This window comes from Peromyscus eremicus, chromosome 13 (assembly GCF_949786415.1).
Source record: "Peromyscus eremicus chromosome 13, PerEre_H2_v1, whole genome shotgun sequence".
NCBI lineage: Eukaryota > Metazoa > Chordata > Mammalia > Rodentia > Cricetidae > Peromyscus > Peromyscus eremicus.
This window is the reverse complement of record NC_081429.1, coordinates 37,134,980-37,243,886: the sequence shown is the minus strand read 5'-3', so window position 1 is coordinate 37,243,886 and position 108,907 is coordinate 37,134,980. Positions and strand designations below refer to the sequence as shown.

Below are 108,907 nucleotides of genomic sequence, written 5' to 3'. Positions count from 1 at the left end.
AAAGAGCCTTCATTTCACAGGGGCTTTCAAAAATCCCTGGGCCAGATGTCCCCTCCTGACACCCCTAGGGCTCCCTGCCCTCTCTGCAGTTGAGTGCAGAATGCTCGTGGATATCATGGGCTGGTTCAGGAACAAGGGGCAGAGCGGTTACCAGACTTCGAGGTCCCGGAGGCCAGATCCTGGGCTAAGTGCCCAGGTCTGTGTACCCACCCCGACCTATCATTTTTCTCCAAAAAGCCCTTCAGAGGAATTGGAGTAGCCATCTAATCGTTCAGGCCCATACTAGTCCTACTCCTGACTTGGGGTTTGGGGAGGATTTTAGTAGGTTCCAGGGAGATATCTCTACCCACGGTTCCCTGTCCTGTGATCTGATCCAACAAGGTCTACTTCCACTCTTCCAGGCTCCGTTTCCTGTCTGAAAGATGGGAGTATGGTACCTGCCTCAGACTTGAGCGGAGGACTTGAGATAATCCATGGGAGGCACTGGGCTCAGTCGGAGCTTGCTCACAGGCTCAGACAAGAAAAGCTGCGGCATTGAAAACTGTTGTTAAAGATGTGGCAATGAGCTCCAGGGAAGAGCCTTGACTCTGACCTTACAGACAGGAGCAGAGTGGGGCCTGGGGACCTCTTGGGAACGTCTGTCCTGTGTTCCATCTCCTTGTTCTCTTCTGTCTTCCTTCTCCCTGGCCCTGGGGCCCTAGATGCCGCCTACATGGCAAGCAACATTAAGATTTTGTGTCCCAGTGACACAGCCCCCACCCATGCCCTTGAATCTGGGTGACCTGCTTGGCAAAATACCCTGCTTGTCCAGGTCTGTGGGGGCAGTGGGGCAAGAGGAGGGAGGGAGGGTGGAGAGGACTTCAGTTGGGCAACTCACTGCCATTAGGCTTGCTGGTCTGCCAGCCCTGGCCTCGCCTGGGATCCATTCTGGCCAGGCCCTGTGCCACGCACATGCCCAGCCCCTCCCCGGCCTTTCCCAATCTCCAGCCAGCCTTTCTTGAATGCCAGTTGCTGTGCTGTGCCAGTGTAGGAGCTCCTGGGGGTGGAGGGGAAACACGGGAGTCACAGGAAGCCACCCAAGGGGCAGGTGGGAACCTGTTAGCCCCAGGCAGGTACTATCCAAGTAAGATACCATGGAAACCATAGGCACTACGTTTGTGCGTGAGGGCCCGGCTGGGGGGCTGAGATGGCTGTGGGTTCCAGATGGAGCAGAGGGGAGAAGGTCTCTGATGCCATCGTCAATGGCGACATCTCCTAGCAAGAGTGAACACGGTTAGGACTTTAGGAAGTAGAGACGTCTAGGTGCACAAGGAAAGAGGGGATTTCAGGCCCAGAATGCTACCCCGAGCAGAGGCAGGGAGCCCAGAGCTTTTTCTTGTTGTGTTGTTTGAGACAGGGTCTCATGCAGCCTAAGCTTGGTCTCAGGCTTTTGATCCTCCTGACTCCACTGGGATTATAGCCATGTACAACCACACCTGGTTTATAAGCCAGAGCTGAAGCCAGGGCTTCATGCATGCCAGCCAAGCATGCTACCAACTGGGCGACATTCACAGACCTGTTTTGTTTTTCATTCTTTGTTGTTTGTTTATTTGTTTGTTACCCTTTTTGACCTTCTTGTGGGGGAGGGCACACGTATGCTCAGGGGACAGCTTGCAGGAGTCAGTTCTCTCCTTCCACTGTGTGGGTCCTAGGGATGGAACCCAGGTCATGAAATTTGGCAGTAAGCACCTTAACCACCGAATCATCTCAGTGTGGCCCCCATGCCACACACACACAGGCCACAGCCCTCTGGTGGCGGTCAGAGGACAACTGTCTGGAGTCAGTTTTCTCCTTCCACTTTGTCTTAATTAGGGCTTTTAATTGCTGCAGCGAATCGCCACAATCAAAACAACTTGGGGAGGAAACCGTTTATTCAGCTTACACGTCCACAGCACTGTTCATCATCTAAGGAAGTCAGAGCAGGAACTCAAAACAGGGCAGGAACCTGGAGGCTGGAGCTGATGCACAGGCCATGAGGGAGCGCTGCTTACTGGCTTGTTGATCATGGCTGGCACAGCCTGCTTTCCTACAGAACCCAGGGAGTGACACCACCCACAGTGGGCTGGGCCCTCCCAAATCAATCACTAATTGCCCTTCAGATTTGCCTACAGTCAGATCTCATGGAGGCATTTTCAGATGACTTAGTTGTGTCGACGTAAGACTAGCCAGCACACGCTTGTGGAGGCACAGTCTTGTTTCTGCGGTTGTCCTGCGTTCTCTAGGCTAGCTGACCTTTGAGCTAGGGGAGATGTCCCCTGTCTCCACCTTCCATCTTGCTGTAGAAGTGCTGGAATTACAGATGCATGCTACCACATCTAGCTTTTGGTGGAGGTTGTGGGGACTGAACTGCAGTTGTTAGGTGGACTCCTGCCCCCTGTTGGTTTGTTTGTTTGTTTGTTGTTCGTTTTTTTCTCGAGACAGGGTTTCTCTGTGTAGTTTTGGTGCCTGTCCTGGATCTCACTCTGTAGACCAGGCTGGCCTCAAACTCATAGAGATCTGCCTGCCTCTGCCTCCCGAGTGCTGGGATTAAAGGCATGCGCCACCACCGCCCGGCCCCTGTTGTTTTTTTGAGCCAAGGTTTCAGGTAGCCCAGGGTGGCATCAAACTTCCTATGTAACTGAAGACAACTTTTGAGTTCCTGATCCTCCTGCCTCAGCCATTTAATGTATTGGGTTTACAGGAGTGAGCCACCATGCCCAGCAAGAGGACAGTTTTGAAGTTGCTTTCTTTTCTTTTTCTTTTTTCTTTTTTTCTGTTACTGAGACAGGGTCTCTCTATGTAGCCCTGGCTATCCTGGGTCTTGCTATGTAGACCAGGCTGGCTTCTAATTCACAAAGATTCATCTGCCTCTCTGTCTCCCACATGCTGGGATTAAAGGTGTGTACAACCACACAGGCCTGGCTCTGCCCCCCCAGTGCTGGCATTAAAGGCATGCGCCACTGCTGCACGCAGCCCTGAAATTTTAATGAGTTACTGTAAGCATCTTCGAAACCACTAGCTAACATAGCAGTCCGTGCCGCACTCCCCAACTTAAGAAATAGAACATTGTAGATAGGGTGGAAGGACTACAGTCCCCCCACCTCCCTGAGGCTGAGCAGTACTGCTGGCTAGGATGATGACTGTCTTCAACAGCTCTGTCCTTCACCACATGTCTGCATCCTGAGTGGGAACTCGGAGGGCTTCTGCATGCATTGGCATTTCAATCAATGTCAGGTTGTTTCCTTGGCAACGTGTCTTTTACCTTAATGGTACGTGTTCGGACCCTGTGCATGTTAAATCCTGGTTTTGATCATTTGTTTTCCTGGCTGTGTAGTTTCCCACAGTCTGGGTATGACCTGGTTTATTTTTATATTTTGCTCTTGATATGTAGGGGGTTTCCACCCGTTCGCTCTGGGGAGCGCAGGGTTTTCTCCGGACTCAATGGGAAGGGAGGAGGCAGAGTCTGGTGGAGGGTCAAACCAGGGAGTGAGAATCCTTTGTGAGCTCTGGGAGCCAGGCAGGCTCCGAGCAGGAGCAAGACTCAGTCAGAAGTGGTGCGTTCGGAACCTGAGCTTTTGCCTTGGCTGTAGTTTGGACTAGAAGTCAAAGTCTAGGTGAAGGAGGCTCTTGTAGGACCTAGAGATGACCTGTCCCCTGTATGAGCCATCCAGAGTGGCAGAAGCCAGAACTGGGAAAAATCCTCATTTGAGAGAGAGGGCTAAAGAGAAGGGGGTCCACAGACCGTGCGATTGTGACATGGTCAAGGCTAACGGTACCCTTGGAGGAGTTGAGCTTCGCATCAGAGCCATGTAAAGACACTGTGGCGGGGGAGGAGGGTAGGGTGGGAGTCGGGGGTTGCACCAGGCACAGCTAGGATCTCAGCCCGCCCCCAGCTTCTCCCAACCTGATTGACTTGACACCCCAGACTCCCTTCCCCTTGGGCCACCCTGCAGGGCGCCCTTCAGACTGTTGCCTCCTCCTTAGCCACACCGTCTTTGCCACCATCTTCTTCCCTCTCGCTCTCTCGCTCTCTCCGTGGTCTCTCCCTGCCCACTCAGCGGCTCCCGCTCTAGCACTTTGACTCTGCCAAGACCTTGAAGCCTCCTGGCAAAACTCCTAGAACATGCCGCAGTCCCGCCTGCCCAGCCCTTGGTTCTGTACCACCCAAAACAGTTCAGTACAGGCTCCATCTCTCAGTGTCCTGCAGGCTAAGAGAGGAGGCTTTGGTTCTTCTGCGTACGCTCGGGCCCATTTCCTTGTAGTGGCTCTGAGCCGGCTCCAGTTAGCTGGTAGTTAATGATTCATCTGTCTTCCGGTTAATGTGCGTGAGTTCCGATATTTTTTGCTACAACATAATTATCACCAAGGCAAGGAGCCTTTGGCTTTGTTCTGTGCTGTTCCCACTGTGTCCAGCAAGCACAGTGATATTTTCCAAATAAAATAAGCCCAAGAGATTGGCCTCTGCACTCATAAAGTTTGCTTGCCTTCTTCCTCTTCTTCTTCTTCTTCTTCTTCTTCTTCTTCTTCTTCTTCTTCTTCTTCTTCTACTTCTTCTTCTTCTCCTCCTCCTCCTCTTCCTCCTCCTCCTCCTCCTCCTCCTCCTCCTCCTCCTCCTCCTCCTCCTCCTCTTTTTGCTTTGTAGCCCTAGCTGACCTGGATCTTGTTTCATAGACCAGGCTGGCCTTGAACTCACAGACATCCTGCTGCCTCTGTGTCTCAATCCCGTCCCCTCTGTTGGGATCAAAGGCGTGTGTCACCACCGCCCAGCCAGGTTCTGCCTTTTGTCTGTGTCACAGAATCACAGCACACATGTTAGCATTGGACAGGGAAGACAAGGACATCTCTCAGCCGCTCCTAGCAGCTGGGTTGGCATCTGGCAGCATCTGGAAAGGAAGTGGCAGTTTTGGAACCCCTTCCACCATCCGGCTCTGACCGGTGGTTTCCATGTGTTCTCTTGGTGCCACTTAACCTTCATATGGTTCTGCCAGGGCACCACCGTCCTAAGGATGAAGAACCTTATCTGTCGGGCCACGCGACAGCAGGAGTCGGAACTGCGGCCCTTTCCGTGAGTGACAAGGGCAGAAACGTCAGAACAGGGCTTGGGCAGGACTAATACTCCATAGAGGAGAGGGTGGCTGTATTTCTTTATGTCGTTTAACTTTTCAGTTTGAAATCATTTTAGATGTGTCAAAACAACCCACACAAAAAGTCCTGTACACCTAGCCCAGCCCCCCTGGATGTTACTGTTTCGTGATCACAGTAAAGCTCTCAGAAGCAACGAATTCAGATCGACAAGAGACTGTCAACACTATCAGACCTTATTTAAATGTCGTCAGCTGTCTCCCGACGGCTCCTTTTCCGGTCCTGACTCTGAGCAAGGGTCCCCCACTGTCCAGACTCTCCCAGACCTCTCTGATGTGCAGCACTGGCCAGGTGTTTTACAGCGGGTCCCTCAATCTGGGTTTGTCTGAGGTTTTTCTCATGAATAAATTATGGTTGTACATTTTGGACATGACGGCCACAGAAGGGAAGTTGTGCCTTCCTCCATGGTCAAAAATATATTGTTACTGCTGAGATAGGCATCTGTTTTCTTTTCTGTGGGTGCTGGGGCTGGAACCCCAGTGCATATGGGTGCTAGGCAAGTGCCCGCCTGCTGATGGAGCCCTCCGGCCTGACATTATCTTTCGTCATCAGTTTCAAGTGGAGTCAACCAGGTTTCTCCAGTGACTAATTAGGATCTTGTAAGGCAGATAGTTTGAGACTATGCAAATCTCTCCGACTGTGCTTGGTGACTTGCCCGGTGTCCAGGTGTTCGTTAGGCTGCAAGTTAGAAGCTGCAAGTGTTTGTGTGGTGAATGAAGCCACGGTGAGAGAGAGGGAGAGACATCAGGGGACGCTTCTTGGAGAAGGTCCAGCGGAGGGAAGAAGGTCCCAGGTGAGAGACCTGCCCAAGAGAAGGTGTGGAGCTAGGATTGCTCGGACCCAGTGCATCCTCACACCCAGTGCATTCCCACATCCAGTGCATCCTCACACCCAGTGCCTCCTCACACCCAGTGCCTCCTCACTATTGCTCAGGCATCCCCGCACCCCCACTGCCCTCCTTGCTGCCTGCCACCTTGAACTCAGAACTTGACACTAGGCAGCTGCACAGGTCCATCTGAGTTCAGCCCCTTATCGAGTCTAAGAAAGGAAAAGTGTTTGCTGAGTGACCTTCAAGATGACACACCCTCTGCCGTCACCCCTACAGGACAAAAGAGGCCTGGAGGGCGGGCTATTTCACTTCTTGCCAGCAGCCACATGCTGCCAGAGGAGGCAAGGACTGCAAGAAACTAACCTTGCTCTCTGCATGGTCCAGGTGTTGCCCGTCTGGCACCTACCTCTCCCACCTGCCTCCAGCCGCTGTAGTCCACCCTCTCCAGGAGGACTGCAGATGGTCAGAGGGACACTTGGGGACTTCCTGCACCAGATCTGCAGTCTTAATACGTCTTGAAGCTTATGTGTGTATTCTTCCGTTTATGTTTCAAATGAGTGTCTTCCCCTTTTCGCATTTGCGTTTTCAGGTAGTAATTTTTATGTTTGTTGATTTTTTGTTTTGTTTTGTTTTCGAGACAGGCTTTCCTCTATGTAGCTTTGGAACCTGTCCTGGAGCTCACTCTGTAGACTAGGCTAGCCTTGAGCTCACAGAGGTCTGTCTGCCTCTGCCTCCCCTCCTGAATGCTGGGGTTAAAGGATGCGCCACCACCACCCAGCTATGCTTGTTAATTTTTTTAAAATTATTTATTTATTATGTATATAGCATGTATGACCGCAGTCCAGAAGAGGGCACCAGATCTCATTACAGATGGTTGTGAGCCACCATGTGGGTGCTGGGAATTGAACTCAGGACTTCTGGAAGAGCAGTCAGTGCTCTTAACCTCTGAGCCATCTCTCCAGCCCTAACTTTTTTTTAAAGGAAAGTAAAATAAATGTATGTGTCCAACTATATGAGTTTGGGGGGTGTTATTTCTGAACCACAGGATTCTTTTAGAATCTCTGAATCTAAGTTTCTCTCCCTCTCTCCTTTCTTCTCCAAATTCATAGCATATTTACCACCAAATAATAAAATGTACACAAGCAAAGGAGTCACTGAGGAGGAACGGGGGAGTGGGGGGTGGGGGAGTGGGGGGGGGAGGTAGGACAGTCCATCCCCAGCATATGAAGAAAGATACACCGTATTTTCACCGCCAAGAGCCACTTTCAATGACCCTGGGTCATTCCCCAGTAGAAGTATCTAAATATGTAATCATCCTTCTCAACAAGAAAAGGTCTATGTGTCATTCAGCTATTTAGCAATCTATAATCCTTATTCCTGCAATCTATTCACGGACATCTAGGTTGTGCTCAGTGCTCCTCTCACACCCCCTAACTGGGTGTCGCTCTTGCACCAGCTCTTTGCTATTACAGCAGAGTACACAAAGAATTAGCAATGGGTGGATGGGAGCTCGGCGTCGAGGCTGCTTCCCCTGACCTCCTCCTTGGCCTGTCCCTTATGAACACATCCCCTGGGAGGCCTGTTTTCCTGGTCTCCTATAGCTATGACATTTTTGATTAGTCTCTGTGTGTGCACTTGCTAGAGTCCTGGGGTAGAGATCAGAGGATAACTTACAGAAGTCACGTCCTCCCTTCCACTCTTGGGGTCCTGAGAATCAAGCTCAGTAACCGGGGTTGGCCTCCAGCCCCCTTCCTGGCTAAGGCATCTTGTGGGCCAGGTCTACTCTGTCTGCCATTCATCCTTCCTCTGCTTTCAGCTGGTCACCTTCCCTACTTTATTTCCCACTGCATCCCTCCCACTAGAAGGCCCGCCTCAGGGAGTGTCGACCATCTTGTGCAGTGTACAGGACACTTGGCTGGGAGCCGGGGATCGGTAAAACGTGGTCAAAAACGTGCAAGTCTAGAGGACTAAAACTGAGTTGCAAATGAAACCGAAAATAGGGGATATAAAAATGGGCGCACAACACAGACTGCAGGACCTCCCTTGGCGTGCCAGAATTGCCAGGGCAGCTGAGAGGTGCAGAGCGGAAGTCCTGGTTCAGTGGCAGCTGAACCTTTACTGCCAAACCGTCCAGGACCTACTTGGTTTGTGCAAACCGTTTGCAGATAAAGCAGCGAGTATTTCTCTAAGGGGCTAGAGAGTCTGTCCTTCTTCAAACACACCTCCAGATTTAGGGTCAGCCCTCCATGCCGTCTCAACTTGTCAAGCTTAGGATGCCATCTGTATTCTGACTGGCTTGACAGACACTCCAAGCATTGGCTGCTCCCTCACCTTGTGTCCGTCCCAGCCTGTTTCCTGCACACCAAGGGCCCAAGCCAGCTCCTTCCCATCCTGAAGGGCTAGATGCATAATTTGTGCTTCCCAGTGTCATGCAAACTCCAGGTGCAAGGTGGGGTGGTACAGACCTGTGACCCTAGCCCTTGGGAGATGATAAAGGCAGGCGGGTCATGAGTTCAGGGTCATTACTGGCAACCTAGCAAGTTTGAGGATAGCCTGGGCTACCCAAGAACCTGTCTCAAACAAACAATAGTACCTAAATAAATAGATAATTAACTAGTTAAAACAAAGCCCCTTGTTCAAACAAAGGAGAAAATTTATTATTCATGGTACAAAAGTAATGAGCCTGGCTTGACTGTGTACTTACAATCCCAGCACTAAAGAAAGGCAAGAGGATCTTAAGTTTGAGGCCACCTTGAGCTATATGGCCGCATGATTCTGGGGAGAGGGGGAGAAACAGAGAGAGACAGAGACAGAGACAGAGAGAGAGAGAGACACAGAGAGAGAAATAAAATATGAAGCGTTTCCATTCTTCCATCACTCTTTTGCCTTGCAGTGTTTTCAGTTTTCTGTTTAACGTCATTCTGAATAAAGCCAACGTGGTGACGCCGTGACTATGATCCCAGCACTTGGGGAGCAGATGTGGGAGGACCACTGCCAGTTAGTTCAAGACATGGTGATGGTCTACAGATGGAGTTCAGTTCAGGCTACATAGTTAGGCCCTAGCTCGCTCAATCAATCAATCAATGAAAAGAGAAAGAAAGAAAAGGAAATTTTAAATAATGAGCAAGAATTTTCCATTCATTTTTATATTGTGCAATACCGGTCTTGTTTGTTTGGGGTACTGAGAATTGAACACAATACTTGTACATGCTAGGTAAGTACTCTACCACTAAATTACATCTCCAGCCCTTTTAATTTGAGACAGAGATCCACCTTCAGGATATGTTTATTGTATGACAAGACCTGTCTCATAAAACTTTTATATATATATATATATATATATATATATATATATATATATATATTCAAATTATTAAAAATTCAAAATAGTGTGACATCAGAGCATTGAGCCCAAGGGGCCCTTCTGAACTGGGCCCTAGATGGCCTCACAGGTCACACATTTTGTTTGGAGAACTCTGGTGTAGATGTAACCAACCGTCTTATTAAATAAGAAACACAGAGCCGATTCAGAGAAGCAAGCCAAGAGGTCAGAGCTAAGAGCCTTACACTTCCTGCTTCAGCCAAGAGAGCTCTCCGAAAAGGGGCCTACTTCCTGTCTGTTCGTCTTTATATAGACTGTCTGTTCTGCCTTCTTATTGGTTGTAAACCCAAACACATGACTGCTTCGTCACTGCCTGCATGTACTGCCCTCCAGGTCCTCTATGGTATTGAGATTAAAGGCGTGTGTCTCCAATGCTGGCTGTATCCTTGAACACACAGAGATCTACCTAGCTCTGTCTACCAAGTGCTGGGATTAAAGGCGTGCGCCACCGCCGCCGTGCTCTTCCTATGGCTCTAATAGCTCTGACCCCCAGGCAACTTTATTTATTAACATACAATTAAAATCACATTTCAGTACAAGTAAAATACCACCACACTCTGGCATCCTGGTCCGGTTCCCTGAGCTGCCCATAGCTGGGATGTTAGTGGGGAAAGGATGGATGGTCAAGCCCTTCCGGCCTCACCCCTGCTTACTCCTCTACCAGCTAAGACGCCATAGAACTCCACTTCCTCGAGCAAACCCTGCTGTCTGCCGCCCTGGGCCTCAGTCTGTTGCTTCCTCTACCCCAGTGGCTCTCAGAGTTGGTCTCTGGACCACCACCAGCAGCAGCAGCAGCAGCAGCAGCAGCAGCTGAAGTGGTTAAAATGGAATTTCCAGGGTTGGGGACGTAGCCCAGTCAGTTTGCTTCCTGAGCATGAAGCCACGAGTTCCATCCCCAGCACCATAGGAACCAAGTATGGTGAGCCACACCTATAATCCCAGCACTTGAGAGGTAGAGGCAGAGCCAGGAGGATCAGCATGCACGGTCCTCCTTGACTACAGAGTGAGTTTGAGCCTCGTCTAGGTTACATGAGACTAAAAAAGAAGAAAACAAACAAATAAAATGGTGACGGCAAAGTGCTTGACTAAGGGTGGCTGAGGGAGTGGGATGCCAGAGATGTGGGGCATACAGCCGTGGAAGAGGATTAATCTGACCCTACGCCATCTGCCCTGCAGGTACAGCCTGTACACCCGGACCTGGCTTGGGTACCTCTTCTACCGACAGCAGCTTCGGAGGGCTCGGAATCGCTACCCCAAAGGCCATTCCAAAACTCAGCCCCGCCTCTTCAATGGTAAGCTCTGGCTGCCCCTGGCCAGCACCCCACCCTGCTCCCCACACCCACCTCCCTGGCTACTGCCCTCCTCCTCCTCCTCCTCCTCCTCCTCCTCCCCCTCCTCCTCCTCCTCCTCCTCCCCCTCCTCCTCCTCCTCCTCCTTCTCCTTACCCCCTCGGTGGGCTCCCCACCCCGCCCCAGCTTCTCTGTCTGCCTTTCCCAGGAGTGAAGGTGCTCCCTATCCCTGTCCTCTCCGACAACTACAGCTACCTCATCATCGACACCCAAGCCGGGCTGGCTGTGGCTGTGGACCCCTCAGACCCGAGGGCTGTGCAGGTGAGGGGAGGGAGCAGGGGTAACGGGAGTCACTGTGGGGACTGCCAGCTTCTCTTGATGGATGGGGGCTGACCCTGGTTCCTCTGACTATGGGATATGCTCCTGCATGTGGGTGGGTGTCCTCACACAAGAACCGACCCCATAGAACATGGGGAGGAGTGAATGTCTTAGGCAGAGCCAGAGGGTGGGTGTTCTGGCCGAGGACTGTGAATCCTGGCATTTTCCAGTCTGCCCCTTACCTTCTGTGTTCTCCTGGTGGGTACTCTTTTTCCGTTTTTAGTCATCTGTTTATTGTCTGGGTTGGGGGGGGGTATTGTCTTCTTTTCTTTCTTTTTTCTTTTCTTTTCTTCTCTTCACCTCCCTGCCCCCCAAGACAAGGTCTCACTAAGTTAGCTTTAGCTGGTCTGGAACGTGACATGCTGACCAGGCTGGCGATCTGCCCCACCTCCTCCCCAGTGCTGGGATTAAAGGCATGCACCACTATGACTGGTATAACATTTTTTTTTTAATTTTTTTTATGAGCTGAGGCCGGAACTCAGATCCTTGCGCTTGCTAGGCAAGCGCTCTACCACTGAGCTAAATCCTCAACCCACATTTTTTCAATTATATGGTGTGTGTGTGTGTGTGTGTGTGTGTGTGTGTGTGTGTGTGTGTGTGTTGTGGTACTGGAATAGAACCCAGGGCCTAGAGTTACTTCTCAATGTGAATGTATCGTGTCAACTCCTGATGGCCCCTCTCTCCTCCCTGCCCCACGGCATGCTGGGCCTCTGCTCTTCCGGGGCCCCTTTGCCAGCCTCTCACTCCCTGGCCCATCTCCTGCCTTTCCTTCACCTCTCCAGCCCCAACTAGACTTTCAGTGTGTCTCTCTCTGTATCCCCACCCCCACCCTGAGTACCTCTTCTCTCCCTCAGGCTACCATTGAAAAGGAAAGAGTTAACTTGGTTGCCATTCTCTGCACCCACAAACACTGGTAAGGGGCTGGGAGTTGTGGGGCTGTGGCTGCAGGCAGCTTTACCTTCATAGGTTGGGCTTGCAGACCTGGGCTCAGAGGGGACCACCTGGGGGTTATCAGGATGGGCAGGACCCATCTCCTCATGAAGTCCCTTAGGCACCACCAGAGGTAGAGAGAAAGGGACTGGGTCCTTTATCATGGCACTCAGAAACTTAGAGCCTCAGAGGAGGGCTGGAATTGCTGTATTCTATTCATGGGTATGCAGTAGGTACCCACAGAGTGAACGTCTAGTTAGTTGGCAGGTGGCACAGGATGCAGAGGATGGAACGTTGGGTGGGTGTGGTCAGATCCACTTGGGGGAATTTGAGCGTGATAACTGGAGCTGAGCGAGAGAGTCCAGAAGGATCAGTTGGAATTGGTCATGGAAGCATATCGAGTTGAGGGGTGATTTAAAGCAGGAAATGGCTTGAACAAAAGCCAGGGGGTACTTCAGGGAAGGGGGAAGGCCAAGTACAGTTGTCCTCTGGAGTGCCCTGTGCTCATCTCTGCCATCCCGCAGGGACCACAGTGGAGGGAACCGTGACCTCAGCCGGCGGCACAGGGACTGTCGGGTGTACGGGAGCCCTCAGGATGGCATCCCCTACCTCACCCAGTAAGTCCCCGACCCAAACATGGTGGGCATCTCCTCCCTCCTTCCTTCAGTCTTCCAGGGTGTCAGCAGCTGGATCTTTGGTGACACCCTACCTAGCTCTTAGACAGCCAAGTGGAATCCATGTAAAAAGACTGTTTGCCCTAAGATGACCCAGCCATGGCCAGAGGAGGAAGGCTCCTGAGACCCTGGGCACCTGTGTCTTCACCCGGCTGTAGAAGCCACTCCCCCCCCCCATAGCCACCTCAAGTCTGGGGTGGTAGCCATGGCCGGCGTGGCACAAGCTTGAATTCCCTCTTCTCTGTTGTTTCGTGCCCCAGCCCCCTGTGTCATCAAGATGTGGTGAGTGTGGGACGGCTTCAGATCCGGGCCCTGGCCACCCCTGGCCACACTCAAGGCCATCTGGTCTACCTGCTGGATGGGGAGCCCTACAAAGGTCCTTCCTGCCTCTTCTCAGGGGACCTGCTCTTCCTCTCTGGCTGTGGTGAGTTTCTACAAAAGAGACGGGGGAGGAGGGAGAGACAAAGGCCAGAGCAGTCACTGTCCCACGTCACGTTTGGAAATGTTGATTTCCAACACCCCAATGGTCTTTAGCGGTCACCCACGCTTGTGTTACCCGATGGTTTATGTTCTCAAGATTCTCACAGGGGACGGACCTGAGAGGAGGACCCTTTAAGTAAAGACCCCATAGAGTACTGATTTCCACTGGGTGAGACCTGTTTCCCCAAGATAGTGACCAGGAAGAAGAAGCCATGGAAAGTTGAGGATATTTAAATGAGAAGGTAGCACTCTAGGTGGGTGAGGACCCCAAGTCCTAGACCGCAGAGTCCCAGAGGGTAGCCAAGTCTAAGACTCTCTTGGTGGGAGGATCGTCTCTACCCGCCAAGCCTGGACCATAGGAAGCCAGTCAGAAGACTCAGCAGCCTTGCCTTCCACATTCCACCATGTGTGTAGGGCCTCACACCAGCTCTCCCATAAGGAGGGAGCGGATGCCTGGGGATAGCCAGGCAGGGCTCAGTTGAAGGACGGGTGGCTGACCCAAGCTGCCCAGTCTGGGTCCTGCCCCACCCCCTCTGTGTACCTGACACCATACTGTGTCACCCTTGCACACCTGACCCCATACAGGACGGACCTTTGAAGGCACAGCAGAGACCATGCTGAGCTCACTGGACACTGTGTTAGACCTGGGGGATGATACACTGCTGTGGCCTGGTGAGATGCCCCCCTCTCTCTCCTCTCAGCTCCATGCTTTGCCTGGTAACAGGGCCCTCCCAGTCCCTCCTGTTCCCGGAGACTGGCAAGCTCAGTTCGTGGCCCAGAGGTAACACAGACAGTCCTCTGGGGGTGGGAGCGGACACTGACCTCCCTTCTGGAGTGTAATTCTGGCTACATGATACCCATGCCTTTCATGCCACTGTCCCCTCCCCAGGTCAGCCCTTGGCCTCTTGGGAGCCCCGAGGACTCAGAGTCCTGGAAAGCTGTCTACTTGTTCTGATAATTATGATTGAAGCCCAAACAGAAAGTAGCCTTTGCTCATCTGAGAAAACAGTAAATCTGGTCCGCGTGTACCCACTGGCCTGTATTTGATACAAGAAATCACAGATACCTTATTTAATCCACAGAACACATGCTCACTTGTGTAATGGATACTGTATGCAGCTGTCACTTACCAGGCTCTGTTCTATACACTGGGAAAACCAGTGACACCTGGGCTTCACACACACACACACACACACACACACACACACACACACACGCATCAACTCTCCCCAAATCCCCCTCCCCCTCCCTACCCATCCAACTTTTTTTTTTTTTTCTTTTAATTTTTGCCTGGCACGTTATTCTCTTCTCCACTTGGCAAAGTAGAGAACTGTGGCTTAGGGAGGTGCCGGGTCATAAGTGAAGTCATGCCAGGCAAGGTAAGAGGCTTAACTGTGGCCTCCCAGAGCCCAAACCGCCCGCCCAAACTGCCTCTGCCCCCTGACCCCGCAGCAGTGCCCGTGGTTGGAAAAGCAGCTTTGGTGTTGGGATTTCCCAAGAGCCCTGCCCTCCGCTCTGACGGCTGGGTAGCTGCGGGCCTGGGCCGTGGAGTAGGAAGGACTTAGGACCTCACCACCAGTCTCTCTCTGCCTTGCTTCCTGGCCCCGCTGGCCATGGCTAGGACATGAATACGCAGAAGAGAACCTGGGCTTTGCAGGCGTGGTGGAGCCCGAGAATCTGGCCCGTGAGAGGAAGATGCAGTGGGTGCAGAGACAGCGGATGGAACGCAAGAGCACCGTGAGGCCTGGGGAGTGGGACGGGATGGGGTGCGATGGGGTGCTGCGGGACTTGGCCGCTCATCTAGCCGCCCAGCCTGGGCCCGCAAGCACTTTCTAGAGCTCTGACCTCTTACCCTAGGAGGGTAGGGGGCTAGGACAGACATCCTTGTATTGGGTCCCTTTTCCAGATTCTACCCACCCACCCCCCGTGCCTCTTGCCCTGCAGTGCCCATCCACCCTGGGAGAGGAGCGCGCCTACAACCCATTCCTGAGAACCCATTGCCTGGCACTACAGGAAGCTCTGGGGCCGGGGCCGGGCCCCACCAGTGACGACAACTACTCCCGGGCCCAGCTCCTGGAGGAGCTGCGCCGGCTGAAGGACATGCACAAGAGCAAGTGATACCCCCAGCCCACCCCGGTCCAGGCTGTCCCCGCAGAGGGGAAGCCACCCACCACCCACACCTCGCCATCCTTCGCCATCACGAATACCACCGCCGCCGCCGCCGCCGCCACCGGTGCCCTAGGCGGCACCATTCTTCCAGACTGTTCAGGGAGGGCAGAGCCCAGGCAGTGGGACCTAGAGGAGGAAGCAGCAGAAGGCTTGGAGACCCCACACGACACAGCTGGGTATTTAGGGTAAGAGGAAAGTAGCAACCTGGGACATCTCTAGACTTTGCTGCCTCAGAGGGTCTGCCTCCCTCCCCCACTTGTGGACCAATAGCCAGATCATGAAGGCTGCTGCTGTTGGCTTCCCCTTCCAGAGGCCGCACCCCCACTGGAGCCCTAGAACCCAGGAGAGCAGAGCACTGACCCGGCTAGTCTGGCCTCCACCTTTCCCCATCCAGGGTGTCGGAGAAGCTCACCCTGAAAACAGTGTTGTAAGGTGTGGTGCCTGGGAAAGTGGTCGCCAACAGGGGCGGCCAGACTCTGGGTGGCCAAGACTCTAAGCTCCACCTTACCCACCCTGCTGAGACATTGCCAGGCAAAGCCATTCCTAAGAACACCCAAGGGCTGGCTTCCAGAGCCAGGCTTCCAGCCCACCCCTGACTCGGTGAACCCCCCCGAAGGCTAGAGAGAAAGGTCCCTGATTGCCAAGGAATCTTCTGCCTCAGGCCAAGGAGACACAAGTCGCTGGAATACAGAGCCACACACCATGCACATCTGTCCCGGGTCTGCCACTGGCCTCTGCTCCTGCCCCGGCTCACAAGGGCCTGCCTTCCCAGGGGAGAGTGAGCTGGGGTCTGACCCGAGAGATGCTGCGTTCTCCTTTGGGCCCTTGTTCTTAGGAATTCCTGTCTGCCCTTCTGACCTCCTTAGCATCTCTTGCTTTATCCTCAACTCTTTTCTTCCTGAAGTCATTACAGGCTGATCTTTCAGTCCTGGTACGCCTCTAGCTCCTGGCAGTTTGCCAAAAAAAAACCCACCTTCCATCCCCACGTGATTTCCCACTGGATCCCGGGCCCCAGGCTGGCAGTGTACAGAAAGCAGAGGTCTGGGGAGCAAGGAGCTCCAGTGAGTGGCAGCTTCCGGGACCCCAGGCCTGGGTCTACCCCACTGCTCACCCCTCCTCCCGCTCTGCTTGTCCTCCGGGCCACCCCCTTGAGGACACCGCTGTGGTTGTCTAGCAGGCACACGTGGGTTAGCCAGGAGCCACATCTCTGTGTCAGAGCCGTCTGTCTGTCCGTCCGTCCCTTGGGCTGTGCGGTGCCCTCCGATGATCCTCTGAGATGCCCCCACCCTCAGTTTCTCTTCTCATCTGGCCTCGGCTGCCCTCTCTAGCCCCAGCCTTCGGAACCCACTCTAGCAATACCACCAGACTAGTTAGCCTTCCCCGCCCCCAGGACACACACAGTCCCACGCCTTCGTGCCTTCGCTCACGCTGCTGTTTCTTCAATTGGAATGCCTTCCCGCTCCTCCTCCTCCCGCCTCCTCTGCCTGGCAGCCGCCTCTATGAGCCTCTCACCGGCCCCTCCACCAGGAAGGCATCCCTCACCCCTGTCTTCCAGGCTACCTCTGCTGCACCCTGTAAATGCTTCTCTCGTGGCATCCATCACACTGTATTTTACTTGTTTACATGTTCGCCTCCCCTTCTAGACTGTGAATCCTTAAGGGCATGGACTGTATCTTCTGCATCTCCGTATTCTGCGCCTAGCACGGTGCACTGGCACACAGTAGGCGCTCAATAAATGTTGAATGAATGATTTAACTCAATGACTTATCTGTGCTGCTGCATGCCTAACAGCAAACAGAGAGCTTGTTCCAGGTCTCAGAACTGAGGGTTACTAACACGGGAAGAACTTTGGGCAGCCTGTCCATGTACTAGGCCCAGGGTTCAATCCCCAGCAGCACCAGAACAGCCCAGAAACAATGCCCTCCACATATTCCTCCCACAGCCCATGTGTTTTGGTTCAGAGTCTGCCACGTGGGTACCCCAGTCTTTCCCTCAGCTTGAGACACACAGCTCACCACTAGCCACAGTCCAGCAATGAAGAGTGCTTCGGGAGCACAGCCTTGGCTACAGCTTGTCTCTTTTTCTTTATTTTGGTTTTTCAAGATAGGGTCTGTGTAGCTCTGGCTGTCCTGGAACTGGCTCTGTAGACCAGGCTGACCTCAAACTCAGAGATCCACCTGCCTCTGCCTCCTGAGTGCTGGGATTAAAGGCGTGCGCACCACCACCACACCCAGCAGGCTTTTTCCTCCCTCTGGCTTGTCTTAATGCATCTGTAAAAAAAGAAAGAGCTACAGGGGATGTGGTGTCGCACGCCTTTAATCCCAGCACTCGGGAGGCAGAGGCAGGCGGATGTCTCTGTGAGTTCTAGACCAGCGTGGTCTACAAAGAGAGTTCCAGGACATCCAGGGGTGTCAAACAGAGAAACCTTGTTTCAAACAACAAAACAAACAAACAACAACAACAACAAAAGCTGGAGTCCTGTTCACGTCTTGTTTTATCTCATTGAATTTATCTTTTTGTGGATACTTGTTTTTAGTAAGCGAGGCTGGTTTTTAGTTCATGAAGGTAATTAAAGGTATTTCTTTTTTAAAAAACATTTTAAAATGATTTGTTTGGGGGGGGTGTTGTTTTTTTTTGTTTTGTTTTTTGGTTTGGGGGGGTTTTTTTGTTTGTTTTTTGGTTTTTTTGGTTTTTCATGACAGGGTTTCTCTGTGTAACTTTGGAGCCTGTCCTGGAATCTACTCTGTAGATCAGACTGGCCTCAAACTCACAGAGATCCGCCTGCCTCTGCCTCCCCAGTGCTGGGACTAAAGGCATGCACCACCACCGCCCGGCGATCTGTTTATTTTTAATCTATGTGCGTTGGTGTTTTGGCTGCATGTATGTCTGTGTGACAGCATCAGATCCCCTGGAACTGTAGTTACAGACAGCTTTCAGCTGCCATGTGGGTGCTGGGAATTGAACTCTGGTCTTCTGGAAGAGCAGCCAGTGCTCTTAACCACTGAGCCACCTCTCCAGCCCAAGCAAGCACTATTTTGTTGTTTTTTCGAGACAGGGTTTCTCAAGATATTTCTTACATGAGGGTTGGGGACTTAGCTCAGTGGTAGAGCGCTTGCTTAGCAAGCGCAAGGCCCTGGGTTCGATTCTCAGCTCAAAAAAAAAAAAAAAAAAAAAGGAAAACATGAGGTAAAGTGACCCCTAGCTGTGGTAATACACCTATAGGTGGCCTTGAACAGTTGAAGAGCAGCACACATTGGCACAGTACCATACCAGGCCAGGCAAGAATGGTTTTCCCCCCCTGGCAGAGGTTAGCCTCCGTCTTAGGCATGGGATGGGCCACAGTCCTCACCTTCCTCATGCAGACTAGCTCCGCGATGAGTTTGACTCACTGCTGTCCTAAGTGGATGAGCCCCAGGTCCTCGACCATGAGCCCCAGGTCCCCAGTCACTCCGGGCATTCTCAGTGGAAGGAGCTTCCATTGATAGTTCTTGGGCTGGGGAAGCATTTCCACGGGCCTTGGGGATCCTCCTACCTGACTATCCACTTTGAATGATAGGTGAGCATGAACATCTGCAGCTGGTGCTTCCCGGACAATCGTACCATAGGTTTTCTGTTCATCGGACAGTGAGTGACATCAGCCTTAGAGCCCTGGGGATCAGTCCCCACTCTGTTCTGCTTGGCAATGTCTTGGGCAAGTAATTTCCCTGTCTTATTTTCTATAAGAGACTGACTATAAGAGGGACGGCATCTCCATGGCTTGGGAAGGCAACCTGAAACTGAGATACTCCAAGTCACATCATGAGGACTTTAGGCACGGGCAGAGCCAGGGATTCAGAGTATCTTCATTAGGGGGCAGATGCAGGAGGATTACAGGTTTGAGGCCAGACTGGACTATATCCTGAGACCCTGTCTCATAACAGCAGTACCAGGGTGGTGGCGCACACCAATAATCCCAGCACTTAGAAGACAGAGGCAGGGGAGTCAGGAGTCCAAAGCCAGCCTGGGCCACATGGTGAACTGGAGGCTCACTTGGGCTACATGGAGGTGTCTCTGGCCTACTCTGTCTCAACCAGCAACAAGAAGCAAACAAAAAGACTCTTTTTTTTAACCGGAAACAAATATAAATAAATAAGAGTATCTTCGTTCATCTCCACTTTCCTCTGTATTCCTTTCTGCCCTTATCGGTCTTTCTCCTTGCAGGACACAGATGGTCTCTAGAAGTTTCAGTCTCACAGGCTACCAGTTCATCAAGCCTAGCAAACTCTCCTTTAGCTCCAGGAATGGCGTTCTATTGGTCCATCTTGGGTCACATGACCAAGGATGGGCTCTATCACTCCCATCATTATCACATTGAACTGGGAGGGGGAGGGGGAGGAGTCCCAAACAGCAGTGACTGACAGGACTAGAAGCAATGCCCAACCACCTAAGCATAAGCTCCTCAACAGCCTCCAGCGGGAGAGGCACTTGCAGGCACTTTGAAAGGGGGCTGCCTCAGATTTCTGGGGCTCTTCGGAGGGAAATAGAGGTGAACACATGGACTGACCCCAAAGGTGTTTGAATAACACACAGTTTCAAATGTAACCAGCGAATGGTTTGTTTTTGTTCATTTCTTTTCCCACATTGCAGAAATGAATGTGGAAGCCATGTGCATGTCAGTGTGTGTGCATATGCGTGTGTGTGTGTGTGTGTGTGTGTGTGTGTGTGTGTGTGTGCATATGTGAGTGTGTGAGTGTGTGGGGGGAAACCATCTTAATTTCTGAAGCCATGCTCACAGAGCAAAACCACTGAAATCCGGTGGAAGACCCGGCATGGCTGAGCACATCTTTAATTCCAGCACTGGAAAGGAAGAGGCAGGTGGATGCCTATGGCCAGCCTGGATTACATAATGAATTCCAGGCCAGCCAGATCCATACAAGGGAACCTGTTTTTAAAAAAAAAAAAAAGGAAGGAAAAACAAATTGGATGAGAACCTGATCCTGAAGGTCCATACATGCCAAGTGCAGGTCAAATGAGAGAGGGGATTTGAAGTTGGGTTGATCTGGATGCAAAGATAAGTTCTGCCTCTGATTGACTGCATGCAACCCAAGACAGGTGACTGTCACTGGGTTTTACAGACTGGTTAGAACTCCAAGAGATGCACAGTGTCATTCAGCCAAGGAACAATATCTCCTTCGACCAATATTGTAACAAGCACAGGGCCAGTCCATTGGGCACTACAGCAAAGTGTTCAAAACAAGAGCTATGGCCAGGTGTGGTGGCACAGGCCTGTAATCCCAGCACTTGGGAGGCAGAGGCAGGGGGATTGCTGTGATTTTGAGTCCAGACTTGTCTACATAACAAGTTCCAAGCCAGCCAGGGCTTTATAGTGAGGCCGTGTCTCAAACAAACAAACAAACAAACAAACAAACAAAGAGCAAGGACTCTGGAGCCCCTGGCAGGTTGGAGTCCATGTTCCTTTTGATGGGCAGATGGCCTTCCTAAACCTGGGTGCATCATCTGTGATGAGGGTGATACCAAGACAAGAAGTTTGCTCTGAGCACTGAAATTCCACACGATCCACAACTACATGAGGCATTCTGGTCCAACCTAAGACACACGACATCCTAACTTTAAAAAGAAATTGGAGTATATTGGTGAGACCAAAAAGGAGGATTTTTTGTCTAACTTTACATAAATTCATATTATCAAAGCAATATGGCTTGTTTTTTTTTAATTTTAAATTAAATATTTAATGGGATTAATCCATGGAGTTTATTTAATGATCAAAGCAATATATTTGGGGGTAACTCACAATCACAGGAGATTTATCATAGGGTCCAGGAAAGCTGAGCTATGTAACATGCTGAACAGCTTGGTCCAAGATCTCAGTATCCAAAACCACAAGGTAGCCAAGAGAGGGCCTACATGCATCCCAGGTTTTAAGGGTCTCTGATGGCCACACCCCAGGGGCAGGTTCCTCAAGGTCATAGGCAGGTGTAACAGGTACAACTGCCTCATTAGGACAGTGCTTCAGGGCATGGCTCAAACTGCTACTCACTACAAATATTTTTTAAAGAGGTAGTCTCAGCTCAGAAGGACAAACATAGTATGTACTCACTCATAAGTGGGTACTAGATATAAAGTAAAGAACAATCAGACTGCAACCCATAGATCCAGAGAGGCTACCTAGCAGGGGGGACCCTAGGACGACTGTGGCTTATAATAAGTTTTGATTTTACCCAATCACTGGGCAAGCTTTAGTGAAACATTTCACTATTAGGATAAGAATTTATACTGTATCCAGCTGATGAAAGAAAAAGCTGGCTGTACTTTCAGGAGAGGAGGCTAAAATCTTTTTAGATTGTGGATTAGCCTATAGAAAAATGTCTGCCATAAATCAAACAGTGAAGGGGAAGATGAATAAGAATCTCACTTACACAACTTAAGTAAAACGTAGATGAAGATAGGTCTCTTCTGTATCCCAGAATCTAATCAATATACACACACACATATATATACATATATATATTTCAGCTATCATTTGGCTTAAAAGGGTTTATTGGGAAATGTTATCATTTATACTATTTTCTACAGAGAAAATATTTTACTGTTTAAAATAACCCTGGACTTTTAAATTATAAGCTGTTTTTATGTTCAGGCTATCTGAGTATTATTTCTCCTGCAGTTGTACATAAAATGTTTTTACATTTTTTAAAAAAAGGACAAATACTACAAATACTTACATGAAATATATAGAATATACAAATTCATAGAGACAGAAAGATTAGACATTATCTCAAGACAGAGAAGAAAGGAATATAGAGCAATGATTTCCTAAGTACAGAATCTCTGTTTTTTTTTTTAAAGATTTATATATTTATTTATTATGTATACAGTGTTCTGCCTACATGCCAAAAGAGGGCACCAGATCGAATTATAGATGGTTGTGAGCCACCACGTGGTTGCTGGGAATTGAACTCAGGACCTCTGAAAGAGCAGTCAGTGCACTTAACCTCTGAGCCATCTCTCCAGCCCCAGAATCTCTGTTTTGTGTGACAGAAAAAACCCACAACACTGACTGCTCTTCCAGAGGACCTGGGTTCAATTCCCAGAATCCACAGGGCAGCTCACAGCTGTCTGTAACCTAAGTTTAAGGGGACCCGACATCCATGGCAAAACACCAAAGCAGATAAAAAAAAGAGAGAGAGGTCATCTCAAACTATAGTTCTGGCTGAGCCTGGAAGTCCCTCTGTTGACTAGGCTGGCCTCGAACTCACAGAGATCTACCTGCCTCTGCCTCCTGAATTCTGGGTCTAAAGATGTGTACCACCATGACTAGCTAAAAATGTAATTTTAAACATGGCTAGCAAGATGGATCTTTTAATAAAGGATCTTTTAATATGGCCCCAAGCCTGACTGCCCAGAACTCACGTGATACAAGGAAAGAGCTGGCTTTCAGAGCCCTGTGCCTGTGGTGTGGCGCCTTGCACAGCCTTGGTGCAGTGGGAAGGGGCTTGGATCTGCCTAGGCTCAGTGTGCCAGGCTCTGCTGACTCCCCATGGGAAACCTTGATTTGGGGGATGTGGGATGGCTTGGGAGGGAGGTCTGGGGGCGTGGGAGGAGGGAGGAGGTGGGATCTGTGGGTGATATGTAGAATGAGTAGAAAATTTCTTAATAAAGAAAAATGAAAAAAAAAAGAAATAGACCATAAAAAATAATAATAATAAAAAACCTGGCTCCCAGAAGTTATCTTCTGATCGCCAGATACATGCAATGTCATGCACCCCCATACACAAATAAATACAAGAAATGTAATAAAATTTTCTCTCTCTTTCTTCTTTTTTTTGTTTGTTTGTTTGGTTTTTTATTTTTATTTTTTTTTTTGTTTCCTTTTCAAGACAAGGTCTCTCTGTGTAGCCCTGGCTATCCTAGAACTCACTCTGTAGACCAGACTCAGAGATCTGCTTGCCTTTGCCTCCCAAGTGCTGGGATTAAAGGCGTATGCTGTTTGAATCTTAAATGGTCTTATAATAAAAACCCAAAGCTGGATAACAGGGTGAAAGCTGAAAGATCAGAGAAGCAGAACAGCCAGCCACTAGTTCTTACCTCTACAAAATCCTCAGTCTAAAGAGAGTGAGTTTCTGTTTCCTCACACCTTATATATCCTTCTCTGCCTGGCCATATTACTTCCTGGGATTAAAGGCATGTGTGCTTCCCAAGCAAAGGCATGAGATCTCAAGTGCTGGGATTAAAGGTGTGTGCCACCACTGCCTGACCTCTATGTCTAATCTAGTGGCTGGCTCTGTCCTCTGATCCTCAGGCAAGTTTATTAGGTTATACAGTATATCACCACAGGTGTGTGCCACTACTGCTTGGATTTATTTTCATTTTTTGAGACAGAGTCTCATGCAACCCAATATGGCCTCAAACTCAATAGGTAGCAGAATTTCTGATTCTCTTGCCTGGACCTCCCAAGTGCTGGAATCACAGTCATGCACCCCATCCTACCCAATTGCTGCCTGAATGCGTAGACTCAAGTCTGACCGCCTCTGGTCATGCCTTGGCTCTGTCAAGGATTAGCTATGCGATGTTTGGAAGCCACTGAGTCTCCCCATGCCTTAGTTTTCTTATCCACAAGTTGAGGTAATAAAGCATGTCAGCCAAGCATGGTAGTACACACTTGTAATCCCAAAACTTGGAAGCTAGAGGCATGATAACAAGCTCTAGGCCAGCCTGAGCTACATAGTAAGAACTTATCTAGCCCGGCGGTGGTGGCGCACGCCTTTAATCCCAGCACTCGGGAGGCAGAGGCAGGCGGATCTTTGTGAGTTCGAGGCCAGCCTGGTCCACAGAGTGAGATCCAGGAAAGGTGCAAAGCTACACAGAGAAACCCTGTCTCGAAAAACCAAAAAAAAAAAAAAAAAAAAAAAAAAAAGCTCAGTGTGGTGGCATATGCCTTTAGTCCCAGCACTCAGGAACACACATGACTTGAGTGTTCAAGACCAGCCTGTTCTACATAGTGAGTTCCAGGACAGCAAGGGTTATATATACAGAGAGACCCTGTCCCCAAACAACAACAACAAAAGCCCAAGCAACCAATGAGTCGCTATGCCTCTCAGTGCCATCATCGTTATGCCTACATGTATGAATGCTCCTCTGCTTGTGAAGGTTAGATCTCCGAGAACTTGTCATGAGCTGACAGTACAGTAAGGTGAAATGGAGCAAGCTATGAGCCAGCCACACAGTCCTCTGCAGAGTATAGGCTGCTCCGCCTGGCTGGCTGAAAGTTGCAGCTTGTGGGAAAGATGAGCATCATCGGGTGGGCCCGGGAACTGGAAATAAGTTTCTACTGAATGTGCATGGCTTTCCCACCATCACAAAGGTGATGAATGAATGGGAGGTTGAGCCATTGGAGGTTGGAGACTATCCATATTAGGGTTATAGCTCCCAAAGATAGTCATACAACCTTGAGATGGATTCTGTGTGTGAGCCTAGGTCTGGCTTTAAACTCCTGTTGGTCCTTCCTCAGAGTCAGGAGTGCTGGGATTACAGGCATGAGTCCACTACTTCTTCTTCTTCTTGTTATATGTTATGTATTTAGGTGTTTCGCTGGATGTATGGACGTGCACCACGTATGCGTCTGGTGCCCACAGAGACCAGAAGAGGGAGTTGGATCCCACAGAACCGGAGACAGTTGTCAGCCATCATCTGGATGCTTGGAATCAAAACCCTGGTCCTCTGGAAAAGTAGCCAGTGCTCTCAACAGCTGAGCCGCCGTCTCTCCAGCCCATTAGTCTGTTACTTCCAAGAAAGTTGTAATTAACCAATTTCCCCTTGCCTCTTAAGAGTGTCACAGGCTCCCTCTGCTGGACAACCCCTAAAGCTTGGGCTAAGCTCCAAAGCCTGACAGATCTAGGCTCGGTAAAGCAGGTTGATAGCCCTTTAAGGGGCAGTCCCTAGCTTCTGGTTGCCATGGAGACATCTAGCCGCAGACCGACTGATCCCAATCAGCATGTCTTCCAAAGTTTCCCCCTCAGGTGGGAAATGGGCTGCTGATCTGTGCGTAGGAGGAGAAGGGCTATTTCTCCCTTACCATCTTACCCGAGCGTGGTCTTAGTACATTCAGCTCCTGGGGACAGGGATCAGGACTAAGGTGCCCCTGCCTACCCTGCCCTTTTCCCCCCAGGGTCTGACATCTTAGCTTCTCCTTCTTCTTGTAGGCTCCAAAGTCAAGGACCAGCAGGTAAGCCGGCCGCCCCCGCCGCCCCCGCTGCCGCCGCATGAGCAACAGCCACTCCCAGAGGCCAATGATGAAGCCATCAACTTTCTTAACTCCTTCCGTGAGCCAGAGGGTGGGGTGGGCATGGGAAGGGGTGTGAGTCTGGGGAGAAAGGAAGAGAGGATGCCTAGAGGGGTCCTGTCTCTCCCCCCACCCCCGCCCCAACCCCCGCTTGATTCTCTTGAGACTCAGAAAAGACCTGATAGATACCTATTTGCTTTTGTGTTTGTGGAGGGAAAAGCCTGGGGGAGGGGGCGTGCTCTTCACCAGCCGATGACGGGGGCGGGGGGGGGGAGGGGGAGAGACGGGGTGGGGGGGAGGGGGGGAGACGGCAGATACAGCAAGGGGGGAGTGGGTGCTGGGGGTCTGGAGGATGGGCCTGAAGAAGGCGTCTCTCACCACGCAGGGGTGGAGGAACTGCTGTTGTTCTTCCCAGAGACGCTGGCCGTCGTCTCAGACACAGGGGCACCTCAGGGAGAGCTGACCATCGATGTGAAGAGAGGGAAGTACAGAGATGACCAGGGCATCTTGACCCATTGTGTGATGGTTCACGCCTCCAGCCGAGGCTACATAGATAAATCACTGTGTGGAAGCTCCCTCCTAGGTAGAGTTCAGCTGCCAGGTGGCAGCCCGGTACCACATCTTCCCTCCAAGGGCCCCACTCCAGTCCATGTGACCTGCAGCCCTTGACTTTACCTGGGGACTAGGGCAAGGCATGGGGGAGGGGGGAGGAGAAGGGCAGTGATGACCACCCAGTCATTCTCCCATGGCCACATTGCACCAGCCTGGGCCAGCACCTTCCCTAAGGGTCCATCCCAGACTCCTGTCTCCTGTGACAACAGCACTTGCCTCCCTATACCCCAGGCTACCTAACCAATAAACTGGAGCTAATGGAGCAACACAGCCAGGAATTCATCAAGGTACTTACTACCAGCCTCCCCTAGCCTTGCCCCTGGGTCGAGAGTAAGCAAGAACACAGACCTTTCACGGGTGGGAGGGACCCCAGGAGAATACAGCACACTACCGTCTACCATCAACCTATCACACACAGCTTGATGACCAGTCATCTCCAGTACTGCCGGCAATGTTCTATGGAGTCACAAACGGAGCCCAGCCCACTGGGGCTTGCTCAGGCCTGAAAGCCTGTCCATTTCCCAGGGCCATGTGACTTGGCCTTTCCCAGAGCCTGGCTAGTCCCTGGAGCCTGTCACCACTTAACCTTTAAATCTTCTGTCTCTATACCCCTCACCCAGCCCTTCAATAACTTCCTCTATGGGGCCATGACCTCGCTGAACATGGGAGATGACTTGGGCCTAGCAGCCTTCTCAGATAATCTATTCCCAGCTTCAAGCCTGTGTTCTGTTCGGAGGTGTACCACTGTTTGCTTTCCTGTTACATAGTATGGCCCTATTACTGACCTCCATCATAAATGGAAGGGCTTCTTCTTCTTCTTCTTCTTCTTCTTCTTCTTCTTCTTCTTCTTCTCCTCCTCCTCCTCCTCCTCCTCCTCCTCCTCCTCCTCTTCCTCTTCCTCCTCTTCCTCTTCCTCCTTCCTCCTTCTTCTTTTCTCCTCCTCCTCCTTCCTTCTTTCCTTCCTTTTTTTTTTGTTTTTTTTTTTTGTTTTTTGAGTTTCTTTGTGTAGCCTCCTTGGCTGTCCTGGATCTCAATCTGTAGACCTGGTTGGCCTCGAACTGAGAGATCCACCTCCCTTTGCCTCCTGAGTGCTGGGATTAAAGGCATATGCCACCACTGCCCCAGCCCTTCCTTCTTGTTTTTGAGACAGACTGACCTCAAGCTTGACATGTCACTGAGGATGACTTTGAACCCTGATTCCCCCCACTTTCTCCTTCCAAGTGCTGGACCACTACATCAGGCTATGAGACTTTTTATTCATCTGTTGGTCTCTTATTTTATCTTTTTGCTTTATCAAGACAGGGACTGTGTAGACAAGGTTGGATGCCAGCTTAATCCTCCTGCCTCTGTCTATGATTATAGGAGTGCATCACCATGGCCAGCTGTTTGTCATCTTTAAATTTTTGTTATTTTAGGGGAGAACACAAATGTGGAAATCAGTCAGAGGACAAAGTTTGGGAGTTGGTTCTCTCCTTCCATCAAAGACTGTAGGATCCAGACTCCAACTCAAGTTGTCAGGCTTCTGTAGAAAATATTTTACCCACTGGGACATCTTGCTGGCCCTGATTATCATTTTTTATTTTAGATCCAAGTCTTTACACTTCTATTTTGTCTTTTATAAAGCATACAACTTAAGCTGGGTGGTGGAGGTGCATGGCTTTGATCCCAGAATTCCAGGAGGTAGAGGCTGGCAGATCTCTGTGAGTTCGAGGCTAGCCTGGTCTACAGAGTGAGTTCCAGGACAGCCAGGGCTACACAGTGAAACCCTGTCTCAGAAATAAATAAATAAATAGATAGATAGATAGATAGATAGATAGATAGATAGATAGATAGATAAGACTGTATTTGCCAGTGCTTGGGAGGCTGAGGCAGGAGAATTGCTGCAAGTACCAGGCTATCCTGGGCTACACAGGGAGTTCCAGGCTACTCCGAATGACTTTGTTTCAGGAAATCAAAACGCAAACAAGCACAGAGCAAGACAGTTTGGGTGCCAGCTCCTCCAGGGTGAGCACCCGATTCTCCCATGTCCTCTGGCCTTTAGTTTCCCATCCTCCCCATGGAACGGAAGATGAGCATTCTGAAGCAGGATGACCAGCTGGTTGTGACCAGAAGTGTCAAGGAGGGTGAGGTAAGAGCGAAAGCCAAGTGGGAACCACCTCCCACATCCTTAGAACCACAGCAGGGAGGGACGAGCTTGTGTGAGGCCCGGTGCCCAGGCCAAGGGCCTTGAGATGAACCACACACCCAGCACCCGGCTTGAACCCAACACCTGCTGCCAGCACCCGGCTTGAACCCAACACCTGCTGCCGCCTCTTCTGAGCTCCAGGTCTCTGACTTCAGATCTTCCCCCAACAGGAAACGAAGACTGGAGTCTCTGTTTTCCCCTGCCAATCACTTAACGGCTTTGTTTCCAACACCGCCAACCTGGTGCTTCTGAGGGTGATGGCTTGGCGGCAGTCGGTCCCCAGCGGTGCTCGCTTCCTGGCCTTGGATGCGGAGGGCAGACTGTGCCATTGCACCTATGTGAGCATCTCTCTGGGCCCGGGGGCAAACTAGAAGGGTCACGGAGGTGGGAAAGACAGATGTGAAGGAGAGAGTGGCTACCAAGGTGGGTGGGTATTCAGCCTGACAGAAGGAGGTTTGAGGATGGACCGGGTGGGTTCAGTGGGGAACGGGAAGGTGGGAAACAATCGTCTTTGCAAGAGCTTCCATACGGAAGAAGGAGATGTAATGGAAGTCTGCTTTTTAAAAACACGTCCCCTAAGGCTGGAGAGACAGTTCAGTGACGCAAACAGGAGGACCCGAGTTTGATGCCCCCAACTCCATACAGGTGGTGCACACTTACAGTCCCTGAACTGGAGAGGTGAAGACAGCCTGGCCGAATCAGGCAGCCTCGGGTCCCAGTGAAAGGCCCTGGGTGTGGGTAGGGTGGCTCAGTGGTTAAGAGCACTTACTGGTCTTGCAGAGGACCTGGGATCAGTTACCAGCACCCACAGGGCCACTCACAACCCTCTGTAACCCATATTCCAGGGGATCTAATACCCTCCTCTGGCCTCTGAGGGCACCAGGCATACATGTGATGCATATATGTATATATGTGTATATATAGACATGTACATGTCGGCAAAACATTCATATACATAAAACATAAAAATAAATATTTAAAGGAAAATAAAACAAGGTGGACAGCTCCTGTAGAATACTAGAAGTTGTTCTCAGTCACACACACACACACACACACACACACACACACACACACACACACGCATGCACATACATGCCAAATACCCACATGCATGTGCACCCATGAGCACATATACACCTTCATGTGTGCATGAACATGTATACACACACACACACACACACACACACACACACACACACACACACACACGCTCTACATCATCTAAAGCCAGGCATCATGGTGTCATGTGCCTATAACTCCAGTACTTGGGAAGTAGAGACACAAGGACCAGGAGTTCGGAGTCATCATTAGCTACCTATTTATTTCAAGGCTAGCCTGTGGTACATGAGATCCTGTTTCAACAACAACAAAAATCATACATCATCTAGGGCTTTGAAAGCGCTCGGCAAATGTTTCACCACTGAACTACACCTCGGTCCAAAGAGACACCTTTATATTTTTCCAACATTTAAATTTTTTGTTTGTTTGTTTGTTTGTTTCTGTTTCTGTTTTGTTTTTTTAGCCCAAGCTGGCCTTAGCTTCTCAGTCCTCCTACCTCAGCATCCTAAATGCTGGGATTTCAATTGCATGTGTGCACTTCCACACCTGACTTTCTGTGTATATGTGTGTGGGGTGTGGTCACCTCCTCACCTGACTTTCTGTGTATGTGTGTGTGTGTGTGTGTGTGCACTTCCACACCTGACTTTCTGTGTATATGTGTGTGTGTGTGTGTGCACCTCCTCACCTGACTTTCTATGTATAGGTGTGTGTGGGGGGGTGCACCTCCACACCTGACTTTCTGTGTATATGTGTGTGGGTGTATGTGGGTGTGCACCTCCTCACCTGACTTTCTGTGTATATGTGTGGGTGTGTGTGTGCACCTCCACACCTGACTTTCTGTGTATATGTGTGTGGGTATGTGTGTGCACCTCCACATCTGACTTTCTGTGTATATGTGTGTGGGTGTGTGTGGGTGTGCACCTCCACACCTGACTTTCTGTGTATATGTGTGTGTGTGTGTGTATGTGCACCTCCACACCTGACTTTCTGTGTATATGTGTGTGTGTGTATGTGCACCTCCACACCTGACTTTCTGTGTATATGTGAGTGTGTGGGTGTGCACCTCCACATCTGACTTTCTGTGTATATGTGTATGTGTGTGTGTGTGCACCTCCACACCTGACTTTCTGTGTATATGTGTGTGTGTGTGTGCACCTCCACATCTGACTTTCTGTGTATATATGTGTGTGTGTGTGTGTGTGTGTGTGTGCACCTCCACACCTGACTTTCTGTGTATATGTGTGTGTGTGTGTGTGTGCACCTCCACATCTGACTTTCTGTGTATATGTGTGTGTGTGTGTGCACCTCCACACCTGACTTTCTGTATATATGTGTGTGTGTGTGTGCACCTCCTCACCTGACTTTCTGTGTATATGTGTGTGTGTGTGTGTGTGCACCTCCACACCTGACTTTCTGTATATATGTGTGTGTGTGTGTGCACTTCCACACCTGACTTTCTGTGTATAGGTATATGTGTGTGTGGGTGTGCACCTCCACACCTGACTTTCTGTGTATAGGTATATGTGTGTGTGGGTGTGTGGGTGTGCACTAGCACAAATGTACATGCAGGTGTGTATAGGTGGAGGACAATGGTCAATCTCAGGTGTGTGTTCGTTCTTTGTTTCTTTCTTTCCTTCCTTGTTTTGTTTTTTTTTTTTTTTTTTTTGAGACAGGGTTTCTCTGTGTAGCCCTGGCTGTCCTGGAACTCGCTCTGTAGACCAGGCTGGCCCCAAACTCAGAGTCCTGCCTGCCTCTGCCTCCCGAGTGCTGGGATTAAGGATGTCCGTCCAGCTCAGTGTTTTCTAAAGCTTTAGAAAGCGCTGTCCACCTGGTGTACAGCCTCACCCTCCCCACGCTGAGCCCTCGTGCCCTGTAACAAAATGTGCCAACTAAGCAACACTCCTCCACTGAGATAGCTTGGGAAGGGGGTGGCAGGGGGTGGCTGGAGCCCGCTGTGAAGAATCCCCAGATTATCTTGAGGATGTAACTCAAACTTTGTGGCACATGAGGAGCTGGACTGTGAAGGATCACTAACCACTGGTGAGCCGGAATGAACCTGGTGAGGAGGAAAGGCTTGAGGAGATGGGGGCACTACTGTGGTGAGCAACCGCCTCACCCTGTCCCCCACTTTGGCTGCTCCAGCAATCCCTGGGCTTCCAGACAATCCAAGTGGGCCACCAGCAGGCTGAAATGTTCATTGTGGAGCAAACCGTCCACTCTGAAGAGGGCGTCCCTTTTTCCTGCCAGTTCTACCTGCTCTCTGACGGGTGAGCCCCTGGTGGGAAGGACTGAGGTGACAGTGTTGTGTAAAGTCTGGTGCTCTGACCATGAAGAAAGGTCATTCCTGGGTTGGGATGGGGCACAGGGGTCACCATTGTTGCCAAGATACTGCCAGGAAATATTGTCATTGAGATCTGGATGTACCTTTGCTTTGGCATTTCATCTGCTTTAAAAAAAAAAAAAAAGTGAGCCCAGGCTAGCCTCAAATTCACAGTCCTCTTGCCTTAGTACCCTAGGTGCTAGGATATAGATGTGCATTTTTTTTTTTAATTTGGTTTTTCGAGACAGGGTTTCTCTGTATAGTTTTGGTGCCCTGTCCCTGGATCTCGCTCTGTAGACCAGGCTGGCCTCGAACTCACAGAGATCCACCTGGCTCTGCCTCCAGAGTGCTGGGATTAAAGGTGTGAGCCACCACAGCCCAGCGTGTGCATTATTTTTTAAGGCAAGGCCTGATGCTTGCTGTTATCTGGGACAGGGCCCAAGAACCACAAAGATGAACAGAGGAAGCAGAGTAAACAGGGGTTTCAAGGCAGCTCTCATGGGGACACTGTAGCGTCCTACCTCGGCTGCCATGACAAAACACCACAAGATGAGCCTGGAACAGCTGCTCACGCCTGCCATCCCAGCACTTGGGAGGCTGAGACAGGAGGATGGTCCTAAGTCTGAGAGCCATCTACAGTAGTAAAACCTCCTCCAAAAAAGGCAGGCCCAAGTTAAGGGGTGGCTCCTCTGGGAAGGTGGTGAGGAAGCTTCCTGCCAAGTCTGATGACCTGAGTTCAATTCCTGGAACCCACAGGATGGAAGGAGAGAGCCAGCGCCTACAAAGTGTCCTCTGACCTCCACACAAGCATGTGCATGCATGACGTGTGTGCGTGCATGCACACACAGGATAAATAATGTTTAAAAAAAAAAAGTCACTGGATGGTTTGAACAACGGCCCGCAGGGTTGGCTCCTGGTGAGATCTCTGGCTGCCCCCACCACTCTGCCTCTCTTCAGTGTGCCAGTGGGTAGAGAGCTCTCTCTGCTTTCTCTTTCTGTTTTGAGGACACCAATCCTCTGATTAAAGCCCCACCATTATGCCCTTCATTTGACCTTAGTCATCTCCCAGAAGGCTCCCATCACACTGGTGGGTAGGAGGGTAGGCGAGAGAGAGCTTGAGCCACACAACTCATTATGCTCAGCACTGGTAGGTCACCACCCGGTGGTACAGGAAGACTCTCCTCCAACTTCTTCTGTATTGCTCTGCAGGCACCTGGCTAAGAGAGTCCAGGTGGGCTCTCCAGGGTGCTGTATCATCACCAAGATGCCACTCTTGAGGGAAGTGGGTAAGTGGTTCAGGACAAGGTGGGGCCCGTGAAGGGAAGATGGGAGGAGCCTGGCGCCTCTCTTGTTTGGGAAGGATCCAACGCTAGGGGTGGGCCAGGATCCTTGAACCGGTGGAGAGGCAGCAGCCCTCCAGCCTCAGACTCCCAGGGATAGGATGGACCTCTGCCGTGAGTCCCTCTCAGAGACAAAGCCCATACTCGAGAGTTCCTGGGATTCCCCCTGTGTACGCGAGGGATGTGGACACAGTTCCCTTGCTCACCCCACTCAGATGTGATTGAGCCTCCGCCCCAGTTTGATAAGAAGCCCCTGGTGTGGGAGGAAGACCTGGAGCTATACTCGAAATTCCTGAACCAGAAGGTGAGAAAGTGGCTGCAGCCAGCCTAGGGGTCCACCTGCTTTCCTGCGATGGACGGGGGGAGTGCGGAAATGCGCATGTCCGGGTGATAAGGGGGTCCCAGCCCAGGCGCTCCTGGACAATCCGGGGCGGTGCTCAGCCCTGGTGGGGGGACCACTCCGTGCCCCTCCTCCAGGAGCAGCTCCGCCTCAGCCACACCAGCTACCTGCGGCAGCACCCCGAGGCCGAAGCGCTGGTCTCCGACTTCCTGCTCTTCCTGCTCATCCGCCGGCCCGAGGACGTGGTCACCTTCGCCGCCGAGCACTTCGGGCCCTACGCCATGCTGCGCCCGTCCATCCCTGCCTTGCGCTCCTCACACCGACCCAGCCCTTTCCGCTCGCTGGACTCCGACGAGGAGGAAGAGGAGGAGGAGGAGGAGGAGGAGGAATACGAGGAGGAGGAGGAGGAAGAGGAGGAGGAGGAATACGAGGAGGAGGAAGAAGAGGAGGAGGAGGAAGAGGAGGAGGAGGAGGAGGAGGAAGAAGAGGAGGAGGAGGAGTACCTGTACGCTGACGATGACGACTATGACTATGATGAAGACAACGAGGATGATGAGGACAACGAGGATGTCGACGACAACGTCAACGACGAAGAAAGCGACGTCAGAGACGATGACGAAGTCGGCTACAATGTCGACGATGACAGCGACGAAGGCGGGGAGGGAAATGTCGACCTCAATGGCAAGGATGAGTTGTTGTTCCAGAGTTTGGATCTGGAAAAGGACTAGGCAGACGGCTGGGAGCGAGAGACCGGGGACTGGCCGGGTCGGGTATCCCAGCTGCGGGTTCAGCAGCAGGGTCCTTTCCCCAGGGCTGCTCCGCCAGCCAGCGGGGACCACTGTCGCCGGCCAGGGCCTCTTGTCAAAAATGCCAAGCTTTAACTTCGTTTACCCGACGAGTTTCAGCCTTTCTTCCTAGATGCTATGTTCACAGTTACAAGCGTTCCGGAGAAAAGAAAAGTAAGGCGTGTAGTCAGAGGGGTTGGTTCCCACCTGTAACCAGCACTCGGGAGGCTGACACAGGAAAACCGCTGTGAGTTCAAGCTAGGGCCACACAGCAAGACCCTGTCTCAAAATTCAATTCAATTAATAAGTAAGAGGCAGTGAGGCAGGGCGGTGGTGGCGTACGCCTTTAATCCCAGCACTCGGGAGGCAGAGGCAGGCGGATCTCTGTGAGTTCGAGGCCAGCCTGGTTTACAAAGCGAGTTCCAGGGAAGGCGCAAAACTACACAGAGAAAGCCTGTTTCAAAAAACCAAAAAAAAAAAGAGGCGGTGAGGAGGGAAAAACTAAGGCTCACGCCACCAATAATCCTAGCACTTGGTAAAGAAGCAAGTGGATCTCTTCAGTTCCCTTCAGTGAGGTCCTGCATGGGCTGTGTAAGATCCCGCAGGTAGGGAAGCAGGGTTTTAATCTGGAGTTGGCCAGGAAAGCCTATAGTAACACCCTGAATCTAAGTATGTATAGTCATGGCCACCTAGAAAAGAATGCGTAGAAAGATTGCAGAAGGGGTTGGGGATGTAGCTCAGTGGTAGAGCGCTTGCCCAGCAAGCGCAAGGCCCTGGGTTCAGTCCTCAGCTCTGAAAAAAAAAAAGAAAAAAAAATTGCAGAAATGTGAGGAGAGACGTGGAACACCCCTACCCCCCTCAGCTTCTTAATGCTTTAGGTCGTCCACCATCCACCAGTACACATGAGACTCCCCCAGACTGTGCAAGGGATCCCCAGCGACCCTTTGAGGAAAAAAAAAAGAAAGACAGGTACTCATCACCACCCCTAGGTTCCTTGCTGGCCCCCAGTTCTGGCCCAGTGACTTGTCTGTCTGAAGCTGGCTGTGGGCTGGGTAGTGTTAGGTCCTCTGAGGCAGTTGGTAGTTGGGGTGCAGGCACTGTGCCTCCATCAATGTCTCTGGTCATCGGCCATCAGCCCTGCTGTTTTGAGATGAGAGGTTCTGGGGGACCTCCAGGGTGTCATTCTTGGCTACAAGTCTGGGGGATATGAAGGGAAGGCAGTGTCTGTCTCTTAGAGGAGCCACTTCAGAAGACTTCAGAGAGAGCTGCCACTTGAGCCTTCCAAAAAATTATTATTATTTATTATTATTATTATTATTTTAGTTTTTTGAGACATGGTTTCTCTGTGTAACAACCCTAGCTGTCCTGGAACTAGCTCTGTAAACTCGAACTCACAAAGATCCACCTGCCTCTGCCTCCCAAGTGCTGGGATTAAAGGTGAATGACCGCCCCCCCCCCCCCCCCCCCCCCGTGAGTCTTGCAAAATTTTTTATGTCATTTTCGACCTTCTTTATTAAAAAGAAATGCATTCACAAGCCAGGTGGGCACGCCTTTAATCTCAGCACTCGGCAGGCAGAGGCAGGCAGATCTGTGAGTTCAAGTACAGCCTGGTCTACTGAGCTAGTTCCAGGACAGCCAGGGCTGCACGGAGAAACCCAGTCTTGAAACTCTCCCACCCCCAAATTCATGACAGATGGGGGATAAACCCACAACCAATAAAATCATCTCAGTTCCCCTATCTAAAGGCCTGCATAGACACATGTACACACACACACACACACACACACACACACACACACACACACACACGTAAGGGTGGTTGTCTGTGCTTTACCCCTGAAGCACCGCCCCTAGTAGGCAACAGGTAACTGCTACCCCCCCCCCCCCCCCCCCCGTGTGACCAAGAGGTACCCCTTAAGACCTGGGATGCGTAAGTGCTCCTCTTGGCTACCTCGTGGTCTTGGATGCTGGATTCTGGTGCTGTGGATCAAGGCAGAGTTCTCCAGAGAACCATGTTGGATTGAGCCCTACCCCTCCTGGATCCTGTGACCAACTCCCTTATGCTTATTGTGAGTTAACCCTTTGATTATCAGATAGACTCCGTGGAATTTCCCTCATTCTCTCTCTCTCTCTCTCTCTCTCTCTCTCTCTCTCTCTCTCTCTCTCTCTCTCTCTTTCTCTCTCTCTCTCTCACACACACACACACACACACACACACACACACACACACACACGACTTTGCTCATCCATCAGTGTTTTAGCTTTGTTGTTTATTTCAGTTTGTTTGCTCTCGGGACAGAGTCTCATCAAGTATTCTAGGCTAGCCTTAGCCTTTCAAGTGTTGGGATTAGAGGCGGACACCACTATCCCCAGCCTATTAATGTGTTTAGAATACACGTCTAGTACCTTTACAACTTTCTATTTCCCTGTCTCTCTCTATGTTGGTAGGGATTCACCATAGCTTCATGCATGCTAAACATACACTCTAGCACTGAGGTACACACTCCATTTTCTTTGTTGGTCCTTGGTCCTTTTTCGGGGGGTGGGGGGTGGGGGGCATTGTTTGTTTTAAAACTCCGTTACAGCCGGGCGATGGTGGCTCACGCCTTTAATCCCAGCACTCAGGAGGAAGAGGCAGGTGGATGTCTGTGAGTTTGAGGCCAGCCTGGTCTACAGAGCAAGTTCCAGGACAGACTCCCAGGCTCCAAAGCTACACAGAGAAACTGTCTCGAAAAACTAAAAAAACAAAACAAAACAAAAACAAAAAACAAAACTCTATTACATAGTTTATTATGTGTTTATAAGAAGATTAAACTTAAAGAAATTAGGGTGTGTGGGTGTGTGTGGTTTTGTTTTGGATTTTTTTTTTTTTTTTTTTTGAGACAGAGTCTTAAATAGCTTAAACTGGCTTTGAACTCCCTGTATAGTCAAGGACTACATGGACTTCTGATTGATTGCCTTTACCTCCGAAGAGCTAAGATTACAAGATCACCATACTTGACCTGGATTTTATACTTTGAGACAGCATCTCCCTATGTCACCCAGACTGGCTCCAGTCCTTCATTTCCTTTTTTTTTTTTTCCTGGTTGTTGTTTTTTTGTTTTGTTTTGGACAGAGTTTCTCTATGTAACAGTCCTGGCTATCCTGGAACTCACTATGTAGACCAGGCTGGCTTCAAACTCACACATGCTGGGATTAAAGGTATACCACCACCCCACCACCCGACCTTCAACTTCCCTTTCTTGATATTAGAAACATTGCTGCATTGACTAGCCCTGTGACTTTATATACATTAACAATTATTTTTTTCTTTTTAAAACAGAATCCATAGCTCAGGTGGGTTTAGAAGTCACTGTAGCCAGTTGTGTGGCGCACACCTTTAATCTCAGCACTCGGGTGGTTTAACAGCAGGGAGCTCTCTGTGAGTTCGAGGCCAGCCTGATCTACACAGTGAGAACAAGCTGGGAGCTGGAGAGATGGCTCAGCAGTTAGGAGCACTGGCTGTTCTTCCTAGAATCCTGAGTTCAGTTCCCAGCAATCACATGGTGGCTCACAACCATCTGTTATGAGATCTGGCGCCCTCTTCTGGCCTGCAGGCAGAACACTGTATACATAATAACTAAATAAATAAATACAAATTTTTGTTGTTTTTTTGGTTTTTTTTCAAGACAGGGTTTCTCTGTGTAGCTTTGGAGCCTGTCCTGGAACTTGCTCTGTAGACCAGGCTGGCCTCGAACTCACAGAGATCTGCCTGGCTCTGCTTCCCGAGTGCTGGGATTAAAGGCATGCGCCACCACCTCCGGGCAAATAAATTTTGTTTTTAAGATTTATTTATTTATTTATTATGTGTACAGTGTTCTGTCTGCATGCATGCCTGCACACCAGAAGAGGGCACCAGATCTCATTATAGATGGTTGTGAGCCACCATGTGGTTGCTCGGAATTGAACTCAGGACCTATCAAGGACTACGGGGGTCCAGACCCTCGATAGTCCCCTCCCAGGGTCCGGGAAGAATCTACAACCAGCTGATAATTAGTCTTTGATGAAAAGAAATGAATCTATGTACATAAAACTCCTTAGTCCATATACTTTATTACTCTATGTCAGTTACAAGCTTATATTCTGCTCTTAGTCCATATACTTTATTACTCTATGTCAGTTACAAGCTTATATTCTGCTCTCATATTTAACTCCTTTCTTGCCTGATTTCTCTCTACACTTGTCTATGGTCCCCTCTAGGTTCTATCTTAATTCTTTCATCTTAGTTCTGCCCCTTCTAGGTTCTCATCCATCTTATTCTTTCCCATATCATCTCCTCTCCCATCTCCTCTTTCTCCCCATCTCAGTTTGTTCCTCTCAAGTTCTTCCCCATCTAGTTCTTCCATCCTCTTTCCTCTTCTCCATCCTCCCGTGTCCTGAGAGTCCTGGTATATAGACACTTACAAGCAGTAGTCCCTTGGCAGTGCAAAGCCAGGCTTCCAGGGTCAAACGGAGGGGTGATAAGAATCACATAGAGGGGCAATAACCATTAATTATCATTTGCAACCCCAAAAGGAAGTGACCAATGGGGAAATGAATTAACTAAAGGCTAAATTTGGGTAATATCTAAGAAGAGGGATATTATGTGCTCAACTATAATCTTAAACATGATTGGTAGAAAATGTTAAGATCTATAAGTTGCTAGGTCAATGGAGAAAATAAAACTGCCTTCTTTTTTCCTGTGGCTCCTATCTGTCCAAGCTATCTGCCGTTTATCTGCAGGGTGGGGGAAAGTGTGCTCGGTCTCTAGGCAACCTGTGTGCGGCTAGATGCCTCTGGTGATAGTTAAAGGGAGATCTGGAACTAGAGGTAAGATTTGGGAAAGGAGGAAGTTAAGCTCAATTGGCACATCCGCCAGGCCTTCTCAAACAGGTAGCCTGGATGCTTAAGTCTGTTCTTAGAGAGTACAGAGGTATCTCTGTACAGGTACTTTCCTCCATCTGGGGATGGACGTGGCCGAATGCTGCCAATGACGATAATTACAGGGAGGCTTGAACTGGGGTTCTGGCTGTGCAAAGCTGTCAGCGCAGAAGGTTATCCAAATATTCCTTTAGTAGAGAGGAAATGGTGCCCAATAAATCATGGAAAAGCTACAACAGCACACAAGAAATTCATAGCAGAAAACGGCTGATAATCAAAAGCCAAATATCACCAAGGCTCCTTGAACCTTAGCTTGGCCTCTGAAGGCCCTTGGCTTCTTCCAGGTATTAGCTTTGTCATAATCAGCTGAAATCCTACTTTGTATATTTTTGCGGCTTGCAGCAAGGACCTCTGGAATCTGGCACCCCACCCACCCACAGCAAAATAAATTAAAAGAAAAAAAAAAAAAAAAGAACAGCGGGCTGGCCTTGAATTTGTGACCCTCCTGCTTCTGCCTCCCAAGTGGGGATTGCAAGTATGGACCACCACACCTGGTTTAGCAATTGCTTTCTTAAAAAATTCATTCTGACTACTGAAGTACTCTGAAGGCCTTTCATAAATATTGCGTATTATACATCGATATTGCTTTTTGTCAAGGGCACAGAGGCATTTCAGGAAGAGGGAGTGACTTGGGCAAAGCGAATAGGAAAGTGGATACGTCCAACACAGCTTTCTACCGAGCTAGGTATGGTGGCATGGTCCTGTAACCCAGGCTCCTTAAGAGACTGAGGCAGGAGGATGACAAAGTCAAGGATTTCTTGGGCTACAGAGTGAATTCTAGGTCAACCTGAGCAATTTCATTAGGTCTTGTCCCAAAAATAAGTTAAAAAAAAAAAAGGTGTTGGGTGCGGGTGTGTGGGGGGGAAGGCTGGGGACATAACTCAGTGGTAGAGCACCTAGCTACTATTACTTTGAGGACCTATTACTGAAAGCCAGAAATGAACAAATACAGGCTGTTTATTCTTTTGAAGGTGCAGACTCGTCCTCCATTGGTCTTTCTTTCCTAAGCCTTGGACTAAATCTCATGTGTCCTGGAAACCATCACCACGATGAAAACCAACCCTGCCTCACTGGGTTTGAAATTTGAAATTGCTCTCTCCATTTGAAATTGCTCTACTGCTTAATCACCACAGGGGGCCTGTAGTTCAGCTATACGACAGGAAAAGGTTCTGCTGTCCATCAAGACTATTATAAGAACATACCCCGGGGCTGGAGAGTTGGCTTAGGGGTTAAGAGCACTTGTTCTTTTAAAGGACCCAGGTTCAATTCTCAGCACCCACATGAAGGTTCATCACTTTCTCAGGCACCAGGCATGCATGTGGTACACAAACATGCAGGGAGGCAAGGCACTCGGATGAATAAAATAAATCTAAAACATTAAAAAAGAAAAGAAAAGGAAAAAAAACCTCAAGCCCAGTGTGGTGGCGCATGCCTGTAATACCAGCACCGGGGAGGCTGAGGCAGGAGAATCTTGAGTTCAAGGTCAGCATGTCGATGAATGGAAACCCTATCTAAAATGTGTGCGTGTGTGTGTGTGATATACATATATATATATATCACATATATATGTATACATATATATAAAAGAAAATGAAGACAAAGATACATAAATTGTGAAATCTATAAGCAACAGAAACAGAAATTTAGCCAGGCATGGTGGTACACACCATGATTTTATGTGTATGTGTGTGTGTGTGTGTGTGTGTGTGTGTGTGTGTGTGTGTGTGTGTATGCACGTGCAATGCCCTCAGCATCCAGAAGAGGATGTCAGATCCCTTAAAGCTGAGTTACAGGCCTGACGTGGACATTGGGAACTGAACTTGGGTCCTTTGCAAAAGCAGTACACGCTCTTAACTGCTGAGCCATCTCTCCAGCCCGGGTCTGCTTACTTGTTAGTTTGCTTGTTTGCTTATTTGTTTGTTTTGGGGTCGTTGAGACAGGGACTTAGGAAGTATAAGCTAGTCATCTTACCTATACCTCTTGGAGTCAGGTGTGAACCACCACTCCCTGTTTGTGCTGGGGATGGAACCCACTAGAAATTCTACCAAATGAGCTACAGTATCCCAGCCAGCCCCTCAGATCTCTGTTATAAGGGCAGTAATCTCATTTATGAACGCAGAGCCCTTGTGACCTAACGACACCCCCAAGGGTCCTGCCTCTTAATACTATCATCACCTTGGTAGTGACTTTAACACGCAAATGTTGTGGGGTCACAAACATTCAGACCGTAATGGTGAGCAAACCTAAGAAGCCAATGTGAGCATCAGTGTTCATGACACTTGGGGTTCCAAAGAACCGATTGTCGACCACCACAATTATAGTCCAGGCTGGTCTTAACTTCACTTTGTAGCCTAGGCTGACCTTGAACTTATGGTAATCCTCCTGTATCCTCAGCCCAAGCTCCACAATGGCAGGCATGTAGCACTACACCCAGCCAGCATGATGTTTTGGGGGGTTATCTATATTGTCTAATGCATCAGAATTCCATGATGTTTTAATCTCAAATTACATTCCATTGCATGTCTATACTATATTGTATTTATCCATGTGTTGACAGACACGTGGATATTTTCCACTCCTGGGCTAATGTGAATAATGTTGCTAGGAACTGGTGTTCAAATGTCTGTCTGCATTTCTGCTTTTACTATAGTTGGAATACCGACATTGACCCAATGTCATGGACCATTATCCTGGATCATAATGTCCTCACTTTCTCTTAGACTCATTAGCTGTGGAAGGGTGCACGGACGCGTGGGTACATTAAATCCTGTACAGTGGTTTACATGTGGTTTCCCTATCTACCACATCGCAACCCCACAAGGCTCCTTTAAGTCACTTGTACAACCACATCTATCCTCCATCTGGTCTGTTCCTAACCTGGGGCAACCACAGATCTGATCTTCGGTTCTAGAATGTTGTCCTTGTAAAAGTACTATTTAAATGGGCCCACAGGGGCGGGGGAGACGGCTCAGCGGGTAAGAGGGTTTGCTCTGCCAGTGTGAGAGACTGTGAGAGACCGAGTGCTAATCCTTAGCACCCATATAAAAAGTCAGGCAAAGCTGAAATTTGGAGACAGGCGGATCCTGAGGCCAGCCAGCTTGACAAAACAGTTAACTCCTGTTTCCCCAAGGCTCACTCTCTCTCTCTCTCTCTCTCTCTACACTCACACACACACACACACACACACACACACACACACACACACACGGATTCAAGGCAGGTGTGACACCTATAACCCCAGCACTCAGGGTGCAGAGGTAGGAGGATTATGAGTTTGAGGCCGGCCTCCACCACACAGACTCTGTCTTGAAAACTCAAGGGCTGAAATTGCAGGTCAATGGCAGAGCCTGGTGTGTATGGTGTGTGCAAGGCTCACCTGAAACTTACTATTCTCCTGTCTTAGCCTCTGGAGTACTGGGGTTGGAGACACGTGCTACCACGTTGAACTAAGAGGTAAGCTTTTTTTTTGTTTGTTTGTTTTTTGTTTTTTGTTTTTTGTTTTTCGAGACAGGGTTTCTCTGTGTAGCTTTGCGCCTTTCCTGGAACTCACTTGGTAGCCCAGGCTGGCCTCGAACTCACAAAGATCCGCCTGCCTCTGCCTCCCGAGTGCTGGGATTAAAGGCGTGTGCCACCACCGCCCGGCTGAGGTAAGCTTTTAAAAGTGACTTTTTTTTTTTTTAACCTAAGCACGTGCTAGGCCAGCTTTCTAAACTACTAACCAACTTTCTAAACTACTACCACTAAACTACTTCCCTACTTTGGCTTTGGGTTTCACTAAATTGTTGGGACTTTAAACTCAGTCTGCAGCCCAGGCGCGCTTTGAACTTTTCATCCAGTATAATTTCCTGAAGATTTACCCACGTTATTAAATGTGGTAGTACTTTGTTTCTTTTATTGCCAAGTAGTGATTCACTCACGCGTTGATGGGCAGCTGGAAAATTCCAGCTTTTGGCTATTACAAATACTGCTGCAAGCCATGTTGCTCAAAAGGCAGAAAGTCCTGAAATCAGAGATAATTTTGGGGTACCTGGAACAAGACCAGAGGTATTGTGGAGGACAGGGTAGCCAGGAGAGGAGCAAGGGTCAAAATGTGGGTTACCAGCCCCTTCCGCCACAACTGGCCACTTCTGCGTTTGGTGAGTGTTTCGAAACACCGATTATGTGAAATTGTGGGCATGCCCTTGGTGATGTGGAGATGGAAGCCTGGCAAGGATGGGAAGGATGTGTGTTCCCCGACTCTTACTCACTTGTACCAGCACCCATAGACGGGGACAGATTGAGAAGCTGCTGGGTCTGCTCATCACCCATCTGACACCTGCGTCCTCATGATTCGTGAGTGGGACCTAGTGTGACTCCAGTGGGGGAGGGTGAAGGAGGAGACCAAGTCTGGGGGAGATTTGAGGCAGCAAGAAAGACTTATGGTCTCTGTGGGGGCTCTGGTCTGCCAGACACACTGGAGTCAGGCACTTCTTTGGATTAAAACTGATGGAGAAGGCGGAGTATGGGCCCCCGAGCAGCTAAGCTGGGGGCCCCGAGGAGCTGAGCTAGAGACTTTGGCTTACTTACCCTTCTCTGGGCCTCATGTCTCACAAATCTCCTGACTCAGGAGATTTGGATTGGAGAAGTTCTGTGCTCACTGGGAGGGAAGTGATTCTGGAAACCTCTGCTTGACACACAGATGAAATGGCCAGTCGGAGGGGTGGAGGTGGTGGAGGAGGAGGCAGGCAGCTTGAATCCTAGGCTCTTGAAAGAAGCGCACACCCGCCTAGCATCCTGGGGTCCCTCACAGGTGACAAGAGCCCCCAGAGGCTGAGCAGGCCCAGCTATGGCTCTATTTCCAGCCTGCCTGGCACAGCACCTGTGCCTCCCCAGGAGACCTACTTGAGTGAGAAGATTCCCATCCCCAGCACAGAGCAGGTAGGAATGCTGGGAATATCCTCAGAGCTTCCTGGGTCTACCAGATCCTCTGAGGTCTTGCAGGCTGGGGAGGGGGCGTCTTCTGTGACCACGACCGTGACCAACTGGGTACTCTGTAGTTATCTGAAAAATAATCAGTGGGTTCTCAAGAGGACCTCAGCTTTCCCATGAGGGGGAAAGAGCCTGAAGACTATTTTAGCGTTGGAGGAAGGGACCACCCAGGGAAGTGATGGATAAAGAGAAGTATCACGCTGATTCTAGGATGCTGTCACCCAGTTTTTTTTTTTTTTTTTTTTTTTTTTTGTTTTTTTTTTCGAGACAGGGTTTCTCTGTGTAGCTTTGCGCCTTTCCTGGGACTCACTTGGTAGTCCAGGCTGGCCTCGAACTCACAGAGATCCGCCTGGCTCTGCCTCCCGAGTGCTGGGATTAAAGGCGTGCGCCACCACCGCCCAGTCGCTGTCACCCAGTTTTGCCACACTCTTTCTTTTTATAATGTATCACATTTGTTTATTTATTTATTTATTTATTTATGTACATTTGTGTGTGTATGTGTGTGTGTGTGTATAGGTGTGTCCATACCTATACTATAGCATGCCTGTGGAGGTCAGAGGACAACTTGTGGGAGTCAGTTCTCTCCTGCTATGTGGGTTCCAGGCTTGGTGGCAAGTGCCCTTGCCCTCCGGGCACCTGTTCTCAGTCTCTATTGCTACCATCTGAGCAGATTCGTAGACCAACCAACAGGCTAAACCCAGAAGTAGGGTTGGGTGACTGAGAGAAACCTCAGTGGTTCCCCAGAGAGAAGAGCCTGTGGTCTGAGAAAGGCTGGGGAGGGAGGAGCTGGGACAGGGAGGTGTAACTACAACAAGGTCCCTCTCTCTCTCGGGACTCTTGAGGTCTGCAAGGGGCAGAGACAGGTCACGTGCTGGCCAGCTGCAGAACGTGACCCATCCAAAAGGCAAGAGCCACAGTGACTCAGCACTGCTTCCTCAGGGTGGGGCGCGAGTACTGGGTGGGTGATGGAAGATCAGGCTGGTCAGTCTGGGCCGAAGATGCCTGCTGAGTTTGGCCGAGGTGGGCAGGCTGAGGCCAGCCGCAACCACCAACACCCCCACCCCCACCCCTGCATCTAAGATGACCTGATTCTGCTTACTCACAGGGCACGTTCAGCATGAGGAAACTGTGGGCATTCACGGGACCTGGCTTCCTCATGAGCATTGCTTTCCTTGACCCAGGCAACATCGAGTCGGACCTTCAGGCTGGTGCTGTGGCAGGATTTAAAGTATTGAATCTGGGCCTTTACGGTGGCTTTGTAGGGAGGGGAGCGTCTTGGCTAAGAGAGTGAAGACCCCAGTTCTCCACAGCAAGCTGGTTTACCTGGGAATAGGGATGAAGTTCAAGCATGCTCAGTGTGGCAGGTGCAGGGGGAGGGGTATGTAATGGGGTGGGGGGTGTCTCTAGGGAAGCCCCTCCAGAAAGGAGGCTGTACCGTAGGGGGCGGTCTTTCCACCGCACCCCTTCTCTGTCCCGGAAGCGCTGTTTTGGCTGAGAATCTCCCCTGTTCCCTCACAGCTGCTCTGGGTGCTGCTCTGGGCCACGGTGCTAGGCTTGCTCTGCCAGAGGCTGGCTGCCCGGCTAGGCGTGGTGACAGGCAAGGACTTGGGTGAAGTCTGCCATCTCTACTACCCTAAGGTGAGCATGGACGGGAAGCACCCACGGGTCTCAGACCCTGAGCCGCTATTTATAGCTTCCGTCATCAAATAAAGACATCATCAGCTCCCAGGCATCACAGGTCCCCCTGGCAAATGAAAACACAGACTCAGTTCATAGCACACAAACAGAGCCCCAGCAGCTGAGGGCCGCGTAGTCACTGCTGGGCTGGGGAACTCGGATGTTGTGGATATCCACTCAAGACCACCCAAATCACACCATGAGGTATTTCAGAGGGATTTTTGTATTATTGATTCACTTGTTTTTTGTTTTGTTTTGTTTTTGCACGCTTGGAGATCCGAACCCAGGAGCTCCTATCTACCACTGAGCCCTTCTCCGGCCCTTTTCAGATTTAACCCTTTCAGGATCAGAAGGGCTGGAGGTTCAAAGGCAAAGGGTGTCAGTAAAGCTGATAACCCCTTCCCCACGCCATAGGCACCCCAAAGCAGCCATTTGCTTCTAGAAGCTTGCTGCCAGGCTTAAATAACCATGAGAACTACTGGAACCTAGTATCCTCACTGATATCACTGTCAAAAATGCCACTGGGAGCAGGGGGTCCGTTCCTCTCAACATCTGTCGGAATTAGTCTGTGTCTGTTGCTAAAACGGAGTCCTTGAAGCTGGGTAGTTTATTTTGTTTTCATTTAGTTATTTAGAGGCAGAGTTTCACTATGTAAGCCTGGCTAGCCTGGAACTCAAAGAGACCCACATGCCTCTGCCTCCAGAGTGCTGGGATTAAAGGTGTGCACCATCATGTCTGGCTAGGTTTGGTAATAGTACACCCCTTTAGTCCCCTTTAAACTCAGGAGGCAGAGGCAGGTGGCTCTCTGTGAGTTTGAGGGCAACCTGGTCTACAGAGTGAGTTCCAGGACAGTTAGGGATACTTAAAGAGATCCTGTCTTCCACCCCATCTCACTTCACCTCCTCAAAAAAAAAAAAAAAAAAGAAAGAAAGAAAGAAAGAAAGAAAGAAAACCAACAAAGAAAAGATTAGGCTGGGGTGTCACACACTGGCCAAGCGCATGCCTAGCACACACAAGGCCTGAGTTGACTCTCCAGCACCGCAAAACAAAAAGAAAAAACAAAACAAAACACAAAAGTCTGATTAGCTCACATGTCTACATGTTCCAGGTGCCAGTTTCTGCTTGGCTGTATTTGGGGGCGTGGGAGCCCCATCAGTGCCGGGCAAGCACGCTCACACTGAGCTCCGTCCTCGGCCCTCTTGACTATTTCTTTGAGACAGGGTCTTACCAAGCTGCCCCAGGCTATCCTTGAACTCACCTTCCCTCCTGCTTTAGCTTCTGAGACATCAGGCCTGTGTCACCAGCTCTGTCTTCTGCTCTAAAGGGTTCTGCCAGATCTCAACATGAGACCAAGCTTTGGGTTTAGAGCACCCAAACCCTAGTGAGACACAAAAAACACCACAACAAACTCCTTTAAGCGGGTCTTGTTTCGTTGTTTTGGTTTTTTGAGACAGGAGGGTTCTCTGTGTAGCCCTGGCTGTCCTGGTCACTCTGTAGACCAGGCTGGCCTCGAACTCACAGCGATCCACCCGCCTCTGCCTCCCGAGTGCTGGGATTAAAGGGGTGCGCCCCCACCGCCCGGCTGTCTTATAAAACCAGCTGGCAAATATAGAAGCCTGCAGGCTTCCAGGCCCACGGCTCAGTGCAGAGCCCCGGAAAGCAAGTGCAGAGTGAAATGCCAACCAGCTAGCCTTCTTTTAAGGAAGCAACATCTCCTCCCCATAGGTGCCCCGCACCCTCCTCTGGCTGACCATCGAGCTAGCCATTGTGGGCTCAGACATGCAGGAAGTCATCGGCACAGCTATCTCCTTCAATCTGCTCTCAGCTGGACGGTATCATGCTAGGGAGCCCACCTCAGTCCGAGGCCGGAGGGAGCACCTGTTGTCTCCCCAAGCCGAGGGCCTCCCTATGTCTTTTTTTTAATCACCCTATTCCCTCACACATAAGGCTGGTATGAATCTATTTCTCAGGATGTAAGGTGACACATGTAAACTCACACACGTGTCAGTCACAAGGCACAGGCCAGGGCTCCCTACCACACCTGATCCCTCTACCTGGTTTTGCCCTTCCTGGGTGTATCTACACATGTTCAGCACACCCCACACTCCCCTCGCCCTAGCTCTCTGGGCCATTTGGGTGCCTGACTCCCCACTGAGGGTTGGAACTCCAGACCTGGACCAGGCTGGACTGATCCGACCTATGTGGTTTCAGCATCCCCCTGTGGGGTGGCGTCCTGATCACCATCGTGGACACATTCTTCTTCCTCTTCCTGGATAACTATGGTGAGAGAAAGTCCTTCTTCTTAAGGGATAAGAGTGGGTAGGGCTGCCCTCATGGAGCCTTGGCTCCTCCCAGGGCTATGGGTCCCCCTTCCTCCAGCTGTGTGCCTTGAGCAAGGGTTTCCGGTTTCATCTTCTGTAACACGGGAAAGAACAGCCCAGACGTCATAGGGCTGTGGGGAGGTTTCAGTGAGGAAAATATATGTTAAGCCCTTGGCCCAGTGCCTGGGACAAAGTGCTCAAAACAGCCACCCGCCAGTGTTTATGCGACAGGGGTTTGGAGTCTGTGTTTTATACTCCTAGGATTGCGCAAGTTGGAAGCTTTCTTTGGATTTCTTATTACTATTATGGCTTTGACCTTCGGTTACGAGGTGGGAAATCAGAGCTACACCCCTTTCCTCGAGATCACCCCCTTCCCTTCCTTCTGGGTCGCCTGAGGGTCTAAGGACATAGCCCTCAGCCACGCTCCTTGCCTGCCTTTGGGGATGGGGTGGGAGGGAGGGTGGATTTAGGTGGGCTGACCAAGCTCCTTCCGACAGTATGTGGTAGCACGTCCATCCCAGGGAGCACTTCTTCAGGGCCTGTTCCTGCCCTCCTGCCCCGGCTGTGGTCAGCCTGAGCTGCTGCAGGCGGTGGGCATTGTTGGCGCCATCATCATGCCCCACAACATCTACCTGCACTCAGCCTTGGTCAAGGTGAGCAGAGGGGAGGGAGGGATGAGGAGCCCGTGCCTCAGCCTGAGCCCCTGCCTCAGGCGCCCGTCCTCGAGGATCTTAGATGAGAATGGAATCAATCATTCTCTGCTGTTCAGTCCACCTGTCTGAGGTGTGCTAGGAGCTGGGGGAGGGGTGTACCTCAGTCAAGGCCCTGCCCCCGGGCCCAGAAACATCTGCATCCCAGTGTGGGGATACAGACAAGGACAAAGTAAACAAAGGAAGGAATCTCAGATGGTGCAAGGTGCTCACAAAGAAACAAACTAAAAAGTCTGGTAGAAAGACCGAAGGATGGGAGACGGCATTGCAAACAGGGAGACCGGCAAGTGCAAAGGTCCTGAGGCAGAAATGAACCAGACCCATTCAAAGATGAAGCATGTTGGATGAAGGGGAAGAACATCAGGGCGGAATTAGAGAGGGATCTCAAAGGTCAGGTCTTCCTTCACTCACATAACCTGTCACTGCGGACCAGACCTCCGGCCAGGGATGTGGGAAGGGGGCAGTTGACCAGGACCTGAACCAGATTCTACACAGGGGACTTTGAAGGAACTGTGACTCAGAGGGAACACAGGTATAAATGTGGGGGTAGAGGACGTCGGGGACCTCTGAGAGACTTCGGTCCTTCCCTCCATCTCTGACCTTACTAGTCCAGAGAGGTAGACAGAGCCCGCCGGGCGGACATTCGAGAAGCCAACATGTACTTCCTGATTGAGGCCACCATCGCCCTCTTCGTGTCCTTCATCATCAACCTCTTCGTCATGGCTGTCTTTGGTCAGGCCTTCTACCAGCAAACCAATGAGGAAGCGGTGAGCCACACTGTCCCCATGTACCAGCAGTGCTTGTGTGCTCCCCACCCCATCGGCCCTCAGCTTGGCCCCCAGGTTTCAGGTCACGGGGTCACACCTTCCGGAGTCCCTGCTGGACTCTGGGCTGTAGGGTCCTCTCTCCTCATCATCTCAACTCCCAGAAGACAGCTGTCAGTCAATCACGTTGCAGCAATGACCCAGCTGTTGTTTTGGTACCAGGCATCGCCCGAGAGCCACAGGGTAGAGCGAGCAAGGAAGGAATCCCGCACCTTGCTCTTGTAGATGTCACACACAGGGAAGACAGGAAGAGACAGGAAGCCAGCCGCCCGCCCACGGGTGCTCAGGGGAGTTCAGAGTCGGAACAGTGCAGGGATGCAGCTGCAGGTGGAGATGCAGAATGACGGGCGGAGGGGGGAGGGTCCCCGAAAGGACCTTGGCAGTTCCGTTCTCTCTGGAAGCAGGAGCTGACCAGCTCCTCCTAGCTCTCTGGGCTCTAGACTTGGGTCTGTCACCCCCTAGGAGTCAGTCCTCCATCATGGGGCTATCACAATCCTAGTCACTTGCTAAAGGTGGAACCCTCTGTGTGCATGTGGTGTGGTGGTGGTGGTGGGGATTGGGGCAGGGAGCAGCTGGGATTCCCTAATCATTGCACTTGGAAGGCCTTGCTATATGTCCTGAGTGTGTGAGGCTGCATCTCCCCCCCCCACGACGTCACACTACTACGTAGCGTGAGGGGAGAGGATTCTATGGGAGACTTCAAAGCTTATTTTCTTGTTTTTTTGGTTTTTGTTTGTTTGTTTGTTTGTTTAGTTGGTTGGTTGGTTTTTCGAGACAGAGTCTACCTGTGTAACCGCCCTAGCTGTCCTGGAACTCGCTCTGTAGACCAGGCTGGCCTCAAACTCACAGAGATCCTCCTGCTTCCTAAGTGCTGGGGTTAAAGGCATGTGCCACCACCACCTGCTTGTTCCACGGCCGGGCTTGTTTTTCTTTTTTGAGACAGGGTTTGTCTGCTCTTACTGATCCCAGAAGCTAGAAGTCCAGTTCTCCTGTGAAGCTGCATTTTAAATACTAACAACAAATTCACAGTAAGAGAAATGAAAACCAGCTGGGCATGGTGGCCCAAGCCTTTAAACCCAGCACTCTGAAAACAGAGGCAGAGCTCTGTGAATTCAAAGCCAGCCTGGTGTACACAGGGAATTTCAAGACACACAGGGCTACATAGAGATACTTTGTTTCAAAAAAAAAGAAAGAAAAGAAAAAGAAAAAGAAAACCATTACTAACAAAGTATCTCTAGCCAGATTTCGCCGGCCGGCTTCAGGTTTTAAATTGACAGGGCCTGGGGTCCTGATTTTCCAAAAATGCGTTTGTGTTTTTCCCACCTCCCTCCTACTGACTCCTGCCCGCAGTTCAACATCTGTGCCAACAGCAGCCTGCACAACTATGCTAAGATCTTCCCCAGGGACAATCACACAGTGTCAGTGGATATTTACCAAGGAGTAAGTGCCACTCAGGCCAGCTGTCTGGCCACGCCTTGTCGGGGGTGGAGCCTCTAGTGGGCGGGGCCTTTGTCTGATCACACCTTCTCCCTCTAGGGTGTGATCCTAGGCTGTCTCTTTGGGCCTGCAGCCCTCTACATCTGGGCAGTGGGTCTCCTGGCAGCCGGCCAGAGTTCCACTATGACTGGCACCTACGCAGGGCAGTTCGTGATGGAGGTGGGCATTGAGGGCCCACTGGCCAATGGAGGCTTGGTGCTGGCTGGGCCTTTCTGAGTTGCAGAGGGGCGGGATGACAGCCAGAATCCCGAGAGATTTTCCATAATCGGCAACCAGTTAGGGGAATCCTCCCTTCCCCACTCATCCTCTCCTCAACAAGGGTCAGAGCTGCCCCCATTTCCAAGATGGACAAACTGGGGTGGGGGGTGGCAGGGGAGTCTGAGACCACCGAGGCCGCACGGCCTCATCAGGGTGCTTGCTCCTCGCACTCAGGGCTTCCTGAGGCTGCGGTGGTCCCGCTTCGCCCGCGTCCTCCTCACTCGCTCTTGCGCCATCCTGCCCACCGTGCTTGTGGCCATCTTCCGAGACCTGAGGGACCTATCGGGCCTCAACGATCTGCTCAATGTTCTGCAGAGTCTGCTGGTGAGAACCGTGGTCCAATAAGGAGCACAGTAGCCCCCTCCGCACCCCCCAAAGAGCCCTCTAGGCGCTGCCCTAAACCCTCACGGGACTCCACAGCCAACCTAAGTTGCAAGAGTCCCCACTGTCCCCATTCCACAGATGGAAAAACTGATGAATGGAGTTAGTTGACTGGAGGCTGAGCTGGCATTCAAACTCCAGCAATCTGAGGCCCAAGCTCTCCATACTTCCTCCTGCTTTGAAAGGGACACGGATGAGAATATTGCCCGGGGCTCTTAGGGAACTTCCCCAAAGGCCCACCAGCCAGAGGAGATGCGGGGGGTCGCTGCTCCTACTCCCTGCTGTACCAAGGCAGGCTCCCTCAGCCTCCACTGCTCTCCACAGCTGCCCTTTGCTGTGCTGCCCATCTTGACATTCACCAGCATGCCAGCCGTCATGCAGGAGTTTGCCAATGGTCTGTGAGTACTCCCCTCCCAAACCAGATCCTAGACCCTGGCCTTCTGTACTCACAGCCACGGAGAGGCAGGAACAACTGTCATCACCACCATCCCATGAAACCAAAGGCCCCAGGACCTTAAAGAACTTGCCCAGTGTCTCACAGCTACTAACCATGGGAGCCAGGACTTGGTGGGGCTTGTTCTAGAACCTGGCTTTACCTTCACCACACCCCTTGCCAAGTCCTGCCAGTGTGGACCCTGAAGGGCCCCCAAGCAGCCAATGGGGTCTGTCTGCTCTAGACCACACAGGTCAGAAGAGGAGGGATCTTGAGTCCCTGTCCCCAGTTCCAGGCTAGCTGGAGGCCCTGGGTGTGGGTGTGGGTGGGGAGATGACCCAGGTGGTCCAGCTGCATCCAGCCAGCCCTCAGGACCCTGTCATCCCCCAGGTTGAGCAAAGCCATCACTTCCTGCATCATGGCACTGGTCTGTGCCATCAACCTCTACTTTGTGGTCAGCTACCTGCCCAGCCTCCCGCACCCTGCCTACTTTGGCCTCGTAGCTCTGCTGGCTCTGGGCTACCTGGGTCTTACTGCCTATCTGGTACTGGGGGCAGCCAAGGGTTAAGGGAGGGCAGGAGAGGGAGACCCACGGGGCTTCTGCAGAGCTCTGGCCTCTCTCCCCATTCATGGTCCTTTCGCAGGCCTGGACCTGTTGCATTGCCCATGGAGCCTCCTTTCTGACCCACAGCTCCCACCAGCACTTCCTATATGGGCTCCCCAAAGAGGAGCAGGAAGATGGGGAGAGCTCTGGGTGAGAGGAGCAGAACACCGGCCCACCGGATCCAGCAAGCAAGGCAATTGGAGATCCACCACGCAGCTTAGTGGATTACAGGTTTCCAGTTTAGACAAGCGCTTCACCTCTGAGTAAAGTGCCCTCATCCGTGCTAGGGACCACACCCATCTAACCACCAACGTCAAAGACTTAAAAAACACAGAGCCTGGGGCTAGAGAGATGGCTAAACTGTTAAGAACACTGGCTGCTCTCTCCAGCACCAACATGGTGCCTCTCAAGTGACTGTGACTCCTGTTCCAGGGCATCCAGTGCCCTCTTCTGACCTCCTAGATCGGGTACTGCATGCACCCGGGCACAGACAGGCATGCAGGCAAAGCATCCATATAAATAAAAATTACTTCAACACAAAACAGTGTCTGCTGCTTGGTTCCTGAAAGATATCCAAAAACTCTTCCGTGCAATCTTGTAATCCTCCTGGACTGAGGTAGTAGGATGGTGGTACCAGGTTAGTCAGACCAGCCCATTCAAAAGAAAACAAAACAACTCCACGACTCTGTTGTCTCACTTGGAAGGTGGAGGCCGAGGCTTAAGGAGTTCTAGGTCATCCTCTTGCTATATAGTCCAAGGCTAACCTGGGCTACCTGACAGCCTGTCTCGAGGAGGAGGAGGAGGAGGAGGAGGAGGAGGAGGAGGAGGAGGAGGAGGAGGTGGTGGAGGAGGTGGAGGAGGAGGAGGGTGCGGCAGCAGCAACCTGACAAACTTGGGCGGGGGGGGGGGGGGCGGGGTTAGGACTGGAAGAAACTTTAAAAAAAAAATAGTCCGACGACTGAACAGTGGCTCCCCTCTGTTCCAAAGCGCTGGAAAAAAATCTAAACGTCGAATCCCGCACCCCTCAAATGTCTGATTATCTTCCTACTCTCTGTTTTTACTGCAACCCATTTTCCAGGCAGTAAAACCTAGAAACGGTTCCTTTTCTGTCAGGAACCAGGCCATAAAGGACCCAAAGTCTGTGCCTTCAAGGCTCAGTTCCTTTGCCATCTCCCCAGGGGACAGGGCTGGCCCGACTCCCACGCTGCCCCATTAGGGTTCCCTGCACTCGTCTCTCAGCTCCCCCTAGGGGCAGAGACTCTCCCGAGCACCCACACTCCGGCCTAAGCCCTGCCGTCCCTCAGGGGCAAGTGGAACTCAGGTGAGCAGGCGGGTGCTCTCCTAAGGCTGCGGAAGCCACCTCGGCGCGGGCAGAGGTTGCAAGTACCAGCGAGGGCAGGGAACCCCTTCCTCCGCAGCGAGCCTCCCGGAACCCTTCGCCCCGTGCAGCGCTAGCACTTTGCAGACGCTCCCTAGACAGTTTCTAGGCTCCCCTAAGTCCCTCCTCCGGACTCCTCCGGTGGCTCGCACCCGAGCCTAGAACAGCCCTGAGCAGCACCGAGGAACGGGTGTCCACCGAGCCTTGTCCCAGGGTTGAGCCCGGGGGAGGTTCGCTGTCTGGAAGTAGCTCCCATTACCCGGAACCCAGCTGGGTAGGCTGCCGGCTGGACGCTCAGATTGGGGCGCTTGTTTATGAAAAGAATTTCCTCTTTCTTAAAAGGGCAACGAGGAGAGTGGGGCCCGAAAGGAGCGGCGGAGGGACCGGTCTGGCGCAACCCGGACAGCCGCTGGAGAGGGTCCCTCCCCACGCCTTGGTGCTTGCCTCTGGAGAAGATGGAACCCGAGATAGCGAAGAGGGGAAGGGGGCTCCCGAAGAACACGTCTCCCAGATTCCCCTTCCGTTTCTCCTAAGTGTCCCCCAACACATTCCTGTGATTCCCTTGGCATTCATTAATGGGGTGCCTTTTTTTTGTAGTAGGCCCGGGACTAGAAGTGGAAGAGAGGTAAAGTCCCGAATTAAAGAGGATGTCAACTGTCAAAGAGCTCTCACGGGAAGGGGGTGGAGGTGGGGCTAAATAAACAAGAGCCGTGACAGGATGGGGCCGGACACCTGACCCAGTGAGTTCAGGGGGAAGGCCACTGCGAACAGGATTCTGAAAGCTGAGCTAGAAAGGGCTGTCAGTGAGTGGGCCCCGAGTGCATAGTTCCCAGATGCTGCGGAATGGGTCGGGGGTGGGGTGGGGTGGGGGGGACCCAGAAGGATGGGAAGGTTGATAAGGTTGATCCATGAATAATTAAGTGTAGGATTCCGGATTGGGCGTCAGGATTGGGCGCTGAGAAGGTAAATTTGGCTCCGGCGACTGCACTTCCCTGGCAGGGAATGGCATGTGGTAGCTCTAACAGCCTGGAACTCCAGCTCCAGGGGCCGCTTTGACACTCTTCTAGCCTCCCGAGGCATCCTAACACTGGTGGCGTACACTAACACATGTACATAAAAATAAATGTTAGCCGGGCATTGTGGCACACACCTTAACATCAGAACTCTGGAGGCACAAGCAGGTGGCTCTCTACGCAGTTGAAGCAGGCCAGCTTCGTCTAAACCGCAAGTCCCAGGCCAGCAAGAGCTACACAGTGAGACTATCTCCAAATAATAATTGTAACAATGAAAATAAATCTTGGGGCCAGGGAAATGGCTCAGTAGGTAAAGGTACCAGCCACCATTCCTGAGGACCAGAGTGCAGTCTTTGGGCCCTATGAGTGTGGATTCTCTGACTCCATACATGTATTGTGGTACATGCGTGCTCACACACAAAGAAATAAAATATAGTGATTTTTAAAAACTTTTCTTTCTCCTCCTCCTCCTCCTCCTCCTCCTCCTCCTCCTCCTCCTCCTCCTCCTTCTTTTCTCCCTCTTCCTGAGACAGGGTTTCTCAGTGTGTAGCTCTGGCAGTCCTGGAACTCACTCTGTAGACCAGGCTGGCCTCGAACTCACAGAGATCCGCCTGCCTTTGCCTCCCAACTACTGGAATTAAAGGCTTGCATCACCATTACCACCGGGCTCATTTAAAAAAAAAATTTTTTTAAAAGATAAGGAGGGTCGGCTTAGGGGCTACTGAGGCCTCAGGTCAAAGATGAGGTCAGCTGTTTGTAACCATTGGTCACTGGTGAGTGTAACCCCCATCTCCGTGGTAGACCTGGTGAATCCAGCCCCCAAACTCTGATTGAACTTAAGGAAAGAGGCCTACCTTAGCGTTTCCCTAGAAGCTTCATAGGTCTGTCCCCTGCCCCATTCTGCGAGTGGGAAACCGAGGTGCTGGATGGAGGGACCCTTGTCTCAATTGCCCTACAGCATCCAGCTGAGTCCTGTTTACCACCCCCCACCCCGCCGCCAGCAGCCCACACTATTGTAATTTGATGCAACCATCAAATTAATAATCGTAATAGATCGTGTGGGTAAAGCCTCCCTCCCCAACTGCTGGGGGAGAGTAAACAGTAGCAGAGATGGAGCCATGCTCCCCTTGGAGGAAACAAAACTGCCTCCATCCTCCGGACTGCCGGTGCGATTTTCACAGTCCTGCCCCGGAGCAGAGAGAGAGCCTGGGAGCTTCCTGCAGGAGGTGACCCATCTGGGCTGTTTGGGGGTAGCTCCTGAGGACTGGTGTGAGCTTAGATGGCAGGTTTGTGAGTGTTCAGGGTAGCGGGTTAGGGAACGAAGGGAATCGAAGGCAGCCAGCCGCCTGGCTCTGTCGCCGGACAGAGAGGCTCATTCAACCTCCGGTCACACATTTCCTTTTGGGGACATTGGGGGCCTGGCTGAGAAGAGGGTCTCCCAGTAGAGGTCCCGAAGAGAGAGAGGGCAGAGAGCCTGGGTTTGTGCCTTCAGTTTTCCGAGCTGTTTCCTCTTCTGCCAAAAAACGCAAGAAGGGTATCGTTCCGGGGAGTCCGAGGGATCCTGAGTGCAATTTAGGGCGCGAGACCCGGGGCGTCAACACACGGGAGGTGAAGACCTTGGAGTGTAAGGGTGGCAGCCCTGGGGCTCCCGGAGAGCAGAAGCAGGGATCGGGGATCAGGGCCCCACACTCCTGAGTCTGGCACCGCGGGCCAGACCCCCAGCCCGCTTTCTGCTGGGACGCGACAGGACGCGCCCGCCCCGCCCCGCCCCAGTGCCTGGGGGAGGAAGTGGCGAGGAGTGCATGTCAAGGCTTGGCGTTCGTATTTTTTAAATTACGACGAATGAAAGGAACTTTGTAAAACAGGAAAAATTTAAAAATAAATAAAAATAAACGGACCGCAGCCCTAGAGGGTCGCAACCGGGGGCTTCCTGTGAGCAGACCCTGGGTGTCAACGCAGACCTAGGCAATGGCCATCTGGGGTGTGTCCCCACAGATCCGGTGACACGTGTGTTTAAAATCTGAACAGTTGCAGTCTCAGGCGCCCAAGGGCGGGCGCTGGGCCCTCTCTCCCGCCCTCCCTCCGCGGGCGTCCCCTGGGCACTTGGGAACGCAGCCAGCCCTGGAACTGGCCCCTCTAATAATCACAGATAGGGGCCGCGGGGTGGGGGTGGGGAGCCGTCTAAACAAGGTGGTACTTCTTCTAGTTCGATGGGACTTGGCTCTGCCAAGGACGAGGAGGCACGTTCCAATTCGAGGGAACAGCACGTCCAAGAAACAAGGCCCTGAGCTGCGGAGGCTCGGCTCCTGTCGGCTGGTGGGGGCGGGAGGGACGCTGCATGGCTTGGCAGGGCAAGAGGGCTAGATTTGCTACAGGACAAGCCGAAGTGGCATTGTTCACATCCCGTGATGCCCTCGAGGCTGCGGTGGGGACTGAGTTATAGTTGGTCGGATCAAGAACATTATTTGGGACTGGCGAAGTGGCTCGGCCGTTAGGAGAACGTACTGCTCTGGACGACTATGCGAGCGAGCTGGGTTACCAGCACGCACAGAGGGCGGCTAGGAACTTGCTTGTAACTCCAGCTCCAGGGGATCTGACGCCCTCTTCTGGTCTCCGTAGGCTCTGGCATACATACACAGAAATAAATCTTTCTAGAATCCTATAATTTGATGAGTTTGCATTACTGGAACTAGCAAAGAGGGCCCCCCTTTTTCCCCCTCACTCACGATATCCACAACATTAGACAAAAGACCCACTGTAGGGGCGGTGAGAAGGCTTAGGGGTTGAAGGTGCCTGCTGGTAAGCCTGACCACCCGAGTCTGATCCCGCCATCACTTGGTGGAAGAAGAGAACATCTGATCTCCACTCGTGGCACGCGCATCCCTCCCATACACAAATAAGTGTAATTTTAATTTTAATTTTTTTTAGAGACTGGAAAGATGGTTCAGAGGCACTTGCTGCTCTTGAAAGGACCCCGTTTCCGTTCCTAGGATCCATATAGTGGCTCACAACCATCTGTTAACTCCAGTTCTAGGTAAAATGGACACCCCCTTCTGGCCGCTGAGCTGCACTGCACATACGTGATGCACGTACACATGGGCAGGCCATACACAATATTTAAATTTTTTTTTTTTAAAAAAAGCACCCATTTTACAGAAAGTTAACATTATCCCATTTTCCAGAAGTGCAAACGGAGGCAGCTGGTGTCAGCCCCTTGGAATGCGCGGAGGTGGAGCTGCGTCGCCTTCGGGCACTCCCGGGGAGGCCGGGCGCTTGGGGCGGGCCTGAGGCCCCGAGCTCCTCGGCTTGCAGCGACCGGTTACCGCTGTCCGCCCTGCCACGCAGCCGCAAAGGCTGGGTCCCGCCAGAACGCCGCAGGAAGAGAGGCGACGCCCCCTGGATCTCCGCAGGAACCCGGCCCGCCTCCCAGTCCGCCGGGCCCCAGAAGTGATGAAAGCTGCGGCCGAGCCCCGGTCGCGCCGAAGCCGTTGCCCTTTTAAGGGGGAGCCTTGAAACGGCGCCCGGGTTCCATGTTTGCATCCGCCTCGCGGGGAGGAAACTCCATGTTGTAACAAAGTTTCCTCCGCGCCCCCTCCCTCCCCCTCCCCCCGAGAACCTGGCTCCCCTCCCCTCCGAAGCTCGCGGGGATCCCTCCCTCCCACCCTCCCCTCCCCCCCGCGCCCCGATTCCGGCCCGAGCCGGGGGGGAGGCCGGGCGCCGGGGCCAGAGTCCGGCCGGAGTGGAGCGCGCCGGGCCCCATGGACAGCTCGGCCGTCATTACTCAGATCAGCAAGGAGGAGGCGCGGGGCCCGCTGCGGGGCAAAGGTACACGGGCGGCGGGAGGGGAGGTCGGGGCTGAGGGCTGTCCCCGCGCCGCAGCCGCTGCCACTGCCCCGGGCGCGCGCCTCGGCCCAGCCGGAGCCCCGGGGCCAGCGGGGGCCGGGGGAAGAGTTTGAACTCCGCGAGAGTCTGGAGCGCTGGGCGGGGCCTGGCGCCACTAGAGCGCTCGGTATGCTTCCAGTAGGGAAACTGAGGCCGGAGGCAAGCGAGGGGTTAGTCGGCTGGCGATTCCCGGGCGTCGCCCCCTCCCCCAGTTTGGCGCCAATTGGACTGGAAGGTGGGGGTGAGGCGGCCGCCTGGCCACCCGTTGAGGCTCCGCCTCCTCCAGGCTGAGGTCTGGAAGGGGTGCCGAGGTGACAGCAGCGGGCTGGGTAGTCTTGCAGGGATCTCCCGCCAACCCACAGCCACGTTCCCACACACTCGGGCGTCGCGCGCGCGTGGAGCTGCGGGCGACACCCTCGGGGCCGGAGAGCCACTCATCTTGCAAGACAGACTCACGAGCCCTGTGCCCAGCTGCGCACGGGGCACCCCGGCTGCAGCAGGCCAGGCCAGTTGGCGTCGGGCCTGTGCACACTCGCATCGACCCAGCCCCTGGGGCTGGCCTGGGTGGGGATCACCCCCCACCTTCTTCCCCTGTGTGAACTTAAAAGATCGGGAAGTCAACCGGGATTCGTCCACGGTCCTGTCCCAGCTTCTTTGGGGGCCGGAGGCAGAAAGGATTAGCAAAGAGGGCGCGCGCCGCGCGCGTAGGGGTGAGGTGTGGGGGTGTCTGTCAATTAGAAGGCCGCTGCCTCTCCGAAGTCTAAGGTTGAGACGGGGCGGGGTGGAGGAGGCGGGGCTGACAGACCTGGGACACTGGCCTCTGGGCCCAGGCTGGATGAGGACTTTGGACCCATGGGGTAGACAGAATGGAGGGAGAGTGGGAGTGGACGACGGGGCCCCGAGCCCTGACGTTCCTGAGCAGGGGCTACCCAGGTAAGGTGTGGGGCCAGGCCAGGTGATTGCAAACCAACCCCTGGGAAAAAGAGAAAGCACCCCGTCGTCTGTCTCCTCCTTCAGGCCACCTACTCCTTAAAGTGGCTGCCTTCTCAGCCACACCAGATTTCCGTATGTGGAAGAGTTGCAGGGGCCCCTGGAAAGGGGCATTTCATAGAGGGCCAGAGGCACCCTGGTGTGACTCTTGATGGAGGAAAGTGCCCACGCTCTCGGTGCTCAGGGAGTAGACCCGTGCATGGAGCCTCTCTGCAGGCCAGTGTGCCCACTTTTCACTCCTTGCTTCAGGTGACCAGAAGTCAGCAGCTTCCCAGAAGCCCCGGAGTCGGGGCATCTTCCACTCACTCTTCTGCTGCGTCTGCCGAGATGATGGGGAGGCCCGGCCTGCCCACAGTGGGGCTCCCCTGCTGGTGGAGGAAAATGGCGCCATCCCTAAGGTGTGTAGTGGTCGGAAGGGAACTGCACACTCACGCCCCTGGGCCCAGCTCGAAGTGGACTTGGCAGAAGGGGGTCTAGGCTGAACTTGACTGACACACTTGTAGACCCTAAAATGTTCAGAAAAGGGAGGCGCCTCCCCGCTAGGTCCAGCCCTTTTCCAACCTCACCCCCTACCAACACCCGTGACTTGCCTGAGATCTGAGTAGACCCCTTATAAATGGGTACTTTCTGAGGTGAGGAAGAGGGATCCGTCCATATAGCCTATCCCTGGTCCACAGTTGGCAAGACCAAAGCTGGGGAGCGGGTGGTTGGGTCCTCAGATAGAGCTGGGGAGGGAGGCCTGCGTAGGAGGTACCCCACCCAGCCCAGCCCCTCCCCACCGCAGACCCCAGTCCAGTACCTGCTTCCCGAGGCCAAGGCCCAGGACTCGGACAAGATCTGCGTGGTCATCGACCTGGACGAGACCCTGGTGCACAGCTCCTTCAAGGTGGGCCCTGCCCAGCAGCCCTCAGCCTGCAGTCTCTGAGGGGGGGCCTACCCTGGTCAGGGAGGGAGGTCTCTGCTGGACTTCCACCCCTGGGACTCCCCTCCGTCTCCAGCTCCAGCCATTTTTCTCTCCTCACAGCCAGTGAACAATGCTGACTTCATCATACCCGTGGAGATTGATGGGGTAGTTCACCAGGTGAGGGGCAGAGGGAGGTGGGGGGGGGTTGGCGTCTGCACTCTACACCCCAGGTACCTCCCACCAATCTTGAGAGAGCCCCAAATGGAACTTTGATAGATGGGGAATGTCCAAGGCTCGAACAGGGTATGAAACCCAAGGCTCTCTGGTACCCCGGGGATAGATCGAGCCAGACTCCCAGACCTGCAGAATTGTGGAGCCCTCTTCCCCCCTCACCCCCACTGCCCGGGACCCAGTTCAAGTAATTCAGGATAGGTTGTGGTGCTGGCCAGCCTGTTCTCCATTACTTGGCTCGGGGGCCGGTGCCCTGCAGCCTAGGGGTGAGAGGGCTAACCTGGGCTCCTGCATTTGGAGAAAGCCAAGGAGGGAAAGGGGCTGGGGATTAGCGACTCCCACTAGGTGAGGTGGGACCACATTCTGGTCCTCTTTAGGGAGGGGGATGGTTGGGGCAGCCCGCGGGCTTTGGGGAAGCCCACAGATCCTGGGCCAGCCTCCTCTACTATTCCCGTTGTTTATCTCCTCAAGCCGGCAGCTCCCTCACTGGTTCATTCCCCAGGTCTACGTGCTGAAGCGGCCCCACGTGGATGAGTTCCTACAGCGAATGGGCGAGCTCTTTGAGTGTGTGCTGTTCACTGCCAGCCTTGCCAAGGTGAGCCCTGGAGTCTGGGGCAACCATACCCTCCTGTTGGGGTGCGCCCGCCGTGTAGTGCAGGTCGTTGGAAGAAAGAAGGCACTCCCAAGATGAAATTTTAAGGCCTAGGTGGCCCCAGGAAGGTCTGGCCTCTTCTGATGGATTGAACCCCAAACAGCCGTACGAAGGTGTATTTATTCAAAAGTTACACAAAGTATTTCCTCACACCAAGCTCCCCAGTCTTAATTCCCATGTCTTACTGAAGGAGAGCATCACATGCCTCCATGACTCTGGTCCTTTATTATGTACCGTGCGCAAGCGATACACAGTAATGCAAGAGTCTCAGGTGTGCCCGAGGCATCTTGTGACCGAAGTCATGGGATGGCCGCAGAGCCCCTCAGCAAAACAAGTGTACGGATGACAGGAAACAGTCATTGTTTTCCATAAGGATTTTTCAAGGTCAACACACTTCTAAAAAGCAGCTGTTCATCCTAATGTCCACGCCATACAGCGAGTCTGCTAAATTCCCACACCTTCAACATGTAACTAGATGCAGCCCTGGGCATTACCACTCAATCAGGAGTCTGACTTACCCCCACCCCAGTATGCAGACCCCGTAGCTGACCTGTTGGACAAGTGGGGAGCCTTCCGTGCCCGGCTGTTTCGAGAGTCATGTGTCTTCCATCGGGGGAACTACGTAAAGGACCTGAGCAGGCTGGGCCGAGACCTGCGGCGGGTGCTCATCTTGGACAACTCACCGGCCTCTTATGTCTTCCATCCAGATAATGCTGTGAGTACCCGTGGGACCCAGGGTCTGAGACAGGACAAGAACACATAATGTGCTGTGGTGGCCTCCCCAGCCTTACGTGGGGTGGTAGCCTGGGGAGGCGGGTGACTTCCTGTGACCTATGCCTGCCACCTGCTGCCTGCTCACGTATTCTACCCTGTGCCTGTGTGTGGAGGGTACTCACCTCTGGCCGGGGTCCCCATCTGGCAGTTTTCAAGCTGCCGATCATGACCTGTTAACGGGACAGAATGGATGTGGTGAGTCCCATTTGGGAGCCTAGCCAAATGAAACACAGTGAGCTTAAGTATGTATGTGAACATTTTGCTTAGCGGTATCTACAAATGGATTTCACCGTCACCTGCTGTCAGGGTAAAAAAACAAAAACAAAAACAAAAACATGCACGTGCTGTGTGGGCAGGGATTGGGCTGGACATGGGCCACTCCTGGAATACCTGTCCTCCTCACTCCCTTGTCCCCTCCCAGGTACCAGTGGCCTCCTGGTTTGACAATATGAGTGACACTGAGCTCCATGATCTCTTACCCTTCTTCGAGCAACTCAGCCGTGTGGATGACGTGTACTCAGTGCTCAGGCAGCCTAGGCCCGGGAGCTAGTGAGGAGTCTTGGGGCCAGGACCTGCCCCTCACCAAGGCCCAAGCCTCTTCCCATCAGACTGCGGGAGCCTGCCTATGCTGTTAACAAAACCCATGGGCTCTGCAATATCCACGGCCCTGGGCAAGAGGGTGTCTCCCCTGCCAGGCTGCATGGCGGACAATGAGCCCTTGGGCCCCCCTGTCTCAGTGCCTTCAGACTTCTTCCCCCCTTCTCAGGGGACCTGGGGGGCCCTGTCTCTTGCTCCCCCCTTCTGTCTTCACTTCTCCATGCTGCCATGTTTCTCTGCTGCCAAATTGGGTCTCATAGCCCCAGTTCTGCTTCTGGGGGTAGGGCCAAGGTTTTTGCTGCCCCGTGCCTTGGATTCCCCCACCCCTCAACCCCCAGTCTGGGAACAGTGGACACCAAGTGCCTTGCATAGAACCCTCTTTGCTGGTCAGCTTTTCCCAGATCTCGGCTGACCTGGGAGGAACCAGTATCTCGCCTTCCCGTCCTCCTTCCTGGGATGATGGTGCCCACCAGTTTCTGCATGGGAGGGAGAGGGAGAAAGTCTATTACCACTTGTAAAAGAGCTGGGGACCCTCCTTAGGGAACACTCCCAATTCAGCTTGTCCAAGGCTGATGGCTGCTCCCTTATCATTTAAGCCCCCAATCTCCCCTGGGGGTTGGCAGGACTCCCCTGTGGTGCCATATAAATATGTATATGTGTATATAGATTTTTAAGGGAAGGAGAGAGGAAAGGGTGGGAAGAGACACTCCTCCCTCGCCCCTTCCCTGGGCCCAGAAATTGGGGGAGGGAGGGAGGGAAAGGATTTTTACATTTTTAAAACTACTATTTTCTGAATGGAACAAGCTGGGCTGTGAGGGGTCACAGGCCTGATCTTCTGTCTGTCCCAGCCCTTTTACTGTATTCATCCAAAAAAAAAACATGTATTGAGTATCTTCTCTGCCCAGCAGGGAGCTAGTCCCACCAGCTGAGTGGGAGGGGGGTCTCTGCTTCATCTCTGGTGCCCCACCTCTGAACCCCAAACTTCACTGGTGCCTTCAGACTATCTGCAGGAGGTGGACCCTTCTTGTGGGGTTCGGGAGGTCTTCAGAAAAGCTTACTAAGCTGTTCCCCTCTCCAGTGCCAACTCACACCACCTCATCCCCTACCCCCCCCCCAGCCTCCTCCATAGCCCCCTGCTGGCTGGGGGCGGCTCCCAGGTCACTCTGCCAACTGACTTGTTTCTAAAGCCCCTCCCCACACCTGCTGAGTCTGGAGTTCAAGTCCTTGGGCTCTCTCCCCAGAATATGAGGGTTAAGTGGACCCACAGATAAGTGCCAAGGGAGTTGGTGAAGGGAGAGGATATGGTTGGCCTGAATCGGATGACCTTCCCAATTAAGTGCTTTCTCTGTGACCAGCACCTCAGTGTGATAACTAAAGAGAAAGCTAGACCCCTTCCTGTTCTGCCTCTGTGGTTTTTGGGGAGGGGACTTGAAGTGCGTGAACGTCCCACCACACCTGGGACTACTTTTCAGAACCTTGCTGGGCAGGAGGAAGTTGGCCCGGAGGGACTGCCTGGGCACCGGACACCAGGCCGATCTGAGTTCGGTCGCCAGGACCCACGTGATTGATGGAAAGCGAACACCAACTCGCGCAAGCTGTCCTCTGACCTCACGCGTACCATGGCACGAGCTCGCCCCCACATCTACACGCACTCTAAATAAATAAAAGAACACACAAGCCCCGCGGTGCCCCCACCGCTGGAATGCGGGGCGGGACCTGCCCGGGGCAGGGCGGGAGACGGAAGGCTGGGCAGACACGGGCCGCCCCGAGCCTACGGCCTTCCGGGCAGCGGGGCCAGCAGGGCGGAGACGGGGTGCGAGGACGCCAGGGCGCCCGAAGGCCTCCGGCTCGCATTGGCCGCGCCCTGGTCGCACCCCGCGCCCTGCTCTGGCCCGGCGGCCCCCTGCCAGCGCTGACCACGCCCCTCCGGCCAAGTTCGTCTTCCGCAAACCCCGCCGGGGCGGGGCAGGAAGTGCCCGGCCAAAGCCGACGCCTGCCGCTAGGGGCCTCCCGGTCCTTGCGATCGTGGGGCTCACGAGCCTGGCACTCCCCGGCCTAGAGCACCCCGGATCTGGAAGGATGGGAGTTTGTCTCAATCACCCTTCCTCTGAACGTGTGGAGCTCCAGGCGTTCCCCACCACACACAGTGGAGAAGGGGGGTGGACTCCTCCCAAATGTTGGTCCCTGTCCCCTAGCTCCACCTCCCCAAGGCCATCCCTGCCTCCTCACCACCAGGAACTTAGCCCGGAGCCTCCTTTGCTTTCGGTGTGAGCGCGCGCGCGCGCGCAAAAGGTGTGAAATCGCCCCTTACCGCTTTGTACCTCCCCTACCCCACCCTACTACTTGCCCGACAGAAAAGAGCCAAGAAACTCCCACCTGAGATGAAGCCTACCCCGGAATCAGCTCTGGTCTGGAGCTGCGTGGACCAGGAGAGCCTTTTGCAAGATTTATACCCTGCCCTGGCCTCCTCCCGCCCTCAGTCAGGGTCGGGCTTGGTTTCCTGCTCTGTATGCAAACAGTGGTCGCCTCAAATTTGCATTCCCGGAGGCCAGACAAGCCGAGCACCAGCTTCCATTGAGACCCAGAGTCAAACTCCAGGACTCTGCAACCACACACCCTCTGCCCACGCAGAGTTCAACTCAACCACATGTATGGGTACTTCCTTGTCAGCACCAGTCAGTGTCAGGCTTGCTTCTGCTCTCAAGGAACTCGTCTCTAGTTCCTGGAGCTGGAGAGATGGCTCAGCAGTTAAGAGCACTGGCTGCTCATTCAGGGGATCCGGGTTCAATTTCCGGCACCTACACGGTGGCTCAGAACCATATGCTACTCTAGTCCCAAGAGATCCGATACCCTCTGTGGCCTCCGAGGGCACTTCAGGCATGTGGTACACAGACATACATGCAGGCAAAACACACATGAAAGAAAAATAAGGAAGAAAAATGTTACTGACTCCTGAGGGATGGAGAGATACACAGCATGTTTTAAGTATGAGTATTCTTTCTCTAGGATCAGCTGACGCTACTTCTGAACATCCTTAACATTTCTTCGGAGTTAGTTACTCCAGAAGGACTCTTGAGTGTAAATCCCTCAGGGGCCCATTGGGAATATTTCCAGAATTAAAGCATGATTAATTAACTAAAAGAAAGTCTGAAAAAGAGAAAAAGGAAGTTTTAGCCATAGTGACATGCAGGTGTGACTGCAACCTATAATTTAAGGGAAAGAGGTAAGATAAGCGTTTCTTAGCCAGTGGTGGTGGCACACGCCTTTAACCTCAGCTCGGGGAGGCAGTTGGAGTTCGAGGCCAGCCTGATCTACAAAGTGAATTCCAGGACAGCCAGAGCTACACTGAGAAACCCGGGAGAGAGAGAGAGAGAGAGAGAGAGAGAGAGAGAGAGAGAGAGAATATGAATGTTTCTGTAGCAACCATATTATAACTTGGTCTTTGATCACTGTTAAAATCTCTACCAGCAGGGGTTAAGGTATAGCTCACTAGTAGAGCACTTGCCTAGCATGCTTAAGGCCTGGAATTTAATCCCCAGTACTGAAAAAAAAAAAAAATCTGATAGTAAATCAGAAAGACTCAAGAATTACTATTACCATGGTCCATTTTCTCAGCAGTGAGGTGACGTTATCCACCAGTTAATTGGAGTCTCCAGACCCTCCAGAGCCCCTTGATAGTTGCTTTTGGTTTATGAATGCTGGGAATTGAACTAAGGGCCTCACAATGCTAGACAAGTGCTCTGCCACTGAGCTGCGTTCCAGCCCTAATCCTGTCACCAGGACAAAGAGGAGAGTAGGCATTGTGCAGACATGTAAACCCAGTAGTGACCTAGTCCTGAGTTTCGGTCTTTAGGTAAGTACCAAGGGAAGGGTGAGTAAACTTGGAAAAAAAGCTGCCTTAGTTGATTGCATCACCCTCGGGGGAAGTCAATAAATGAGAGAACTCAGAGACTTTGTTTGGGTCTTATTATGAAGTCTGAGCGATCCTCCTGTCTCACCTTCCAAGTGCTGAGAGGACAGACGCATGTCACAAAAGTCAGAAATTTAGACTTTCTCGTACCAGAGTACAGAACTCTGTTTAGTTCAGTCAAGACTGTAACAATAAACAAGATGAACAAAGGGGTCTGGTGATGGCTCAGAGGACCCCGGTTCAGTTCTCATGTCAATAACTCACAACTGCCTCTAACTCCATCTCCAGGGGAACACACACATACCCTTCATTAATAAAAACAATAAACCGTACAATGAGAAAGATTTAAGCAAGGCTGGGAATGGAGATGCACACACCTATAATCCTTGCACTCAAGAGGCTGAGGCAGGAGGATAGTAAATTGGAGGCTAGGCTGGGCCATGTAGAAAAGCCCTGCCTCAATATAACAAAAAACAAGATTTTTTTTGGGGGGGGGAGGGTGGTGGTTGAGACAGGGTTTCTCTGAGTAACAGTCCTGTCTGTCCTGGAACTCGCTTTGTAGACCAGGTTGGCCTCAAATTCACTGAGATCCGCCAGCTTCTGCCTCCCGAGTGCTGGGATTAAAGGTGTGTACTCCCACTGCCCAGCCCAGAAAAAGATTTTTAAGCAAAAGACACTGAGCTTTGCCTGTTTGTTTTGTGGGGCCAACGAGGTTGTCTAGTTTCCCAATACCTAAAGGGTCACCACAATCCCACTAAGGAGAGGACAAACTCTTAGTCAAATGTCGGGCCAAGTGAAATGAAGATGACTTTGGAATTACCTATTGCAACAACACAAACAAAGCAGAAATAAATAAGTTTAAACAAAAACAAGTTTAAAAATCATTTTGAAGTCTTGTGATGAACAAAACATCATATTTCCATAGAATAAAGTGTCCAAATGGTCAGGGAGACCATGACATCCAAAATGACACTAAGAGGGTCTGGAGTGTCATTGAGTCAGCAGGAATGAAGCAAGGACTTCTTCCCGGCCAGTGTCTGCCCTGGCCAATGCCAGCAGAGTAAATACTTGCGGATTAGAGTCAAGAGAGATGTTTCAAATGACAGTCTGAAGACACTGGGACTTAGAAATGTTATCCCCGAAGACTATCTTAGCTTCCAGATAGGAATTTTGGTTTGTTGGTTTGTTCCAGACAGGGTCTCATGTCATCCAGACTGACATCTGCTTTAGTTCCATCTTGCTAGAGAAAGTTCAAAATGTGGTTAGTACTATCAAAGAATATCATGTCCGTTATAACTAGACTACTGGGTCTGGAGAGATGGCTCAGAGGTTAAGAGCACTGGCTGCTCTTCCAGAGGTCATGAGTTCAATTCCCAGAAACCACATGGTGGCTCACAATCATCTATAATAAGTTCTGGTGCCCTCTTCTGGTGTGCAGGCAAAAATGCAGACAGAACATTGTATACATAATAAATAAATAAATCTTAAAAAATTCTTTAAAGCCAGGCGGTGGTGGTGCACGCCTTTAATCCAAGCACTCAAGAGGCAGAGTCAGGCAGATCTCTGTGAGTTCGAGGCCAGCCTGGTCTACAGAGCGAGATCCAGGACAGGCACCAAAACACAGGGAAACCCTGTCTCAAAAAACAAAACAAAAATTTCTTAAAAAAAAAACCAAAAAAACTAGACTACTATAGGGTACAACTGAGGGAACATGATGATCTCATAAGCAGGAAAAGGGTGTGAAAACACCTGTTATCTGCACACTGGAACTAAGATGGGTGTGCACACACCTGACGTCTGCACACTGGAACTAAGATGGGTGTGCACACACCTGACGTCTGCACACTGGAACTAAGATGGGTGTGCACACACCTGACGTCTGCACACTGGGAACTAAGTGAGGGGCAATAAGACTTTACTAAGAGAACACGGTCACAGTCCTGGAGATGAGCAAAGGCCTGAAGAGGGCCAATGACAGTGAAGAGACAGGCAGGGAGGCAGGATGGGTGTTGGGGGAGATAAAGGCATTGGGCAGGAAGTGTGACCCGATCTGCTTCTGGCAGGGGTGCGGAAGGAGGGGAGTGACTCCGTATTAGCTGTAGAGACGGCCAGTGAAGATACCTTTAACTGTGCCTGGTGTGGAGCAGATACTCTGCTTATTACACACACACACACACACACACACACACACACACAGAGTCTGCAGGAAACACATTTAGTACAACATTGCTGTCAGTGGTATAAAATGGTAAAACCTTGGAAAATGAGTCAGCAATGTCAGAGAAAAGCTTTTTTCCTTCGTTTTTAATTAACTATTGTAGTGTATGTGCTCAAGTGCACACATGTAGAGTCCAGAGGATGTCTTGCAGGGGTTCCCTCCTACCAGATAAGTTTCAGGGAGTGAACTCAGGTCCTCAGACTTGGCAACGAAACCTTTACCCACTGAGCCATTTCCCCAGCTCTGTTTGTTTGTTTGTTTGTTTGTTTTGTTTTGTTTTGTTTGAGACAGGGCCTCACTACGTAGCCTTGGCTAGCTTCATATTCACTATGTAGCCAAAAATGACAATGGGCTTCTTCTAAACTTTATTTGTTAAAAATTTATGTATATATGAATGTTTTCCCTACATGTATGTGTACCACATGTATGCTGTGTCTGTAGAGGACAGAAGAGGGTATTGGATCCCCTAGGATTGGAGTTACAGGTGGTTCTGAGCCACCTTGTAGGTGTTGGGAATCAAACCTAGGGCTTCTGTAAGACCAGCAAGGGCTTTTGTTTTATTTTCTCTTGTTTTCTTTTCTCTTCTCTTCTTCTTCTTCTTCTCCTCCTCCTCCCTCTTCTTCTTCTTCTTCTTCTTCTTCTTCTTCTTCTTCTTCTTCTTCTTCTTCTTCTTCTTCTTCTTCTTCTTCAAGACAAGGTTTCTCTGTGTAGCCATGGTTATCCTGAAACTCATTCTTGTAGACCAAGCTGGTCTCGAACTCACAGAGATCCGCCTGCCTCTGCCTCTTAGTGCTGGGATTAAAGGCGTGCGCCAGCATTGCCCAGCCATATGCTCAACCTCTGAACCATCTCTCAGCTTCCTGCTTCCACCTCCCATGTTCCACCTTGTCCAGTTTATATCATGATCCGGACTGGATCCAGAATTTTACAGCTGACAGGTAAGTACTCTATCCCCTGGGTGACATCCCCAGTCCCAACTTTGAACTTTGATGTTCTAGCATCCACTACCCAAGTGCTGGTATTACAGGTGTGCTCCACCACAACTGGCTGAAAAAAATGGTTTTTTACAATGTAGATAGCTTTGCATCTGAGCAATCCTACGTTTAGGTATTTATCCTGTGGGTGACATGTGTAACACTTGTAAATCTGCTGTGAGTAAGTAGCATCATTGTTTATAATCGCTCAAGTGCTTATACTAATTCAAGTGTTTATAGTAAACACTTGAAACAACCTGTGTTGACCAATTAGGGACTAGTTAAGTAGACCTTGGTATAGCTACACCAGAAAATGCTATATAGGCATGGAAAACAAGACAGGTGTGGTGGCGCACACCTTTAATCCCAGCATTGGAGAGGCAGAGGCGGGTGAACCTCTGTAAGTTCGAGGCCAGCCTGATCTACAAAGTGAGTGCCAGGGCTATTACACCTTAAAGAAATCTTTTTTTGAAAAGCCAAAAACCAAACCAAACCAAACCAAAGAAAAAAACCTAGAAGGATAGGGATTTACAAGCTAGAACATCATGCGTCCATAACTCCCCTTCGTTAATATTCTGACTCCCCACCCCGAGATTCCCACCCCATGTCCTGACATAAAAGCCTCATTTTAAGGAACCCCCCCTCCATTCCCACAAGGTGTGCACACCTCCGCTTTCTCTCCCTTCTCTTTCTTCCTGGTCTTTCTCTTCATCTCTCTATTATAATAAACTCTCCACGTGGATGCAGCGCCTGGGTATGAATGACTTTCCGAACACCGCTGCTCCCTCTCCCGCTGCATCTGCCCAGCATGTTTTCCCTCATGTGTGGGGTGCCCTGGTCTGGGGGTTCCCACTGGTGCATTTATAACACCCTTCCCCAGTAAATAAGCACTTTTTTTTTTTTTTTTTTTTTTTTTTTTTTTTTTTTTTTACATTTCGCAAAAAAGAAGGGAGGGAAAGTAAAGGAGGGGTCTGAGAGGGGGGTTAGTTCAGTATCTGCCTACCGTGTTTAATCAGCAGCCCTGCAATTTTTAAAAAATAAATGACAATTGCTAACGAAATAAGAAGTGAGAAATCAAAGCCTTTTTGTGTGTTAGTATTACACTATCATAACTGTGACTTCTATTTGTTGTGGCGGGTCTATTATTTCTTTGTTTTTTGAGATGAGGGCTCCCGGGTTACCCAGGCTGGCCTTGAACTCTTGCGCTCAAACAATTCCCCTGCGCTCAGGTGCACACTACGGCTACCAGGATTATTCTTAATTGAAAGTGGGAAACCACCTGGCGGTGGTGGCACATGCCTTTAATCCCAGCACTCAGGAGGCAGAGCCAGGCGGATCTCTGTGAGTTCGAGGCCAGCCTGGTCTGCGGAAGAACCCTGTCTCGGAAAAAAAAAAAAAAAAGAAAGAAAGAAAGAAAAGAAAAGAAAAGAAAAAAAAGAAAAAGAAAGGAAAACCTGCTGCAAGCTAATCTAAGCATCAGACTTGACCTCGCTTGCGCTGGAATAACTTGACACTGAGCATCCTCTGATGCAATTCGGTGTCACCACCTTTGACCTTGTGCGGAAAGAATAGACTCATTCAAGGACCAGCCGTATCATCATCATCCCCTGGGAACTTGTTAGCGATGTAGAACCTCTGGCCCCACCTCAGACCTACTGGATTGGTATCTCGCCTTAGGAAGATTCCCCAGTGAACCTTAATGATGGTTTTTTTTGAGAAGCCAGACCTCTAAAGAATTTCTGAAGAAAGTGTCTAATTGGAATCCACGTTAGGCTTTAAGAAACGGTAGGAAAACAAAAAATAATAATAACAATATAATGCCTAAAGTCGATGTTTTGTTTGTTGGTGACAGGCTCTCATATAGCCCAAGATGGCCTTGAATTCAAGATGCAGCTGAGGATGGCCTTGAACTTCTGATTTTTCTGCTTCTACCTCCAAAGTGCTAAGATTCCAAGCTTGCATCATCACACCCAATATAAAGACATGGCTTTTTTTTTTTTTTTTTTTTTTTAAAGCAAGCTGGGCACATGCTTCATGGCTGACACACGAGAATCATGAGTTCAAAGTCAGCCCAGCTACTGAGTGAGATTCTGTCTCTATAAAATAATAAATAAAACTGAACTTTGACCCTAGGAAAAAAGCATTAGTAGGGCTTGGGGAGGGAGCTCAGTTATTATAGTGTTTGCCTAGCATTCACAGAACCTCAAGTTCAATCCCAGCACCTCCTTAAAAAAATAGACGTGATGCACACCTGTGATCCCAGCACTGGTGAGGCAGAGGCAGGAGGATCAGAAGTTCAAGATCATCCTTGGTTACAAAGCAAGTTTGAGACCAGCTTGGGCTCCAGGAGACCCTGTGTGTTTGGGGTTTTGTTATTGTTTCTAAAGCATGAATAAATAATACCATAAGGAAAAATTGGGGCTGGTCCACTAGGCAAACACCCTGTCAAATGGTTCGCTTGACCTAGGTAAGCTAATGTCATGGGGGAAGGCAGAGCGAGTTTTCTAGATTAAAAAACGCTGAGGAGACAGGACAGCTGAAGAAAATAATGGTCCTTGATCTGATTCCATATAAAAAGGCTGATAAGGTCAGTGTGCAGATAATCAGTGGACTATGGACCAGAGAGATGATGATGTTATAAATTCTGGTGCAGACTCTCAGTTATGAAGATCATATTTGAGCTACAGAGTAGAAAGTGATAATCACTAGCTGCAGAGTAATGATATTTAATGAAACTTACTTTCAAATATATATTTATACGCATCATATACACATGGCAAATATGCTAACTCCTTAACCCACAGATTGTTATCACACTTGCTTTTCTATATGGTTGACATTTATCATAACAAGAAATTAGAAATTTATGTATTTATTTGGCATTGCATCCAAGGCTTTTCCCATTTCAAGCCCACAGTAATCACTGAGCTACATCTCCAACGCTTTGAAACAATTTGTTTTAGATTTATTTGTTTTGTGTATATGAGGTAGGAGGGTCTTGCACATAGTGGGTGTGTGCTGGGTCGCTGCATCACTGAGCCCACACCCACACTGATCATGGATGGAGTCTAACAGCAAACGTTTAGCAAGGAGAATAGCAGGACAGAGGTTGGAGAGCCAATCCTGAGCTATTTGTTAACAGGAACTTTGCTGTCATCAGGCTGTCCTGTGAGGAGGCTGAAAAAGAAGATGTAACCCAAATGTATGCGGGCCGGTAGGATGGCTCAGGAGGTAGAGGCACTCATCGCACAAGCCTGAAGACTTGATATCTGGTCCTGGAACCCACAAAGGAAGGAGAGGACCCACTCCCGAAAGTTGTACTCGGACCTCCACATACAATAATAACAATTATGATGATAAGGATAATAATAATAATTAATTTGTTGTTTTAAAAGGTAGTTGTGGGACTGGAGAAATGGCTCAGTCGCCAAAAGCACTGGCTGCCCTTCCAGAGGATCTAGGTTCCGTTCCCAGCACCCACATGGTGGCTAACAAGCATCCCTAACTCCAGTTCCAGAGGATTCCACACCCTCTTTTGGCCTCCACAGGCGCTGCACACACAGTACACAGACATACATTCAGGCAAAACAGCCATACACATAAAAGTGAATAAATAAACCTAAAAGGTGTATGTGCTGGTAAAAAGTATACATACATATGCCATAGAAGATGTATGCTTACGGTAGATAGGGACAACACACACACCGGAAAAGGATCTGAGATATCTCAAAATAGATTATGACTACTGACTCATGGCTAACTATCCATCCTGGAGTTTTTTTCTTCTGGTTTTGCTTATGACTGAGGAGTGGACACACACTCCTTTTCATTCACAAGAAAGGGTGCTCCATTATTTCAAAATAAAAAAGCACCTGCTGTATGTTTACTCTCTTCCCGGGCTGTGCACGGGGCTCTCTCTCTCTCTCTCTCTCTCTCTCTCTCTCTCTCTCTCTCTCTCTCACACACACACACACACACACACACACACACACGCACAGGCACACTCATACACACACACACACACACACACGCACACACACACACACGCACACACATACGCACACACACGCACACACACACACTCAATTCAGTCTCCAGAGCTCTTGGGAAGGTCAAGGGGAGGGCTTCCCTCATCCCACCCTCTTTATTTGCCCTCCTAAAGGACCAAGATTCTGAGGCAACAGTTCCAGAGGCAGCAGGAGCGGGGAGGGGGAGTCAGGCCACCCTTTCCACGCTAAAGCTGGTCTCCAAGTGAGTCCTACAGCAGAAGGCAGATCCCCAGGTCCAGGGCAGGGAGGTGGAGGAGAAGGCCATAGAGCAGGGTTCAAAGGCACTGGTTTATGGCAACTCATAAAACCTCCAGGTGGAGCCTGTGGCTCAGGAAGGGGGAGGACTGGAAGGGCACTTGTGCCCACTGAGCGAGGATCACACTGAGTAGAAGAGGCCCGCCTGGAGGGGTGTCAGGGGCCCTATCTGTCCCAAGGGGGCCCTAAATGTGAACCCTGGCCTAAGTGCCTAAGTTCCAACTGCAAGGCCCCAGGAATCATCCCCCACCCCACACCCCTTGGCTATGCCTCTAGGGCAGGACAGCAGACAGCTGAGTTCCCCTCTTGGTGGGAAGGAAGAATGGCCCAGGTACCTGTGGCCTGCTCTAGTAGGGGCTGTCCACCTGCAGGGAGAGCCCAGGTCCTGAAAGGAAGTGCACCCCATCCCTGGAGTTCCGGGGCCAAGGGCTAAGGGCGGGGCACACACCCGCTCTGTCTGTCAGGCTGTTGCTGGGCTCTAGGTTCCCAGGGACCTGGGCACCTACTACCCCACCCCCTCATCCATTCTCTCTCTCCCTGGGGCCCTATCTTCCCTTATATGGTGAAGGAAGTTCCTAGGAGGGGGGGTGAGGACAAAGGTCGCTCTCCTGCAGCCAGCTTGCCACAACTACCTAAGATCTCCCAGGTGGTGGCTGCCTCTCCCAGACAGGTAAGGCAATTGGGTGGGGACCCATGGGGACCACAGGTGGTGGGAGGGGATAGGGTCCTTGCTTCTCTCTGGCAGCCTGGGCTGTCTGTAGCACGTTGGTGCAGGTTTGGGGATGAGGTAAGGCATTCTGAGATGCTGCTGGAAGAAGCAAGCAGCCAGCATGCTGTCCTGGGCCTTCAATGAAGGAAGTTCACCGGCCTTTTCCCCTGTAACTCACCCTCACTTTATACTGGGTGGCACTCATGCAGATTGCCTGGGGTTGAGGTGGATCCTGGGGCTCAGATTTCTATAGTTAAAATCAGGACAGTCTTGAGAAAGCTGAATTATTGGTCTCCTTAACTATATCCGTTCTCTCGCTGCTCATTTCTTTGCCCATTTCTTCCTTCTCTGAAAGAGTTTCTTTCTTTGCGTCACCGTTCCCCTGACTCTCTTGGGACTTCAGGTCCCATGCATGCCAGGGTATAAGCGGCAGCCACCAGGAATCCAGTGATTGAAACCAGAGGGAGGGGAGAGGCAGGAGTTGTAGGCTGTAGGGCCGGAGGCCTTTGTCAGGCCTGGACATCCCTCCTGCCCTAGAAGTGACCCCTCGGTTTCCCCAGTCACCATAGTCTATTTTAATGGAGCTGGACATAAAAGCCTAGCCTGTCCAGAATTTTGGGACTCACTCTGTCCAAGGTCATCTGGTCAGGAATCCTCCTGCCACTTGGAGGTCGGGAGTATCTGTTTCTGGTGGTCTGCCAGGCCCCGGTTAGCAGGAGGGTATCCTTTGTGTAAGGAAGAGTGACCTAACCAACTGTCTCAGCACACTCCTGTCCAGTTAAGAGCTGCGTACTGGGAACTAAGACTCATAGCAGCACCCTGGGGTTCCCTAAAGTTGCACCCCAAGGATAATAGGGCAGTAGATAAGGAAGGATGGGTGGCTGGAGACCAGAAGACCCTAAATCTCTCTAACGCCCAGTCAGGTACTCCTTCCATTCCCTGCTCCAGTCTTCCAGCTGTGTGTGGGGTACCAGTGTACCTACTATGGGCAATGAGCTGGCAGCTCCAAGCATGGGTGATGATTCATGTGTGCAATCTGAGCACTTAGGAGGCTGAAGCAGGAGGATTGCTATATGTTTGAGGCCAGCCTGGGCTATAGAGTGAGATTTTTTGTCTCAAAAAACAAAACGAGAAATCGCTATCATTTAAAAAAAAAAAAAATCCCACCTGTGTAGGTCGTGGAGCTTGGGGACTTTAGACTTACATATAGGCCTTTTTGTCACTGTGTGGTCAGGGCTGAGAAGGGCATCAGTCTGGGACACAGTGGAACCCTGAGAAAGGACTCCCTGACAGCCTAAGAATTCTGGGAAGGCTTTCTGTAGGAGTGTGTCCTGATTGAGTCTGGAAGAGTACGAAAAGGGTGGGAAAGCGGGTATGAGGGGGTGGAGGGTGGGGGGTGGAGGAGGAGGAGGTGTAGCCTGGGGACCAGGGCAGCAGCCAGGCTACTCTTCCAGAAGGCAGAGTGCCAGGAGAGTGTTGGTGGACAGACTGCTGGGACAGAAGGAAAGGAGGAGGAGGTGTCCGAGATTCTACACAAATTCTACACAGACTCTTGGTTCTCTGGGTGACAAGTGTCCTCCTAGGGCTAGGGCCATAGAAGGGTGGGGACCAGGGGTGAGTCAGTGAGTTCAAGCTGAGGAACATATCCACCTCAGGTTCCTTGTTGGCAGGTTGGGGAATGAGGGATCTCTGGTCCTCCCTGAAGTTTAGGGGAGATGGGAGAGCTGAGGGGTTCGTCTGGGGTCAGTGAGAGGAGTTTGCTCTGACCAACCTTGGGTAAGTGTAGAAGCAGCTAGAGGTACCCATGGGATTGGACTGGCCACCTCTTAGAACCAGCCATCCCCACTTGGCTCTGAGGAGGCTGTCCCCCTCTCTGTTTAGGCTGTTGAGGCAGGGGGTAGGAGGCCCCCACTTTTCTTCAGGGAGAGGCAGCAAGCCTATATCCCCTCCCTGGTGATAACAAACACCCCCGTGTCTAACATTAATTCGTTCTGCTGCCAATTTGCTCCAGGACAGTCAGTCCATCTGGTAGAGCTCTGCTCCTAGCTCACTCATGATCCACATTCCTCACCTAGAGAGGGCAGAAGAGAGTCTTAAGAAAAGGGTAACTGTAACAAAGATGGCAGGGAATAAAACAGAAAATCCTGTCCTTTGTATTCAAGTTGGTCTTGCTGAACCAACAGAATTGTGTGTGTGTGTGTGTGTGTGTGTCTGTGTGTGTGTGTGTGTGTGTGTGTGTCTGGGGAACCCTTCATGCTAAGGAATACATGACATTGGAGGCCACGCCAATAGGGGTATCAAATGGAGTCAGGCCCATGGGGCTTCTGCCAGCACAGCAAGCTGCCCAAGATGGATAGGTGGTCCAGCTCACCAAGGGGCGGGCTGACCAGAGTGGGCAGAACATCGTAAGATAAGTCACCCTGCAGGGCTCAGAAGAGGGAGTCTACAAGAGGTAAAGGCCAAGCTGTTTATTATCCAAGACATGACTCAAAGTCAAAGTGCACGGAGAGATTAGCTGGAGAGATGGAGCTGTCAATGTGGGGCACCTGACCTTGCATTTGTTAGTCACTAGGCCAAGGAGCAGTCACGGAGGGTGACTAACTCCTACTCAGCTAGGGAGAATGGGTGGCCGTCATCCTGGTGAAGAGGGTTGAGAAATGGCATGAGAATAACAGGGACGAGTGCTTCGCACTGTGGCTCACAACAGGATCCTGGCCAGCTTTCAAAGGACTCAGGCCTCATCTCTGCAGAAATACAGTATCCAAGCCCTAAGCCCCATTCTGGCCTAATTAAATCAGAACCCCTAGGGATGCAGGCTCTGAGCTCAGGAGCATCAGTGTTTTTGAAAAGCTCCCAGGTGACTCTGGTCAGCAGTTGGAATAAACACAGCTACAGGTCCAAACAGAAAGAGGCAGTGCTAGGGACAGCTTGGGAAGGGGAGGCTGCTTCGAGCCCAGTGGATGGAGCGTAGTTAACAGTGGTGGAAGGCTCTCTCTGCCTGTCATCCATCCATCCATCCATCCATCCATCCATCCATCCATCCATCCATCCATCCACCCATCCATCCACTCACTCATCTATCCATTCACTCACTCATCCATCCATTTGCTCACTCATCCATCCACTCACCCACCCATCCATATACCCATCCACCCACTCACCCACTCACCCACTCATCCACCCACCCACCCATCCATCCATCCACTCACCCACCCATCCATCCACTCACCCACTCATCCACCCATCCATCCATCCATCCATCCATCCATCCATCCATCCATCCATCCACTCACCCACCCATCCATATACTCATCCACCCACTCACCCACTCATCCACCCACCCACCCATCCACTCACCCACTCACCTACCCATTCATCCATCCATCCATCCATCCATCCATCCATCCAAACCTCCCCTTTCTTATTCCTTCCTTGCTTTCCTTTGCTCATTCATGCATCCAACAGAGAGCTGGTATTGTAATAAATGCTGGAGATTTAATTAATTTTTTCAAAATTACATTGACTGATTGATTGTGTGTATATGTAGGCATGTGCATGCACAGCACAGATGTGGCAGTCAGAGAATGAATTCTGGGTATTGTTTCTCTCATTCCATTTGAGTCATTTTGCTAACACCTAATTCTTATTGGAAAGCATCTTATGTAGCCCAAGCTGGTCTCAACCTTGCTATGTAGCCAAGGATGACCTTTAGCTCCTGCTCTTCCTGTCTCCACCTGAGGATTACAGGTGTTCCACACCACACCCAATGTAATGCTGGGGATTTAGTACAAGCAGACAGAAATGGTCCCTGCCCTTGCAGGAACATCTGGGCAACAGCTGGGCGTGGTGGTACATGCCTTTAATCCCAAGCACTTGGGAGGCAGAGGGAGGCAGATCTCTGAGCTCGAGGCCAGCCTGGTCTACAGAGTGAGATCCAGGACAGCCAGGGTTACACAGGGAAACCCTATCCCCCAAAACAAAACAAACAAAAAATATTCTGGAGGGCTGAAGAGATGACTCAGTGATTAAGAGCACTGGCTGCTTCTCTAGAGGACCCAGGTTCGATTCCCAGTGCCACACGGCAGTGCACAGCTGTCTGTAACTCCAGTTCCAGGGGGTATGCATATGCCTGCAGGCAAAATACCCATACACATAAAATAAAACAAATAAACCTTAAAATATTCTGGGCAACAATAACAGTAAATGGAGGATATTGATGGAGCCTGGTGAGGGACAGGCATGCTCTCTGTATTATTATGGTTTACTCAAAAGATGGACATCCATCCATCCATCCAACCATCCATCCATCCAACCATCCATCCATCCATCCATCTATAGAATAACCCAGTCTGGTTTGACCGTAAATTATCCTATCTCTGTTTCAGCCCTTCTTCCCAGTGCTGGAATTACAGTTGTTTATCACCACACTAGGTCATTTTATTCTCTTTATTCTATTCTACTCTATTTATTTATTTATTTTATCTATCTATCTATTTATTTATTTAGGATTACAGTTGTTTATCACCACACCAGGTCTTTTTATTCTCTTTATTCTATTCTACTCTATTTATTTATTTATTGTATCTATCTATCTATCTATCTATCTATCTATCTATCTATTTATTTAGGATTACAGTTGTTTATCACCACACCAGGTCATTTTATTCTCTTTATTCTATTCTATTCTATTTATTTATTTATTGTATCTATCTATCTATCTATCTATCTATCTATCTATCTATCTATCTATTTATTTAGGATTACAGTTGTTTATCACCACACCAGGTCATTTTATTGTATTTATTCATTATTTATTTATTTACTTATGAGCTGGGGATGGGACTCCAGTCCTTGTGCATGCTAAGCAAGCTCTCTGCCACAGAGCTACAGCCCCTGTACCCATTTTATCCAGATGACTCTGTGACGTTGAACACATTCACAATGCCATGTGGCTCTCTCCACTCTCCAGTTCCAGCACTTCCTTATCATCCCAGTGGGCAACTCTGTGCCCACTAATGCCCTGTTCCTCTTCCCCAAACCTAGTAACCACAGTCTCTGCCTTACGGATTTGCCTGTCTGACTTGGTCATGTAAATGGGATGATTTAATATGTATTCTTTTATATGACTGGCTCCTTTCTCTGAGCACAGTTTGTGTTGGAGGCGTGTGTCATTACTGTACTCCACAGGATGACTTAATAGTGTTCCTTTGTACGGATACAGTACTTCCTGTTTCATTTACTGATGGACATTTGTGGTGGTCCCCCCCACACACACACCCAACCCCTCTTTTTTTTTTTTCTTTCTGAGACAGGCTGTCCTGAACTCACTATGTAGACCAAGCTGTGGTTCCACTTTTGACACTCTTGCGAATAGAGCCACTATGAACTTCAAGGACAATTTTCTTTCTTTTCTTTTTCCTCTGTGTGTGTGTGTGTGTGTGCACACACGCACAGTGCACATGTTGAAATTTTCTCCTTACACCATGTGGGTTCCAGGGATTGAATTCAGCTCCTCAGGCTCATGAGCAAATGCCTTCACTCAATGAACCATCTTGCTGCTCCCTGCTGCCTGCCACCCTGCCTCTTTTTTCCCAGACAGAGTCACCCACTGGCCTAAAGCTTACCAAGTCACCTAGGCCATTGGCCAAGACAGGGATATGTTAGTCTCCGCCTCCACGGTGCTGGGATTACAAGCATACAGCACCACTTGAAGCTTTTTAATATGAATCCTGGGGATAGGGCAAACACTTTACCAACTGAGTTATCTCCCTGGCCCTTTTTGTATTTCGTTTGGTTTGAGTTTCTTTGCATAAAATCGGGCTTAGTGTTGCATATCTGCAATCTGAAATAGTGAGTTCAAGGCCAGCCTGGGCTACAGAGCAAGACCTTGTTTCAAAAACATGGAGGGAGGGGTGTCTTTTAAGTGCCGGGCTATGTAACTGGTGCTAAGGGAGCCAATGTGGGCATTTAAATGAAAGAGGGTCGCCATCAAAGCTGGTGGGAAGGCTGGAGACTGGACTCTAGTGGTTAAGACCCCCAGTGGGGAGCCAGCTTCCCTTCCGCCTCTAGGCCTCAAGTCTGTGGCCTCCACCTGAGACCGGGCCACTCCCAGCTCCATGGCCATGGCTTTCTCGTGCCTTCTCCTCTAGGCTCGTCACCATGACCAAACTGACTGCCCAAGTCCAAGGCTCTCTCAACACCACCACTCCAGGGATACAGATATGGAGGATCGAGGTAAGTCTTGTCTGGAGGGGACTTCAGGGATTCAGGAGGGTGGAGGAAGCCTGGCATTGCCCAGTCTCCTCCAGCCATGTCCTGCACACTGTAGGGAGCTGCGGGTGCCACCTGCAGCCGGTTCTACCCCTGGTCCCCCTCTCTTCTTTTCTCCTTTTCTTCCTCATCTGCCACTTTCCTGTCCCTGTTAGCCCCGTCCTCTGCTCCATTTCTTCTCCGGCTGGCTCCCCCATTTTTTCCTTCCCCTGTCCCTTTTCCCCACTTTCCATTCCTGGGCCCTGATCTTTTTGATTTGGGGTATTTTGTGATGCTGAGGATGGCACCGAGGGCCATACCTAGTAAGGACTCTACTGCTAATCAACACCCAAGCCTTGCTGGACCCTGCATCCTCAACCTCCATCCTCCTCCACATCTCCTGGTCAGCTTCCCTGCCTGGTGGTTCTGGCAGCTCCTGTGACCTCTTTCTTACCTGGGTCAGTTCACTCCTCCTTAGGTAACCTGGTGGTGTCCTGTTCCTGGGAGGCCACTGTATTGATCCCAAATGTAGTACAGCCACATGATTGGCAGGACACACAACAGCCTAGTATGGCTAAACCCGGGCAGTGTGTGGCTTCCGTCTCCTGGGTAGGCGAGACTACACGTTTGTCACCAGGCCCACTGTGACCTCTTTCTCTCCTCAGGCTATGCAGATGGTGCCTGTTCCTTCCAGTACCATTGGAACCTTCTTCGATGGTGACTGCTATGTCGTCCTGGCTGTAAGTGGGTCGGGCCAGGAGGGGGCTGATCAGAGAGCAAAGCCTGATGGGTATTAGGGAAGAAACTAGGGGTGGGGGCTGTGTTGAGAGGTGGTCTGGCTTCATCAAGCAGTGTTTACAAGAGTGCCCAGGTGCTCACGAACCCATTCAGCCTTGGGGGACCCTTCTGAGTCAGTCCACCCTTTATTGTTACTATATCGTGTGTGTGTGTGTGTGTGTGTGTGTGTGTGTGTGTGTGTGTGTGTGTGTGTTTATGAACACCACGGAGAGGGTGTGGAGTTGAAAGGACAACTTGGGGGAGTCAGTTCTCTGTTTCCCCATGTGGGTCCCAGGGATTGAGTTCAAGTCATCAGCCACAGTGGCAGGCGTTCTTACCTGCTGAGCCATTTCAATGGCCCTGGGCCACCTCTCCAAAACCCTCAGACATCTTCATACTCCTTCCTGATATTTGCACACCCTGGCACCACCTGCACTGCTAAAGACACCTGGGCTTTTCTTATAGTGATTTGCTTCTAATTTTTAAAGTTTTTCAAAATTACACTTACTTAAGTTTCATTCATTCACTTTGTGAATCTGTGCGCGCATGTGTGTAGACGTATGGTTGCACATATACCAAGATGCACATGTTGTCGCAGGATAATTTGCAGGAGTTGTTAGGGTCCGCAGACCACCCCACGAAAGACCACCACTCACGTATGCAAAGGCAAGAGCGTTTATTTCTCGAGAGAAGAATTCCTGCATACAGGGAGGGGTCAGCCACACAACAAAATGGCGATGACCCCCAGAGAAGGTCGAGCAGGCTTCTTTTATAGTCAGCCAGGAGGGGATTAGGTCATCCTATACATGATTGGCCAAGCGAGCAGCAGCCACACTCTGGTGTTTCTGATTGGCTGGGGCTGTGAGTGCCTGGTCTACAATATCTCCTGCCTTATCAGAAACCGAAACTGAAACAGAAATTGAGACCTAAACAGAAATTGAAACTTAACTGAAACTCAGGCCTAGTAAGGCTGGGACCGGGAGAGGCCCACCATGGTGCTTCTGTTGCCCCTCAGAGACAGTTCCCTTTTCTGTCTTGTGGGTCCCAGGAATCAAACTCAGGTTGCCAAGCTCAGTTGCAAGTGCTTTTTACCCAATGAGTTCTCTTGCCTACATGGCTTCTAAATTTTGAAGATATATATTTAACAATTAACTATAAGTGAAAAGCTGAGCCATGTGTCACAGATTGAAGCAGCTTATTGATGTATTTACACAATCATTTTGTATGCAGTAGGTATTTGTGTCCACAGGCTATCTGTGGATTCAATTAACTATGGATCAAAAGTATTTGGGAAAAAAATGCATCTGGGGGCCTGGAGAGATGGCTCCTCAGTTAAGAGTGCATACTGCTCTTGTAGAGGACCTGAGTTCGGTTCCCAGCACAGCACCTGTGTGGGTTGGCTACAACTGCCTGTAATTCCACCTCCAGGGAGATCTGATATGCACAAGTATATACACATACACACATATATACATGTACATACATACACACATACATACATACATATATACACAAAATTTTAAAAATTTAATTGAATCTGTAGCGAATGGTTATATAGATTTGTTTTTCTCGTCACTAGTTCATAAACAGTAGAGTATCGTAGCTATTCTGGCAGCCGCCTGCCTGGTATTGGGTATTGTGAATTGTCTAGAGATGATGTAAAGTCTAAGAGACACCTGGGATGTGGCTCAAATGGTAGAGTACTGACCTGGCATCCTGAGTCTGTTCCCAGCCCTGACTGATGGGTGCATCGGCACACAGCCAGTAATCCCAGCACCCCGGAGGTAGAAAATTATGGGAAGTCATCCTCCATTCCAGAATATTCCTGCCCAGCTTGGGCTACATGAAACCCTGTATCAAAAAACAATAGCAACAACAATAACAACAAAGCTAATGCTTGAGCCAGGGAGATGGCTCAGCAAGAGTAAGTGTCTGACCCCCTGAGTTCAAAATCTGAGGGGCAGCAGAAGGAGAGAACCGACTCCCAAATGTTGTCCTCTGATCTCCACATGCATACACCAGGGCATGCCTATAACTGTACTTAAACACACACAGCATATGCATGTGCACACACACATACAATATACACATACTTTTTTAAGCATAAGAGAGGATTTTGCAGATTTCATGCAAACATCACACACCATTTTACAGAAGAGACTGGAGCATGGACAGTGTAGAGCACCCATGGGGAGGGACCCTGTCCCTCACAGTGAGGGACAGTTGTAAGTTTGCCCATATAGTCACCTTCCTGGCCTCCGATAGTCCATACGAATCAGTCCACGTGGAGTTATTTTCAAGATGAGAACAAGGTCCAGAGAAGGGGGAGCTACCTCGTGTTTTCTGTCAGTGGAGTCAGTGACTGAGCTGGGCCACAATTCAGGGCTCTTGACAGCAGGCCAGAGGCCTCCTTGCACCAGACTCCCCTGTGGCCCAGGGTCCGAGTATGTGGGAGACCACGCAGAATGGGAGAGGGGACCATGGGAAGCCAGGTCTCACTACACAGATGCTCCGCCTCCCTCAGATCCACAAGACCAGCAGCACCCTGACCTACGATATCCACTACTGGATCGGCCAGGATTCATCCCAGGATGAGCAGGGGGCAGCTGCCATCTACACAACACAGATGGATGATTACCTGAAGGGCCGGGCCGTCCAGCACCGCGAGGTCCAAGGCAATGAGAGCGAGACTTTCCGAGGCTACTTCAAGCAAGGCCTTGTGTAGGGAGGGGTGCAGTGGGGCTGGGGAGGATCCCAAGACTCATCGGAGGTGGGGATGGGGACATGGGGGTTGGTCTGAAGAGACAGGGCCACCCAGAGACAGGACCTACAGTGTGAGAGACTCTGAACAGTAGGAGGTGACCTGGGCCAGGAAGAAAGCCCGAAGCTCTGGGGCTTGTGGGAAGCTCATATGGCTTTTGCTGATTTTTCTCCACCTTTCTACTCCTCGCCCTTATTTCTGCTGTTGCTCTGACCTGGGCCCTTGTCCCTCTGAGTCTACTTTGGCTTGACTTATCCCTTGGGTTCTTCTAAAATCTGACTCTGGCTGCTGAATTCTGTACCTCAGCTCCTGTCTAGGTGGATTGCTCAGTGCCTGTCGCACCAAACCCTGCCCCTCAGGCTGTCCCACCGAGCTCCGCCCCTCATAGCTGCCCCCTCTTCTCCAATCAGGTCTTTCACTAACAACCCACGCCTTCTACCTTTTCTAGAAAAGTCTGAATCTCTGTCCGGGCTGGCTTTCCTCATGGAAAACCCTGCTTCTCCAGAGCTGAGTTGTCTTTTTCGTTTCAGGAGACTGAAGCTGCTCTCCAGTCAGCCCTGGTTCCTACCTCCCCTTTTGGTCTTGCTCTTGTCTGCTCATAACACAACCTGATGCTATTCTCTGGGCATTTGAGGGGCATCTTTCCCTTCTTCCACCTCAGTGCCCTGTGGCGGGGGCCCTGGCCTTATTCCCATTTTCTTCTCTCCAGATCTCCATGATTAACTTTGCAGACCTCTCTGCAGGGTGGGGAGCTAGGGCAAGGCACAGGAAGACCTGCATTGCTTACTACAGGCCAACCAAGCGCTTGCAGGACACCGGTGACAAGTGTAACTTGGATGTCTGCACCTTAAGTATTTCCTTTGCCTCAGCCTGTCCCAGTTGGGGCCTCAGAGGGTCCCAGGCAGCTCAGGACCTTGGCATACCTCCTGACCCAATGCCCTTGAGTCAGCTTTCCTTTCTTTCCCAGGATCCGGAAAGGGGGCGTGGCTTCCGGCATGAAGCATGTGGAAACGAACTCCAGCGATGTCCGGCGACTGTTGCATGTCAAGGGCAAGAGGAATGTGGTGGCTGGAGAGGTGGGCATGGCTTGCCAGGACTCTGGCTAGGAACTGAGCAGGGCTGAATGAAGTTGTGGGTGGCTAGAGATGATGCTGACGAGGCTCTCAGTGGGCTCTGGACCTCCCTGTGCCTGCCCTCTAGGTGGAGATGTCCTGGAAGAGTTTCAACAGAGGGGATGTCTTCCTGCTGGACCTTGGGAAGCTTATCATCCAGTGGAATGGGCCAGAGAGTAACCGCATGGAGAGACTTCGGGTAACCCTGACAGGGCACCTCATCTCTGTAATTCAGCATGCCCCACCTGCTTCAGCAGCCTCAGCATCGCCAGCCCCAGTCAGACCTCTGCCCCCCCAACTACCCCCACCCCACAGGCTTCTCTCTGGCACTTTTAGGTATGTGTGAAAGTAGACCCGGGTCTTCATGTACATGACGAGGCATGCTGCTGTGCGTACTTATGACTAACCCTTAAGGTGGAATAGGTCCCTGTCTTGTGGCAGATCCCATACTCAGCCTTGGGTATCCAGGGATGGATGAAGTGGGCAGAGCCTTGCCCTTGCTCTGCCCAGAAGCTGGTCATCCAGTCAAAAAGCCAGATAGGAAAGGGAGAACCAGAGGAATGATTACTGGAGGAGTGTGGTGCTAGGGATGCAGGGAGGCTTTGGGGAGCAGATGGAGGTGAGGCAAAGGCCCGGGGGCAGGAAGGTGGGCTGGTGGGGAGTCCTTCAGCTCAGTAGGAACATAATGAGCAGGCAGCGTGTGTGGCCAGCAGGTCAAGGAAAAGGGTTAGGTCTTTTGCTAGGTACACCCAGCTAATGAAGCTTATGTGATTTCTGAGTAGAAATGGGCTGGGCAGAGAGGACCAGGTGGAATCTGCGTTTCACTTTGTATGGGATGAGGACCCAAAGCCTTGTGCTTGAGAACGGCAGGAACAGTGGAGGGCCAGTTGCTGATATGGAGAAGACCTCAGGGAGAAACAGAGGGCACTTCCGGCTATCTGAAGAGAGGCTGTCCTGTGTATGATGAGAGGCAAGAGCTAGGCTGGAGACAGAAGCACGAGTGTGACAGTCCACAAGGGCCAAGGGACTCCAGAGCACCCACGAAGGGAGGGGCTTTGAGCTAAAAAAACAATGAGCTACAGTGTGCGTGTACATGAGAGCTGGCACCCATGGGACTGTGTGTGCATACTCATGCTTGTGTGAGCTTTCATGGAACTGAGCTGTGTGCGTGTGTGAATGCGTTTGTGTATAGGTAAATGTGTAAATTGTGAATTTGTGTGTGTACCATGAGTGTGCGTGCTTTGGGCAGACTGAGTATAGTACTAACATCTTTGAGGGGCAGCTTTTGTACAAAACCATGAAGTGAAACTACAGATTCCCAACAACGTCGAAACTAAGGTCCAGCAAGACCATCCCAAAGCACCCCTGTCCCCCCACCCCCACCCCTTGCCCACCTAGGAGGAAATCTCCTTTCCCATGGCTTCCTACTGTTTCCTCACACACCTGGAAAGCCTTGTAGATCTGCAGGGTGGGGTGGGGTGGGGTTGGCCCAGCAGAGTTCAGGGTGGTGAACACTAGACCCTATCTGCTGCCAACCTTGGTGGGTCATCCGTGACCTTCCTTCCTGCAGGGCATGACCTTGGCCAAAGAGATCCGAGACCAGGAACGGGGCGGGCGCACCTACGTGGGTGTGGTGGATGGCGAGAAGGAAGGGGACTCCCCACAGCTGATGGCGATTATGAACCACGTGCTGGGCCAGCGCAAGGAACTGAAGGCAGCAATTTCTGACTCCGTGGTGGAGCCAGCTGTTAAGGCTGCACTCAAGCTGTACCAGTGAGTGCTGGGCTGGGGCCTTCCTGGGTGCTGGGTCCATCCTGGGGTAGAGTGTTCCGGCTGTGGAACCTCCCATCCACGCCTTGTCTTGTCCTGCAGTGTGTCCGACTCGGAAGGGAAACTCGTGGTTCGGGAAGTTGCTACACGGCCACTCACACAGGACCTGCTCAGCCATGAGGTGAGAAGGGTCTGGAGGACCCCAAGCAAGGGACACCTATGACGTACTGAAGCAGATAGAGGGGGGACATTGGCACCGTCCCCCAACACCACGGGCTCATTTAGTCTTTTTTTCTCTCCTTACTCTAGGACTGTTACATCCTGGACCAGGGAGGCCTGAAGATCTTCGTGTGGAAGGGGAAAAATGCCAACCAGCAGGAGAGGACCGGAGCCATGAACCAGGCCCTGGTAAGGAAAGGGCCTAGCACAGTGGTTCTCAAGCTTCCTAATACTGTGACCCTTTAATACAGCTCCTCATGTTGTGGTGACCCCCGAGCACGGAATTATTTAGTCGCTACATCATAACTGTAGTTTTGCTACTGTTATGAATCATAATATAAATATTTGATATGCAGGATATCTGATATGGGACTCCAAAGGAGTCTCGACCCACAGGTTGAGAATTTCTGGTGTAGCAGCAGCAGCAGAAGAAGAAAAAGTCTCAGAACACCCCAAAGCACCAGGCATAGTCCAAGGAAGATTCTGGGAGGGCAGGGCTTGGGGAGGAGGGACCCAGTTGTTGGGGGCTGAGGACCATAAGGCCACCAGCTTCCTGGTTCTCAGGATATGAGCGAGCTGACCACCAGCCAATCCTGGGCCTCCCCTGGGTATTGGGTGTTACTTCCCTCACGCAAGAGCTTGGCTTAGAGAAGGGAATGACGAGTCTTCCTCCAAAATGGATTGAGTGAGCTTGGGGCCAAGGCGGAGTCAGGGTTTGTGTCTGCAGTCAGCGCTGGATTGGAGCGGGCACTGGAATTAGAACTGGGGAGGTGTAGTTAAGCTAGGGGTCAGATCTGTTGGGATCAGAGTTAGGTACGGGGTCAATATGAGATTCAGGGTTGAGGCTGTAGTGTTAGGTTTGAGACATTATCAGGTTTGGCCTTGATTAGAGTAGGGTGGTAGGGTTAAGTGTGGGGTCAGCATTGGGGTCGGGGCTGGGCATGTTATGGTCGGAGCCAGGTGGATCTGGCTGTGGCTGGCATGGGGGTGTGGAGACTGCGGACAGGGGGTGGTAGCCTCCCGTGGCCCCCTTATTTTCCCAGAACTTCATCAAGGCCAAGCAGTATCCACCGAGCACACAGGTTGAAGTGCAGAATGACGGGGCCGAGTCAGCCATCTTCCAGCAGCTCTTCCAGAAGTGGACAGTGCCCAATCAGACCTCAGGCCTGGGCAAAACCTACACAGTGGGCTCCGTGGGTGAGAACCCGTGCCTCCGCCCCGCCTTTCCCAATGCCCCTCTTCCACACACATTGTACCCGGACTCTTTGCTCCCTGGCGGGTACTGAGAGCCCAGGGGACGAAAGAAGCTCAAGAGTTATCATAAAAAGAGGGAGCTGAAACGATTGTCTTCCATGTGGGATGGGGTTGAGCCTCCCTGGGAACCAACTTCTCACCAGGCTATGTGCTGAGGGCAAAGCTTGTGCCAGACGCTGGGGGAGGAGTTCACATGTCAGGACAGCACGCAGCCTCCATCACTGGGGGCTTCCTGCCAAGCTGGGGGCAAGGCAGAGCTTGAAGTCTGAATGCTACAGGGAATCAGACTAAATGAGCTCTGCTCTTGACCCTCCCTGTCCTCAGTGGCTTCCCTGGAGCCACTGACTAAGGTCAGTGCCTTAGGGGCATGGAACCGGCACTTAGCTCTACGGCTCTCCCACTGTGTGACCTCGGATAGACAGCTGAATCTGCCTGACTTTAGTTTTTTCGTCTATCGTGTGGGTCTACAAACACCACCCAGCACTCAGGGCTGTGGAGAGGATGTGGGGCACCTCAGCTAGTGACAGTTGGTGTCCTCGTCTCTCCAGCCAAGGTGGAACAGGTGAAGTTTGATGCTACGTCCATGCACGTGCAACCTCAAGTGGCCGCCCAGCAGAAGATGGTGGATGACGGAAGTGGGGAAGTGCAGGTGAGTGAGGGAAGGAGGACAGGATGGTGGGAAAGGGGGCGTGGAGCCCAGCCTGGACCTCCTGCAGGACTGACTCTGCTCCTAGGTGTGGCGCATCGAGAACTTAGAGCTGGTGCCTGTGGATTCCAAGTGGCTGGGCCATTTCTACGGTGGCGACTGCTACCTGCTGCTCTACACCTACCTCATAGGCGAGAAGGAACACTACTTGTTGTATATCTGGCAGGTGAGGCCCTGCCCACCCCACCTGCGGCACAGCTGCTCAGTTTTCCCACCCCACCCGTAGCACAGCTGCTCAGTTCCCCCACCCCACCTGTAGCAGCTCTCCCATCCACCTGCAGCACAGCTACTCAGTCTCCCCAGTCCACCTGTAGCACAGCTGCTCAATCTCAGCCCACTTGCAGCACAGCTGCTCAGTTTCCTCAGCCCACCTGCAGCACAGTATACTGGGGTTAGGTTTTGATTGTGTTCAGTGTGGGCTTGATGGGAAGGTTATGGGTCCAGCCAGGCCAGATTTGGGGATGGCTGGGGACGTAGTTCAGTTGGGGGAGTGCTTGGCTAATATACACAAAACCCTAGGTTCAGTCTGCAGCCTTACATCTAACCTGGTGTGGTGGCAAATGCCTGTAATCCCAGCCCTCGGGAGGAGAAAGGAGGATCAGGTGTCTATAGAGCACACTCCAGGTCAGGCTGGGATGCATAAAACCCAGCCTAAAAAAAAAAAAAAAAGGCCAGGCAGTGGTGGTGCACACCTTTAATCCCAGCACTTGGGAGGCAGAGGCAGAGTCAGGCATGTCTCTGTAAATTCGAGGCCAGCTTGGTCTACAAAACAAGTTCCAGGACATCCAGGACCGTTACACAGAGAAACCCTGTATTAAAAAGCAAAATAAGGCTGGGTGGCGGTGGTGGTGCACACCATTAATCCCAGCACTCAGAAGGCAGAAGCAGGCAGATGTCTGTGAGTTCAAGGCCAGCCTGGACTACAAAATGAATTTCAGGACAGGCTCCAAAAGCTACACAAAGAAACCCTGTCTCAAAAAACAAATAAACAAACAAAAACAACAACAAAAAGAAAAAGAAAAGAAAAAAAAAAAGAAAACCAAAAATGGGTGAGGCCTAGTGCAGTGGCACATGCAGAGGCATGTAGATCTCTGTGAATTCCATGCTAGACTGTTCTATGTAGCAAAGGCCAGGCCATCTAGAGATACACAGTAAGACTCTGTCTCCAAAGGAGACAAAAAAAAGGGTGGCCGGAGAGATTGCTCAGTGCATAAAAGTACTTGCTGACAAGTCTAATGTTGTGAGTTCCATACCTGGAACCCACGTAGTGGGAGGGGAGAATGACTCCTGAAAGTCGGTGACTTCTAGGATTCCACCGTGGCGTGTGTATGTAGTCTCTCTCGCCCATTGTTTAGCTCTAGCTGTCCTGGAATTTGCTATATAGATCATGCTGGCCTTGAACTCACAGAGACCTGCCTGCCTTTGCCTCCTGAGTGCTGAGATTAAAGGTGTGTGCCACCATGCCCACTCCATGCCCATACATGTAAACACACACATACATACTCTTAAACAGTATAATAAAATACTTGAAATTGGCTAGGCAGTGGTGCCCACACCCTTAATCCCAGCACTCAGGAGGTGGAGGCAGGCAGATCTCTGTGAGTTCGAGGCCAGCCTGGTCTACAGAGTGAGTTCCAGGACAGCCAGGACTGCTTCACAGAGAAACTCTTTCTCAAACAAACAAAACAAAACAAAACAAAAACCACTTAAAATGGGGTTGGAATATAGTGGAGGCAGAGGATAGGGTCAAACTCAGGACCCCAACCCTTCTCCTTGCTTATTCCCAGGGCAGCCAGGCCAGCCAGGATGAAATTGCAGCCTCGGCTTATCAAGCCGTCATCCTGGACCAGAAGTATAACGATGAACCAGTGCAGATCCGCGTCCCAATGGGCAAGGAACCGCCTCACCTCATGTCTATCTTCAAGGGGCGCATGGTGGTTTATCAGGTGCTGCTGCTGCTGAACTGAGAGCGGACATCCAGGAGATGGGGAAGGGGTGGTATGCTGGGCGTGAGGCTGGGGCGCAGCTTGCGCCTCAGAGGAGAGGTTGCTTGTCATGTATAAACTTGGTGACAGAAACCAACATGTTTGCGTTAGAGCTAGAGAGCTGTGTGCAAATGTTATTTACCCTTCTCAATCTCTGCTACATGAAAAAGGAGGGTTTTTTTTTGGGGGGGGCGGGGGGGGCTATATTTGCTGTACCTGCCCGACAAAATGATCTAGGCATCTTGTGCAGCTGTTTAAGCAATACTCTGTTTATGGTGAACCTTCTAAGCACATAGTCCTTTGCAACTCAGGAAATGAAGCGAGACAGGGCAGGAGAATACTTGTTGGGAGGGGACAGTGGTGTGGCTCTGTCTAGGCGGTGAACTCCCAGCTCAAAGCACTGGGTAGTTAAACGCCAGGGATGGAATCTGACTTCAATGGGCGGCAGAAATGCAGGAAGCAGGGAGCAGGCAGAGAATTCATGGCGGGAAGGAGTTCAGAGGACCTCTGGACATTTGGGGAGACTAGAGAGCTGTAGGGAGGTAAAATGAGGTCTTACTGTGCAGAGGCCTCTGCCCCGAGGGCTTATGGAAGGAGAGACAGCATAAAGATAGTTTGTGTCTTCATTTCAAACTTCATGGGCCTTTAAGGGCCAGCAGAGGACCTGGGTTTGACACAAAGGCAGCGGAGAGGCCCCGAAACCTTTTGAGCAGCACAGTATCAAGATCAAAGCTGTTTGGAGTCTGGCTCCTCATCCTTCTCCCTCTCTGGGCGCTCTGTGTCTACATGTCACCTTTACACATGCTGTCTTCCTGCCTTCCCCTTGTGCCTGCAGGGAGGCACTTCCCGAGAGAACAACTTGGAGCCCGTGCCCTCCACAAGGCTGTTCCAGGTCCGGGGAACCAGTGCCAATAACACCAAGGCTTTTGAGGTCACAGCTCGGGCCACCTCCCTCAACTCCAATGATGTCTTCATACTCAAGACCCCGTCCTGCTGCTACCTGTGGTGTGGGAAGGTGTGTGAGGGCTACAGGCCTCCCTTCTCGTGTCCGTGTGACACCATGACGTGAAGCGGGTCCTAGGGAACCCCTCAGCCACAGAACGGATCAGGACCAAGGTGGGAGACTTCAGATGACTGGGTCTCACTCACAGGTCTACTGTGGTTGCCCAAGAGTCTCCCTTGCGTAGCTCTGGTCTTTCTATGCCTCTCTGATTCTCGGTCAGAATCGGCTTGTCTTGTTCCTTACCTATGAGGCACCTGTCTGCTAGTACTCAGATCTCTCCCTGCTTATCTCTTGTGCTGTCTCTCTCTCTCACTCTGAGTGGGATGCGTTCCCTCATCTCCTCTGCTATTCTTTAGACCGTTAAGGAGAGAGAACAGTAAGAACGGTCCCTCGTGGGTATGCTTGGCACCCTGATCCAGAAGGACCCTTTCAGACCCAGGAGCTCCAGCAGAATGGAGCAGGAGGGTGAGGAGGTGGGTGGCACCAAGGTTGGTCTTCCTCACAAGTATTGACACCCCTCCCCCCGCCCCCTTTCCCCAGGGATGTAGTGGGGATGAGCGGGAGATGGCCAAGATGGTTGCTGATACCATCTCGCGGACGGAGAAACAAGTAGTCGTGGAGGGACAAGAGCCAGCCAACTTCTGGATGGCCCTGGGCGGGAAGGCGCCCTACGCCAACACCAAGAGGTAATGGCCCAGCATCTCCTCCCACCCCCTATAACCAACCCCTAGCAGGCTCCTACAGGGGCTGTGTGCCAGGCTCCCTGGGGTGGATAAGGGACAGCATAGGCTCCCTGGGGTGGATAAGGGACAGCATACCCTTGGAGCATCTGGGTGTGAGACACACCCAAGCTGCTCACCATGCAATGCTTAGGGCTGGGCATGGGCGTTTCTCTAAAGAGGGGGTGTGCAAGAAGGTAGAGCTGTCTGCTTGGACTTGAGGACGAAAGTGCCAGAGCCCGGGCCCTGCTCCTCGAGACTGGCACAGGCCCCAGAATGCTGTGAAACAACAGGACAAGCCTTCTTCTGGATGTTACTTTCTAAAGAATATCCATGTTCTACAACCCGTTCAAAGCAAAAGGCCTGTACTGTAGTCGCTCTGGGAGAGAGACAATGAGAGGATAGTAGGAAGAACTTCCTCCAGGACTATAGATGAGCTCCTGGAAGGCATATCCAGAAACGCAATGGGGATTTGTCCCTTGAAAGATTGTTGAAACAAGAGGGGACCCTTTTGCCAGCCATAAGACAGGGCATTTTGTGAGAAGATGGCCTTTCCATGTAAGAGTCCTTCAACTCTTCAGTCCTTGTCTTTCTCAAGTCTCAATGCCCCACGCCTGTGTCTGTTCACCCTCCAGGCTGCAGGAGGAAACCCAAGTCATCAACCCTCGGCTCTTCGAATGCTCCAACCAGACTGGGCGCTTTATGGCCACAGAGATCTTCGACTTCAATCAGGATGACCTGGAGGAAGAGGATGTGTTCCTGTTGGATGCCTGGGACCAGGTAGGATGAGAGGTCTGGAAACTACCTTTCCCCTCCTGGGTTCCTAGCACCAAGAGGCCTCAGTGGCTTTAGGGTAGGGAAACATCAAGGTCTGGGGGCCCCCATTCTCCCTCCTTCTGAAGAGGGAGAAAGAGAGGGACATGCCTGATTGTCCCACGGCTTTTTTATTTCCCATGGAAGGAAGCAGGAATGTTGCCAGGCATCTCTGCTCTGGGGAGGCAGAGTCACACATAGTCACAGACTATCTAAGGAACAGCATCTGGCCAATCTCATTTACAACCCAGATGTAAAGTCAAGGCCCCAACAGGCCTTGCTGAAGGTCATTAGCTGAGTAATGACAAGTCTTCCTAGCTGGGCATCAGAGATGAGGCAAGACAGAGCCTGTGGGCATGAGGAATGCCCATGCCGCTCACCATGCAGGAAGGACTGAGGGAACTCGGGGCTCTCCACAGGTCTTCTTCTGGATAGGGAAACATGCCAATGAGGAAGAGAAGAAAGCAGCAGCCATCACTGTACAGGAATACCTCAAGACCCACCCTGGAAACAGAGACCCTGATACCCCTATCATTGTGGTGAAGCAGGGACATGAGCCCCCCACCTTCACAGGCTGGTTCCTGGCTTGGGATCCCTTCAAGTGGACTGTGAGTAGCCCAGCCAATCTTCATGGCTCAGCATACCCTCCCTCCAGGTGGCTTCATGGCACATATACTGGTCAGGCATGATGGTACAAGCCTGTGATCCCAATGTTTGGGAGGTAAAGACTGAAGGATCAGAAATTTAAGACCATCTTTGGCTATATGACAAGTTGGGAGACAGCCTGAGCTAGTTGAGACCCTGTCTTAACAATAACCTACCAACATTCAAAGTACCTAAGGCTTGTAGGCACAGTGGACGAGGCATGCCTGTGTTTCTAGCACTTGAAAAACGGAAGTAGGAGGATTTCAAGTTCAAAACCAGTCTGAATGACATCGCAAAAAAACAAAACAAACCAAACAACAGGCTGTGGGTGTGGCTTAGTGGCAGGGCCCTTGCCTAGCATGCACACAGCCCTGGCTTTGGCATGCCACACTGGGTGGGGGGTGGGGGGGGCATGGGGTGTGTGTGTGGTTATAGTGCCCTGTTTTTGTGCTATGCAAAGCTGTGGGAGATTGATTAGAATTAAACAAAATTCAAGACCCAGTTCTTCACTGGGTGCAGTTGTGCCCAGCAGCTGCAGGTGGCCCTAAGCGACAGCACATGCCAAGGACAGGCCCTTCCTAAGAGCTTCCTCAAGGCTAACCTGGAGAGTCCGCAGGGCCAGCCGAGGACAGACAAACTCCCCTGGCTCTAAATTCTAAGTGAAGGGGTCACATATGTCCTCTTCCTGGGGGAGAGTGCATCAGGCCTCTGGGGGTACCTGTCTGCCCCTCCGCCAAGGGCTTGTGGCTCTGGGTGTTTTCAATTGCCAGAACAGATGAATTTAGGGGCAGAGAGCTTAATTTCCTCAAATCTGCTGTTTCCCGCCGCCCCTCCTACCTCCCCCCACTCCCCCACCCCGCTTTTTCTTTTCTCTTCTTTTTTTTTCTTTTCTTTCTTTTGTTTTTTTTTTGGTTTTTGAGACAGGGTTTCTCTGTGTAGCTTTGGTGCCTGTCCTGGATCTCGCTCTGTAGACCAGGCTGGCCTCGAACTCACAGAGATCCGCCTGGCTCTGCCTCCCAAGTGCTGGGACTAAAGGCATGCGCCACCACCACCGCCCGGCTCTCTTGATTCTTGTTGATAGGCTGTTTTATCTTCAGGATCGATTAAACAAGTCTCCGCCCACCCCACCTGTGTGTGGTATGTGTGCCGGAACATATAAGCACATGTGTATATGTGTATGCATGCATGTGGAGGCCCGAGGTTCACGTCAAGTGTCTTCCTTGATCCTTCTCTACCTTGTCTACTGAGGCAGGGTTTCCTTCCTGAACCCAGAGCTCTTAGGTTCATCTGGTCTAGCTACCCCCGGGAGCTTGGGGGTCCTCTGTCTCCACTTCCTGAGAGGGTAAGAGGCTGGGGTTACATACAGGCAAGCTGTTACACCTGCCCAGGTTTTTTATGCGAGAGCTGGGGGATCTGAACCCCATGTCCTTACACTTGGGAGGCAAGCACCTTTATCCACGGAGCCATCCCCCAGCCTCAGATTAAGCAAATTTTAAGGTAGCAGTGTGGATTCTGGGCTTCACAGTCACTCCGATCCCCCAACCTCACCTCAAGCTTGTGCTTCTCTTGACCTCATTCATTCATTCATTCACTTAGCAAACACAATTCACTTAGGGAGCTCTGATGTGTTGCCCTGGGTGCTAGGCCCTGGGTCTTGGGTATGGAGGAGGTTCCTAAAACTATCCTCTCCTTCCCCGTCCTCTGCTGGGGCTCCCCTTAAGTGCCCCAGGACCCCTGAGTTTCCCAGAGCCCATCCTGAGTAGGTAGGATGTCAGTAACGCCTGTGGCTATTTGCACAGGCCTCACAAGGGGTCGGGGAGGCACTTATTCTTCTCCATTCTCTTGTCCAGCTGAGCAAGGACAGATTAACCACTTTGGCCCACCCTTTTCTGATGCTAGCCCCTTTGGCCTTGTTCTTTCCATCTAATCTCTCTCGTCATTAGGGACCTTTGCCTTGTTCACTCACTCACTCTGAGCCGCCTCCTGCCCCTCTCTCCTCCCAGATCAGCCTTCTTCCCACCCTTAAAGAAAACAGCCATTTAATTTCTCTGCTGATCCATTGTTTACTTTATTTGCAGAACGTCAAGTCCTATGATGACCTGAAGGCAGAGCTTGGGAACTCTGGGAACTCTGGGGACTGGGGCCAGATTGCTGATGTGAGTATGGGGGTGGCATGGTTAGCTCTGAATGGCCTGGAGGTGGTCCTACCCATGGGAGCAAAGAGTGTTAAGAGAGAAGACATTAGCGTCTTGCATCCCACCCCCACCTCCTCCCTCTTTTTGTGAAAGTCCTGGCTGTGTAACACCCATGTCTCTCCATTTCCTACTGAAATGGCCTTCTTTTTTTTTTTTTTTTAACCACCATAAGACAGCATATTAAAATGCAGATTTTTTTCTTGGCATAGTGATGTATGACTATAGTTGCAGAAACTCAGGAGGCTGAGGCAGGAGGAAGGACCATGTAGAAATACCCGAGACTCAAACAAACACACAAACACACCCAGGAACAAAATTAGCAAATTTCAAGGCTCCATTCCCCAGTATTTTGAATTGGCTCTCAGGAGTACGCAAGGTTTTGCGTGTTCATATGTATGTGATGTATGCACACGTGCATGTGTGTTCACATGTGTGTGCAAGTCAGAGGCCGACGTGAATGTCTTCCCTGATTGCTCTCCACTTCATGTACAGAGGCAGGGTCTCTTGAAAACCCAGAGCTCTCCAGCTCTGGTCTAGTAGCTGGCTTACCTCTGAGATCCCTCGTCTTTGCTTCTGGAGTTTGCTGTTACAGGCAGACTGCTGCCACTCTGCCTGGCTTTTATGCGGGTGCCAGGGATCCCAAACTCCAATCCTTATGTTTGCATCGCAAAGTGCTCTATCCTTTGAGCAGTCTCCAGCCCCAGACTCTGCATGCTTTAAATGAAAGGAATAGGTGGTTTGGTGCACTTAAGCCATGGCCTGCCAGCCCTGAGGGAAACGGTGACATCTGTAGGCACCATTACCCCTGGGAGCACTTCTCCAGGCAGAATGACTGTGACTTTCTCAGTCTGTCACTTATTAGAGGAGTGTTTAGCCTGGAGGCTGTGAGGCTGTGAGCTCAAAGCCTTCCTTTGAGAAGGTCACAGGCCCACAGAAGAAACTAGACAGGGCTAGCTCCTGCACACAATCAGAACCCGAGACTAACTTCTCACGTACATGGGGGGGGATTAGCGAGGGCATTCCTGCTTCCTCCAATCACAGGGTGAGAACACTATGGCGCTTAGTTAGCCCTTTCTGGTGGACTGCGCAGTGTTTAAAAAGAGAAGCTAGGTCAAGGCTGAGTGCATTTATAGATGACAGTTTTACAACAGGTATGAGAGAAAGGGTCATAAATGTCCAGGGAAGAGTAGATGTCACACTCCAGGGAAAGCCACGGAGAAGTTAGTCATTGATCAAATAGTCATCCTGTTCCAACTAACTTAGGTCAGATGCAGGGCGCAAGGCTATTATTATACTAGCTTCTAGGTCCAACCCAGGGAGATGTGCTTGATGTGTTTTACTAAGTGGGAGTGTGTGTGTGCCTAACAGGGAAGGGGGAGAACCCAGAGAGGCCTCCTGAAGAAGGTACCCTAGAATGAAGAACACAGCAGCGTAGGATGTAGCCACATGGCTGCTGAAGCGTGTTTTCCTTGTTTCCTAGGAGTTCATGAGCCCCAAGGTGGATGTATTCACTGCCAATACCAGCTTCAGTTCTGGGCCCCTGCCCATCTTCCCCCTGGAGCAGCTGATGAACAAGCCTGTGGAGGAGCTCCCTGAGGGTGTGGACCCCAGCAGGAAGGAGGTGAGTGGGGCACACCCAGCAGGACGAGGACCAGTCCATTTTATTGGAAAACCTAATTGACTTCAGACTGTGTCCTGCAGAGGACTGGTGCACACACCTCCACGGAAGTCTTACACCCCCTGGAACAGAGCAGAGATGCCCAATTACCGCTCATTGTGAGAATGGGTGGTGCCAGGTGCAGCCAAGGCGGGGGTGTGCGGCATCAGGAGGAGGATTGTAAGTCAGAGTTCACCTTCTGAAAGGTGACAGGAACCCGAGTTATAGGAGCAAAGTGTGTTCTTCCTGGAGGAACAGCAGCAACTGGGGAGGCAAAAGGCCCAGGGAGTAAACACAGGAGCTGTGGACAGACTCCAGAGCCAGAGGCCGGGGTTAGGGGGAGAGCGCATGCCTTCAGGGACCTATTGTGGCTGAAGCAGTGGAGGTCAGATATTCATCTTTTAAAGTTTAAATAAAAATTTTCCTGTCGGGCAGTGGTGGCGCACGCCTTTAATCCCAGCACTCGGGAGGCAGAGCCAGGCGGATCTCTGTGAGTTCGAGGCCAGCCTGGTCTACAAAGTGAGTTCCAGGAAAGGCCAAAGCTACACAGAGAAACCCTGTCTTGAAAAACTATTAAAAAAAAATTTTTTTTAACTTGTTTGAGATAGGGTCTCGATATGCAGCCCTGGCTGAATTGGGACTTGCTATGTAGACCAAGCTGGCTTTGAACTTGTAGTGATTCCCTTCTGTCTCTGCCTATAGCATGCACTACTAAGTCTGCTTTTTTTTTTGCTTTTGTTATTTTAATTAATTAACTTATTTATTTGAGACAGGGTCTCTCTATGTCCTGGAACTCATTACGTAGACCAGGCTAGCCTTGAACTTAGAGGGATCTCCTGCCTCCACCTCTTGAGTGCTGGGATTAAAGGCATGTGCCACCATGCCCGACTTCTGTTTTTGTTATTTCAAAACATATTTTAATTATTTGTGTGTGTGTGCGTATGCGCTTGTATGAGTGTGAATGTGGTTATGTGTGTGTGTGTGCGTGTATGAGTGCAAATGTGGGTGCAGGTGCCTGTGGAGGCTGGAGGCATTGGATCCCCTGGAGTTAGAGTTACAGGTGGTTGTGAGCTGCCCAGTGTGGCTGCTGGGAATTGGACTTGGGTCCTCTGCAGAAGAGTATGTGCTCTTAATACTGAGCCATCTCTCTAGCTCCCCCCCCCCTTTTTTTTTTTGAGACAGGGTCTCATGTAGCACAGGCTAGCTTCAAACTTGCTGTGTAGTGGAGGATGACTTTGAACTTCTCCACTTTCCAAGTATTGGGATGAGAGGCTTTTGCCAACATGCCAGGACTCAGATTTCCGTTTTCAAAAGCTCCTCTGGCTGCGCAGTGAAGAATGAATTAGCAGATGGCAAAGCACCTCCGGGAGACCCACTCGGAGACTCACTGTTCAGGTGGAGAAGGGGCCTGAAGTATGTGGTGGTTAGTGAAGTAGATGACTTAGGATGTTTAGGAGGGCCGGGCAGCGGTGGCGCACACCTTTAATCCCAGCACTAGGGAGGCAGAGCCAGGCAGATCTCTGTGAGTTCGAGGCCAGCCTGGTCTACAGAGCGAGATCCAGGACAGGCACCAAAGCTACACAGAGAGACCCTGTCTCGAAAAAAAACCCAAAAACCCAAAACCAAAAACAAACAAAAAAAAAAGAATGTTTAGGAGGGAAAGCTGGTAACATTCATACATTACATGCATACATACATCAGGACTATGGAGGGAAAACTGTGTCATTCCCAAAATAGAAAACCCTGGACCAGTAAAGCTCAAGAGTTTTCTGTCATTTAGAACAGTGGTTCTCGACCTTCCTAATGCTGTGACCCTTTAACACAGTTCCTCAGGTTGTGATGACCCCCAACCATAAAATCCTTTTGATGTTACTTTAAAACTGTAATTTTGCTGCTGTTACGAATTGTAATGTAAATACTCAATACGAGACCCTAAGGGGTCGCAACCCATAGGCTGCAGGGTGCTTTGGTAGGTAGGGAAGCAGGTCAGAGGACACCAGGGCTCCTCAGTCCAACAGTCTACCTGGTAATGCCAACGTTAGGCCATTGGCTACTCGGGCTTATCATGCTGCAAGGGCCGCAAGAAGAACTTGTCAAAACTAGTCTGAGGGGCTGCAGAGACAGCAAGTGCAAGGATAAAGCACTTGCTGCACAAGGGCGAGGACCCGAGTTCAAATCCTCAGAATGCATGGAAAGCCGGGCACAGGTAGCACGTGCCTGTAATCTTATTGCCCCTACACCAGGACAGGGGGCACAGACAGGAGACTCCTGGAGACGAAGGGCCAGCTGATCTGGTGTACTGAACAAGAGACCCTGTCTCCAACAAGGTGGAAGGTTAGGTCCTCTGTCACACACACACACACACACACACACACACACACACCCCTTTGCAGGTGTGTGCTTGTGCTCACACACACATACACGCACACAAGTCATACACATAAAACCATACTATGAGCTGGGCATGGTGGCTTATACCTGTAATTCAAGTACCTAGGAGGCTGAGGCAGGAGGATCATCCTAAATTTGAAGCCAGGTTGGGCTGCATAATTGAAGTCCTTCCTGCCTTCTGCCTCAGGGGACTCCATCACGTGCTCCCTGGCTTCTCCACCCGTGAGGCTTTAGAAAGCAAGGAGACACCTATGTCCTTATTGTAGATCTAGGATGCTCACTAGAGGTAGAATCTTAGTTGATCTCCGCCGTACAAAAAAGTTTGAAAACAGCGGTCATGGTAGCACACGCCTATAACCTCAGCGCTTGGGGAGCTGAGGCAGGAGAATCATTTCTAGTTTGAGCCTAGCCTGGGCTACTTAGTGAATTCAAGATCAGCTTGGGCTACAGTGTGAGACTCAAATCTATATCTACCGTCCCATTCTACAGTCAAGAACACTATTATCCAGGGCTGGGAAGATGGCTCCTCCCGCTACTGCTTGCTGTGAAACCCAAGGACCTGAGTTCAATCCCCAGTACCCGTATCAAATGCCATGCATGGGACTGGAGCCTTAGGACACCAGAGGACCCAGGCTGAGTGACTCATGCTTGTAATCCTAGCTCTGGTGAGGTGGACGCAGGAGGGACGCCTGGAGTTTGCTGGTTAGCCAGGCTAACCTAATTAGTGGGTTTGAGGCTAGTGAGAAACCGTCTCAAAAAACAAGGTGGATGGCTCTGGCCTCTACACACACACACACACACACACACACACACACACCAAAAATATCCCCCTTTCAATCCCAGAACACTAAGGCCCAGAGATGGGAAGTAACTTGCCTAAGGTTAATTTGCTAGTCACACAGTCAGAATTAGGGTAAGGGCAGCAAGCAGGGGCAGGACCAGGTCTTAAGTGCTAGTGCATGTGCTGTAGAAGCATTCCTAAGGGGGTGGGGAATGCTGTTGAACAGAGGGCTGACAGGCTGAACTGGAGGGCTAATGCTGAAGAAAAAGGACCAATATAGCCCATGGTTCTCAAAGTGGTCCAAGACGACTCAAATCTATTTAAAATCAGTTGTCAGTAGTTGATTATTTTTTTAAGTTTTTTCTTTTTTTTTTTTTAAATAGACCGGGCCTCATTATATAGCCTAGGCTGGCCTCAAACTCATAGAGATCCACCTGCTTCTGCCTCCCAAGTGCTGGGATAAAGTTTTTGTTGTTGTTTTGTTCTTTTTTTAGATTTAAAATTTTTAGATTTTATGTGTATGTGCTTTGTTGACATGTTTATATGTGTATCACATGCATGTTGTCTGCAGAGGTCAGAAGGTGGCATTGAATTCCCTGTAATGAGCTACAGATAGTTGTGAGCCACCATGTAGGTGCTGGGAAATGAATTTGGGTCCTCTGCAAGATCAGCAAGTGCTCTTAACCTCTGAGCCATCTCTCTAGCCCTTGATTTTTGTTTTATTTTGTTTTTTGGGGGGCAGGGTTTCTCTGTGTGGCCCTGGCTGTCCTGAAACTTGCTCTGTAGACCAGGCTGGCCTCAAACTTAAGAGATCCGCCTGCCTCTGCCTCCCGAGTGCAAGGATTAAAGATGTTTACCACCACCACCAGGCTTGATTTTTTTTTTTAAATCATGGATATAATATGCATCCTGTGAGAAAGGGGAAGGGTAAGATTTCAGACCTTGCTGGGCAGTGTTGGCACCCACCTTTAATCCCAGCACTCGGGAGGCAGAGGCAGGCGGATCTCTGAGTTCGAGGCCAGCCTGGTCTACAGAGTGAGTTCCAGGACAGCTAGGGCAACACAGAGAAACCCTGCCTTGAAAAACCAAACCAAAAGATTCCAGACCTTTTTGGCTTCCCCAAACTCTGAAGGTGAGCCATCAAGAGTGGGTCTCGATGAGGGCGGCAATCGGGTAATGCAAGTGTTGATGAATCAGCCTCAGGGAGGCAGATGTGGGCATGAGTGAGGCTGGAAATCCGCTGGCAGGCCTGCAGAGCTCAAGCAGGACCCATAAAAGACACAAGTGCTTTGGGATGGGCAGTCCCTGGCATCTAGCTGGGGTCAGAGTCCAGCAGTCTTGACACAGCTGAGAAGTCAGCCTTCCTGGGCCTGGGAGGGTACTGTGGAGCTATGTGCAGAGCTCAGTCTCAGCAGCTGCAGCTGTGACCAAAACAGGGAAAGGGATTCCAGTAACAGACTTGTCATCCAGCTGCTGTTCCTACCCACTGATACCCTTATTTACTCCATTCCAAAACAAGGTGCTCTACTGCTCTACCTAGGGACTGGGAAGACTCCCAGGAGCTTTGCGGAGAAAATGCCCAGCCTGGGAGGCAAGTCTAATGACAGGGTAGGGAACAGGGGATGTCACACCCACCTGAGCTTGAAACCCATCTACAGTGTTTGCTAAGAAGCTGCTCAATGCAGCCACTCTGGGAGTCAGAGAAATGTTCCCTAGGGCAACTCCACTTCAGGAGAACAGCCAAGACTTAAACCAGGCCTTGCAATACTAAGCAAGTGCTGGATCACAGAGCTCTCCTGCCTATGCTTTCCAAGTTCTGGGTTATAGTGGTGCGCTACCACGTCATTTCCCCCAGCCTTTTAAATTTTAACTTGTTAATTTTTATTTTTAAAGATTTAATATTTATGTGTATGGGTGTTTGGCTTGAATGCACGCCTGTGTACCATGTGCATGTAGTACCCCTGGAGGCCAGAAGAGGGGGTCAGATCTGGAACTGGAGTTAAAGATGGTTGTGAACTATCATGTGGGTGCTGAGAGCTGAACCTGGGTCCCCTGCAAAACCAAGTGCTCTTACCCACTGAGCCAGCTCTCCAGCGGCCCCCCTTTTTAAAAAAAGAAAGCAGTTTAAAAAAAAAAAAAGATTTATTTATTATGTATACAGTGTTCTGCCTGCATGCATGCCAGAAGAGGGCACCAGATCTCATTATAGGTGGTTGTGAGCCATCACATGGTTGCTGGGAATTGAACTCATGACCTCTGGAAGAACAGACAATGCTCTTAACCTCTGAGCCATCTCTCCAGCCCTCTCCAGTCCCCTTTTAAAAATTAATTAATTTATAGACATAGTCTTACTATGTAGCCATGGCTGGCCTGGAAATACCATGTTGACTTGGAACTTAGAGACCTGCCTGTCTCTGGAGTGCTGGGGTTAAAGGCTATAATGCCAGATCTCCAACTTTCCTTTTTTTGTTGGGGGGAGGCAGGGTCTTACTATGCAGCCTTGCCTGCCTTGGAACACTCTGTGTATAGATTAGGTGGGCCTCAAACTCAGAGATCTGTCTGCCTCTGTCTCTTGAAGATTGCAATTAAAAGCATGCATCAAGCTAGTCGCCTTTTATCCTATGACTCGGGAGGCAGAGGCAGGCAGATTTCAGTTTGAGGCCAGCCTGGTCTACAGAGGGAGTTGTGGGGTGACACAGAGAAACTCTATCTTGAAAAACCAAAAAAAAAAAAAAAAAAAAAAAAAAGAAAAAAAAGTGTGTGTGTGTGTGTGTGTGCGTGTGTGCACGCGCACACACACCTGCAGAGGCCAGAACAGAGCACTGGATCCCCTGGGGCTAGAGTTGTAGGTAGTTGTGAACTGCCCAACAGGTGCTGGGAACTGAATTCAGTCTTCCAAAGGAGCAGCACATATAAGAGTGCTGAGCCACGGGTCTGGAGAGATGGCTCAGAGGTTAAGAGCATTGTCTGTTCTTCCAGAGGACATGAGTTCAATTCCCAGCACCCACATGGCAGCTCACAACTATAAGTCCAGTTCCAGGGGATCTGATACCCTCATACATACATACAAGCAAAACACTAATGCACATAAAATAAATTATTAAAAAAAAGCGCTGAGCCGTCTTTTCAGACCCAGTCTGCCTTAAAAAAAAAAAAAGGAAAAAAAAGAAAAAGTTTTTCGAGAGATGGTCTTGTTAGGTTGCTCAGGTTAGCCTTGAATCACTCTACCTCAGCTTTTCTGAGTAGCAGACTGCACCACCAGATCCAGCCCTGGCCCTCCTGTCAACGCTTAGGGAAGCAGAGATGAGGACTGAGGGCCGCTACCTAGGACCACTTTAACTTGGTCTTATTTGAGTGTGTCTGGTGGGTAGTTAGCTGTCTTAAACAGCACAGCCATCTTCCTATCTCTCAGCGCTGAGGCACAAAGGAAACTAACATGGCAGAAGCCCGTTGACTACGGCCATTCATTCACGCCACACTTCTCCTCCCTTTCCTGACTCATGACAGTGTTAGCTTTTGTTCCTCATCCGTTTGACCACGTCACATCTGTATGAGTCATTGGAGCAAACTCCGGGGAAGACTGACCTTTGCCCTCTGGTCCTCTCCTAGGAGCACCTGTCCATTGAAGACTTCACTAAGGCTTTGGGGATGACTCCAGCTGCCTTCTCTGCCCTGCCTCGATGGAAGCAACAAAACCTCAAGAAAGAAAAAGGACTATTTTGAGCAGCATGGCCCTGGCCGTCCAGCAGCCCCTGCCTGTGAGGGCTCTGAGCTGCCACTGCTGGTTTTAGTCCTATACCAGTTGAAAATGTCCACTTGTGTTCTTGAGCCACAGTGTGACAGTCCCTTCTGTTTGTAATAGTGATCTACTCATTCCTTCAGAAAGATGCAGCTTCCCCATGGAGTCCTGTTCTAGAGTTCTCTTGCCTTAGAAGAGCATTAGCATCTGCATGTTCTCCAGCCCACTCACCTACAGCAGGGGAGCTGGAGCGGTTGGCAGCTTGACCTCGTTCCCACAGGAAGGCCTTTCCTCACTGCCTTCTCAGGTGCTAAGTTAAGGGGACCCCTTCTCTCAAAGCTGGAGACCTAAAGAGAAGTATGAGAGGCAGGGTTATTTCACCCCTCCTTCATGCTCTGACAAAGGGAAAGCTTAGCTAAAGGCCAACACTGGGCTTACATGCTGTTACCCAGGAGTCTCTGCGAAGCTTCAGACTCCTCAGATGACATCAGGAACATGGGTTTGCTACAAGAAGTCCAATCAGAAGCCAATAAAGGTGATTTCCACTTAAAACAAGTGGTTCTTCAGTGCCCCAGGGATGTATCCCTTATAAAGGAGTAAGTCAGACTAGCGTAAGGTTAATAAAGGCTTTAATGTCTCTCATACACTCACCAAAAAACCCAAAAACAAAAAACCCAAAACAAAACTCTGTATAATTTAAAAAGGAAACAAAAACAAGGAAAAGCCATAAAGGGTACAGAGGAACAGTTACTCTGCTAAAACACAGATAAAGTGCCGTTCCACACAACATAATAATTAGAATCAGAAGTCACTCCTCATAAATAACGTGGCCAGCAACCTGGGAGCAGCTCAATCAGCCAAGTGCAGGAACCTTGCCTGTTTCTGCTTCCCTCCCCCAGGCATTCATTGAGAGGCCCACCAAGAGGCCAGGGAAGCTGAGGAGAAAAGCAAAGAGGAAGGAAGCTCGGGGACAGGTGCACACCCCCATGGCGGCTCCCTCTTGCCCACTCTTCCAACAGACTGGTTCAGACAACTGCCCTTCGTTGTCCTTCCATCTGGCTTGATACACCTGAATCCTGACCAGACCCTCATCCACCTCTCTCTCTCAGGCCCCAGGGACTAACTTTTAAGTCCACTGTCACTAAGATGTTTCTCCATATGGGTACACGTACAATTAAAACCTCCAAACCTTAGAAAGCACACATGGAAAGGAAACACTGTATAATCATGTATAAATGAAAGAGATTGCCTTAGATATAGTAACCAAAGCAAAACACCAAAGAGTCTACTCTGGTGACAGAATAATCCTGTTACAAAACTCCTATGGCCCAGAAACTATAGTTTTCCGATAAAATATATATTTTTTTAGATGGTAAGACAATATAGACAAAATTTTAAGCAATGCATTAAAAAGATGTTAGAGGGCAGAACCTGGTTTTGTCCCTATTTGCAAGGAGATAGTACTGTAACGTAGGCAGAGGAATGGACACAAGTGTTTTACTGGGACACTGGACTGCTGTTGAATTGTCTAAAAGTGTCCCTATATACACAAGACTCACATGTACTGAGATCTAGTTAAGAGATCTGCACATGTGCCTGTGTGGTCACAAGGACAGCAACTGCAGTATGGAAGAAAAATTCAATTACTTTGTTGAGGTTTTCACTATTAGAGCTTTTTTCCTAAGAGTTTTATACTTCATTAAGGAGAAAGATAGAAAAATATGTAGTTTATTATTTGCACCTAGAGTTAACTGACCTGTTAAGTACTACATCTTAAAATGTAAATACATCTACACCTGCTGTGTCTGCTACTGAGCTGTTTAGCTTAAGGCTGACCATAGAAAGTACGCAACCCATTTGAAATCGGAATATAAACACAACAATTCATTGATTTACTTATTCTTCCTGCCGGGCCATAACTTATGAGTGTGTATATACACATCTATCCCTACAAAACAAGAGTCTGGCCTCCCCATAGGCCTAAATGATAGTCTTGGCTACTAAACAATATCCATACCCGCTTTTTAACTTTGCATAATACCGGGCCCAAACAAAATAAACAAAAAGTTTTAGTTTATTTTCTCCTCCAAAAAGTTTTGGCTAAGATCAAAAGATTGCATAGAGTACTAGTTGCTATGAGATTCTAGGTCAGTCATTTAAAGTAATGTAACCACACACTTGGCATTTTACATAGACGGTTATTATGCAGACTGAAGGGAACTGACACCTCTGTTCTAATCTGTCACTTCCTAGCCCAACATGTTAACTGCTCTATCCCCCAATTCTGGGATCAGTGTTAAATCAATAGTCTAGGAAAAACTGCCACTGGAGTCCAATGGAAAATTAAAGAAATGCAGGGAGAAGGGGAAGGCTGACAAGGCCATAGCAGGGACAGAATGTAAAATTCAAGTCCTAAAGTTGTAAGTAGTAACCTATTTTCAACTAACAAGTCCTGCCCAAGACATGAAGGTCAAACCAACCAGGTTCTGCGCCAAGTACACTTCTAAGCCAGCACACACATAAATAGGCCATGAAAACAACTCAAAATGGGCTGCTCAGGAGGCAGCCCAGGCTCAGGGTATTATTTCTATTTTCCTCCATGCTACAATGCAGAGCTCCCATCAAACCTAATCATTTCAACAGCTTAAAGTTCTCCAGTGCAGAGACGGGAGAGAGCATGCTAACGCACACAATCACCACCCCACTCGAGATAAGCAGTCACTTTCAAGCAAAACAAAACAAAAAACAAAAC

At 50.8% G+C, this 108,907-nt stretch overlaps 5 protein-coding genes and 1 long non-coding RNA gene across 6 annotated transcripts in view; 5 read left to right on the top strand and 1 right to left on the bottom strand.

The window, feature by feature from the left end:
- Positions 1-15,343, top strand: part of LOC131923543 (probable hydrolase PNKD) — a 23,407-nt gene extending 8,064 nt beyond the window's left edge. Inside the window, exons 2-9 of the mRNA XM_059278645.1 lie at positions 10,548-10,663; positions 10,869-10,981; positions 11,893-11,951; positions 12,493-12,585; positions 12,903-13,066; positions 13,708-13,794; positions 14,744-14,859; positions 15,067-15,343. Of these exons, the coding sequence (XP_059134628.1) occupies positions 10,548-10,663; positions 10,869-10,981; positions 11,893-11,951; positions 12,493-12,585; positions 12,903-13,066; positions 13,708-13,794; positions 14,744-14,859; positions 15,067-15,240 (922 nt within the window). The 3' untranslated portion in view covers positions 15,241-15,343. The remainder of the gene's footprint in view (positions 1-10,547; positions 10,664-10,868; positions 10,982-11,892; positions 11,952-12,492; positions 12,586-12,902; positions 13,067-13,707; positions 13,795-14,743; positions 14,860-15,066) is intronic.
- Positions 15,344-25,248: 9,905 nt separating this feature from the next.
- Catip (ciliogenesis associated TTC17 interacting protein) lies at positions 25,249-34,316 on the top strand. Its single transcript, XM_059278443.1, has 10 exons — positions 25,249-25,307; positions 25,491-25,610; positions 25,956-26,153; positions 26,414-26,469; positions 28,224-28,310; positions 28,538-28,705; positions 31,569-31,693; positions 32,956-33,032; positions 33,302-33,390; positions 33,564-34,316. Exons 1-10 carry the CDS (start codon positions 25,283-25,285, stop codon positions 34,152-34,154), a joined length of 1,536 nt encoding a protein of 511 aa, XP_059134426.1. The 5' UTR covers positions 25,249-25,282; the 3' UTR covers positions 34,155-34,316.
- An 8,942-nt stretch (positions 34,317-43,258) lies between these two features.
- Positions 43,259-53,367, top strand: Slc11a1 (solute carrier family 11 member 1). Its single transcript, XM_059278112.1, has 15 exons — positions 43,259-43,306; positions 43,911-44,087; positions 45,244-45,366; positions 45,657-45,776; positions 47,541-47,647; positions 48,027-48,097; positions 48,398-48,465; positions 48,634-48,789; positions 49,455-49,613; positions 51,021-51,110; positions 51,207-51,326; positions 51,600-51,749; positions 52,131-52,204; positions 52,630-52,783; positions 52,884-53,367. Exons 1-15 carry the CDS (start codon positions 43,259-43,261, stop codon positions 52,995-52,997), a joined length of 1,731 nt encoding a protein of 576 aa, XP_059134095.1. The 3' UTR covers positions 52,998-53,367.
- A 5,499-nt stretch (positions 53,368-58,866) lies between these two features.
- Positions 58,867-64,657, top strand: Ctdsp1 (CTD small phosphatase 1). The gene is made up of 7 exons (XM_059278401.1): positions 58,867-59,059; positions 60,356-60,504; positions 60,891-60,992; positions 61,131-61,187; positions 61,744-61,836; positions 62,423-62,608; positions 63,089-64,657. Exons 1-7 carry the CDS (start codon positions 58,993-58,995, stop codon positions 63,215-63,217), a joined length of 783 nt encoding a protein of 260 aa, XP_059134384.1. The 5' UTR covers positions 58,867-58,992; the 3' UTR covers positions 63,218-64,657.
- LOC131923388 (uncharacterized) lies at positions 62,002-64,959 on the bottom strand. The gene is made up of 4 exons (XR_009382594.1): positions 64,720-64,959; positions 63,678-63,740; positions 62,790-62,837; positions 62,002-62,632 (listed from the first exon to the last, which is right to left on the bottom strand). It is a non-coding gene; the product is annotated as an uncharacterized LOC131923388 (long non-coding RNA).
- A 16,579-nt stretch (positions 64,960-81,538) lies between these two features.
- On the top strand, positions 81,539-106,494 carry Vil1 (villin 1). Its single transcript, XM_059278329.1, has 19 exons — positions 81,539-81,613; positions 82,294-82,368; positions 84,930-85,126; positions 86,134-86,242; positions 86,367-86,477; positions 87,849-88,051; positions 88,151-88,229; positions 88,358-88,456; positions 89,311-89,464; positions 90,070-90,170; positions 90,256-90,393; positions 92,015-92,173; positions 93,048-93,227; positions 93,756-93,901; positions 94,570-94,714; positions 95,167-95,355; positions 97,471-97,548; positions 99,068-99,208; positions 106,026-106,494. Exons 1-19 carry the CDS (start codon positions 81,539-81,541, stop codon positions 106,137-106,139), a joined length of 2,493 nt encoding a protein of 830 aa, XP_059134312.1. The 3' UTR covers positions 106,140-106,494.
- The last annotated feature ends 2,413 nt before the right edge of the window (positions 106,495-108,907 follow it).

What these genes read in the sequence shown, in the direction of transcription:
- Catip (XM_059278443.1), top strand. Translation starts at nt 25,283, where the DNA reads ATGTCTTCCAAAGTTTCCCCCTCAG. An exon ending in GAAGTGTCAAGGAGGGTGAG is followed by an intron (nt 28,311 to 28,537) that starts GTAAGAGCGAAA and finishes TTCCCCCAACAG; the next exon opens with GAAACGAAGACTGGAGTCTC. An exon ending in TTCTACCTGCTCTCTGACGG is followed by an intron (nt 31,694 to 32,955) that starts GTGAGCCCCTGG and finishes ATTGCTCTGCAG; the next exon opens with GCACCTGGCTAAGAGAGTCC.
- Slc11a1 (XM_059278112.1), top strand. Translation starts at nt 43,259, where the DNA reads ATGTGGGTTACCAGCCCCTTCCGCCACAACTGGCCACTTCTGCGTTTG. An exon ending in TGCACTCAGCCTTGGTCAAG is followed by an intron (nt 48,790 to 49,454) that starts GTGAGCAGAGGG and finishes TGACCTTACTAG; the next exon opens with TCCAGAGAGGTAGACAGAGC. An exon ending in ATGTTCTGCAGAGTCTGCTG is followed by an intron (nt 51,750 to 52,130) that starts GTGAGAACCGTG and finishes TGCTCTCCACAG; the next exon opens with CTGCCCTTTGCTGTGCTGCC.
- Ctdsp1 (XM_059278401.1), top strand. Translation starts at nt 58,993, where the DNA reads ATGGACAGCTCGGCCGTCATTACTCAGATCAGCAAGGAGGAGGCGCGG. An exon ending in GGGCCCGCTGCGGGGCAAAG is followed by an intron (nt 59,060 to 60,355) that starts GTACACGGGCGG and finishes TCCTTGCTTCAG; the next exon opens with GTGACCAGAAGTCAGCAGCT. An exon ending in TCACTGCCAGCCTTGCCAAG is followed by an intron (nt 61,837 to 62,422) that starts GTGAGCCCTGGA and finishes CCCCCACCCCAG; the next exon opens with TATGCAGACCCCGTAGCTGA.
- Vil1 (XM_059278329.1), top strand. Translation starts at nt 81,539, where the DNA reads ATGACCAAACTGACTGCCCAAGTCCAAGGCTCTCTCAACACCACCACT. An exon ending in AGGACCTGCTCAGCCATGAG is followed by an intron (nt 88,230 to 88,357) that starts GTGAGAAGGGTC and finishes TCCTTACTCTAG; the next exon opens with GACTGTTACATCCTGGACCA. An exon ending in GGCGCATGGTGGTTTATCAG is followed by an intron (nt 92,174 to 93,047) that starts GTGCTGCTGCTG and finishes TTGTGCCTGCAG; the next exon opens with GGAGGCACTTCCCGAGAGAA.